Genomic DNA, 131,792 nt, shown 5'->3' with positions numbered 1-131,792 from the left:
TGTGTGTACAGTTTGTGTGTACAGTGTGCATAGCTCCCAACTGTCCCTTTTTTCGGAGGGACAGTCCCTCTTTGGGAGCCCTGTCCCTCTGTCCCTCTTTCACCCTCATTTGTCCCTCTTTCAGGACTTTGTCCCTCTTTCTATGTAAATATATATATTTCTATACTAAAAATGTGTTTGATTAACTCTAAACTCAGGGGCGTATCTACAGGGGTGCACATAGGGCACCTGCCATGGGCGCCCCCCTCACCTTGGGGGGGGGGCACATCCCCAGTAATCAATACATCTCCCCTGTGTCCTGCGCTAGTCCTGGCATGCATGGATGCACTGCACGCCTTCCCAAATTGCTGAGCTGACTCACCGCCAGCGCCAGGCTCGGACAGAGCCGCCGAACCACCGACGGTCCCATCGGTGGGCCCCGACTGCCCCTCCTCCTGGGGGCCCCTAGAAGGCGTGCGCTGCATGGGAGAGCCGGGGAGGGCAGCCCGACTGTTTTTTTTTTTTTTTTTTATGTCCCTTAAAAAAAACTATTTTCCCCGGGGGGGCCCCCTCCTATCCTCCCCCTCCCTCACCTCGGAGGGCCCCCTTCCTGTTACGAGCGGCGGCGGCGGTTACAGCAAAGTTCCTGCGAGGTATAGCAGAAGATAGAGGTCCAGCTGCCTCCCGGGCTACGCTGTCTCCTCTATGCCGCTCGCACTGCTTCCTGGTTTAGTGCGAGCGGCATAGAGGAGACAGCGACTGGGAGGCAGCTGGACCTCTATCTTCTGCTTTACCTCCCCGGAAGTTTGCTGTACCCGCCGGCGCCGCTCGTAACAGGAGGGGGCCCTCCGAGAGTCCGAGGTGAGGGAGGGGGAGGATAGGAGGGGGCCCCCGGGGAAAATAGTTTTTTTTAAGGGAAAAAAAACAAAAAAAAAAACAGTCGGGCTGCCCTCCCCGCGGCTTGTAAGGAGGGGGGACACCCAGGTGAGGGGGAGCATAGGAGTCGGGGCCCCCACTGGCTACCCACTCGGCTACCTAACTGCCCACCCTCCCACCTGGCTACCTAACTGCCCACCCGGCTACCTATCTACCCACCCAGCTACCTATCTGCCTACCCTCCCACCCGGCTACCTATCTACCCACCCGGCTACCTATCTACCCACCCAGCTACCTATCTGCCTACCCTCCCACCCGGCTACCTATCTGCCCACCCGGCTACCTATCTACCCACCCAGCTACCTATCTGCCTACCCTCCCACCCGGCTACCTAACTGCCCACCCGGCTACCTAACTGCCTACCCTCCCACCCGGCTACCCTTCTGCCTACCCTCCCACCCGGCTACCTAACTGCCCACCCGGCTACCTAACTGCCTACCCTCCCACCCGGCTACCTATCTACCCACCCAGCTACCTATCTGCCTACCCTCCCACCCGGCTACCTAATTGCCCACCCGGCTACCTAACTGCCTACCCTCCCACCCGGCTACCTATCTGCCCACCCGGCTACCTATCTGCCCACCTGGATACCTATCTACCCACCCAGCTACCTATCTGCCCACCCGGCTACCTAACTGCCTACCCTCCCACCTGGCTACCTATCTACCCACCCAGCTACCTATCTGCCTACCCTCCCACCCGGCTACCTATCTGCCCACCTGGCTACCTATCTACCCACCCGGCTACCTATCTACCCACCCAGCTACCTATCTGCCTACCCTCCCACCCGGCTACCTATCTGCCCACCCGGCTACCTATCTACCCACCCAGCTACCTATCTGCCTACCCTCCCACCTGGCTACCTAACTGCCCACCCGGCTACCTAACTGCCCACCCAGCTACCTATCTGCCCACCTGGCTACCTAACTGCCTACCCTCCCACCCGGCTACCTAACTGCCCACCCAGCTACCTATCTGCCTACCCTCCCACCCGGCTACCTATCTGCCTACCATGCCATGGGCGTCCCTACATAGGGCAAAATGGGGCATGCGCACTCCCCTGGCTAGCTGCTGCCCCCCCCTAGCTACCCGGACGTGGCTGGCCCGCCCGCCCTGGGGTGGCAGCGGAGAGAGAAAAGAAGTGGCAGGCACAGCGGCGCTGCCTGCCGCATCACTTAATTCTAAAGGGGGGAGCGAGAGAGGGGGAGCCCCAAGGTGAGGGAAGGGGGAGGGGGAAACGGCCTCCCTTCCCCACCGCTTCTCTTCTCTCTCCGCTGCCACTGAGGACACCTATAGATCTGGCTATTTAAACTGGGGACACCTATAGACCTGTCTATCTATACTGGGGGGCCCTGTCACTACCTAAACTAGGGGCTCCTGTCACTATATACACTGGGGGGGGGGTCCCTGTCACTGCATACACTGGGGGGCTCCTGTCATACCTAAACTGGGGGTACCTGTCACTAACTGAACTGGGGGGGCGCCTGTCACTACCTGAACTGGGGGCACCTGTCACTTCCTGAACTGGGGGGCCCTGTCACTACCTAAACTGGGGGCTCCTGTCACTACATACCCTGGGGGGCACCTGTTACTACCTTAACTGGGGGGCACCTGTCACTACAAACACTGGGGGCTCCTGTCACTACCTAAACTGGGGGGTATCTGTCACTAACTAAACTGGGGGGCTCCTGTCGCTACCTAAACTTGGGGGTCCTGTCACTACCTAAGCTGGGAGGCTCCTGGTGCTACCTAAACTAGGGTGCACCTGTCACTACCTAAACTATCCAGGCCAGCCCAGCATCACCACCAGCCAACCAGCCCAGAATCACTGTCAAAAAGGCCACAGCATCACCACCAACAGTCAGGCCAACATTTACTTCAACCAGCCAAGTACAGCCCAGCATCACCGCCAGGCCGGCCACAGCATCACCGCCAGGCCTTTCAGCCCACACATCATCCCCAATCCAGCCAAAAACAGTATTGCCTGGCACAGCAGCCAGTAGAGGAGAATTCAGAAGCCAGGTGAGAGGTGTCTACCATATTAAGTGGGCATTCTGCCTATTTATGTGAAATGCTGTTTATTTATGTGCCTCATGACTGCTGAATTTGTCTTGTTGGGGGCCTCATGGTTACTGAATTTGTCTTGTTGGGGGCCTCATGGTTACTGAATGTCTTGTTGGGGGCCTCATGATTGCTGAATTTGTCTTGTTGGGGGCCTCAAGATTGCTGAATTTGTCATGTTGTCATATTTGTCATATCTAACCTATGCTGAGGGAAACTATTCTGGCTACCTATATTAGCCCACTGCCTTACTGTTACAGTTACATTACAATTACCCCCCACCCATGTGATGTCATGTCCACACCCATTTTTTTTGTCGCTGCGCGCTTTGCTTTTTTTGGGGGGGGGGGGGTGTTGGTAAATTATCCGCACCGGGTGTCAAACACCCTAGCTACGCCACTGGAGGGGGGCACAGCTTGGAAGGGGGGGAATTGGGCACAGAGCGGCGGGGAGGGGGGGAAGCGTCCCCCCCTCCCTCACCTAGGGCCCCCCCCTTCCGCGCACCCCCCTCCTCCAGAAGTGCAGCCAGCAGCGAGCGGAGAATAGCTACAGAGATGATGCTATCTCCGCTCCGAGTCCGCATGCCGCTGCCCTGCTGGTCTCTGACTGTAGTGTGTGACGCTGTCCAATCACGTTCTCGCAGTACTTCCTGCTAGAGCGTGATTGGACAGCGTCACTACAGGAGACAGAGACCAGCAGGGCAGCAGCGGCATGCGGAGCGGAGCGGAGATAGCATCATCTGAAGCTGGTAAGCTATACTCCGCTCGCTGCTGGCTGCACTTCTCGAGGAGGGGGGTGCGCGGAAGGGGGGGCCCTAGGTGAGGGAGGGGGGGAGGCTTCCCCGCTGATCTGTGCCCTCTGCCCCCCCTTCCAAGCTGGGGGGGACTTGCATTGTGTGGGGGTATCTCTGCCACCAACCTGATTGCATTGTGTGGGGGTATCTGCAGCCAACCTGATTGCATTGTGTGGGGGTATCTGCAGCCAAACTGATTGCATTTTGTGGGGGTATCTGCAGCCAAACTGATTGCATTTTGTGGGGGTATCTGCCATCAACCTGATTGCATTTTGTGGGGGTATCTGCCGTTAACCTGATTGCATTGTGTGGGGGTATCTGCCGTCAACCTGATTGCATTTTGTGGGGGTATCTGCCACCAACCTGATTGCATTGTGTGGGGGTATCTGCCGTCAACCTGATTGCATTTTGTGGGGGTATCTGCTGCAATTTGACTACTTGATGAATTATCATGAGGCATGTAACTACTTGAATATACAATGTATCTGGTCGGACCTAATCTCTGTGAATAACGCCGCTACTTATTTTGTGTTTTGTATTTTTTTTTTTTAAGTCTGCCCATGACTCATCATGACCACGCCGATGTTCCAGTGCATGGTGACACCCATTTAGTTTCGCATTTAGACATATCCCTATTGGAGACTGTCCTCAGAATTGCTCACAATCTATTCCCTACCATAAAGTCATGCAAAATTTCTAGAGTACATGTGTATGTGAGCCCAAAATGGGGGGGGGGGGGGGAGGGAGGAGGAGGAGAGGGGGGTGGGCCCCTGGCTGAAACTTCCTCGGTGGGCCCTTGGTGTCCCAGTCCGACCCTGGCCAGCGCTGTTTTGTATTGTACAGTCATCCCCCCGGCACCTGCAGAAGGAGCGAGTGGTACTGTCTCTCAGCGTGAGTGAGCCCGGAGCCACCACCCGGCCGCCGCTACTACGGCTTTCCTTCACTTCCGCCAGTCTGGAGTGGTGGTCCTCCCCGCTGCGCTGCCCGCCCCCAGCATCTGTGGTCGCCGTAGTAATGTCGGCTCCACAGTCAGTCCACTTGCTGCCAGACAGTGCCTCGCAATCCCCGGGGGCTGGCGATCCTCCTCCTCCATTCGCCGATTCCCAGCGTCTGGTGGTCGCCATAGCAACAGCGGCCAGCGCTACTTGCTGCATCTCATCCCCGGCCGGCGATCCCCCTCCTGATTGGCTGCCTCCATGCCGCTGGGGCTGATAAGGTGGGAGAGGAGAGACAGCGCGTGTATGTAGCAGCAGCAGGCGGCCAGGTGACGCAGACAGTGAGTGCACATAGATTAAGTGCACACCACTGACTGTCTGTGTGAGAAGCAGCTAGGTGGCCAGCCCATCACAGCAGAGAGAGAAATCATCATCACATCTGGCTGCACAGTGAAAATAAGTTATATAAGGTAATACAGTGGTGTGAAAAACTATTTGCCCCCTTCCTGATTTCTTATTCTTTTGCATGTTTGTCACACTTAAATGTTTCTGCTCATCAAAAACCGTTACCTATTAGTCAAAGATAACATAACTGAACACAAAATGCAGTTTTAAATGATGGTTTTTATCATTTAGTGAGAAAAAAAACTCCAAACCTACATGGCCCTGTGTGAAAAAGTGATTGCCCCCCTTGTTAAAAAATAACGTAACTGTAGTTTATCACACCTGAGTTCAATTTCTGTAGTCACCCCCAGGCCTGATTACTGCCACACCTGTTTCAATCAAGAAATCACTTAAATAGGAGCTATCTGACACAGAGAAGTAGACCAAAAGCACCTCAAAAGCTAGACATCATGCCAAGATCCAAAGAAATTCAGGAACAAATGAGAACAAAAGTACTGTCATTGAGATCTATCAGTCTGGTAAAGGTTATAAAGCCATTTCTAAAGCTTTGGGACTCCAGCGAACCACAGTGAGAGCCATTATCCACAAATGGCAAAAACATGGAACAGTGATGAACTTTCCCAGGAGTGGCTGGCTGACCAATATTACCCAAAGAGCGCAGAGAAAACTCATCCGAGAGGCCACAAAAGACCCCAGGACAACATCTAAAGAACTGCAGGCCTCACTTGCCTCAATTAAGGTCAGTGTTCACGACTCCACCATAAGAAAGAGACTGGGCAAAAACGGCCTGCATGGCAGATATCCAAGGCGCAAACCACTTTTAAGCAAAAAGAACATTAAGGCTCGTCTCAATTTTGCTAAAAAACATCTCAATGATTGCCAAGATTTTTTGGGAAAATACCTTGTGGACCCACGAGACAAAAGTTGAACTTTTTGGAAGGTGCGTGTTCCGTTACATCTGGCGTAGAAGTAACACAGCATTTCAGCAAAAGAACATCATACCAACAGTAAAATATGGTGGTGGTAGTGTGATGGTCTGGGGTTGTTTTGCTGCTTCAGGACCTGGAAGGCTTGCTGTGATAGATGGAACCATGAATTCTACTGTCTACCAAAAAAGCCTGAAGGAGAATGTCCGGCCATCTGTTCGTCAACTCAAGCTGAAACGATCTTGGGTGCTGCAGCAGGACAATGACCCAAAACACACCAGCAAATCCACCTCTGAATGGCTGAAGAAAAACAAAATGAAGACTTTGGAGTGGCCTAGTCAAAATCCTGACCTGAATCCTATTGAGATGTTGTGGCATGACCTTAAAAAGGCGGTTCATGCTAGAAAACCCTCAAATAAAGCTGAATTACAACAATTCTGCAAATATGAGTGGGCCAAAATTCCTCCAGAGCGCTGTAAAAGACTCGTTGCAAGTTATCGCAAACGCTTGATTGCAGTTATTGCTGCTAAGGGTGGCCCAACCAGTTATTAGGTTCAGGGGGCAATTTCTTTTTCACACAGGGCCATGTAGGTTTTGAGCTTTTTTTTCACTAAATAATAAAAACCATCATTTACAACTGCATTTTGTGTTCAATTATGTTATCTTTAACTAATGGTTAACGGTTTTTGATGAGCAGAAACATTTAAGTGTGACAAACATGCAAAAGAATAAGAAATCAGGAAGGGGGCAAATAGTTTTTCACACCACTGTATATATTCTATATTAAGTGATCATCATCACTCACCCACCAGTTGACTGTCCACTAAGTAAAGTTCACTTAAAGGAATTCTGTTATTTAAATACCAGTTGCTGAAGGTTAAATAGGCAGGCATATGTTGTGGGTAGTGTAAGGTTAGATAAGTAAATACCACTTTCCGTTCCTCTCTGTCACTCGCTGTTCTCATGCAGTAATTGATGTTCTTTTGGCTGACCCGAGCGACTTGCATAATAACCTGCAAGGACCCGGACATATTGCGCTGTGTATGCGCAGTATGTCCTTTCTTCTCCCCGTGCCCACGCTGAATGATGTCACCATACAGGAGGGCGCTCGCTCCTGTCCTGCGTGTACTTTTCTCTGCAGTGGAACGCGTATGCAGGAGCGAGGGGAATGAGCGTGCTCCTGTAGTATCATCATTCAGCGTGACGCAGTTACTGTCCAGGTCCTAGCTTATGCAAGTTGCCCAGGTCGGCCAAAAGAACATCAATTACTGCAGGTCAGGAGATTGTCAGGTGACGAGCAGAACGGAAGGCGCGGTAAGTATTTGTTGTTGTTCGGGGGGGGGGGGGGGGGGGGGGGGCGGGGCGCAATTTCAGTGCTTGCCATAGGCGCTGTTCTCCCTAGATACGCCTCTGCTGCCATGTTTATTTCCTTTTAAGCAATACCAGTTCCCTGGCTATCCTGCTGATCCTCTGCCTCTAATACTATTAGCCATAGCCCCTGAACAAGCATGCAGCAGATCAGGTGTTTCAGACTTTAAAGTCAGATCTGACAAGACTAGCTGCATGCTTGTTTCAGGTGTGTGATTCAGATACTACTGCAGAGAAATAGACCAGCAGGGATGCCAGGCAACTGGTATTGATTAATAGGAAATAAATATGGCAGCCTCCGTATACCTCTTACTTCAGTTCCCCTTTGCGGTCCTTTGTATTAACCTAGATTAGGTTTTTCATGCATGTAATTTTTTATCTAATTAATTAGCTCTAATTATTTATTATTTTTTATGTTACCTTCTGTGTAGTATTTATTGATTTTTTTTTTTTTTTTGCAGTGAGGATTTATTTATTTCAGAATTTACCATTTATTCTCATCTGTATGTATTCATTTATATACATAAACTAGCTGATTGCCCGGCGTTGCCCAGGTATGTATTTGGCTGTTGTTGGCTCCGCCCATTTTTTCTAGCCCTAACACACAATTACTCAATGACCAAGTTTGTGAGCTTTGCGGTCTTTGGTATCAATAATTTGCATTGAAATTAAAAAAATCTGATAGGCTGTGTGTGGCTCCACCCTCTTTTCTGAATTTGAACCCCAGTCACCCTATGACCAACTGTACCAGGTTTGAGGCCTGTGCCATTAACAGTTCAAGAATGGTAGCAATTAAATATTCCCCTTGAAAAGCAATAGGTGAAGTTTGATTCACTTTTGTAGGCTCCACCCACTTTTCTGAATATTAATCCCAGTCACCCAGTGACCACTTTCTAACCCTAACGCACAAACACTCAATGACCAAGTTTGTGAGCTTTGGGGTCCTTGGCATCAATAATTTGTATATTCCCATGGAATGAAACAAATCAGATTGGCTGTTTGTGGCTTCACCCCCTCTCCAGCATTTAAACCCCAGTCACCCAATGATCAACTGTAGCAGGTTTGAAGCATCTGCTATTAACAGTGTAAAAATGGCAGCAATTTAAATATTCCCCTTGAAAATAAACAGGTGAATTTTGATTGGCTATTATAATCTCCACCCACTTCCCTGAATATTAATCTCAGTCACCCAGTGACCATCTGGGCAAAGTTTGAGAACCCTGCCATTAACCGTGTAAGAATGGCTGCAGTTTATATTTTCCCAGGGAAATTTGTATTTGTCTCCACCCACTGATGACCCGGCATTGCCTGTGTATGTATTTGACTGGTGTTGGCTCCGCCCACTTTCTAACCCTAATACACGAACACTCAATGACCAAGTTTGTGAGCTTTGGGGTCCTTGGCATCAATAATTTGTATATTCCCATAGAAATTAAACAAATCAGATAGGCTGTTTGTGGCTCCGCCCCTCTCCAGCATTTGAACCCCAGTCACCCAATGACCAACTGTAGCAGGTTTGAGGCATCTGCTATTAGCAGTGTAAAAATGGCAGCAATTTAAATATTCCCCTTGAAAATCAACAGGTGAATTTTGATTGGCTATTATAGGCTCCACCCACTTCCCTGAATATTAATCTCAGTCACCCAGTGACCATTTGGGCAAAGTTTGAGAACCCTGCCATTACCGTGTAAGAATGTCTGCAGTTTGTATTTTCCCAGTGAAAATTTAGTTTTGCCTTTATGTTCGGTGACACATGGTACCAGCAGATCTCGGGTACGGCGATGGGGACCCTGGTAGCCTGTACTTATGCCAATCTGTTTTTAGGAGCCTGGGAAGAATTCTACATCCATTCTTCCAACAATCCCTTTCGCTCGGCTTTGAGGATGTGGTCCAGGTATGTGGATGATATCCTGGCCTTCTTATCAGGAGATGTTCCACTCTTGCAGTGCTTTTTGGAATATATAAATTACAACGATGTCAATATGCCCTTCACAATGGAGTGGTCAATGGAAAGCATTAGCTTTCTCGATTTGGAATTGGCCGTCACAGAGGAAGGCATATTGACAAGGAGTTATCGAAAACCCACCGCTTCCAATAGCATCTTGCACTGCAGGAGCTACCATCCACAACATGTAACAGAATCCCTCCCCTATGGTAAGTTCCTGCGGTTGCGCAGGAACAATACTGTGCTCCAGGACTTTCTTGACCAAGCTGAAAATCTAAAACAGAGACTCCTGAACCGGGGCTATAATGAAAACAAACTTGACCTAGCGATCAAAAGAGCTCTAGACAGAGACAGATCTGATCTTATAAAAAGGAAAAAGCGAGTAAAGTCCACTAGGGGAACAGGAGCCTTCTCTTTTGATTTTTCTCCCATGGCCAGCCAAATCAAATGGGCCTTTAGTAGGAATTGGTCCCTACTCCTGGAAGATCCGCTTTTAAAAGACTCCTTACCCCCTCAACCTTTAATTGCAATCAAGAGAGCACCAACTATTGGTGATCTTCTAGTACATACACAGTGACTTTCGTGAGCATCCACAGCGCACCTGGCTGAATGATTTTGTCTCATCAGGCAACCATAAATGGGGTTTTGCAAAGCCTGTCAATTTATGAAAACTGGTAAGTCCTATATCTTAGGCCCAATCCATCACAATGTCTCTTTCTTTGCTACATGCAGAACCAAATTTGTGGTCTATGCCTTGTGGTGTCAATGCAAACGTTTTTACGTTGGCAAAACCACCAGGATAGTGAAAGAACATATTTTGGAGCACGTTCGACTGCTCCCCAAAAATAAAGGCTGCCCAAGGATCGTCGAGCATATGTCGACCTTCCATCAAAGCAACCCCAACCTTTTGTCTTTTGCCTGTATTGAGATTTGTAATGCCCCTCGAAGAGGTGGCTATAGGAAAAAACTTCTACTCAGACAAGAGGCGCTTTGGATCCTACGTACCAATGCTATAGGTCCTTTGGGTCTAAACGATTATGTAGATCTTGCATGCTTCCTTGATCCTTAACATCCTTTGGTGATCCTGGTTGGGGATTCTTGGGCCCCCACTCCTGGCCACTTCTTGTCGCCCGCTCATTCCCAATATGGCTATGCCTCTTGATAGCTTAGTGGATTTTTTAATCACTTTGTGATAGTATTAATACATTTATATACATATTTTATATGAGGTGCCGCCTTGGGTTTAAACTAATTACCTCCCTTTGGGGTGCTGTCTACCGCTCCCACACCTGTTCTCTTTAGTGTACCCATTCTGTTTTTAACATCACCTCTTTCCTTTCTGTCACTTTCACACCTTTGGGTTCACTTTTCCTCTGCCTACCTCCTTCCCTTCGGGTGTATTCCCCGGCCCTATTTGCTATTGAATTATAATGCTACAACATTTCATTACTAATTAGGCTAATAAGCCAGATATGAGAATATTTTCTATATCTAAGTCCTGGCAGGCTTTGAATAGTTTGCGCCTTTTGGTGGTGGCTGTCCACCCTGAATCCCCCCTGCCTGTCATAGGCGCGTGGAGAGGCTAGGGTTGTTACTGCAGCCACCATTACGCATGATTTGAGCACTTTTTAGTAGCTCCATGCGACGTAGGACCTTACACATGATCCTCCGGGCGATGCGTTCTTGCGGCATCTTTTTGACGCTTGTGCGCGGCCCATCATGCCGAAATGTTGCATTCCAAGAGCGTTGTGTGGCTTTGAGCATGATAGGTTCACGTGCACTTACGTCACTTTTTGACGCGTGCATGCGGATTTTTCATGCGTAACCAATAACGTTCCATCAATAGGTCAAAGGGCACGGGCTCTCCACATTTCCGGAAGGGGTGTGGCCTATAACAGCGAACCGGAAGTGCCGCTAGATGCACTTTTAAACGCTTCGCTGTCTTTCCAGCACTGTTGCACACTTCACCTTTGACAAAGCTTGGCGCAAGCCATGCGAAACGGTCGTTACCCATGCACCCAGTGGCACCCACCACCGCTGCCTCCCATTTCTACCCAGTCGAGCAAGACACCATGTTGGTATGTTTTTACTGCATGATTAATGTATGCACATCATGCCTTGTTGATGCACTTTAATCCATTTTAATGTGTCACCTTTTTGCACAATAAACACTATAGTGCCAGACTTTTTCTATGTCCTTTGATTGCTGAAAATTTGGTTTTGGTTCTGCCCACTTTATGTAACCTGGACACAAAGTCACTCAATGACCAATTTTGTGAGCTTTGGGGTCCTTGGCATCGATAATTTGTACTTTCCCATGAAATGAAACAAATCTGATTGACTGTTTGTGGCTCTGTCCCCTTTTCTGAATTTGAACCTCAGTGACCCAATGACCAACTGTACCAGGTTTGAGGCTTGTGCCATTAACAGTGCAAGAATGGCAGCAATTTTAATATTCTCCTTGAAAAGCGATATGTAATTTTTGATTGGCATTTTTAGGCTCCACCCACTTTTCTGAATATTAATCCCAGTCACCCAGTAACCAGCTGTGCAAAGTTTGAGAACCCTGCCTTTAACAGTGAAGAAAGGCTGCAGTTAACAATTTCCCAGAAAAATCTGTTTTTGACTCCACCCACTTTTTGTAACCTTGACACACAGTCACTCAATGACCAAGTTTGTGAGCTTTTGGGTTCCTGGCATCAAAATTCTGCTAATGCGCAATTGGGTAATGGCTCTTTACTCCTCCCCCAATGCCAAGGTAAGAGCTAATGGGGTTTTGTCTGAGGCTTTTGCAATACGTAATGGCACTAGGCAGGGCTGTCCTCCTTCCCCGCTCATATTTGCCCTATCTCTGGAACCCTTTTTGTGCATGGTAAGATCTAACCCGGACATTCAAGGGAGATCCTTTCCAAAGTCAACACATAAGATAGCCGCTTATGCTGATGATGATGTTATTTTACCTTACAAATCCCCACATCTCACTGCCTAACCTACTATCCGAGTTCCGCCTATACGGCCAACTGGCTAACCTCTCTATTAATTATGATAAGAGTGAGGCGCTGGGGGTGTTGCTCCCTAAGACTTTAGTAAACACACTACAGACTAATTTTCCATTCAAATGGCCTTCAAAGGCTCTTACATACCTTGGAGTGCACATAACCCCGCACCCTAAAGACCTGGTAGAAAGCAATTTCCACCCAGCTTTAGTGCGAATCAAACAAGAACTACAGAAATGGGACAAACCACATTTCTCCTGGTTAAAATGACTCTTATGCCATGGTTGTTATACTTATTTCAGACCCTACCCATCTTTATACCAGTCACATTCTTCAAACAACTGACTCTAGTTATTCTCTAAATTTATTTGGAAAGGCCGCAAATCTAGATTGAAGTACTCTCTTCAAACTGCTCCCAAAGAGGCCGGTGGTTTAGCGGTTCCAAATTCAAAACTGTATTATGCAGCGGCTGTGCTCATTCGTGTAATCCATTGGCACCGACAGCTTGAACAGAAGAGGTGGCTGGGCATGGAAGAGGAATTAATAAGCGGAAGCCTCAGTCTGATCCCCTGGCAATCTAGCTCTTTTAAAATTTCGAACCCGGCGGCCGCATTGATTGCTAGAGTTGGGCCGAACCTCCGATTTTAGGTTCGCGAACTTCCGCGGAAGGTTCGGTTCGTGTTAAAGTTCGCGAACCGCAATAGACTTCAATGGGGAGGCGAACTTTGAAAAAAAAAAAATGCTGGCCACAAAAGTGATGGAAAAGATGTTTCAAGGGGTCTAACACCTGGAGGGGGGCATGGCGGAGTGGGATACACGGCAAAAGTCCTCGGGAAAATTACGGATTTGACACACAGCAAGGTTTTAAGGGCAGAAATCACATTGCATTGCTAAATTGGAGGCCTAAAGTGCTTTAAAACATCTTGCATGTGTATACATCAATCAGGGAGTGTAATTAAGGTACTGCTTCACACTGACACACCAAACTCACCGTGTAACGCACCGCAAACAGCTGTTTGTGTAGTGACGGCTGTGCTGGACTGGTGCGCACCATGGCGAGAGTGCAGGTTTTCGTGGCTTTACAGCCCATATGGTCGCCTGGCTGATGAACAGAACAGGTATGCAGTGGCGGGTTCACTGAACAGAACAGGTATGCAGTGGTGGGTGGGTTCACAGAACAGGTATGCAGTGGCAGGTTCACAGAACAGGTATGCAGTGGCGGGTTCACTGAGCAGGTATACAGTGGCGGGTTCACTGAACACAACAGGTATGCAGTGGCGGGTTCACTGAACAGGAATACAGTGGCGGGTTCACTGAACAGAACAGGTATGCAGTGGCGGGTTCACTGAACAGTACAGGTATGCAGTGGCAGGTTCACTGAACAGGTATGCAGTGGTGGGTTTACTGAACAGGTATGCAGTGGTGGGTTCACAGAACAGGTATGCAGTGGCAGGTTCACTGAACAGGTATGCAGTGGTGGGTTCACTGAACAGAACAGGTATGCAGTGGCGGGTTCACTGAACAGTACAGGTATGCAGTGGCAGGTTCACTGAACAGGTATGCAGTGGTGGGTTCACTGAACAGGTATGCAGTGGCGGGTTCACTGAACAGAACAGGTATGCAGTGGTGGGTTCACAGAACAGGTATGCAGTGGCGGGTTCACTGAACAGGTATACAGTGGCGGGTTCACTGAACACAACAGGTATGCAGTGGCGGGTTCACTGAACAGGAATACAGTGGCGGGTTCACTGAACAGAACAGGTATGCAGTGGCGGGTTCACTGAACAGTACAGGTATGCAGTGGCAGGTTCACTGAACAGGTATGCAGTGGTGGGTTCACTGAACAGGTATGCAGTGGTGGGTTCACAGAACAGGTATGCAGTGGCAGGTTCACTGAACAGGTATGCAGTGGTGGGTTCACTGAACAGAACAGGTATGCAGTGGCGGGTTCACTGAACAGAACAGGTATGCAGTGGTGGGTGGGTTCACAGAACAGGTATGCAGTGGCAGGTTCACTGAACAGGTATGCAGTGGTGGGTTCACTGAACAGGTATGCAGTGGCGGGTTCACTGAACAGGTATGCAGTGGTGGGTTCACAGAACAGGTATGCAGTGGTGGGTTCACAGAACAGGTATGCAGTGGCAGGTTCACTGAACAGGTATGCAGTGGTGGGTTCATAGTACAGGTATGCAGTGGTGGGTTCACAGAACAGGTATGCAGTGGCAGGTTCACTGAAAAGGTATGCAGGTATCCAGTGGGCTCACTGAACAGAACAGGTATGGTGGGCTCACTGAACAGAACAGGTATGCAGCCAGGAACAAGCTAAGCCTAACTAATCTTTCCCTATGAGAGACAGTCTGCAGCAGCTCGCCCTACTCTCACTAACGCAGGCACACGAGTGAGCGTAATGGCCGCCGCTGCCTGCCTTTTATTGGGGGGGAGTGGCTCCAGGGGCTAGTGTAGCCTAATTGGCTACACTGGGCCTGCTGACTGTGATGTAGAGGGTCAAAGTTGACCCTCATGGTGCATTATGGGGCGAACCGAACTTCCGCAAAAGTTCGCCTGCGGGACGCGAACACGAACCACTGAAGTTCGCATGGAACCGTTCGCAGGCGAACCGTTCGGCCCAACTCTATTGATTGCACAAACTCTTAAAGTGCTCTCTAATTATAGAGCTCTTCCCCACATTTCCCCTTGGCCATTGCCCCTCCTTCCCATCTTGGGCAACCCAGCATTTCCCTTGGGGCTTCATCCTCTGAGTTATGGGCCGTGGAGAACTGTACAACCTCTTAGAGCACACCATTTGATGCAAGACGGGGCTTGGACTCCCTTACCTTCTTTAAAGGTTACATTAAATTCTCCTAACTTAGACCACTGGAGCTGGTCTAAATTTAAACATTTCTTAATGAGGCAAGGATCAAGAGATCATTTAACCACCTGAGCGGTCTGGACGAGCTGAGCTCGTCCAACACCGCCGGAGGTCGCCGCTCAGGCCCTGCTGGGCCGATTTTAATCAAATAAAGTGCAGCACACGCAGCCGGCACTTTGCCAGCCGCGTGTGCTGCCTGATCGCCGCCGCTCTGCGGCGATTCGCCGCGAGCAGCGGCGAAAGAGGGCCCCCCTAGCCGCCTGAGCCCTGCGCAGCCGGAACAAAAAGTTCCGGCCAGCGCTAAGGGCTGGATCGGAGGCGGCTGACGTCAGGACGTCGGCTGACGTCGATGACGTCACTCCGCTCGTCGCTATGGCGACGATATAAGCAAAACAAGGAAGGCCGCTCATTGCGGCCTTCCTTGTTTATTCTGGGCGCCGGAGACGATCGGAAGATCGCCTCCGGAGCGCCCTCTAGTGGGCTTTCATGCAGCCAACTTTCAGTTGGCTGCATGAAATAGTTTTTTTTTTATTTGAAAAAAACCCTCCCGCAGCCACCCTGGCGATTTAATCAGAACGCCAGGGTGGTTAAACAGATCTCTTACAACTTTTGAGCAAACGTGCATGAACACAGGACCAATTACGGGCATGATATCACTGGTATACTCTCTGCTCAATGACATTGATGAGCCCTCCACTGATTTGAAGCAAAAATGGGAGACTGATCTTAACACTTCCTTTACTGATCGGCAATGGAAGAAAATACTGATCTTTGCTCACAAGTCGTCAATCTCATCGAGCAGCCAAGAGGCTGGTTATAAAATTTTTACCCGCTGGTACCTCACTCCCTCCAGACTTCACACGATGTACCCATCTTCTTCTCCTACTTGTTGGAGATGTGGGGTGGATCCTGGTGCTCTGCTGCATATATTCTGGTCCTGCCCAATGCTATCACACTTTTGGCTAGAAGTTCGCACTCAAATGCAGGTCCTAACGGACTACCTCCCCCCAGACTCTCCAGAATTCTTCCTACTCCACCATAACTCATGGTCCATTAAAAAATATAAAAAATCGCTCACTAGGCACCTAGTAAACGCAGCTAAAGTACTTATTGCTAGACGGTGGAAGTCCACCAAACCTCCTAATATACGAGACTGGTTTTGGGAGATAGATACATTTCAGCAGCTAGAGGATCTGACCTCTTCCTTACATGGAAGAGAAGAACAGTTCTGGAAGACGTGGTTCGGTTCTGGTGGTCTGAATATAAAGAGTTGCCTCAATATACCTCCCTCTCCACGGGTTAAACAAAAACTCCCTTGATGGTGCCTTATGGTCAGGTGGCAGTTCCCCCCTTGTTTGAACCCCTGGCATGATATTTTACGGCTAGGCGCCCTTTGGCTGGCAGCGTCCCCTTCTTACTCCACTGATTTACTCCTCTTCTCTTTATTCTCTTCTCTCTAGTTCTATCTCAATAAAGTCGGTCTATCTTTCCGGCTCCGAAAATCCAACTGCATTCTACTGAAGCTAATCGGTCCCATGTCAATGCAGGTAGTCCATGTGCTGGCGTCCTATGGGACGCTGGACTACCATTTCACAAGTACATGGTTATAAGATGGTGTTATGTCATATTTTATGTGTAGTTTTATATCCGTCGACCGATGTGTTTGCCTATGTAAGAGTCAATAGTATACTTTATACCTATTTGTACCTCCTTTTATCCTGATACATATGTTTTCTAGTATAATGGGTGTACCTGTTTACTCTGTTTAACTCATTCTGTTAAAAAATTCCTTTTAAATAAAGAATCTTCAACAAAAAAAAATTCTGCTAATGGAAGCACTTTATCCAGCAAAGAAATCTGATTGGCTGTGTTTGGCTCCGCCCCTTTACTGAATTTGAACCCCAGACACTTAACGACCGACTGTAGCAGGTTTGAGGCCTCTGCCATTAACAGTGTAAGAATGGCTGCAGTTTTAATATTCCCCTTGAAAATCAATAGGTGAATTTTGATTGGCTCTTGTAGGCTCCACCTACTTTTCCGAATATTAATCTCAGTCACCCAGTGACCAACTGTGTGAAGTTTGAGAACCCTGCCATTAACAGTGTAAGAAAAACTGCAGTTTATATTTTCCAATGTAAAAAGTTAGTTGTTTTTGGCTCCGCCCACTATTTCTAACCTTAACATACAGTCACTCAATGACCAAGTTTATGAGCTTTGGGGTCCTTGCAGGGGCGTACCTAGAAATCCCCGGGCCCCCCTGCATAAAAAAAAAAATCCGCCCCCCCCCCCTAGCTCAGGGACTTTTGGGGGGCAGGAGGGGTCGCAGCATAAAAGGAGAGCGTGGCAGATCGGTAGGGAGGGGGGAAGTTCCCCCCCCCCTCCCTCACCTCAGACTCTCCTCTCAGTGCTTCCCTCCTGCAATCATTGGTGGCAGCGGGCAGCAGCAGCGGCGGCGGCAGGCTGAATACATTACCTCCTTCTCACCGGAGCTCTTCCGTTCTCTAAGAGCAACTTCCTGTTTACACTGGAAGTTGCATGAAGCTCTTAGAGAACGGAAGAGCTCCGGCGAGAAGGAGGTAATGTATTCAGCCTGCCGCCGCCGCCGCTGCCCGCTGCCACCAATGATTGCAGGAGGGGGAGCGCTGAGAGGAGAGCCGAGGTGAGGGGGGGGGAGAATTTCCCCCCTCCCCACCGATCTGCCACACTCTCCTCTTATGCTGCGACCCCTCCTGTCCCCCAAAAGTCTCTGAGCGGGCCCTAGGGGGGCCCCGGGCCCTCCCACAACAGCAGGGGTCGCATCCCCTATTGTTACGCCAGTGGGTCCTTGGCATAAATAAGTTGCATTTTGCCATTGAAATTAAACAAATCTGATTGGCTGTATTTGGCCCGCTCCCTTCAGAATTTACACCCCAGTCTCCCAGTGACTGACTGTACCAGATTTTAGGCCTCTGCCATTAAGAGTGCATGATTGGCAGCAATGTAAATATTCCCCTTGAAAATCAAAAGGTGAATTTTGATTGGCTGCTGTAGGCTCCACCCACTTTCCTGAATATTAGTCCCAGTCACCCAGTGACCAACTGTGTCAAGTTTGAGAACCCTGCCAATAACAGAATGGCTGAAATCAATCTAACAAATCTGATTGGCTGTTTGTAGCTCCACTCCTTTAGTGAATTTGGACCCCAGTCACCCAATGACTGACTGTATCAGGTTTGAGGCCTCTGCCATTAACAGTGTAAGAATGGTAGCAATGGGAATATTTTCCTTGAAAATAAAAAAAATAATCAAAGGTCAATTTTGATTGGCTGTTGTAGGCTCCACCCACATTTCTGAATATTCATCCCAGTCACCCAGTGGCCAATTGTGTAAAGTTTGGGAACCCTGCCATGTTAAAAATTTAGTTGTTGGCACCGGACACTTTTTCTAACCTTGACATACAGTCACTCAATTATCAAGTTTATCAGCTTTGGGGTCCTTGGTATCAATACTTTGTATATTCCCATTGAAAAATAAACAAATATGGCTGTTTGTGGCTCCGCCCCCTTTCTGAATTTGAACCCTAATCACCCAATGACTGACTGTATCAGGTTTGAGGCATTTGCTATTAACAGTATAATATTCCCTTTGAAAATCAAAAGGTGAATTTTGATTGGCTGTTGTAGGCTACACCCATTTTCTTGAATCTTAATTGCATTCGCCCAGTGACCAAGTGTGCCAAGTTTGAGAACCCTGCGATTAACAGTCTAAGAATGGCTGCAGTTTACATTTTCCCATTTAAAATGAATGGCTGAAATTTGATTGGCTGTGTTATGCTCCTCCCATTTTTCCTGGATTCGTAACCTCGGTCACCAAGTGACTAACTGTGCCAAGTGTGGGGACTCTGGCTTGATTACTGTGAGAATGGCAGCCTTTTACATTTTTTCCTTGACTTGAATGGGTGGAATCTGATTTGCTGTTTGTAGCTCCGCCCAGGTGTGCAGGGGGGCCGCGAGACCCCAGAACATATCATCCCAGGTAGTAAGGTATCTGTGTACCAAGTTTCGTTCACATCGGTCAAGCCGTTTTCGCGTGATTGCGGCACACACACACACACACACACACATACACACACACACACACTGTACACACACACACACACACACACACACACACACACACACACACACACACACACACACATACCCACACACATACATACATACATACAATTTTATGTATATAGATTATGTTTCCCACTAGGCACATTTTTTGTGGTTACTATTAGAGATGTCGGCGAACGGTTCCAGAACCGTTCGCTGGCAAACCCCTCACCCTGTACTACTTCCGGGTCACTATGACCTGTAGTAGTACGGCTGCACTGGGCTGGTGGTGCACATCATTGATTGCGCACCCATTGCCGGGCACTTTCTGCGCATGTGCGTGACGTCATAAGTCACTGTCACGCTCATGCGCAGAGAGTGCCCGACAACAGGCGCGCGATCGAAGACGCGCACCGCCGGCCCAGCGCAGCCGTATTACTACGGGTCATAGCGACCCGGAAGTAGTACAGCAACATAGTGGTTCGAGGGTGAACTGTTTGCTCACATCTCTATTTACTATTGGCCTGAGGAAGCGGGAAATTGCCCACAAAACGTGTTGGATGACCCTACTATGTGCAATAATATTTGAAAAGAACATTGAGCCTGTTGCACGTAACAGCAGTTATATTGGCGTACACAGACAATACACAGGAATATTACCCTTATGTCTGGCAGCAAGTACTGGGAGTTACACTATTAGTGCAACCTACTGAACTTGAGTAGTGTGACCGTTGCTACAGTAACAAGCATTGCTAAAGAGAATTACCATTAAATACGGGAGGTCGTGCTAATAGCGTAGCTTGCTGTACTCGCTGGCGGGAGTAAGGGTAATATTGCAGTGCGTTGTCTGTACACGCCAATGTTACCGCAGCTCATACATGCATCGGCCCGCTGAGTCATATTGGCTATATTTAGATCTCTGGGAGAGATAAGCCAACCATGTCTCTCCTTTTTAAACTTTTTAGCAAGGCTTGGTGTACAGAGGCGCCAGAGTAGAATAAAAACGTTTAAAAACCGTCTAAAAGAGGGGGATGTTCAGGTGGACTTACCTCCCTCAAAAATATAAAACTCAATTGAGTCACAATATATCAATACAAAAATATTTTATTGAACTCCACTTAGTGCAACGCGTTTCGCAGGTGTGGTCCTGCTTCATCAGGCAAACAGGAGTATAACTCAATGGGTCTAGATGCAGAAGTGAGCGCTCATGTATTGATATATTGTGACTCAATTGAGTTTTATATTTTTGAGGGAGGTAAGTCCACCTGAACATCCCCCTCTTTTAGACGGTTTTTAAACGTTTTTATTCTACTCTGGCGCCTCTGTACACCAAGCCTTGCTGAAATCTTGAGTCCACCCTCGGTGGAGGGGTGCTACCCCATTTCCTATCTACAGAGAGCGACATCTTAAAAACCTGAGTGGGGTCAGGTTCTAATACTCCCCACCTGCACTTGAAGTGGTTGCCTATGGGTAACCCATGTTTGTGAGTATATCTAAATATTTTGCTTTTAACCACAACCAACTTAACAATACTACACCATATCGGGCTCTCGATTTCTCTTTGTTCTTCCAAGCATACTCCTTTTTAAACTGTTTTTAATTCATGTATTACTTTGGGTGCCTCCACCCACTCATATCCTTATAAACCTGCATTTAAAATTTTACAATTTTCTTGCGATAGTGGTCCTGTAACATCGAGCCGCCATACACTGTTGTCATGGTTGCCGGCATAATTCCTAAAATAAAAAGTTGCAGACAGACACTGATAGATAATATGTAATAGAACTCTTATATAGGGATGATGTATGTTTCAAAGGTTTGTGTAATAAAGTTATATTATTCTTGAAACTCTTCAGCCCTCCTGTGTCTTCAGTCTATACACAGGTTCTTACGATGGAACGCCTGGAAAACCGCTGTGTGCCTCAGAGCAGCTGCAACTTTACCGGGAGTGCATCTGTCGGGATAGTAAGGCTGGCCAAAACCGTCACCTGTTGCAGCACGGACTTCTGCATTCCAGAATTACCCCTAGGTGACACCATAAGTCATGTCTGAATGTTTAAAACTAAAGTAAACTTTCCCAAACAAATTGTACACTGGGCGCTCACTCCTCCCGTCCTCCACACCAAGTTATATGAACAACAACACTTATCACTGGTGATGGCTGAACCTTTTGCCAGGAAAAAAATTCCCGGCGAACTTCCACTATTCGCATTTAACGAGAACTTTTTTGTCAAAAGTTTGTGTTCATATTTCACATTGAAGTCAATGGCTGCCGACGTTAGTGGTTATTATTATTATTATTTATTTATTTATAAAGCGCCAACATATTCCGTGGCACTGTACAATGTAAAAAAACAAACAAGGGATACATAATGATACAGACAATGATATACATCAAATATGAAAACTGGTACAAAATACAGAACTGGTGATTAGTTACAATAGCAAATTTAACATGATGACTAAAATGTATAAATGTCTAACAGAGTGCAAGAAATTAAAATAACAGTCCATGACACAAAAGGGTGAGAGCCCTGCCCTTGCGAGCTTACAATCTAAAGGAATGGGGTGGAAACAAGAGGTGAGGAAGTATACAGTATATGTACAGGCAGTGCGCAATTAGGTTATTTAGTAAGGAGTAAATGTAGATGCGAGGTTGAAGGGTACATGGCCTAAGCTAGAGAATTTGCTTGTTGGAAAAGGTGAGTTATGAGGGAGCGTTTAAAGATTTTAAAGGTGGCAGAGTGGCTGATGTGCTGTGGAAGGGCATTCCAGAGGAGGGGTGAGGCACGTGAGAAGTCTTTACATGTGAATGTGAGGAAGTAATTGTAGAAGAGGATAAAAGAAGCTTGTGTGCAGATCTGAGATTGCGGTTGGGTTGATATCTGGAAACTATTGAGGAGATGTACAGGGGAGAGAGATTGTGGAGAGCTTTGTACGTTAGGGTTAAGAGTTTGAACTGGATCCTATGGTTGATTGGTAGCCAGTGAAGAGCGAGTCAAGCAGCAGAGTTCAGTACAGATTGGAGCGGTGTTAGTCGGTTAGTTGGAAGACCACCAAGCAGTATATTGCAATAGTCCAAATGAGATATAACAAGAGCATGTATGTGAGAAAACGCGGAAAAGCCGCCGCGAGTACTCAGAGTAAAGCGGCTGATTCTGCGTTCAACATGGCAGCTTGCGCGCATGGGCCTACCACTAGCAGTATGGCTGAACGCGGGGAAACTGCCGCATGCTCTGACAGCGGTGCGGCTGGCCCCGCGTTCAAACCAGCAGATGCTTTACAACACATGTCTGGTGTGGCTGGGACTGATAGTCCACACAGGTTCAGAAGGACGCGCGCGCGCTGAGAGGCAGAGCCTTTATGACAGTCAAAAGGGTGTCAGCTGATCCAGCCGATCAGCTGACAATTCTATCAGGTTTCATTGGTCCAGCACTTAGGGGAGGTGCTGGAGAGCGCTTGTGTATATATACTGGGTGCTGGTCATTTCTCTGGTGTCTGGCGTTGCGATCACTACGTGGTAGCACTCAGACCTTGTCAGTATCTGTGATATTATCTGTGTTATTATCTAGACCAGTTCCTGGGTGTTGATGATCAAGGACCTCACACCTCAGTCTAGGGAAAACTGTATATTATCTGTGTCATTATCTAGACCAGTTCCTGGGTGTTGATGATCAAGGACCTCACACCTCAGTCTAGGGAAAACTGTATATTATCTGTGTCATTATCTAGACCAGTTCCTGGGTGTTGATGATCAAGGACCTCACACCTCAGACTAGGAATTAGCGTTACCATCTAGTTATACTCAGACCAGTTCCGGGGTGTTGATGATCAAGGAGCTCACACCCAAGACTAGGCATTGTTGATTATTTGTTATTACCTTCTGCTTTCCTGACTACTCTTCTGATCTCTGATTAGGTACTTCGCTATATCTGATACTCTGTTGCCAAACTCTGCTTGTCTTAGGATTCCGCATCTGTCTCCTGTCTCTGTCCCTGATCTGTCTGTCTGTTGCTGACCCGGCTTGTCCGACCTCGAGAGCTATCTCCTCAGTCTAGAGATAGCTCACAGACCTGGGGGTGACACCCTTCCTTGGTGTCACTCACACTCTGTCCTTCCCACTCCTAGCCTGACCCCTCCCTCGGGAGAGTCTCAGGCTTGCGGAAGGAACGTGTTACTGTGCAGTACTCCTTACTGCTGTGCACCTGCTCCTCAGGTGCAGTCCTCAAAGTATTTCCATTGCACCAAACACTTATATTACTCAGGTGTCCAGAGGTTAGAGATATATCTGATTATCGGTGATACTGCAGATCATCAATAATCGGGTATATATCTGTATTCTCGGTGATACTGTAGATCACCGGTAATCAGACCCTCTCTGTGTTACACCGATCGTTACAGAACGCCAGACCCAAAAATGCAAATGGACGCACACACCGACTGTCTGGGCGCACTTACCACTTCGGTGGATACCATCAACCAAGTGCTGGGTAGTCACCGGGCGTTAATTGACGCTTTGTCCGGGTCTTTACAAACCCTCCAGATGGCTGTGGATGATGTGCGATCTCCTCCTAGCACAGACATACGTATGCCTGTACCTGAAAAATTTTCTGGTCACAGATCTGATTTCTGAAATTTTAGGAGTAGAGTGTTATCATACTTTGAGTTGAGACCTAGATCTTCAGGAACTATGGCCCAAAAGGTCACATTTATTAAGACTTTGTTATCAGGCGATTCTCAGACCTGGGCGTACAGTCTACCTGCTGGAGACTTAGCCCTAACCTCTGTAGATGAATTTTTCAAAGCCATGGCAATAATTTACGACGATCCAGACATTGCCTCGATTTCTGAGCGGAAGCTCAAATTGTTACGTCAAGGCAAGAGTCGGGTCGAGGAGTATGCTGCTGAATTCAGAAGGTGGTCAGTATCAGCCAGGTGGGACACCTTTGCCCTGTTAGATTGTTTCTTATCAGGGTTGTCAGATGAGGTCTCTGATCTTATGTTAAGTCAGCCTGAACCTAAGACCATTGATGAGGCCATTTCATCGGCCATCAGGATCGACCGTAGGCTACGTAGAAACAGACCCGGGGTAGAAACCATGTAAGGATGGTGTCCTACGCTGCGCCTCCTGTAACTCCACCTCCTCCCGTTTTGCCTCCACCCGAGCCAATGCAGATTGTTCGGTCAAAGTTGTCTCAAGTGGAGCGGAGACGCAGGATTTCAGAGCAGTTATGTCTTTATTGTGCAGAGGGGGGTCATAGAGTACAGAATTGCCCTAAGAAATCGGGAAACGCTACTGCCTAGGAGTAGTTGGGGGTAATACCCTAGGCGTACAACTTTTACCCCTAGATGATAAAAGGTTGCTTCTTCCTTGTACGATTACATGGGAAGATAAATCTGAAGTCACTGAGGCCTTCATTGATTCGGGCTCAGCGGCTAATTTTATGGATTACGAATTTGCTAGGAAATTGGGTATTCCGCTCACCCCGGTAACACCACCTATTCAAGTTACGGCAGTGGATGATTCCCCCTAGAGTTGAGCTGAAATTTTCGTAATTTCGCATTACTATAATTACGCATGCGAAATTTGCGATTACGATGCGAAATTAGCGTAGCGAAATTGCCATTAAAATCGTAATTGAAAATACCGTAAGCGTAATTTTCAACGCGAAATTTCGCGTTTCGGTCATGCCGTAATTTCGCATTAAACGCTACCGTAATTTCGCTTTAAACCTTAACGCTCCGTATAATATAAAAAAGCCGCCGACTTTAAGGGTTAATAGCAAAGCCCCCTTAAATGCTAAGAGCCTCAAATTTGGAGAATATATTAAGGAGATCAGGAGGAATAAGAGGAAAAATTTTTTTTTCAAAAAGACCTTATAGTTTTTGAGAAAATCGATGTTAAAGTTTCAAAGTAAAAATGTATACATTTAAAAACCCGCCGACTTTAACGGTTAATAGCAAAGCCTGCTTAAAGTTTAGGAACACCAAATTCCTAGGGTATATTAAGGGGATCAGTGGGAATAAGAGGAAAAATTTTTTTTTCAAAAAGACCTTATAGTTTTTGAGAAAATCGATTTTTAAGTTTCAAGGGCAAAAATGTCTTTTAAATGCGGAAAATGTCAGTTTTTTTTGCACAAGTAACAATAGTGTATTATTTTCATAGATTCCCCCAAGTGGGAAGAGTTTTACTTACTTCGTTCTGAGTGTGGGAAATATAAAAAAAAAACGACGTGGGGTCCCCCCTCCCAGACCTCTTTAACCCCTTGTCCCCCATGCAGGCTGGGATAGCCAGAATGCGGAGCACCGGCCGCGTGGGGCTCCGCACCCTGACTATACCAGCCCGCATGGTCCATGGATTGGGGGGTCTCGGAAGGGGAGGGGCAGCCAAGCTTTCCCCTCCCCCTCCGAGCCCTTGTCCAATCCAAGGACAAGGGGCTCTTCTCCACCTCCGATGGGCGGTGGAGGTGGAGGCCGCGATTTCCTGGGGGGGGGGTTCATGGTGGAATCTGGGAGTCCCCTTTAAAAAGGGGTCCCCCAGATGCCCACCCCCCCTCCCAGGAGAAATGAGTATAGAGGTACTTGTACCCCTTACCCATTTCCTTTAAGAGTTAAAAGTAAATAAACACACAAACACATAGAAAAAGTATTTTAATTGAACAAAAAACATAACCACGAAAAAAGTCCTTTAATATTCTTAATTAACCATTAATACTTACCTGTCCCTTTAAATAAATGATCCCTCGCAATATCCTCGGAAATGTTCTATCAGTTACAATGTAACAAAGTTATTGCAATGTAACAACTTTGTTACATTGTAACTACGCCGCACCCGACGTCACTCACCGCCGCCGCCGCCACCGCGTCTGCGCTGCAGGACCCGACAGAGCTCTGAGCTATAGCTCAGAGCTCTCGAAAGCATCTTTGTATTTGGGCTCCAAGGAGCCCCATTGGTCCTTAGCAGACCAATGGGGTTCCTTCAAATCAGAAGGAACCCCATTGGTCTGCTAAGGACCAATGGGGCTTCTTGGAGCCCAAATACAAAGATGCTTTCGAGAGCTCTGAGCTATAGCTCAGAGCTCTGTCGGGTCCTGCAGCACAGACGCGGCGGCAGCGGCGGCGGTGAGTGACGTCGGGTGCGGCGTAGTTACAATGTAACAAAGTTGTTACATTGCAATAACTTTGTTACATTGTAACTGATAGAACATTTCCGAGGATATTGCGAGGGATCATTTATTTAAAGGGACAGGTAAGTATTAATGGTTAATTAAGAATATTAAAGGACTTTTTTCGTGGTTATGTTTTTTGTTCAATTAAAATACTTTTTCTAAGTGTCTGTGTGTTTATTTACTTTAACTCTTAAAGGAAATGGGTATGGGGTACAAGTACCTCTATACTCATTTCTCCTGGGAGGGGGGGTGGGCATCTGGGGGACCCCTTTTTAAAGGGGACTCCCAGATTCCACCATGAACCTCCCCCCCAGGAAATCGCGGCCTCCACCTCCACCGCCCATTGGAGGTGGAGAAGAGCCCCTTGTCCTTGGATTGGACAAGGGCTCGGAGGGGGAGGGGAAAGCTTGGCTGTCCCTCCCCTTCCGAGACCCCCCAATCCATGGACCATGCGGGCTGGTATAGTCAGGGTGCGGAGCCCCACGCGGCCGGTGCTCCGCATTCTGGCTATCCCAGCCTGCATGGGGGACAAGGGGTTAAAGAGGTCTGGGACGGGGGACCCCACGTCGTTTTTTTTTTATATTTCCCACACTCAGAACGAAGTAAGTAAAACTCTTCCCACTTGGGGGAATCTATGAAAATAAAACACTATTGTTACCTGTGCAAAAAAAACTGACATTTTCCGCATTTAAAAGACATTTTCGCCCTTGAAACTTAAAAATCGATTTTCTCAAAAACTATAAGGTCTTTTTGAAAAAAATTTTTTTCCTCTTATTCCCACTGATCCCCTTAATATACCCTGGGAATTTGGTGTTCCTAAACTTTAAGCAGGCTTTGCTATTAACCGTTAAAGTCGGCGGGTTTTTAAATGTTTACATTTTTCCTTTGAAACTTTAACATCGATTTTCTCAAAAACTATAAGGTCTTTTTGAAAAAAAAAATTTCCTCTTATTCCTCCTGATCTCCTTAATATATTCTCCAAATTTGAGGCTCTTAGCATTTAAGGGGGCTTTGCTATTAACCCTTAAAGTCGGCGGCTTTTTTATATTACACGGAGCGTTACGGTTTAAGTTTAACGCGAAATTACGGTAGCGTTTAATGCGAAATTATGGCATGATACGACTGTAATGCGAAAATTACGCGAAAATTACGCTTACGTGAAATTTCGCGAAATCCTTCTTCATTACGATTATGTACTTACGGCCATAATCGTAATTACACTAATTACGCGAAATTTCGCAAAATCGTAATTAGGTCATTACGCTCATCTCTAATTCCCCCCTGCAACGTAACCGTCCTCTGTCTCAGACACCAGAGGTGGGAGTCACTATAGGGGTGCTGCATAGGGAGAAGTTGCATTTTTTTGTGTTACACATGACAACCTCCACTATCATCCTTGGCATGCCTTGGTTACACCTTCACTCCCCTCAGATGAATTGGGCCACTGGTCAGTTAACAAGCTGGTCAGCCCATTGCTTTCATCATTGTTTAGTGAGGGTGACCTTGGGTCAGACCAGGATTCATGTGGAGGGAGTACCGGAACAATATTCTGAATTTTCAGATGTGTTTTGTCCCAAAGCTGCAGATAAACTACGTCCACATCGCCCCTTCGATTGCCCCATCGATCTCCGATCTGGTTGTATGCCCCCTAGAGGTCATCTCTACAATTTGTCTGGGCCGGAAAAAGTGGCCATGCGAGAGTACATCCGTGAAAACTTAGCTAAGGGTTTCATTCGCCCTTCCCGGTCGCCTGCCAGAGCAGGTTTCTTTTTTGTAAAGAAAAAAGACGGAGGCCTTCGGCCATGCATTGATTACCGGGGCCTGAATAAAATCACAGTAAAAAAATCGCTATCCATTGCCTTTGATAGACGATTTATTCACGCAGGTTACCAATGCTAAGATTTTCTCGAAGTTGGATTTGCGGGGTGCATACAACCTGGTGCGGATCAGAGAGGGCGATGAGTGGAAGACGGCCTTTAACACACCCGATGGGCATTACGAGTACCTGGTGATGCCCTTCGGGTTGTGTAACGCCCCAGCCGTCTTTCAGGAACTCATTAATGAAGTATTCAGGGAGGTGTTGGGTAAATTTGTCCTGGTATATCTGGATGATATACTAATCTTCTCAGATAACCTCTCTGAGCACAGGGCTCATGTCAAATTTGTGCTGCACAAGTTAAGACAGAACATGCTTTATGCTAAAATGGAGAAATGCATTTTTGAGGTAACCTCTGTCACTTTTCTGGGGTACATAATTTCCACTTCGGGCCTTTCTATGGATCCTGCCAAAGTCTCTGCTGTCCTGGAATGGCCTCAGCCAGTGGGACTAAAATCTCTCCAGAGATTTTTAGGATTCGCTAATTACTATAGAAGGTTCATAAAGGGGTACTCCACAGTCATAGCACCCCTCACCAGTCTCACAAAGAAAGGGGCAGATACCAACCACTGGTCCCCCGAAGCTCTGGCTGCTTTCTCCACTTTAAAATAATTGTTTTGCTCTGCACCCATTTTGAGACACGTCGACACCTCCTATCCCTTTATTGTGGAGGTGGACGCCTCGGGGGTAGGGGCTGTGCTGTCTCAGCGTTCTGGGTTGCAGGGAAGATTACACCCGTGTGTCTATTTCTCTCATAGGTTTTCACCAGCAGAGAAAAACTACGATATAGGCAACAGGGAGCTCCTAGCCATTAAGTTGGCCTTCGAAGAATGGCGTCATTGGCTAGAAGGAGCAGAACATACGATTACCGTTTACACTGATCACAAAAATTTGGAATACATTGAAGGGGCTAAGAGATTGAGTCCCCGTCAGGCTCGGTGGTCACTGTTTTTCTCGAGATTCAGATTTGTAATTACGTACACTCCGGGTAGTAAAAACATTAAAACGGATGCTTTGTCCAGATGCTTTGAGCCAGAGACAGCACAGCCCTCAGACCCAGAGACTATTATCCCACAGAGAGTAGTGTTGGCAGCCACAGAGACCTGGAGAAACTGGATGGAGACTTTAGGTCCCTTCCAGCAGGATGTCCCTGAAGGTAAGCCTGAAGGGGTGATGTTTGTACCACTGCCATTTCGTCTTCAGATATTGCAGATGTTCCACTCCCACAAGAATGCTGGAAATCCTGGGGCCACCAGAACACAGGACCTTGTTGCTAGGTGTGCTTGGTGGCCTTCATTGGCAACTGACTGCAAGGAGTATGTTAGAGAGTGTGCAGTATGTGCAAAAAGCAAACCCTCCCGTCTGGCACCTGTGGGAACGTTGCAGCCTTTGCCCACCCCGAGTGAACCATGGACCCATTTGTCCATGGATTTTGTGGGTGAGCTTCCGAGGTCTGAGGGCATGTAGGTCAATTGGGTGGTAGTCGACCGTTTCAGTAAAATGGCCCATTTTGTGCCCCTGAAAGGACTCCCCTCGGCCCAGGAGTTGGCCGATCTTTTCATTATCCACATTTTCCGGCTACATGGCATCCCGGAAAATATAGTGTCAGATCGGGGAGTCCAATTTGTTTCTAAATTTTGGAGGGCATTTTGTCATCAAATGGGCATGGAACTGTCATTTTCGTCGGGCTACCACCCACAGACCAATGGTCAGACTGAGAGAATTAATCAGTCATTGGAACAGTTTCTAAGGTGTTATGTTGTGGATGCGCAAAATGATTGGGTCAAGTTCTTGCTGTTTGCAGAATTTGCGCACAATAATTTGAAAAGCTCTTCCTCTGGATTTTCTCATTTTCAGGTGGTAACTGGAAAGTTGCCTAAGTTCTCCCCACTGCCAGTAGCTTCCACTCCGTTTCCGGCTTTGGAGGCTTGGCAACAGTCTTTTAAGAACATTTGGGGGATCGTGAAAAATAATTTGGCGAAGGCTTTTCAAAGTCAGAAAGGTCAAGCTGACAAGAAACGCTCCTTAGAGTGGAAGTTCCGGCCAGGAGACTTGGTCTGGGTGTCCACGCGTCATTTGACCCTGAAACAGCCCTCGCCCAAGTTAGGACCCAGATTTGTGGGCCCTTTTCCAGTAACCAGGAAGATCAACAATGTTACTTATGCCATTGATCTCCCTGCCAGCATGCGTGGTGTAAGATCCTTTCATGTGTCCCTGCTTAAGCCAGCAGTTCATGTAGGTCCCATTCCTCCTCCTCCTGTGATGGTAGATGACCAACCTGAGTATGAAGTAGAAAAGTTTTTAGACTCATGTGTTGTACAGAACTCAGTGCAGTATCTAGTTCACTGGAAAGGGTATGGTATTGAGAAGAGAACATGGGTACCTGAGTGTTGCATGCATGCGGATAAATTAAGGAGGGAGTTCCACGCTTTATATCCTGAGAAACCGGGTAGGAGCTGTCCGGAGTCTACTCCTCAGGGGGGGGGGTACTGTGAGAAAACGCGGAAAAGCCGCTGCGAGTACTCAGAGTATGGAGGCTGATTCCGCGTTCAACATGGCAGCTTGCGCGCATGGGCCTACCACTAGCAGTATGGCTGAACGCGTGGAAACCGCCGCATGCTCTGACAGTGGTGCGGCTGGCCCCGCGTTCAAACCAGCAGATGCATTACAACACATGTCTGGTGTGGCTGGGACTGATAGTCCACACAGGTTCAGAAGGACGCGCGCGTGCGTTGAGAGGCAGAGCCTTTATGACAGTCAAAAGGGTGTCAACTGATCCAGCCGATCAGCTGACAATTCTATCAGGTTTCATTGGTCCAGCACTTAGGGGAGGCTCTGGAGAGTGCTGGTGTATATATACTGGGTGCTGGTCATTTCTCTGGTGTCTGACGTTGCGATCACTACGTGGTAGCAATCAGACCTTGTCAGTATCTGTGTTATATTATCTGTGTGATTATCTAGACTAGTTCCTGGGTGTTGATGATCAAGGACCTCACACCTCAGACTAGGAATTAGCGTTACCATCTAGTTATACTCAGACCAGTTCCGGGGTGTTGATGATCAAGGAGCTCACACCCAAGACTAGGCATTGTTGATTATTTGTTATGACCTTCTGCTTTCCTGACTACTCTTCTGATCTCTGATTAGGTACTTCGCTATATCTGATACTCTGTTGCCAAACTCTGCTTGTCTTAGGATTCCGCATCTGTCTCCTGTCTCTGTCCCTGATCTGTCTGTCTGTTGCTGACCCGGCTTGGCCGACCTCGAGAGCTATCTCTCCAGTCTAGAGATAGCTCACAGACCTGGGGGTGACACCCTTCCTTGGTGTCACTCACACTCTGTCCTTCCTACTCCTAGCCTGACCCCTCCCTCGGGAGAGTCTCAGGCTTGCGGAAGGAACGTGTTACTGTGCAGTACTCCTTACTGCTGTGCACCTGCTCCTCAGGTGCAGTCCTCAAAGTATTTCCATTGCACCAAACACTTATATTACTCAGGTGTCCAGAGGTTAGAGATATATCTGATTATCGGTGATACTGCAGATCATCAATAATCGGGTATATATCTGTATTCTCGGTGATACTGCAGATCACCGGTAATCAGACCCTCTCTGTGTTACACCGATCGTTACAATGTACTAACATTTTGGTTGTGTCATGAGAGAGAAAAGGTCGGATACGTGCTATGTGTTTGAGTTGGAGATGACAGGAGCTGGTTAGGGAGTTAATGTGAGGAATAAATGAGAGAGAAGAATCAAATATTACCCCTAAGCACCGTGCTTTGCGAACTGAAGTTATAGGCGTGTTAATAACATTTATTGTAATATCAGGCAAAGGGGTGGACAGAGATGGTGGAAAGACTATTACTTCTGTTTTGTTCATATTAAGTTTTAAGAAGCGAGAGGACATGAAAGAGGACATAGCGGACAGACAGTCGGGAACTCGTGTGAGGAGGGAGTTAAGGTCTGGGGCCGGGAGGTACAGTTGTGTATCATCTGCATATAGGTTAATATCAAAGAGTATAGCAAAGGGCGACTGGTGTAACCAAAATTCCAAATTTGTCTAGAAAGGGTGCCTGGTGTAGCCGAGATGACAGATTTGTCTACAAAAGGTGCCTGGTGTAAATGAAAAGCTAGTTTTAGTTTATAAAAAGGATGCTGTTATAGGCAAAATTTGTTGGGCTATAAAAGGGCACTGCATATAGCCTAGAAAAGTGATATAGCCCAGAAAAATGATTACTATGACCTAAATTATCCCTACTCTCACACAGAACCCTCCCCTGGTGGTGCCTAGCCCTACCCCCCTAGTGGTGTCTAACCCTAAGACCCCCCTGGTGGTGCCTAACCCTAAGACTCCCCTGGTGGTGCCTAACCCTAAGACCCCCTGGTGGTGCTTAACCCTAACACCCCCTGATGGTGTCTAACCCTAGGACTCCCTTGGTGGTGCCTAATAGAGATGGCCCGGATAGTTTGCTGGCGAAGATCAGGTATTCGTGCTTGCCACAAGTGGTGAGCAGTGAGCACATAGCTCTATTTGACCCGCCCCATACATCATCATTGGGCTAAACTTTGACCCCTTACATCACAGTCAGCAGGCACATGGCAGCCAATCAGCCTGCACTCCCTCACCAACCCCCCGCCCTCTATAAAAAGCAGCAGTGCCAGCCATGTTGATCACATTGCTCGGCTGGATTAGAGAGAGGAAGGGACAGAGCTTGCTGGCGATAGGGAAAGCGTTAGCTGGGCTTGTTTATTTTGATCCTTGCTGGCTGATTGCTGTTTAACCACCCTAAACAGCCCTTCTGAGGGCAACTTCATCCTTCTGCTTTTTTTTTTTGTGCGACACTCCACAGCCCACAGGCACCCACCACCATTGTGCCCAGTGCCCACTACAAGCACAATGGTGCTCCAGGGCCTCTGTTCTTATCACTAAGTTGCGTTTGAAGTATTGCAGCATTTCTCAGTGTCTGTGCGTTAGTGTATAGACAGAGCACACTGGCACTGAGCCACATGTGCCCACTTCTAGTGATATTGAATTGTGTGCCACTTAAAAGCATATTTCTTCCACTGCTGCTTCAGGGCCTTTGTTCTTATCACTGAATTGTGTTTGAAGTGTTGCAGCATATTCTCAGTGTCTGACTGATAGTGCACAGACAGAGACCACTGGCACCGAGAGCCACGCCTGTGCCCACTTACATTGATACTGAATTGTGTGGTACATAAAACCACAAGCACAGTTTTTCCACTACTGCTCCAGGGCATCTGTTATTATCATTATATTGTGTTTGAACTGTTGCATATCTGTGTGTGTGACACTACACAGCCCACTGATAACCAGAGCTGTGTACACTACTACTATTGTTGTTGCCACATTCAGTTTCAGGCATAGTAGCACCTCCACTGCATTACTTTTCACTTGTTGCAGGCATAGTACCCCAATTAAAAAAAATGACAGGCAGAGGCAGGCCACCCAAGTGTCCTCAAGGTCATGCTGCTGTGATTTCCTGCAGCCCTGGAAGAATGCGCAGTGTTCAGAGGGCACGTACCATCAACACACAAAATTCAGAGGACATAGTTGATGGCTTACATGGCGCACCCCATCTTCTACAGCTTACACATGGAACACCTTTGACGCACCGTCCTCCACCGTCCTCCTCCTTCAGGCACCCCACAACAACTTTCCTCCACCACTAGCACCACAGCTGCTTCACTTGATATGTCTGAGGAATTATTCACACATGATGCATTTAGTAATGTACAACCTTTATTGGCAGAAAATGAAGGAAATGAGGAGGATGTCACACCGCGTGATATGTTTCAGTCAGGCGTCAGTACACACGTGGACGTAAGGTATGAGGAGGATGACGATGATGTAGTACCTGTTGTTGGTGCCTGTTTGGAGGTGTCTGAGACAAGTGAAGCAGTTGATGATGATGATGATGACGACATTGTGTCCATGGATGTCACGTAGGTGCCCGCAAGAGGACATAAAGAACAGGGGCACAGTTTAGATGGGGAGAAGGAGGAGGGGCGAGTTCTTGAAACTAGCAGGGGGGGCTCGTGGGAAGGAGCTAGTGGCAATGTCAGACAGCAAGTATCGGGACCTGGGGTTAGCCAGCCAACACGCCCTTCAATGCCTGCTGTTGCCACGACCAGAATGTCAACATTCCAAAACTCACCAGTGTGGCATTTTTTTTTGTTTGTGTGCCTCTGATACCAGCAATGCCATCTGCAACCTCTGCCAAAAGAAACTGAGTCGTGGGAAGTAGAGATGGGCCGAACGGTTACAGACGAACTTTGGTGGTTCGCGTTCGCAAAGAACCGGGAACTTTTTTTCAAAGTTCGGTTTGCCCATAGACTTTAATGGCCGCCGACTTTAACGGTTAATAGCAAAGTACCCTTACATGGTAGAAACACCAAAATTGTTGGGAATGTTAAGTGGAATAGTGGGAACAAGAGGAAATTTTTTTTTTCAAAAAGACCTTATACTTTTTGAGAAAATCTATTTTAAAGTTTCAAAGTAAAATGAGCCGATTCATAAACAAAAAGAACCGATTCATTAAAAAGAACCAGATGATTCAAGAACCGTCAGTATAGCAGAGAATGCGTCCTGAGCAGGACGTGAAGCTGCCGGCTCGCTGCTGTCTCTCCCCACCTGCCTGCACCTGTCACCCTCACCTAGCCTGGCACCCAGCGCACCCATGGGTGCCAGGCTAGGTGAGAGTGACAGGTGAGGAGGTGGGGAGAGACAGCAGGAGCCGGCAGCTATGCATCCAAAAGGACGCATTCTCTGCTATGTGGGAGTCATCGGAGATCTTCAATCAACTTAATTGAAGATCGCAACATAAGAGGATACAGTTCGTTGGATCGTTTACCGTGGATATTGGCGTGGGAAAACTTTTTTAAAGGTACAGGTAAGTATTTATGGTTAATTTAGAATAATAAAATACTTTTCTCGTGGTTGTGTTTTTATTTCATTTAACCCTTTGTGGAAATGGGTAAAGGGTACTTTGTACCCCTATACTCATTTCTTCTGGGAGGGGGGTGGGCATCTGGGGTCCCCTTCTTAAAGGGGACTCCCAGATGCCACCATGAACCCCCCCCCAGGGAGTCGTCGCCCCCACCTCCTCCTGGGGCACCGGAGGTGGGGAAGAGCCCCTTGTCCATGGATAAGACAAGGGCTCCGGGGGGGAGAGGAGGGGAAGGCTTGGCTGCCCCTCCCCCCGGCCCCTGGAGCCCCCCCATACCATGGACCACCGCGGGCTGGTATAGCTCAGGGTGCGAAGCCCCAGTCGGCCGGGGCTCCGCATTCTGGCTATCCCAGCCTGCATGGGGGACAAGGGGTTACAGAGGCTCGGGAGGGGGGACCCCACATAATTTTTTTTTCATTTATTTCCCACACTCAGCACATAAAAATAATAATAATTAAAAAAAAAAAATATATATATATATATATACATGTATATATATATATATATATATATATATATATATATATATATATATATATATATATATATATACATATATATATATATATATAAATAAATAAATATATATATATATACACACATATATATATATATATATATATATATATATTTTTATTTTTTTTAAAGGACTTACGAGGCCACAAGTATGAAAAAAGTTAAATACCATTTCATAATCCAGATCCATGGAGGATGCCATCTGCGCCCCCCGTTTATTCCGCCATGGCACCCGCAGTAATACCGGCCCCGGTCGGTTCCCGACCCCTCCAAACAGGTCGGGTTCTCATTCCCCCATCAATATGGCCACCACAGATTGCCGCGGCTGCGCAGTCCGCATAGATGTGATTGCGGCTGCGCAGCTCTAGGTCCTCCTCCCGATGCGTCCGATGTATGCACGCATATTGATGACGCGGCAGGAGGAGGCCCTAGAGCTGCGCAGGTGCAATCGCGTCTGTGCGGACTGCGCAGCCGCGGCAATCTGTGGTGGCCATATTGAGTGGGGAATGAGAACCCGACCTGTTCGGAGGGGTCGGGAGTCGGGATCCGACCGGGGCCGGTATTACTGCGGGAGCCATGGGGGAATGAACGGGAGGGCGCAGATGGCGTCCTCCATGGATCTGGATTATGAAAAGGTATTTAACTTTTTCACATTTGTGGCCTCAGAAGTCCTTTAAATATTGTTTTCTGCTATCTTTTTAACATATCCTGTAAATTTGGTGTTGCTAGGATGTAAAGGGCCTTTGCTATTAACTGCTAAAGTCGGCGGGTGATGATAACCAACCAGAATTATAGGGGTGCAAAAGTGCTGAATTCTGCCATAGGCTTCCATTAGGCTCCCTATTTCACTTTCAAAAATCTCAAATCTTTTCAAAGGGCAATTGCTCAGCAGTGGCAAATTTTCTAGCATTGTAGTGAAATAGGGAGCCTAATGGAAGCCTATGGCAGAATTCAGCACTTTTGCACCCCTATAATTCTGGTTGGTTATCATCACCCGCCGACTTAAGCAGTTAATAGCAAAGGCCCCTTACATCCTAGCAACACCAAATTTGCAGGATATGTTAAAAAGATAGCAGGAAACAATATTTAAAGGACTTCCGAGGCCACAAATGTTAAAAAAGTTAAATACCTTTTCATAATCCAGATCCATGGAGGACGCCATCCACGCCCTCCCGTTCATTCCCCCATGGCTCCCGCAGTAATACCGCCCCCGGTCGGGTCCCGACTCGCGATCCCTCCGAACAGGTCGGGTTCTCATTCCCCACTCAATATGGTCGCCACAGATTGCCGCGGCTGCGCAGTCCGCACAGACGCGATTGCACCTGCGCAGCTCTAGGGCCTCCTCCTGCCGCGTCATCAATATGTGTGCATACATCGGACGCATTGGGAGGAGGACCTAGAGCTGCACAGCCGCAATCGCATCTATGCGGACTGCACAGCCGCGGCAATCTGTGGCGGCCATATTGAGGGAGGAATGAGAACCCGACCCGTTTGGAGGGGTCGGGACCCGACCGGGGCCGGTATTACTGCGGGTGCCATGGTGGAATGAATGGGGGGGCGCAGATGGCGTCCTCCATGGATCTGGATTATGAAATGGTATTTAACTTTTTTCATACTTGTGGCCTCGTTAAGTCCTTTAAAAAAAATATATATATATATATATATATATATATATATATATATATATTTATTATTTTTATGTGCTGAGTGTGGGAAATAAATGAAAAACAAAATGACGTGGATTCCCCCCTCCTGAGCCTCTGTAACCCCTTGTCCCCCATGCAGGCTTGGATAGCCAGAATGCGGAGCCCCGGCCGACTGGGGCTTCACACCCTGAGCTATACCAGCCCGCATGGTCCATGGTATGGCTCCGGGGGGGGGGGGGGAGGGGCAGACAAGCCTTCCCCTCCCCCCCCCCCTCCGGAGCCTTGTCCAATCCATGGACAAGGGGCTCTTCCCCACCTCCGGTGCCCCAGGAGGAGGTGGGGGTGACAACTTCCTGGGGGGGGTTCATGGTGGCATCTGGGAGTCCCCTTTAAGAAGGGGACCCCAGATGCCCACCCCCTCCCAGGAGAAATACTTACCTGTACCTTTAAAAAAAAATTCCCACGACAATATCCTCGGTAAATGATCCAACGAACTGTTTCCTCTTATGTTGCGATCTTCTATTAAGTTGATTGAAGATCTCCGATGCCCCCCACCCACATAGCAGAGAATGCGTCCAAAAGTCCTTTTGGACGCATAGCTGCTAGCTCCCGCTGTCTCTCCCCACCTGCCTGCCTGCACCTGCCAACAGCCTAGGTGGGGGTTGACAGGTGCAGGCAGGTGGGGAGAGACAGCAGCGGGAGCCAGCAGCTTCACGTCCTTCCGAGGACGCATTCTCTGCTATACTAACGGCTCCTGAATGAGCCGGATCTTTTTAATGAATCGGTTCTTTTTTTATGAATCGACTCTTTTTTTTTTTTTTTTACTTTAAAATCGATTTTCTCAAAAACTATAAGGTCTTTTTGAAAAAAAAAATTCCTCTTGTTCCCACTGTTCTTCTTAACATTCCCAGTAATTTTGGTGTTGCTAGCTTTTAAAGGGGCTTTGCAATTAACCATTAAAGTCAGCGGGGGTATACTTTCCCACGGTCAGAAGGAGAATTTACATTAAAACTTTAAAATTGATTTTCTCAAAAACTATAAGGTCTTTTTGAAAAAAAAAGTTTTCCTCTTATTCCCACTGTTCTCCTTAACATTTTCTGCAAGTTTGGTGTTTCTAGCCTTTAAAGCGGCTTTGCTATTAACTGCTAAAGTCGGCGGGCGCTTAATTTTCCCACGGTCAGAAGGAGTTACTTTAAAATTGATTTTCTCAAAAACTATAAGGTATTTTTGAAAAAAAAATTCCCCTCTTGTAGTCGCTGAAAGATCTCAGGTGTTAGACACCTTGAAACATCTTTTCCATCACTTTTCTGGCCAGCAGAAATGTTTCTAGTTTTCAAAGTTCGCCTCCCCATTGAAGTCTATTGCGGTTCGCGGAAGTTCCTGCGAACCGAACCTTCCGCGGCAGTTCGCGAACAGGGTTCGCGAACCTTAAATCGGCGGTTCGGCCCATCTCTAGTGGGAAGTCCAACACTCACCTAGGGACAACTGTTTTGAGATTGAAAAACACAGACAACAATGGTATGCACATGTGAATAAAAGCAGCACACAAATACAAAGCCACCCTCCTCCTCCTGGTCAAGCAGAATCTTCAGCCACGTCAACCTCTGCTGTCCCTGCCCCCTCTCAAGCACCCTGCACTCCATCATGTTTCACCTTGAGCAGTTCTTGCTCATCTGCCCACAGCAGTCAGCTTTGTGTGAATGAAGTTTTGGAAGGGAGGAAGAAGCCAATGTCTGCCAGTCACCCCCTTGCCCGGCGTCTGACAGCTGACTTGTCGGAACTGCTAGCCTACCAGCTTTTACCGTACAAAGAAAAGTGAGGAGATCATTAGCTACTTTGGTAAGGGCTGTTTCTGTGGAGTGGTTTGGCCGGAAGCCAGACTGGAACTGATCAAGCAAGGAATTTGCAGATAAATACTGACTTAGTTCAGCATGAATGTGGCGTTCAAGTAATTTAGATGTAAATGGGAGAAGTGACACTGGGCGGTAGTTAGCAAGTTTGGTGGGGTCTAGAGATGTTTTTTTAAGTAGTGGTGTTACAACAGCCTTCTTGAGTGAGGATGGAAACATTCCAGTGGAGAGGGATAGGTTAAACAGAGATGTTAGGGCAGGGATGAGGGATGTGGATAGCTGTGGAATGAGATGTGATGGGATAGGATCCTGTAATGATCTGCTCTGCTGTCTGCACAGGCAGGCAGCTTTTTGACCATTTTTCAGGTCTGCATGCTGCAGGTCCCTGGAAAGGAGACCTGTTTTCACTCTGCAAGTTTCAGACTTGCTGTTCTGGTGAGGGATTTGCATTCACTTATCTGGTTATTGATAGCTCTGCCTCTCTTGAAGGCTTGCAGTATAAATGCCATTTCCTCCCAGAATTCCCTGCTGGTCATAAAGGTTTGGTTCTGCTGGACTTACCTTGAGTTTCAGCCCTCTGCTATTGTTTGCTAATATTGTCTTAGAGTAGTTATTCTTGGGAGTGCACTAGCATTCCTTCTAGCGCTGTCAGGTTGTTTATTATCTGTATTGCCTAGTTCTGCCTGTCTGTTTGGATCGCATCCGCCCTAGCGGTAGAGGTGGTGGATCCTTCTGTACTCTGTCTTGGAGTGTAAGCCAGAGCTGCGGTTGCTACTGGTTACTCCTTCTGTCTGTCTTGTCTGGTCCGTGCGATGGTACTGTCGCCAGCGGTGGCTGACAGTGAATCGTTCTGTCCTGTTCCTAGATCGCATTCGCCCTAGCGTTAAAGAGGCGGTGGATCTCTCTTGTCTGAACCTTGGAGTTTAACTTTAGCTGTGGTTGCTACTGGTTACTCCTTCTGTCTGCCTTGTCTGGAACGAACGCTTGCTGTTGTCTGGGTGAGGCAACCGATTAGCAAGCGTTCGCGTTCTCTGTATATTTTTATTTTCCGTGTTTCATTTGTTAGTCAGGGTTGGTATGTTTTGTCACTGTTGCGCTTAACGTGCGGTGACCGTGATTTGAACGCGATTTGTCGCTATTGCAATTAACGTGTGGTGACCACGTTTAGCTAGTCCTGTCTGTTCCTTCGTGTTGGATTGCAGTTTGCTAATTGGTTCTGTCTTTATTCATTCTATGTTCTGTCTTTACTCCGTCTTGTGTCTCTGCTAGCAATCGCCATTCTTGCGATTGCTTTCTCACTTTAGTCTTCACTGTTGTATGTCAACCATCGCTGGGTGGCGACTAGATTGGTGGACATACATAAATTCTGTCTCTGTGCTCACTATCTCTCGAGTGGCTATCTTGCCCTGTATTGCTTCACTTCGTACAATCTCCACCTGGCATCTGTGGTTGTAAAGAGACCGAGTTCCTCTGTACTCCACAGCTCCATCTGCTGGTTGGAATTCCTCTCTACAGGTGCATTTGCACCAAAGCTGGCTTCCCTTATCCAAACGCTTGTGGAGGGTTTCCGCAGTGTCAGCGCACATGTTGTGTGCTGACCACGGAGATAATTCCACATTCGTTACAGTATGACCAGCCCAACCGAAATTTCCAGTATAGAGGGAATTTCCGATTTGTACGATTTTGTCGAGTATGGTTCTTGTACCTTTAAGAGGTTTAAAAAACTAGATTCTGAAACCAAAGATGACTTTCTTTCTGAATGTGTAAGACTTTTTCTTAACCCTGCATTTCAAATCACTGATTCATCCATGTGGGCTCTCCAAATAGCTTATGTTCTATTGCAAGGAGATCTGTTTCAGTGGGCTTATGAGATTTTGAAAAGAAATTCTTGGAATGATAAGCCTTATCAGTTTCTTACATTAATTTTTTCTCACTGGTTTAAACTGCCTTCCTTACATCTATTCTTGATGGGTGTGTACCTGCAAATCAAGCAGCTGTTCTATCCATTCCATGCAAAACCATTCAGTTTGATAATGAATGCAGTAACAGCTCCCTTGCATCTAGACAGCAACCACTTAAAGACTAAGTGGACTAAGACTAAAAGGAGAAAGTCTAGGAAGGCTTCCCAGCTTAAAGATCCATTGCCCATAGCAACTACAAATAAAAAAAAATTCTGTAAAGTCTGAAATTTGGAACACACATGAATGTGATAAATCCAGAGAAAGTTCTCAGTCTCAGGTTTTATTACCCGAAGCAAAAGCATATGTGGATCCTATGATTGGCAGAATTATTCAGTATATTAAAGGAGTAAGAAAATCTATGCATGTCCCTGATCCCAACCCGTATGAGTGTTACCTTTATACAGGGTTGTTTGAGCTTCCATTTGCTCCATGGGAGATTGGGGCTTTGATTGAGGAGTTTGATATTGATTGGAAGGCGTTTTGCGATTTTTACATCGCAGGAAGCGAAGAGATTCTTAATGCTTGTATTAATTCTGTGTAAACTTTGATTGAATCTGGTGAGTGTGACGAGTGTTTTGTGGATCCGGTGATTTGTGTGTGGCAGATGATTTTGTATGAATTGCACACACACCAACCAATTGACTCCAATAAAGAGACAACATTGTCGGATGACTGTTTCTGCCTTTCTGGGGTAAAGCAAGTGAGTTTAAACTCTGTGCGACCTGATGCCTTTTTCTCAGGTGTTCCTGCAAATTATGATCAACATGAATGTGTCAGTTTTATCAAAGATATGTGGGGTCCCTTGTCAATTAAAACAGATCTTTTTCTCCCAGTAATTCTTTAAGGTCCTCCATCTATGATCCTGCTATGGGGAAAATTCCTAAACTATGCAACCTCAAGAGTAATGTTAATGTGACTAATACAGTTCCTCATGTTGTTGTCACAACTTCTTCTGCAAATAAATCTATGCCTCACTCTGTTCACACCTGTGAAAGCATATTGCCAGATGAAAATCCAATATTTCTGTCCTGGACTTTTTACAATTTGGTTCACAGATTTCGGAGGCTTGCGCTTTAGAAGCTTCAGTTTCACAACCGAAAGCGATCTTGGATTCGCAAATTTTGCATTCTGACTCCCCTGATTCGATATTGTTAGCCGAGTCTCAGGGTGAGACAGCGCTTTGGTTGTGTGAATCTGATACTGAAGGATCTTTACTTTGTCCAGGGAATATTTCGTGAGCCTACCCTGTACCATGAATGAAACTATGATGTCCACTCGCACTGACATTTGTGAGTCCCTTTCTTGCTCTGAAGAAATCACTGACTTTCCACTCTGTACTCTGGATGAGTCAATGTTGCCTTGCCTAAAATCTCCTGCAGTGAGCCCAGAGGTTCGTCTAGGTATTGCAACTATTCTCACCTCTTTTTCTGCCATTTTGGAATTGCAGTCTAGTTTGACTGCTATGCAGGATTCTGTGTGCAGTGAAACTAGAGTCAGGGAGTCAGTGTTTGTTCCAGTAGATATTCCTGTGCATCCTGTTCATGAGAATGAAATTCAGTCCCAGCGTATTGTAGAACCATCCCTGGGACATCTGCCCTGTCCTCAGAATGTATTTGATGTTTTGCCCTGTAACATGGATAGTTCAGAATCCTTGATTAGTTTGTCAGAAAACTTGGGAAATGATGCTCCTGAGGTTTTGTTTGATGTTCTGGAGGTCTCTGGGTTCCTCCCGAAGGATGCAGAACTTTTGGGAGATGCCTCCTGCCCCCCAGGTCCTTCTGAGGTATTGCCCACTTCAGTAGGCATTGCTGTTATGTTGACTACTTTTGCAGCTCTTGTGGAGCTTCAGTCATGCGTAGTCAATGATGAGTTTTTGTTAGATACAATTACAGTCACAGAGACTTCTAAGTCTGAGTCCAAGTCTTCTTTTGAAAGACCAGTACTTGTGACCACTACTTGTGATGTTTCTCTGCCCGGTCCTGGTTTTGGTCTTGTCGTGACTGGCTCTGAGGTTTGCAGTTCTTTGACATGTCCAGAAGTTTCTCTTGTACTAGTGTACCCAGATGCGCTCTGTGAGCCAGAATGCCCAAAGTGTCTTGTTTGCCAGCATGCTCAGATGCTTCCTCGGTGGAGACATGTTCTGATATTGCCTGCCTGCCTGCATGCCCAGAAATGGTTCCTGAAAGCCCTGATCTTGATGGTTATCCTGTTTACCCTGAATCCGGAATTGTCATAGGTTCCATAGGGGTTCTTGATAGTTCTCCATGTGAACGTAAAGAGCATTCTGGCCTCTTGGGATCTCTACGGAGCTTCAAAGTGTTCTGGGAGATTTTGGGAGAAACTTATCTTGGTACCCTGGATTGGATCAACAGTGGCTTCTGTGTTGATAGGGACACTTCTAATGGGTATTGTGGGAGGTTTGGTATTTTTGGACGGTCCCTGGTAGGTGGTGGGTATTGCTCGGAGAGTTTCGATGGGTCCTTCTCTGGTACTCACAGTTCTGATGGGTGTCACGCTGAGACTTGTAGTACTGATGGGCATGTTTCAGTGGGTCCTGCCTCCGATGAGTTCGGTTTTGGGAGGATTGATTCTGGAATTGGTCCTTGTTGGGCTGTCCCGACCTTCATGAGTGTTCAGCCAGACTGTTTTGTTGGAAATGTCAGTTTTGAAGGACGTCTGGAAGCCGTCCCTAGATGAGGGGGGGGGGGGGGGGTACTGTAATGATCTTCTCTGCTGTCTGCACAGGCAGGCAGCTTTTTGACCATTTTTCAGGTCTGTGTGCTGCAGGTCCCTGGAAAGGAGATCTGTTTTCACTCTGCAAGTTTCAGACTTGCTGTTCTGGTGAGGGATTTGTATTCACTTATCTGGTTATTGATAGCTCTGCCTCTCTTAAAGGCTTGCAGTATAAATGCCATTTCCTCCCAGAATTCCCTGCTGGTCATAAAGGTTTGGTTCTGCTGGACTTACCTTGAGTTTCAGCCCTCTGCTATTTTTTGCTAATATTGTCTTAGAGTAGTTATCCTTGGGAGTGCATAGCATTCCTTCTAGCGCAGTCAGGTTTTTTATTATCTGTATTGCCTAGTTCTGTCTGTCTGGTTGGATCGCATCCGCCCTAGCGGTAGAGGCGGTGGATCCTTCTGTACTCTGTCTTGGAGTGTAAGCCAGAGCTGCGGTTGCTACTGGTTACTCCTTCTGTCTGTCTTGTCTGGTTCGTGCGATGGTACTGTCGCCAGCATTGGCTGACAGTGAAACGTTCTGTCCTGTTCCTAAATCGCATTAGCCGTAGCGTGAGAGGTGGTGGATCGCTCTTGTCTGAACCTTGGAGTTTAACTTTAGCTGTGGTTGCTACTGGTTACTCCTTCTGTCTGTCTTGTCTGGAATGAACGCTTGCTGTTGTCTGGGTGAGGCAACCGATTAGCAAGCGTTCGCGTTCTCTGTATATTTTCATTTTCCGTGTTTCACTTGTTAGTCAGGGTTGGTACGTTTTGTCACTGTTGCTCTTAACGTGCGGTGACCGCGGCTTGAACGCGCTTTGTCGCTATTGCGCTTAACGTGTGGTGACCGCGTTTAGCTAGTCCTGTCTGTTCCTTCGTGTTGGATTGCAGTTTGCTAATTGGTTCTGTCTTTATTCATTCTATGTTCTGTCTTTACTCCATCTTGTGTCTCTGCTAGCAATCGCCATTCTTGCGATTGCTTTCTCACTTTAGTCTTTACTGTTGTATGTCAACCGTCGCTAGGTGGCGACTAGATTGGTGGACATACATAAATTCTGTCTCTGTGCTCACTATCTCTCGAGTGGCTATCTTGCCCTGTATTGCTTCACTCCGTACAATCTCCATCTGGCATCTGCGGTTCTACAGAGACCAAGTTCCTCTGTACTCCACAGCTCCATCTGCTGTTTGGAATTCCTCTCTACAGGCGCATTGCACCAAAGCTGGCTTCCCTTATCTAAACGTTTGTGGAGGGTTTCCGCAGTGTCAGCACACATGTTGTGCGCTGACCACGGAGATAATTCCACATTCGTTACAGACGCAAAGAACAGGTGGTTAGATGGGATTTGGAGATAAGAGAAGAGAGTGAATGTTCGGAGAGTGGAGAAAAACTGGAAAGAGAGCAGTCAACAAGAGGAGTGGAGATGGAGTTTGCTTATTTTTTACAATATTAATTTATAGATTATTTAAGAATTCATACACACTTACTAGACATGCCAATCAGAATCAGAATCAAATTTATTTCGCCAAGTACAACGGGGGTTGTACCCGGAATTATTTTTGGCTCATACAGGGTCGGAGATGGTACAAACACATGCAGCAATTCAACACATACAATCAGGTACAGTAGTACAAATAAGCATATACCTATATATACACATGTCACCTATAACTGTAGTGAAGGACGCGTGGGGAAACCTGGAGTGCTATGTGAGGGGAGCAGCCTGCCGACTATCGACGGCGCTCGCTCGCTCCACACACAGCAGCTCCAGATGCCCCGCAGTGTGTCCTGGAAAGTGTGGATAGTGGAAGAGAGAGAGAAAGGATAGCTAAGAGAGATGAAGAGAAGACCAAGGCAAGAAGAGAGAGACAGAGGCAGAGTCCCTGGGGCTGCAGATTAAAAAAACACCCCTGGATCCGGCCCTCAGTCCTGTTGATGTGCAGGGATCTCTGGTGGATGTAGGCAGATAGGACCCCGTGCTTCTGGCCGCTGAAGCGTACAGAGAAAGGACCAAGCTCCAGGGCCCATGGGGATCCAGGTAAACAAAAGGATCCTCCGGCCTTGGTGGATGTGGCCTGCCATGGAGTGTGCCATGTGCAGTGAGAGGCTGGGAGCATGGAATGGAGCAGCTGTTACCCCCGATGTGTGGCGACCTGAGTCCGTTGGCAGCGCCTGCTAGCTGTGAGCGGTGGGGGAACGGCCGTGAGATCCTTCCATGCTTTCACCTATCCTCAGGGCTAGGTGGTGGTGCTCACAGGCGTGCTGGAGGACAGGGACCCGTGGGATGCCAATGACAATCTAACTCCTATTTCCTCCAGCAGGAGAGTATTGTACAGATCATGCTCACTGGGCCTTATCAACCTGGTCGTTACTAAGGCAAAAACTTACCTTGTGTGCCATAGAGAGGGCGGGGGGACAGTAGCAGCAGGTGACTCACGGCAAACTCACTCTGGACTACATTTCCCCTTATTTATTATTTATTTATTTATAGTATTTATAAAGCGCCAACATATTATGCAGTGCTGGACAATAAATAGGGATACATACAATATTTAAGGGTGACATACAGCAATACAATAATACAGGAATACAGGGGCGTAACAATAGCCCCTGCAGGCCCCTCAACTGCAGGTGGGCCCGGAGACTTACAGGGGCCCGCACACGCTGGCTGCCTGCATGAGCGGATTCTTTGCAGAGAAGAGCAGGCAGCGTACAAAGAGTACAGACGGCACACAGGGGCAGTAAAGAGGTAGCCTGAAACATAGCTGGAACACTGTCCCTGTCAGAAACACATATCCCAGCAGTCCCCGGTCAGCATCAGAGCCACTCGCTACTTCCCTTCCCTCAAAGGAAGTTAGATCCTGCCAGTAGCTTGCAGTGGAGATGGTGGCTTCCGCTGAAATCTATTCATCTGCCCTCTGATGCTGGCTGTGTGCGTGCCGGGCCAGGTCGTCAGAGCAGCGTTCCGTTCAGTGACAGAGCTGGGAAGATGCCTATCTCTCCTGCACTGTGGTATCGGGTGACACAGGGAAGGAGAGAACACAGTCCATGCAGGCTCAGCAGAGGGATGGGATCATGTGCAAAGGTATGCTTCATCCCTGCTGTGCCCTGCATTTTACTGACATTGTAATGTAGTAGCAGTGAAAAACACACTCACTAATACTCTCACTCTCTCATTCACTCTTTCTCTCACTTACTCACACACTCACTTTTACTTACTCACTATCTCTCACTCTCACTTACTAACACTCACTCACTCACTCTCACCTACTCACTCCCTCTCACTTACTTATTTTCGCTCACTTACTCACTTTTACTTACTCACTCTCTCTCATTAACTCTCACTCACTCATTCTCACTTACTCACTCCTTCTCACTTACTCATTCTCACTCACTCTCTCTCACTTACTTATTCTCACTCACCCACTCTCTCACTTACTCACGCTCTCTCACTCACACACTCACTCACTCTTTCACACTCACTCACTCATTCTCACTCTCTCTCACTTACTCTCTCTCACACACTCACTTACTCACACTTTTACTCTCACTCACTCACTCTCACTCACACACACACACTCTCACTTACTCACACTCACTCACTCTTTCACTCTCGTTCTCTCTCTCTCTCTCTCTCTCTCTCTCTCACTCACTCACACTCTCTCTTACTCATTCTCTCTCACTCACTCTCTCTCACTTAATCACTCTCTTTCACTTTCTTTCTCTCACTCACACTCTCTCTCTTACTCACTAACTCTCACACTCTCTCTCCCCTTACACTTAACCCTGACCTCTATGCCCTTATGTTAATCACTTCCTGATATACTAATATGGGGGTCCATATTGAATATATAGTGCGGGGGGTGGGGGGCCCCATCCAAAAATATTGCAGGGGGGCCCAATGATTGCTAGTTACGCCCCTGCAGGAATACAAGAAAAACCAGATCATGCAGCACAGTATGAGTATAAGGTAATACTTAGTAGAAATGGCCCGAACAGTTCGCCAGCAAGCAGTGTTCTGCAAACTTTGGCTGTTCGCCGTTCGCCTAGAACGCACATTTTTTTTTAAAAAAAAGTTGCATTTGCATTTTTACCATAGACTTTAATGGAAGTCGAAAGCCCCACCTTTAACGGCTAATAACCGTAATCCCCCTTACATGCTAGAAACACCAAAATGTCATGGTATGTGGAGGCCGGGAACAGTGACTACAAGAGGGAACAAAATATTTCAAAAAGACTTTATAGTTTTTGAGAAAATTGATTTTAAAGTTCTCCTTCTGACCGTGGGAAAGTTAAACGCCCACCAACTTTAGCAGTTAATATAGCAAAGCCCCCTTAGGTGCTGGAAACACAGCGGTGTGTGGCATCCGTGTGGCGGAGAGCTTCAATCAAGTTATAAAGAAGATCGCAACATTAGAGGATATTGGCGTGGGAACATTTTCTTAAAGGTACAGTATGTATTTCTGAAGATCGCAAGATAGAGAATACTGGCGTGGGACATTACAGAGGATATTGGTGTTGGACAATACCGAGGATACTGGCGTGGGACCATTTTCTTCTTAAAGGTACAGGTAAGTATTTCTGGTTAATTAAGAATATTAAAGGACTTTTCTTGTTGCATTCTTATTTCATTTAACCCTTTGTGGAAATGGGTAAGGGTATACTCATTTCTTCTGGGAGGGGGGCGGGCATCTGGGGTTCCCTTCTTAAAGGGGACTCCCAGATACCATAATGAACCCCCCCAATGAGTCTTCACCCCCACCTCCTCCTTGGGCACCGGAGGTGGGGAAGAGCCCCTTGTCCATATATTGGACAAGGGCTCTGGGGGGAAAGGGGAAGGCTTGGCCGCCCCTCTCCCCCGGAGCCCCCCATACCATGGACCAAGTGGGCTGGTATAGCTCAGGGTGTGAAGCCCCAGTCGGCCTAGGCTCCGCATTCTGGCTATCCCAGCCTGCATGGGGACAAGGGGATAAATATGCTTGGTAGGGGGGACCCAACGTCATTTTTTTTTTAAATTCCCACACTCTGCACATAAAAAAATAAAACATTTTTAAAAATAGTAAAATAATATTTTTCCCACTATCTTTTTAACATATCCTGCAAATTTGGTGTTTCTACCATGTAAGGGGGCTTTGCTATTATAAGTCGGCGGGTTTTGCTTCATTAACAACTGTCATTTACCGCATTTAACAGTATACATTTTTCTTTTGAAATTTTAACATTGATTTTCTCAAAAACTATAAGGTCTTTTTGAAAATGTTTTTGCCTCTTGTTCACACTGTTCTTCTTAACATTCCCTGCAAATGTGGTGTTTCTAGCACCTAAGGGGGCTTTGCTATTAACTGCTAAAGTCGGCGGGCTTTTAATTTTCCCAAGGTCAGAAGGAGAACTTTAAAATCGATTTTCTCAAAAACTATAAGGTCTCTTTGAAAAATGTTTTTCCTCTTGTAGTCACTGTCCCCCTCCACGTACCCTGCAAATTTGGTGTTTCTAGCACGTAAGGGGGCTTTGCTATTAACTGCTAAAGTCGGCGGTCATTTACCTGCCATTAAAGTCTATGGAGCCCGCTGCGAACAGTCTGTTCGCAAACTTTTACGAAAATTCACATTCGATGTACGCTAACTGAAAATTTGATGTTCGCTACATCATCATCTAATGCTTAGTCAGTCACTGGATGGGAGCATGGAGATTAGGCCAGTCAAGTTCACTCAGATCCATAAGTTGGGTGTACGGTGATAGAGGTGCATGAACAGGTAGGAGACACAAGGAGGAGGACCCTGCCCAAAGGCTTACAATGAGGGAGAGGTCGGGATAGAAAAGGGTGGGGACCAGAGTTCAGCTGCAGGTTTAGAGCACTTGTGAGGAGGAGGGGGTAGGCCAGAGTGAAAAGAAAGTCTTGAAGATGTTGAGGAAACCCTAATGGGGGAGGTGGGTAGTTCCATAGTGAGGGAATATGGAAGACAGCAGTGAAATATTTGTGTTTTTGTTCACAGAGCCAATCCTGATGGAGGTGAATGACTCTAACTACAACGGATTAGTTTGCCCGATGTGTGGCACTTTTTTTGGTGTCACTTTTCTTCCATGCAAAACCGACAAGATTGATTTAGTTATTAAATGTCGTGATGAGGAAACTCGCTGTGCCCTTCTGGTGGTGACTGGATTTCCAAGTAAGGATCATTACACCTCTAAAAAAACATTCTTGTAGTGAAACTCCATTTACATTTAATTACTGCTACATAGTGTTGCTATTTATGTTCAGTTTAAAAATGAACCAGAGGTAAAAGTGATATGGAGGCTGCCAGATTTATTTCCTTTTAAACAATACCAGTTGCCTGGCAGCCCTACTGATCTTCTGGCATCAGTAGTGTCTGAGCCACAACCCTGAAACAAGCATGTGGCTAATACCACCAGACTTCAGTCAGAAACACCTGATCTGCTGCATGCTTGTTCAGGGGCTATGGCTAAAGTATTAGAGGCAGAGGATCAGCAGGACAGCTAAACAATGTGCATTGTTCAAAATTACCGTATATACTCACAAATATAAACTGACCCGCGTATAACCCGAGGTACCCACTTTTACCTCAGAAACCAGGAAAAAGTGATTGACTCGTGTATAAGCCCCCTCCCCAATATATCCCCGTACACAGTATCCAGATGTGTCCCCAGTACAACTCAGACACCCTCCCCATAGCCAGATGTGTTCCAAGGATGATACAGCTGTGTCTCAAAAAGCCACTAGATGACGTCATAGATATTAGACACAGCGATTGCCACACAGGAAGAATCCCCGATCACTGCACCGCTGACACGCTGCTTGCACGCTCCACTCCACAAGTCAGGGGACACAGGTAGTCTTGAGCAGCGCACTCTGCACACCATGCTGCAGGGGATGGGGGCACGGACACAGCAGGGAGCCAGCTGGCAAGAGCAGGATCACTAGTGCACGATCCTTACACTCCTCTGCCAGTAACGAAACCTGCTCCACCATCCGTTCTACTCCACTGACTCACATATATATATGCGCTTTGAGTCCCACGGGAGAAAAGCGCTTTACAAATGTTATTTGTTGTTGTTGTTGATATAAGCCAAGGAGCTAACTTTTCAGCACATTTTTTTGTGCTGAAAAATTAGGCTTAGGCGAGTATATAAGGGAAATACATTTTGTAGCCTGCATATCGATCTCAACTCGGGTTCCCTTTGAGGGCCCTGACACACCAAATAAGGTTTTTTTTTCAAAAAAAACCCTTCATTGACTTACATTACAATTACGATAAAATAATAAAATTGTGGTAAAATCGCCGCAATTGATTTTTAAAAAAATCAGTATTGTGAGAACTTTGCTATGGTATTACAGCGATTTTAATGTAATTCAAGGGATGAATGATCAGCAAAGCTCTATTCGGTGTGTCAGGGCCCTAAGTCAGATTCATGCCAGACATCACCCATTTAGTAGAGTTCATGAGCAGTGGCATGGAATCCTATAGCTTACAAAAAATGCTTACCTGAGGAAAATGTATGCGTGCTCTAACACCAAGTTTTAACCCTAGCAAGTCTGGCTCTGCAAATCTGGCTCAATTGGCTATTCATGAGGCAATGCTCATGCAAATATGCATTTGCTTTCCCACGCCAAACTATGCAGGGTCAAAAAACGAATACCGCAAAGCGGTCGCCCTGTGGGAATTAGTTCATGCCACATAAGCACTATCCAGGAGCGCCACGGGGAGGCTTCCCAATGCCCCCATACAACCGGGGGACTGCGGGGTCCCAGGCACTCTCACCGTCTGGGAACCACAGCAGCACCCTGGAGGGGGAGGCTGGGTGGCGCAGGCAACCCCCCGAAGCGTGGCTAGCGCTGGGGAGAGCCGTCCGCTCCAACCTCCCAAAATTAAAAACAGGCACGTACCTTAACGTCCATTGCGTTCTGTTACATGCGCATTAATTTGGGGGCACCACATGAGAAAGGAGAGAAGCATGGGTCACCCCGAGCTTTAGAGCTCAGGGCTGGCTCACATACAACACTCCAGAGGGGGGGGGGGAGGACAGGTGCAAACAACTCACTCCAGGGCTCACACCACCAGAGCAAGCCATCTTTCACCTGCCTCCAAAGGATACAACCACAAAAAATGCTTACCTGAGGAAAATTTATGCGTGCTCTAACACCAAGTTTTAACCCTAGCAAGTCTGGCTCTGCAAATCTGGCTCAATTGGCTATTCATGAGGCAATGCTCATGCAAATATGCATTTGCTTTCGCACGACAAACTATGCAGGGTCAAAAAACGAATACCGCAAAGTGGTCGCCCTGCGGGAATTAGTTCATGCCACATAAGCACTATCCAGGAGCGCCATGGGGGTGTTGTGTGTGTGTGTGTGGGTGCGGATGGGTCCCCCGGCAGTGGTGTTGCACCGGGGGGGTGTCTGTGCTCCCCCCCTCGCCCCTTTTGGTGTGTTTGCTCCCAGGATGCGCATATGCACCACAGGTAAGCAAAATTCGCAAGATTAGGGCATCCATCCTTTGGGGGGCAGCATGGATGGTTCTCTCCGGGCGTAGGCCGCATTTGGGGAGTATACCGTTCATGCGTTCTCCCCCCCCCCCCTGTGGGGGGCAGTTGCGGCGCTCCCGGGCAGTGGATGCTTTGTGGGGGCGTTTACGCTGCCCTTCATTTCCTGGGGGTACAAGGAGGCCTACACGAGGCGCCCCTGTTGAGATGCAAGTATTTGCGTGGGCCAACTCCTGCAGGAATGTCAGGGAGTTAGCCTTAGATCCTGCATAATCTAGTAGGCGATTGCAGTCTGAAACGCTTTGCCATTTTAATTAGACGAGAGTCAGTTAATATTCAAATTTGAATGAGTCAATAGACTTGAGGCAGCCAGTATATAAGTCAGGTGAAACTGGTTAGATGCACACACCTCTGTTTCTCCCTTTGCAATCCTATAGCTTACGCCTCACGGGGGATTCGCGTGGGGGGGGGGGGGGGGGGGGGGAGGGATGAGAGGAGGGGTTGGAAGCAGTTCAGAAACATTCCCTTTCACAAAATGGCCAACTTATAGCATTCTTCTGAGCTTGTTTTTCAGTCATTTTTAAAGCATGATATAGACCTGGAAGTGTATTATCTTTCTATTTATCTATAAAATTTGTGCATATGGAATAACTTTTTGATTATTATTATTTTCTTTTTTAGATAGCCACCCAGATAAAAAGTGGCAAGGATGTGCCACTCCCAGCATGTGTAATTTGGGTACACAAATGGACTTTCATCTTCCTGGTCCTCTAACAATAAGATCTTCCTGCAGCAATGCCTCTGAGAAAGTCCTGGATGTCGGCATCATTTTCATCATGTCTTTATTGCCTCTTTATTGCCTTCATGTTTTGTTTATTCCATGAAAGAATTTAAAGAGAACCCAAGCTGAACCTCAGGTGACAAATCTAATTCTTGTCTAAGGAGAGGAAATCCTCTGGATCCACGAGAGGCCTCCCACACCATCCTTCGGTCCTCCACCACTGCCTGGGGCGCTCCTCCACATCCCGACCACTGCCTGGGGCTCTCCTGCACATCCCAACCACGGTCTCCCACGGCATCCTCCGGTCCTCCCCCACTGCCTGGGGCTCTCCTCCACATCCCGACCACTGCCTGGGGCTCTCCTGCACATCCCAACCACGGTCTCCCACACCATCCTCCGGTCCTCCACCACTGCCTGGGGCTCTCCTCCACATCCCGACCACTGCCTGGGGCTCTCCTGCATATCCCGGCCACGGCCTCCCATACCATCCTGCACATCCTCCTCCACTGCCTGGGGCTCTCATGTACATCCCGACCACGGCCTCCCACATCATCCTCCAGTCCTCCACCACTGCCTGGGGCTCTCATGCACATCATGACCACGGCCTCCTATGCCATCCTCTGGTCCTCCTCCACTGCCTGGGGTTTTCTGCACATCCTCCCACGCCATCCTCTGCTCCTCCTCCACTGCCTGGGGCTCTCCTGCACATCCCCACCATGACCTCCCATGCCATCCACTAGCACTCCTCCACTGCCTGGGGCTCTCCTGCACATCCCCACCCCGGCCTCCCTCGCTATCCTCTGGCACTCCTCCACTGCCTAGGGCTCTCCTGCACACCATGACCACGTTCCTCTTAGCATGAGTGCAATCACGCTGCAGCCCCATGAGCACGGCCCGCAGTAGCACAGAGATGCTTGCCCATGAGTGGCTCTGCTCTACTGTGGTCCTGAGCTTTGACGGATTCCTTTGGTGGGTGCATGCAGGGGTGCCGCCAGCATACAGGCGAGCCACGCCCCCGCTTGGGGCCCCGCTCTGCTGCTGGCAGCTGACTCCCAAGTGGTGCGGCAGGAGGGTGGGCGCAGCGGCAGGGGCCGGGGGAGTGGGCAGAGAGAAGGTTCAACTCGCCAAACCTTCCTTGATCCCCGCACCGCACGCAGCCTCTAGCTTTATCCTGTCCCGACGTCAGCGCCCCCTGTGCTGACGTAACCGCATGTCATCACAGGGGGAGCTCTTACCGATGCGACAGACACCGGGACAGGAAGAAGATAGAGGCTGAGTGAGGTGCGGGGATCGGCGGTAGGTGAGTTGAAATTTCTCTCTGCCTGCCCCCTACGCCCTATGCTGGAGAAGCCTACCTATCTAACCTATACTGGGGGCATTTACCTAACCTATACCGAGGGGCACCTACCTATCTAACCTATACTGAGGGGTACCTACCTATCTAACCTATAATGGGGGCATTTACCTAACCTATACTGAGGGGTACCTACCTTATCTAACCTATACTGGGGGCATTTACCTAGCCTATACTGAGGGGCACCTACCTATCTAATCTATACTGGGTACATTTACCTAACCTATACAGAGGGGTACCTACCTATCTAACCTATACTGAGGGGTACCTACCTATATAACCTATACTGAGGGCATTTACCTAACCTATACTGAGGAGTACCTACCTATCTAACCTATACTGGGGGCATTTACCTAACCTATACTGAGGGGTACCTACCTAACTAACCTATACTTGGGGCATCTACCTAACCTATACTGAGGGGTACCTACCTATCTAACCTATACTAAGGGGTACCTACCTATCCAACCTATACTGAGGGATACCTACCTATCTAATCTATACTGTGTGCATTTACCTAACCTATACAGAGGGTTACCTACCTATCTGACCTATACTGAGGGGTACCTACCCATCTAACCTATACTGGGGGCATTTACCTAACCTATACTGAGGGGTACCTACCTATCTAACCTATACTGGGGGCATTTGACTAACGTATACTGGGAGGTACCTACCTAGCTAACCTATACTGAGGGGTACCTATGTATCTAACCTATACTGAGGGGTACCTACCTATCTAACCTATACTGGGGGCATCTACCTATGCAACCTATACTGGGGGCATCTATCTATCTAACTTATGCTGAGGGGTACCTACCTATCTAACCTATACTGAGGGTACCTACCTATCTAACCTATACTGGGGGGATCTATACGGGCTACCTATACTGGGGGGGGGACCTATAGCTGGTTACCTATACTGGGGGCAGCTAGACCTGGCTAATCTATACTGTAGGCACCTATACCTGTCTCCACGTGGGAGGGGGTGCATTTTACACCTTCACCCTGGGTGCAATTTAGCCTAGAAACTGGTAGCATTTAGCTCCACCCACATCATTTTGGCCATGCCCATTTTTTGGCGCTTTGTTTTGTAGTATGGCTATGCATTTTTTCACCGCTGCGCGCTCCGCTTCTTTCATTGATGGGGCCCCAAGCCAGGGACTGCTTGAGGCCACAAAAACCTTAGCTGCACCCCTGGGTGCACGCTCTGTATCGGTGGACCAGAGTACGGCATGGGAAGCCTCTACAGGATCCAGAGTACGTGGATTTTCTCTGCTGGTCACTGTGGCGCAGGGTGCGCCGAATGGTGGTTCATCCTGCTGCCTTCATTTTTTGTAATTACACAAAATTAGGAGCAATACAAAATTAGTCACAAAATTACAAAAATGTAATGCGAGATTTCTACACGAAATTACAAATGATGACAAAATGAACTACAAATTTTCTGAAAATTACAATTTTTGTGTCGCAATTTCATATTTCAATGTGTAATTATGCAAACGCAAAATTTAAGCTCATCACTGATTATTATTAATTCTGTATACAATCTTTTCAGGCCACTGATTCTCGCCTTATGTTTAGCACAGTTTTTAGCACGCTGGTCAATGAAAAGGTCTGGGAAAAAAAACACAACAACAAAAAGTACCGTGCTACATAAAACATTACCATCGGTTTCACATGTTTATCTTTCTCTCATATTAACTCATATCAAGGCCCGGCATGTAAAAGGAGGAGAAAAAAATCTGCAGAATAAGATAATAAAAAGTGAGGTAATATCAATTTGTAATTAATTAAATTGTTAGGTTAAAGAATAACTGAAAGGTGGAAGTGAATCTTTACTTGCATGAGGCTTCTTCCAGCCCCTAGCAGTCTATGTAGTCCCTCCCCCGCGGTACAGCTGCCTTCCAACGTGCTGCTAGCCCCTCCATAAGATTACAACCACAGCTTCAATCACTGGCTTTTGCGTAAGAGTGGGCACATCCACACACCTCTCTCACTCACACTTCTGTGGCCATTTAGGCCGGCGTCCTCACACAATGGGTAGGGCCGGATTTACCATAAGGCACTGACGGCTCGTGCCTACAGGCGCCTGTTGATGGAAAGGCGGCTCACTTCCCTCCTTCTTAAAGGATACCACAGCCCAAAGGCTGTGGTAAAATCAAAGTTGCAATGTGGAGGGAAAGAAAGATACATACTTACCGCTTCCCTCGTTCCCTGCCGATGGGTCCCGCTCATCTGTTACAGCTCCCGGTACCGACCCGACTCTCCTGACCCTTCACCCGGACATACTGTGCTGCGCATGCGCAGTATGTCACTATACTCTTCGCTTCTGCCGTCGCATCGTGACGGCAGAAGTACGGACACTCCCCCGCCTCCTCCTCTCCCAGCGTGTGCGCTCCAATCTAAAGCTAGCGTGACATGCTGGCTGGAGTTCGCACTGGGACAATCGATGTGGAGAGAGCGGAGGGGGGGAATAAGTTAAAAAAAAACCACACTGCCGGCTGGAGGGAGCGAGTGAGTGGGCGGGCGAGTGGGCGGGCAGGCAGCGAGTGGGCGGCGAGCAGGCAGCGGCAGTACAGCCCAAGCATTCTGTACATAGATGCAATGACATCTATGGTACAGCAAGAAAATTATCCCCACATTTATCTCTGCATATGTGCATGTATATACATGTGTATATATACATGTACACACATGTATATACATGCACATATGCAGAGATAAATGTGGGGATAATTTTCTCGCTGTACCATAGATGTCATTGCATCTATGTACAGAATGCTTGGGCTGTACTGCCGCTGCCTGCTCGCCGCCCACTCGCTGCCTGCCCGCCCACTCGCCCGCCCACTCACTTGCTCCCTCCCTCCAGCCGGCAGTGTTTTTTTTTTTACTTACTCCCCCTCCGCTCTCTCCACATCGATTGTCCCAGTGCGAACTCCAGCCAGCATGTCACGCTAGCTTTAGATTGGAGCGCACACGCTGGGAGAGGAGGAGGCGGGGGAGTGTCCGTACTTCTGCCGTCACGATGCGACGGCAGAAGCGAAGAGTATAGTGACATACTGCGCATGCGCAGCACAGTATGTCCGGGTGAAGGGTCAGGAGAGTCGGGCCGGTACCGGGAGCTGTAACAGATGAGCGGAACCCATCGGCAGGGAACGAGGGAAGCGGTAAGTATGTATCTTTCTTTCCCTCCACATTGCAACTTTGATTTTAACACAGCCTTTGGGCTGTGGTATCCTTTAAGTGCTGAGTGCAGTGCAGAGTCCTGAGCAGAGTGTAAATGAGAGGTTACGCATGCGGGACCATGGGCATTCCATTGACCAAAACTCCTTTCAGTCAGGAAACCTCTAGCTACGCAATACTTGGGGGCACCTCTAGCTACGCAATACTTTGGGGCACCTCTAGCTATGCAATACTTGGGGTCACTTCTAGCTACGCAATACTTGGAGGCACCTCTAGCTACGCAATACTTGGGGGCACCTCTAGCTACGCAATACTTTGGGGCACCTCTAGCTATGCAATACTTGGGGTCACTTCTAGCTACGCAATACTTAGGGTCACCTCTAGCTATGCAATACTTGGGGTCACCTCTAACTACGCAATACTTGGGGTCACCTCTAGCTACGCAATACTTGGGGTCACCGGCTCTAGCTACGCAATACTTGGGGTCACCTCTAGCTACGCAATACTTGGGGTCACCTCTAGCTACGCAATACTTGGGGGCACCTCTAGCTATGCAATACTTGGGGTCACCTCTAGCTACGCAATACTTGGGGTCACCTCTAGCTACACAATACTTGGGGTCACCTCTAGCTACGCAATACTTGGGGGCACCTCTAGCTATGCAATACTTGGGGGCACCTCTAGCTATGCACCTCTAGCTATGCACATCATGACCACTGCCTCTCATGACATCCTCTGGTCCTCCAGGAAGGGCCCACCAGGAAAATTTCAGCCTGGGGATTACCCTTCCCCCCCTCATTTTGTTCTCACATCCCAACCATGGCTTCCCACATCATCCTCCAGTCGTCCTCTACTGCCTGGGGCTCTCCTGTACATCCTGACCATGGCTTCCCACACCATCCTCTGGTCCTCCTCCACTGCCTTGGGCTCTCCTGTACATCCTGACCATAGCTTCCCACTCCATCCTCCATTCCTCCTCCACTGCCTGGGGCTCTCCTGTACATCCTGACCACGGCTTCCCACACCATCCTCCAGGTCTCCTCCACTGCCTGGGGCTCTCCTGTACATCCTGACCATGGCTTCCCACGCCATCCTCTGGGCCTCCTCCACTGCCTGGGGCTCTCCTGCACATCCTGACCATAGCTTCCCAAACCATCCTCCAGGTCTCCTCCACTGCCTGGGGCTCTCCTGTACATCCTGACCATAGCTTCCCACACCATCCTCCGTTCCTCCTCCACTGCCTTGGGCTCTCCTGTACATCCTGACTACAGCTTCCCACGCCATCCTCTGGGTCTCCTCCACTGACTGGGGCTTTCCTACACATGGTGACTGTCACAATCCGCATCTGATGGTGTCATTATGAACTATCTCCATTTCACCAGCATATATTCTTCCTCTCTTAATCACTTTCCCCCCGCCCGTACAAATTTCTCCGTCCCTTTTTCCATCCTTTAACCCCCAGGGACGGAGAAATCCGTACTTTGCGCACTCCCGCCGCTGTCCGCGCTCCCGCTCGTAAACACGCCGCCCGCCGCTAGTAAACACGCCGCCGCCCGCTCGCCCGGAGATCAATGAACGGGAAAATCCATTCCCGTTCGTTGATCTAAGCCCCGCAATGATCCGCTGCTCTCCGATGGGCAGCGCGATCATTGTGATCTTACCCAGCCTCCAAGTACTTCCTCCAAGCTTCCGGAAGGACGCTTGGAGGTCGCATTAAAACAAAAAGTTACTGTGGCCATCTTGTGGCCAAATAGTAAAACTACACCCTACACATTTTTTACATACAAATAAATTACTTTTACACACAAAATTAACTCATTACCTCCCACACTCCCAATTTTATTTTTTTTTGTAATTAAAAAAAAATAAAAAAATGTACAATAAAAAAAAAATACATAAATAGTTACCTTAGGGACTGAACTTTTTAAATATTTATGTCAGGAGGGTACAACACTGTTACTTTATAAACTATGGGCTTGTAATTAGGGATGGACGCAAAACTGAAAAAAATGCACCTTTATTTCCAAATAAAATATTGGCGCCAAACATTGTGATAGGGACAATTTTATAACAGTTTTATAACCGGGACAAAAGGGCAAATACATTTCATGGGTTTTAATTACAGTAGCATGCATTAATTAAAAACTATAATGGCCGAAAACTGAAAAATAATTAATTTTTTCCCAGATTTTTCCTATTTTCCCATTAAAACACATTTAGAATAAAATAATTCTTGGCATAATGTCCCACCTAAAGAAAGCCTAATTAGTGGTGGAAAAAACAAGATATAGATCGTTTAATTGTGATAAGTAATGATAAAGTTATAGACGAATGAATGGAAGGAGCGCTGAAAGGTGAAAATTGCTCTGGTGGTCAGGGGGTAAAACCCCTCAGTGGTGAAGTTGTTAAAGGGATACTTAAGTCAAAATTAAAAAATGATAACATATACGCTATAGCAGCATAGAGGGTGATATAGCGGCTGGGAACGCGGAGAATCAGCCACGTTCCCAGCCTGTCGGCGGCTGTCGCCGAACCCGGAAGTAGCCGCCGGCGGGGACAGGAGGATCGGAGCGAGGCTGCGAGGGCACCATACAGCTTCAGGGGGCTGAGGGATGCCCCAGGTGAGTAAAAATCATTTTTTAATTTTGACTTAAGTATCCCTTTAAGGGATTGTGCAACATGAACTTCTCTCTGCCCACCAGCAGAGGGCTCACTTCTCCGGGAACTGTGTGTTTTTGCAGACTGTTGCTGGGAGGGGATCTGTTGCCTTATCTTCCAGCATGAGCATTTAGTCAAGCCCGAACAGTCACCCATTGCTAGTTCATTGTTCCCTGTGTCCTGGCCATTCTAGTCTGAGTTCCCTGTTCCTGATTCCAGTACCTGTTCCTTGTTGCCCTGTATCTCTGTTATCTGCTGCCTTCCTTTGTACGACCTTTTACTTGCTCTTTAAATGATTCTTTGCCTAAGCAACTACTTGTATAGCATGATCCCCTGGTTATTGAATTCTGCCTGTTTGATTATCCATTTTGCCTTCTCTTTGTGTCCTGAGATTTGCAGTACAAATATCTTGTACATATATCTTTGTTTATATTATCAGGCTCTGAGGTTTTGTACACAATAATCATAGCTCCCAACTGTCCCTCTTTTGGATGGGCAGTCCATCTTTGGGAGCCCTGTCCCTCTGTCCCTCTTTCCTCCTCATTTGTCCCTCTTTCAGGACTTTGTCACAAGCCCCAAACCGGGTACAGTTAGTCATTGGGTGACTGGGGTTCAAATTCAGAAAAGGGAGGTGGAACCACAAGCAGCCAATCAGATTTGTTTCATTTCAATGCAAATTATTGATGCCAAAGACCGCAAAGTTCGCAAACTTGGTCATTGAGTAATTGTGTGTTAGGGTTAGAGAAATTGGGCACAGCCAACACCAACCAAATACATACCGGGGCAATGTCGGGTCATCAGTGGGCGGAGACAAATACAAATTTCACTGGGAACATGTAAACTGCAGCCATTCTTCCACGGTTAATGGTAGGGTTCTCAAACTTTGCACAGTTAGTCACTGGGTGACTGGGATTAATATTCATAGAAGTGGGTGGAGCCTACAAAAGCCAATCAAAATTCACCTATTGATTTTCAAGGGGAATATTTAATTGCTGCCATTTTTGCACTGTTAATGGCACAAGCCCCAAAACGGATACAGTTAGTCATTGGGTGTCTGGGGTTCAAATTCAGAAAAGTGGGTGGAGCCACAAACAGCCAATCAGAATTGTTTCATTTCAGTGCAAGTTATTGATGCCAAAGACCGCAAAGCTCACAAACTTGGTCATTGAGTAATTAAGTAATTGTGTGTTAGGGTTAGAAAAAGTGGGCGCAGCCCACACCAGCCAGATACATACCCGGGCAATGCCAGGTCATCAGTGGGCAGAGATAAATACAAATTTCACTGGGAACATGTAAACTGCAGCCATTCTTACAATGTTAATGGCAGGGTTCTCAAACTTTGCACAGTTGGTCACTGAGTGACTGGGATTAATATGCATAAAATAGGGTGGAGCCTACAAAAGCCAATCCAAATTCATGTATTGCTTTTCAAGGGGAATATTTTATGAAATCTTTATGGTATGCGTGACTAGGGGTGTGTCAGGGGCGTGATTAGAGGTGTGGCGGGGATGTGGCTCAAGTGTCCCTCTTTCTCATCTCAAAAAGTTGGGCGGTATGCAATATATACATATCCAAACGGTTCGCCGGCGGGCAGTTCCCAGTGAAGATCAGCTATTCGTGCCCACAGCAGGTAGTGAACACATAGCATCTTTGACTCACCCCTATACATCATCATTGGCTAAACTTTGACCCTTTACCTCACAGTCAGCAGACACATGGCAGCCAATCAGCTAGCACCCCTTCCTGGACCCCCTGCCTCCCTTTAAAAATGCATTTGCGCCGGCCATGTTGCATTCAGTTTTTGGCTGATATAGTTAGAGGAAAGAAGAGACATTGCTGCACATAGGGAAAGTGTTAGCTAGGCCTATTTTGTTGTTCCTCACTGACTGACTTGTTGTTAACCACTTCAGTACCAGCCCCCTCTGCCCCTTTAAGGACCAGAGGGTGCTGGTACAGTAAACCGCCGCTTCCTGACGAATCGCCGCTAAAATCCGCCATTCCCGCCGGTCACGCCGCTCTGTCCCCGCCGCAGGCTGCTCTCTCTGCCACCTCTATGACGGCAGAGCGCTGTGCGCCGGTCAGGAGCTGCTTTCATTGGCTCCTGACCCTGTCACTCAATGTAAGCCAATGAAAACAGCTCCTGCCCGGCTCACAGTGCTCTGCCGTCATAGAGACAGCAGGGCAAGCAAATTTCGGCGGGGAGAAAGCGGCAAGAGCAGTGGGAATGGCAGGGACAGGGGTAGAGTTTACGTCCAGTCAGAACCGCAGCACCACCTGCCCGCCGTAGAATCGTACTGTGTCGGTCCGCAGGTAGTTAAAGCACCCCAAAAGCCCTTCTGAGGGCTACTACATCCTTCTGCTGTTTGTTTGTTTGTTTTGTGTGTGTGCGACTCTCTACAGCGCACACTGACACTCAGAGCTGTGCCCAGTACTACTGCTTCCAGCTACTGTGTGCCACATTAGACACAAGCACAGTACTACTCTAGTGCCTTATTTTTTACCGTGTTGTGTTTTAACTATTGCATATCTCTGTGTGTGACACCCCACAGGTCCCAGTGGTACTCACCCAAAGCTGTGCCCGCTGCCTAGTACTACTGCTTCCAAGCACAGTACCGCTCCAGTGCCCTATTTTTCACTGTATTGTGACAGAATGATTGCATTTCTCTGTGTGTGACACTAAACAGCCCACTGACACCCAGAGTTGTGCACACTACTGCTATTGTTTGCCACAAAAAAAAATGGCAAGGGTGGCAGTTCAAACATAGCACCTCTCATTCTTGTAAGAGTGGTAGTTTAAACATAGGCAGTAGATGGAGTATCAGCTAGCCTGCCACCTGCTGACCCTCACTGGTAAGCCTCCACTGTGCGGCTCTGCAATGGAATTGGTGACACCAAGACAATTAACACTTATATAGCGCTTTTCTCCTGGCAGACTCAAAGCACCAGAGCTGCAGCCACTAGGGCGCGCTCTACAGGTAGTAGCAGTGTTAGGAAGACTTGCCTAAGGTCTCCTACTGAATAGGTGCTGGCTTACTGAACAGACAGAGCCAAGATTTGAACCCTGGTCTCCTGTGTCAGGGGCAGAGCCCTTAACCATTACACCATCCAGCCACTGCACCATCCACATCCACATCCAGGAATGGCAGGCAGGCCTGCTGCCAGCCTGTCACCTGCTGACCTAATATTTTTTTCTAAATAGCATTGACATTTTTTTTCACATATAATTTGTATATGTAAACTTGCAAATACATGTGCAGCGCCAAGTCACCGCCTCTCTTTGTCAGTGATGCAACAAAGATTTATTTTCTTTTAAGAAACTTTCATTTTTTCGGGTAAGATGTGTAGGACATGACATTGTCTGGAATCTGCTACAGCGTTACATAGTTACATAGTTATTTGAGCTGAAAAAAGACATATGTCCATCGAGTTCAACCAGTACAAAGTACAACTCCAGCCTGCTCCCTCACATATCCCTGCTGATCCAGAGGAAGGTACAACACCAGCCTGTACCCTCACATATCCCTGCTGATCCAGAGGAAGGCACAACACCAGCCTGCATCCTCACATATCCCTGCTGATCCAGAGGAAGGCACAACACTAGCCTGCACCCTCACATATCCCTGCTGATCCAGAGGAAGGTACAACACCAGCCTGCACCCTCACATATCCCTGCTGATCCAGAGGAAGGTACAACACCAGCCTGCACCCTCACATATCCCTGCTGATCCAGAGGAAGGTACAACACCAGCCTGCTCCCTCACATATCCCTGCTGATCCAGAGGAAGGTACAACACCAGCCTGCACCCTCACATATCCCTGCTGATCCAGAGGAAGGTACAACACCAGCCTGCACCCTCACATATCCCTGCTGATCCATAGGAAGGCACAACACTAGCCTGCACCCTCACATATCCCTGCTGATCCAGAGGAAGGTACAACACCAGCCTGCACCCTCACATATCCCTGCTGATCCAGAGGAAGGTACAACACCAGCCTGCCCCCTCACATATCCCTGCTGATCCATAGGAAGGCACAACACTAGCCTGCACCCTCACATATCCCTGCTGATCCAGAGGAAGGCACAGCACCAGCCTGCCCCCTCACATATCCCTGCTGATCCATAGGAAGGCACAACACTAGCCTGCACCCTCACATATCACTGCTGATCCAGAGGAAGGCACAACACCAGCCTGCTCCCTCACATATCCCTGCTGATCCAGAGGATGGTACAACACCAGCCTGCACCCTCACATATCCCTGCTGATCCAGAGGAAGGCACAACACCAGCCTGCTCCCTCACATATCCCTGCTGATCCAGAGGAAGGTACAACACCAGCCTGCACCCTCACATATCCCTACTGATCCAGAGGAAGGCACAACACCAGCCTGCTCCCTCACATATCCCTGCTGATCCAGAGGATGGTACAACACCAGCCTGCACCCTCACATATCCCTACTGATCCAGAGGAAGGCACAACACCAGCCTGCTCCCTCACATATCCCTGCTGATCCAGGGGAAGGCACAACACCAGCCTGCTCCCTCACATATCCCTGCTGATCCAGAGGAAGGCACAACACCAGCCTGCTCCCTCACATATCCCTGCTGATCCAGAGGAAGGCACAACACCAGCCTGCTCCCTCACATATCCCTGCTGATCCAGAGGAAGGCACAACACCAGCCTGCACTCTCACATATCCCTGCTGATCCAGAGGAAGGCACAACACCAGCCTGCACCCTCACATATCCCTGCTGATCCAGAGGAAGGTACAGCACCAGCCTGCTCCCTCACATATCCCTGCTGATCCAGAGGAAGGCACAACACCAGCCTGCTTCCTCACATATCCCTGCTGATCCAGAGGAAGGCACAACACCAGCCTGCACCCTCACATATCCCTGCTGATCCAGAGGAAGGCACAACACCAGCCTGCACCCTCACATATCCCTGCTGATCCAGAGGAAGACACAACACCAGCCTGCACTCTCACATATCCCTGCTGATCCAGAGGAAGGCACAACACCAGCCTGCACACTCACACATCCCTGCTGATCCAGAGGAAGGCACAACACCAGCCTGCTCCCTCACATATCCCTGCTGATCCAGAGGAAGGCACAACACCAGCCTGCACCCTCACATATCCCTGCTGATCCAGAGGAAGGTACAACACCAGCCTGCACCCTCACATATCCCCGCTTATCCAGAGGAAGGCACAACACCAGCCTGCTCCCTCACATATCCCTGCTGATCCATAGGAAGGCACAACACCAGCCTGCTCCCTCACATATCCCTGCTGATCCAGAGGAAGGCACAACACCAGCCTGCTCCCTCACATATCCCTGCTGATCCAGAGGAAGGCACAACACCAGCCTGCTCCCTCACATATCCCTGCTGATCCAGGGGAAGGCACAACACCAGCCTGCTCCCTCACATATCCCTGCTGATCCAGAGGAAGGCACAACACCAGCCTGCACTCTCACATATCCCTGCTGATCCAGAGGAAGGCACAACACCAGCCTGCACCCTCACATATCCCTGCTGATCCAGAGGAAGGCACAACACCAGCCTGCACCCTCTCATATCCCTGCTGATCCAGAGGAAGGTACAGCACCAGCCTGCTCCCTCACATTTCCCTGCTAATCCAGAGGAAGGCACAACACCAGCCTGCTCCCTCACATATCCCTGCTGATCCAAAGGAAGGCACAACACCAGCCTGCTCCCTCACATATCCCTGCTGATCCAGAGGAAGGTACAGCACCAGCCTGCTCCCTCACATATCCCTGCTGATCCAGAGGAAGGCACAACACCAGCCTGCACTCTCACATATCCCTGCTGATCCAGAGGAAGGCACAACACCAGCCTGCACCCTCACATATCCCTGCTGATCCAGAGGAAGGCACAGCACCAGCCTGCACCCTCACATATCCCTGCTGATCCAGAGGAAGGCACAACACCAGCCTGCACCCTCACATATCCCTGCTGATCCAGAGGAAGGTACAACACCAGCCTGCACCCTCACATATCCCCGCTGATCCAGAGGAAGGCACAACACCAGCCTGCTCCCTCACATATCCCTGCTGATCCATAGGAAGGCACAACACCAGCCTGCTCCCTCACATATCCCTGCTGATCCAGAGGAAGGCACAACACCAGCCTGCTCCCTCACATATCCCTGCTGATCCAGAGGAAGGCACAACACCAGCCTGCTCCCTCACATATCCCTGCTGATCCAGGGGAAGGCACAACACCAGCCTGCTCCCTCACATATCCCTGCTGATTCAGAGGAAGGCACAACACCAGCCTGCACCCTCACATATCCCTGCTGATCCAGAGGAAGGCACAACACCAGCCTGCACCCTCACATATCCCTGCTGATCCAGAGGAAGGTACAGCACCAGCCTGCTCCCTCACATTTCCCTGCTGATCCAGAGGAAGGCACAACACCAGCCTGCTCCCTCACATATCCCTGCTGATCCAGAGGAAGGCACAACACCAGCCTGCTCCCTCACATATCCCTGCTGATCCAGAGGAAGGCGAAAAACCCTTACAAGGCATGGTCCAATTAGCCCCAAAAGGGAAAAAAATCCTTCCTGACTCCAGATGGCAATCAGATAAAATCCCTGGATCAACATCATTGGGTATTACCTAGTAATTATAGCCATGGATGTCTCTCAACGCAAGGAAAGCATCTAAGCCCCCTTTAAAGGGGTTCTTCCGCGAATGAGGAAAAAAATTAAAAGTGGTTTATGCATAAACTATTAAACATCCTTCTAAAATAGTGTAAAAAGTTTTTGTTTTTTAAATGAATGGTTTCATGAATACAACATGTAATGTAATCAGTGACGGATGACGACTGGGAGGCTAATCCATTTGTTAGGGGTGTTTTTTTTTTACTTTCTTTTCACAACCATAACTCCTGCCTAAGTAGTTTTCAGTGGTATAACCCACTTCTAGCAGGAATCACCTTTATAGCCCTAACCACTGAGCACTGCTGAGCTGCCGAATATGTGTTTACATTGTTGCTAGGCAACCAGAGGCCATGCAGAGACTCATTTATGAAAAAAGAGTCATAAGCTGCTGGGAGAATGAATCAGTCCCATCTACACCATATGATTCTTTGTCAGATTCAATTCAATTTGATTTGATTCATTGATTTGATTCAATCTGACATGTCCGATTCATGATTCGATTTAATTTGATTCAAATTGAATCGAGTCAAGAATCGGACATGTCAGATTGGCGTCCAGTTAAAAATGGCGCCAGCCAAATAATGGCGCCTGGTAGCGCTCGATAATTTTTTTTAAACGATATTTATCGTTTTTACCAAAAACAATATTTATCTTTTTACTAAAAACGATATTTATGTTTGTGCATTTATATATGTGTGTGTATAGATACGTGTGTCTGTGTGTGTCTGTGTGTGTGCATTTGTGTGTGTGTTTGTGTGTATATATGTGTGTATGTATGTATGTATGTATGTATGTATATATATATATATATATATATATATATATATATATATATTTATATACTTATATATACTTATAGGCCTAGTGCACACCAGAGCGTTTCGGCTTCGGTTTGCGATCCGCTTGCGGGTGCGGATCCGCTTGGGTAATGTATTTCAATGTGCTGGTGCACACCAGAGCGGGAGGCGTTTTTCTGCCTCAATGTTAAGTATAGGAAAACCGCAAACCGCTCTGAAAAACGGCACTTCAGAGCGGTTTGCCTGGCGGTTTTTGTTACAGTAGCTGTTCAGTAACAGCTTTACTGTAACAATACATGAAATCTACTACACCAAAACCGCTACACAAAACCGCAAAACGCTAGCTGAAACGCTGCAGAAAAATAAGAAAAAGCGTTTCAAAATCTGCTAGCATTTTGCGGATCTGCTAGCGGTTTTTGGTGTGCGCCAGGCCTTACATATACACACTTACACATATGTACATATATATGTGTAATGTGTATATATATATATATATATATATATATATATATATATATATATATATATATATATAAATGTATATATATCCTACTAATATAATAAATGGGAAAGTTCGGATGTTTGGATGTTTGGATGTTTGTTACTCGATCACGCAAAAACGGCTGAACGGATTTGAATGAAATTTGGCACACACATAGTACATTACCTGGAATAAAGTATAGGATACTTTTTATTCTCATAACCAAAAAGAGACAAATACAAATTTCACTGGAAAATGTAAACTGCAGCCACTCTTACACTGTTACACTGGAGGTGTGTTTAGCTTCTAAGGGTAGAATGGTTAATTTGCATATATTCAGCAGTGATGCACTGAGAGACATCTCAAGCTCACTCCAACCTGAATTATTGCAAATTCTTTCTGTTTTAAGAAAGCAAACTTTTGTTTTTCTTTACATCTTAGTAAGGGGGCTTTTAGGACCATTGTAGTCCCTTACACACTCCAATGAGTTCTGGGTCACCATGAGCTTGCTGGTTAGTCTGTACCTCTCTGTGTTAGAAGCTCTACTGCATAGAGCCAAATTAATCCATGCCATGCACTGATGAGGATCAAACAATCCAAAACAGTCTGTATGCATGTTGGATTGTTATGGCTCTGTACAAATTAACAAGCTGACACATCATTGCATTCCAGTGGTTCTGGAAGTGTGTTTAGCTTCTAAGGGTAACAATGGTTAATTTGCATATATTCAGCAGTGATGCACTGGGAGACATCTCAAGCTCACTCCAACCTGAATTATTGCAAACTCTTTCTGCGTTAAGAAAGCAAACTTTTGTTTTTCTTAAACTTTTAATGGTAGGGTTCTCAAACTTTGCACAGTTGGTCGATTTTCAAGGGGAATATTTCTGCCATTCTTGCACTGTTAATGGCACAAGCCTCAAACCTGCCATTCTTGCACTGTTAATGGCACAAGCCTCAATCCTGGTATAGTTGATCATTGGGTGACTGGGGTTCAATTTCAGAAAGGGGGTGGAGCCACAAATAGACAATCAGATTTGTTTCATTCCAATGCAAATTATTGTTGCCAAACACCGCAGCTCACACACTTGGTAATTGAGTAATTGATTAATTGTGTGTTAGGGTTAGGAAAGTGGGCACAGCCAACACCAGCCAAATACATAAGCGGGCAACGCAGGGTCATAAGTGGGCGGAGACAAATACAAATTTTACTGGGAAAATGTAAACAGCAGCCATTCTTACACTGTTAATGGTAGGGTTCTCAAACTTTGCACAGTTGGTTACTGGGTGACTGGGATTAATATTCAAAAAAGTGGGTGGAGGCTACAAAAAACAATCAAAAATTACCTATTGATTTTTCAGGGGAATATTTCATTGCTGCCATTCTTGCACTGTTAATGGCACAAGACTCAAACCTGGTACGGTTGATCATTGCGTGACTGGGGTTTAAATTTATATAAGGGGGTGGAGCCCCAAACAGCTAATCTGAATTTGTTTCATTTTAATGCAGGTTATAGATGCCAAAGACCGCAAAGCTCAGAAACTTGGTAATTGATTAATTGTGTGTTAGGGTTAGAAAAGTAGGCACAGCCAACACCAGCCAAATACATAAAAGGGCAACGCCGGGTCATAAGTGGGCGGAGACAAATACAAATTTTACTGGGAAAATGTAAACTGCAGCCATTCTTACACTGTTAATGGCAGGGTTCTCAAACTTTGCACAGTTGGTTACTGGGTGACTGGGATTAATATTCAGAAAAGTGGGTGGAGTCTATAAGAGCCAATCAAAATTAACCTATTGATTTTCAAGGGGAATATTTACATTGCTGCCATTCTTGCACTGTTCATGGCACACGCCTCAAACTTGGTGCAGTTGATCATTGGGTGACTGGTTACTGGGTGACTGGGATTAATATTCAGAAAAGTGGGTGGAGTCTATAAGAACCAATCAAAATTAACCTATTGATTTTCAAGGGGAATATTTACATTGCTGCCATTCTTGCACTGTTAATGGCACAAGCCTCAAACTTGGTGCAGTTGATCATTGGGTGACTGGTTACTGGGTGACTGGGATTAATATTCAGAAAAGTGGGTGGAGTCTATAAGAGCCAATCAAAATTAACCTATTGATTTTCAAGGGGAATATTTACATTGCTGCCATTCTTGCACTGTTAATGGCACAAGCCTCAAACTTGGTGCAGTTGATCATTGGGTGACTGGGGTTCAATTTCAGAAAGGGGTGGAGCCACAAACAGCCAATTAGATTTGTTTCATTCCAATGCAAATTATTTATTGATGCAAAACACTGCAAAGCTCACAAACTTGATAATTGAGTAATTGATTCATTGTGTGTGAGGGTTAGAAAAGTGGGCACAGCCAGCACCTGCCAAATACATAAGTGGGCAACGCCGGGTCATAAGTGGGTGGAGACAAATACAAATTTTACTGGGAAAATGTAAACAGCAGCCATTCTTACACTGTCAATGGTAGGGTTCTCAAACTTTGCACAGTTGGTTACTGGGTGACTGGGGTTAATATTCAGAAAATTGGGTGGAGCCTACAAAAGGCAATACAAAATTACCTATTGATTTTTTACGGGAATATTTCATTGCTGCCATTCTTGCACTGTTAATGGCACAAGCCTCAAACCTGGTACAGTTGATCATTGGGTGACTGGGGTTTAAATTCATAAAAGGGGGTGGAGCCACAAACAGCCAATATGATTTGTTTCATTTTAATGCAGGTTATAGATGCCAAAGACTGCAAAGCTCACAAACTTGGTCATTGAGTAATTGATTAATTGTGTGTTAGGGTTAGGAAAAGTGGGCACAGCCAGCACCTGCAAAATACATAATCGGGCAATGCCGGGTCATCAGTAGGCGGAGACAAATGCAAATTTCACTGAGAAAATGTAAACTGCAGCAATTCTTACACTTTTAATGGTAGGGTTCTCAAACTTTGCACAGTTGGTCACTGGGTGACTGGGATTAATATTCAGAAAAGTGGGTGGAGCCTATAAAAGCCAATCAAAATCCACGTATTGATTTTCAAGGGGAATATGTAATTGCTACCATTCTTGCACTGTTAATGGCACAAGCCTTAAACCTGGTACAGTTGGTCATTGGGTAACTGGGGTTCAAATTCAGACAAAAGGGTGGAGCCACAAACAGCCAATTAGATTTGTTTAATCTCAATGCAAATTATTGATGCCAAAGACCGCAAAGCTCACAAACTTGGTTATTGAGTAATTGTGTGTTAGGGTTAGAAATAGTAGGCGGAGCCAACACCAGCCAAATATATACCCGAAAAATGTCAGGAAATCAGTGGGTGGAGAAAAATACAAATTTTATTGCGCAAATGTAAACTGCAGCCTTTCTTACACTGTTAATGGTAGGGTTCTCAAACTTTGCACAGTTGGTCACTGGGTGACTGGGATTAATTAATTCAGAAAAGTGGGTGGAGCCTATAAAAGCCAATCAAAATCCACCTATTGATTTGTAAGGGGGATATTTAATTGCTGCCATTCTTGCACTGTTAATCACCTGTACCTGGTACAGTTGGCCATTGGGTGATTGGGGTTCAAATTCAGAAAAGGGGTGGAGCTACATCCAATCAGATTAATTTTATTTCATTGCAAATTATTGATGCCAAAGACCGCAAAGCTCACATACTTGGTCATTAAGTAATTGTGTGTTAGGGTTAGGAAAAGTGGGCAGAGCCAACACTAGCCAAATACATACCCGGGCAACGCCGGGCGTCCAGCTAGTATATATATATATATATATATATATATATATATATATATATATATACATGCATACATACATACATACACACATACATACACACACACCTATATATATATATATATATATATATATATATATATATATATATATATATATATATATATATATATATATATATATATATAAGAACGAAGCGAGGAGTTGCAGCACACGGCTCTTTATTGAGCAAAACAATATAATACAGGCAGACGTTTCGGTTGTCCACAACCTTTCTCAATGCCAATCAAACTGATGCAATGCATTCAAATTTATACCTGCCCACACAGGAAGTGACATAGGAAGTGACCACCCCTCACGGTGGATCAGGAAGTAAACAGAAAGCTCTATCAGAATACATCATATAAAATAAACAATAATAAGTGTTGATCCACACTTATCTGATAACTGTAAGTCCATGATTCAATTTCATTTAACTGTACATAGTTCATGTCATCCAATCCATATCAGGTGTATCAAGTGAACCTAGAAAAAAAGGGCAACATTATAAATATAGGTGTAGGTCGAAGTCCCTATTTAATCCATGTGGGTGTAGGGATCTTAATTTATGGATCCACATGACCTCCCTTCTTTTTAGAAGCAGAACCCGATCACCCCCCCTCCTGGGTTTTGGTATGTGATCAATAATTGTAAATTTGAGGTCCACATCTCTGTGGCCCATGGACCTCCAATGTCTCGCTACAGGAAGATCAGAGGTTCCCCCCCTGACAGAGCTCCGATGTTGGCAGATGCGATCACGCACCTTCTGTGTGGTCTCTCCTACATAACGAAGCCCGCATGGGCAAGTAAGCATATATACCACATAGGAGCTCTGGCAGGTGAGGAAATGTCTGATCTGGAAGTTGTCTCCAAAAGTAGATCCTTTAATCATATATTGGCACTCGCTACATGAGAGGCAGGGGAAAGATCCTTTCCGCCTTGGACCCAAGAAACCTATGGTCTCAGATATTTTCGGGGGAATATCCGCCCTCACCAATCTGCTGCCCACAGTATCATTCCGCCTGTAGGCAGGTATCGGCGGTGAACAAAATTCGGGTACCTCTGGGTACGCACTACCCAATATGTGCCAATGTTTCTTAATACTAGCCAATACTTTGTGTGAAAAACTATGAAACTGGCAAACAAAGGGTAGGCGTGGTCCATGGTCTGTCATCTTTTTTCCAGTGTCCCCCTGGGCAATTTCATCTCGTACCCCCCGAATGAGATCAGGCGGGTATCCCCGCTCCGAGAGCCTGTCAGCCATCTGCTGCCTCCTGTTCTCAAGTACCCCCTGGTCAGTGACTATTCTATCCACCCGGAGCAACTGGCTCCTTGCTACTGAACGGAATACAGCAGGTGGGTGAAAACTCCCGAAGCGGAGCAACTGATTGCGATCAGTTGGTTTCTGGTAGAAATCAGACACTAAGGCATTGCCTTGCCTTTTGATCGTGGTATCTAAGAAGTTCAACTCCAATCGGTCATACATAATTTCAAACCGAATGTTGGCATGGAATCGGTTTAGGTCATCATGGAAGGACAGCAGGGATCCAATGTCGCCCCGCCACACCGCAAAAATGTCGTCTATGAAACGCCACCAGGCGCCACAGTGCCTGGCATACGACTCATGGTTGTAGACATGATGAGTTTCAAATCGGTGCATAAAAGCACCTGCAAAGGACGGGGCCACATTGGATCCCATCGCCGTCCCTCGTAACTGGAGAAAGAAAGTCTCCTTAAAAAGGAAATAATTGTTCTCCAGTACAAAGTGTAACAGAGTACTGAAGAAGGACAATTGTTGTTCAGTATATTCCCCAACCGATTCAGCCAACTCAAGACATGCCTGGATGCCTTCAGACTGGGGAATGGACGTATAGAGGGATGAGACATCCCAACTGACTAGCCATGTATCCTCCATAGGGTCAATATTCAATTTGGAGATTTTAGTCAAGAAGTCAGAGGTATCCCTAAGATAGGAAGGTATTGTCTGTACCAATGGGGACAACACTTTGTCCAATAGTGTGGCGCATGGGGTAAAAATCGACCCTATGCCCGCCACTATGGGACGTCCCGGGGGTCTCTCAGGGTTTTTGTGAACCTTTGGTAGGGTATATAACACCGGGGTAATGGGATGTGTGACAAATAAATAATCGCTCAGATCCCTAGTGATAATTTGTTGATGGACAGCACTGTCCAAAATGCTCCGTAATGCAGTTTTCAAATGGGGGGCGGGGTTACCTGGTAGTTGCTTATAGACCTTCTTATCAGAGAGTTGGGAGAGAATCTCTGCCTCATAGTCCCTTGAGTCCATAACTACCAGGGCCCCGCCCTTATCAGCAGGTTTCAAAACAATGTCTCTTCGCTGACTGAGTTCAAATAAGGCTGACCTTTCTCCCAGAGACAAGTTGTTACCAGCATAGTCTTTGTTAGATGACTCAATTAGTCGATCAATGTCCATAGTCACTTTATTAACAAACATCTCAACTCCCACATATGTGGTTGGAGGCACGAATCGGCTCTTTGAATATAATCTAAACTGTTTACAGTTCAAAGCTGGGCTGGCAACAGTTTTAGCAATTATAGGTTTCATCAAGAAGTGTGCTTTCAGTCTGACCTGTCTGAATAATCTGTAAATGTCCTGCTTTAATACAAACGTATCCATAACAGTTTTAGGGGTGAATCCCAGGCCTCTATTAAGCACACATACCTCGTTTGAAGAAAGTTCAGAAGTGGAAAGGTTCATAATGGCTCCTAGCGGCGCTGGCTCCGTGTTACCCTGCGTTCCGGTGGGTCGCGCGGGGTGGATGCAGGTAAAGCGGGATCGGCGGTGTTTCCTCCCTGCTCTGCGGCGGTGTCTTTTGTTTTGCGCCGGCGGCGCTGCTGCTGACGACCCCGGCCTAAAAAACGGCCCGTTGGTGAGGAAGAGGAGCCGGAAGTAGGTACAGATGAGGTGGATGGTGCACGGTACGTGCGCCAACCACGTCCGCCAGTTGAGTTCCAGTAGTATACCTGGTTCCTACGGTAATCCTCCTGGTCGCGATCAAACTTCACACGCTTGCGCTCTTGGAGAGTGACCCGTAGGTCTGTCAGAGTCTTATCAAGGCGTGTCTTCGTAGCAGTAAACTCCTCCGGAGTGAGTGTAGCACGGAGTTCCGCCTCCGCAGCTGCGGCTTTCGTTTGAATAGTTGGCAATTCCTTATGTATCTGCGCAATTGTAAGTGTAATTAAATCAAAGGAGCATTTATTCAGTATCTGGGCGAAGAGTATTTTAAAGTCCTCTGAATCTGAGAACAAAGTTGGGGTCAATCTTACACGTAAGCCACGTGGAATGCGGCGTTCCCGATGATACTCTGCCAGGGTGATACAATGCAGTTCTAGTGCAAGCTGTCGCTTGAGAAGCTTCTCCCAGATGCGGGTATTAACAGTTGATGTCTTTTGCGTAAGAAAGTCACGCGATCCTGCGACCTCTGTATGGATCCTAGATGTCTCCTCTTCGGTATACGAGAAGACACCACTGACAGGAACGGTAGGTGCAGGCTCCATGTGATGTGAGTGGAGCACGCTGAGCCAGGGCAGATATGTAGAGTCCGGGGGGGATCAGCAGCTCACACCAACGATACTATGATTCTGTGTGCCCGCAACTGAGGGAGCCCAATCCCTCTGGGTCATATAAGAACGAAGCGAGGAGTTGCAGCACACGGCTCTTTATTGAGCAAAACAATATAATACAGGTGGACGTTTCGGTTGTCCACAACCTTTCTCAATGCCAATCAAACTGATGCAATGCATTCAAATTTATACCTGCCCACACAGGAAGTGACATAGGAAGTGACCACCCCTCACGGTGGATCAGGAAGTAAACAGAAAGCTCTATCAGAATACATCATATAAAATAAACAATAATAAGTGTTGATCCACACTTATCTGATAACTGTAAGTCCATGATTCAATTTCATTTAACTGTACATAGTTCATGTCATCCAATCCATATCAGGTGTATCAAGTGAACCTAGAAAAAAAGGGCAACATTATAAATATAGGTGTAGGTCGAAGTCCCTATTTAATCCATGTGGGTGTAGGGATCTTAATTTATGGATCCACATGACCTCCCTTCTTTTTAGAAGCAGAACCCGATCACCCCCCTCCTGGGTTTTGGTATGTAATCAATAATCGTAAATTTGAGGTCCACATCTCTGTGGCCCATGGACCTCCAATGTCTCGCTACAGGAAGATCAGAGGTTCCCCCCCTGACAGAGCTCCGATGTTGGCAGATGCGATCACGCACCTTCTGTGTGGTCTCTCCTACATAACGAAGCCCGCATGGGCAAGTAAGCATATATACCACATAGGAGCTCTGGCAGGTGAGGAAATGTCTGATCTGGAAGCTGTCTCCAAAAGTAGATCCTTTAATCATATATTGGCACTCGCTACATGAGAGGCAGGGGAAAGATCCTTTCCGCCTTGGACCCAAGAAACCTATGGTCTCAGATATTTTCGGGGGAATATCCGCCCTTACCAATCTGCTGCCCACAGTATCATTCCGCCTGTAGGCAGGTATCGGCGGTGAACAAAATTCGGGTACCTCTGGGTACGCACTACCCAATATGTGCCAATGTTTGGCTAGTATTAAGAAACATTGGCACATATTGGGTAGTGCGTACCCAGAGGTACCCGAATTTTGTTCACCGCCGATACCTGCCTACAGGCGGAATGATACTGTGGGCAGCAGATTGGTAAGGGCGGATATTCCCACGAAAATATCTGAGACCATAGGTTTCTTGGGTCCAAGGCGGAAAGGATCTTTCCCCTGCCTCTCATGTAGCGAGTGCCAATATATGATTAAAGGATCTACTTTTGGAGACAACTTCCAGATCAGACATTTCCTCACCTGCCAGAGCTCCTATGTGGTATATATGCTTACTTGCCCATGCGGGCTTCGTTATGTAGGAGAGACCACACAGAAGGTGCGTGATCGCATCTGCCAACATCGGAGCTCTGTCAGGGGGGGAACCTCTGATCTTCCTGTAGCGAGACATTGGAGGTCCATGGGCCACAGAGATGTGGACCTCAAATTTACGATTATTGATCACATACCAAAACCCAGGAGGGGGGTGATCGGGTTCTGCTTCTAAAAAGAAGGGAGGTCATGTGGATCCATAAATTAAGATCCCTACACCCACATGGATTAAATAGGGACTTCGACCTACACCTATATTTATAATGTTGCCCTTTTTTTCTAGGTTCACTTGATACACCTGATATGGATTGGATGACATGAACTATGTACAGTTAAATGAAATTGAATCATGGACTTACAGTTATCAGATAAGTGTGGATCAACACTTATTATTGTTTATTTTATATGATGTATTCTGATAGAGCTTTCTGTTTACTTCCTGATCCACCGTGAGGGGTGGTCACTTCCTATGTCACTTCCTGTGTGGGCAGGTATAAATTTGAATGCATTGCATCAGTTTGATTGGCATTGAGAAAGGTTGTGGACAACCGAAACGTCTGCCTGTATTATATTGTTTTGCTCAATAAAGAGCCGTGTGCTGCAACTCCTCGCTTCGTTCTTATATGACCCAGAGGGATTGGGCTCCCTCAGTTGCGGGCACACAGAATCATAGTATCGTTGGTGTGAGCTGCTGATCCCCCCCGGACTCTATATATATATATATATATATACACACACACACACACACCCCCACAAACATATATACACACACGCAAGCACACAAACATATGCACACATACACACGCACACACACATAGATACACATATATATACACACACACACAACTACACACACGCACGCACGCACGCACGCACGCACGCACACACACACACACACACATACACACACACACACACACACACACACACTGGGAGCAAAACCCATATTCAACACATTTCAAAACGATATTTATCGTTTTATGGAAGTCATAAAACGATAAATATCGTTTTTAGTGCGGCGCCATTTTTTAACTCATAAAACGATAAATATCGTTTTATAATGCAAATTCATGCGGCGCCATTTTTACACTGTAGGCACTGGTGCCATTTTGAACTGATCCCATCAGATTGAATCAAATCAAATCAATGAATCAAATCAAATTGAATCAAATCTGACAAAGAATCATATGGTGTAGATAGGACTGATTCTCCCAGCTGCTTATGACTCTTTTTTCACAAACGAGTCTCTGCACTCTCTGGTTGCCTAGCAACAATGTAAACACATATTCAGCAGCTCAGCAGAGCTCAGCAGTTATATTCCTGCTAGAAGTGGGTTATACCACTGAAAACTACTTAGGCAGGAGTTATGGTTGTGAAAAGAAAGTAAAAAAAAAACACCACCCCTAACAAATGGATTAGCCTCCCAGCCGTCATTCGTCACTGATTACATTACATGTTGTATTGATGAAACCATTCATTTTTAAAAAAACTTTTTACACTATTTTAGAAGGATGTTTAATAGTTTATGCATAAACCACTTTTTTATTTTTTTCCTCATTCGCGAAAGAACCCCTTTAAATGCAGGTATAGAATTTACCATAACGACTTCCTGTGGCAGTGCATTCCACATCTTAATCACTCTTACTGTAAAGAACCCTTTCCTAAATAAATGGCTAAAACATTTTTCCTCCATGCAAAGATCATGTCCTCTAGCCCACTATAGTTAAGGGGCCCATACACTCAGCCGATTTTCTGGCCGACCGATCGATCCCGATCGATCGATCGATTGATCGTTTGCAAATCGGTTGGCCAATCGACCGATCGATGGCCGATTTCGATCGATTTCGATGGATTTCCATCGAACTGGCAGGGTGGAAAATGTAGGTCGATCTGATGAGTTTGCTTATCAGTTTGCATTGGCCTTAATGGAAATCTGATGGCAAAAAAATGCCATCAGATCGAATTTCAATAGATTTCAAACTGAAATCTATTAGAATTCTATCCTGGTAAAAAATGTTCTAAAAACGCATCAGATAGATCATCAGATGCATTTCTTATCTATCTGCTGCCAATCTGACGAGTGTATGGGCACCTTTAGCTATAGCTATAGGCACCCCCAGTATAGGTAGCAAGCTATAGGTGTCCCCAGTATACGTAGTTAACTATAGGTGTCCCCAGTATAGCAAGTTATAGATGTCCTCAGATAATTAGCTATAGGTGTCCCCAGTATAGGAAGCCACTTCTATAGGTGCTCTTAGTATAGGTAGCCAGGTTTATAGGTGCCCCCAGTATAGGTAGCCAGGTCTATAGGTTTACCCAGTATAGGTAGCCAGGTCTATAGGTGTCCTCAGTTTATTTAGCCAGGTCTATAGGTGTCCCTCCCCAGTAAAGGTAGTCAGGTCTATAGGTGTCCCCAGTTTAGGTAGGCAGGTCTATAAGTGTCCCCAGTATAGGTAGCCAGGTCTATAGGTGTCCCCAGTTTAGGTAGCCAGAAATATATGTTTTCCCAGTTTAGGTAGGCAGGTCTATAGCTGTCCTTCCCCAGTATAGGTAGCCAGGTGTTCCCAGTTTAGGTAGGCAGGTCTATAAGTGTCCCCAGTATAGGTAGCCAAGTCAATAGGTGCCCCCAGTTTAGGTAGGCACTAGGCAGGTTTATAAGTGTACCCAGTTTAGGTAGGCAGGTCTATAAGTGTCCCCAGTATAGTGGCCAGCCAGGTCTATAGGTGTCCCAAGCCTGGAAGGGAAAGCAGTGGGCACAGAGCAGTGGGGAGGGGAGTAAACTCCCCCCCCCTCACATGCCCCCCCCCTTTCACGCTGCCCCCTCCAGAATTACAGCCAGCGGGAATTACTTACCAAGAACCAGAAAGCTCTGAGTGCAGCTGCTGGTCTGGTCTTCTGCACTGTCCAATCACGCTCTCACAGGAAGTACAGTAAGAGCATGATTGGACAGTGCACAAGATCAAGCCAGACCAGTGGCATGCAGAGCTCTCTGGCTCTCGGTAGGCCATTCCCAGCTGCTTCCGCTGGCTAGCTGCGCTACATTTTGAATGGGGGAGCGCAGAAGGTGTGTGTGTGGGGGGGGGGGGGGCAGGTGAGGGAGGGGGAGGGAAGCTGCCCACCCTCCCCACCGCTCTGTGCCCACTGCCCCCTTCCTGCACTGTACTCCCTCCTATTCAGCACTGGGGACCCCGGGAGCAAGAGGCCCACCGGGAAAATTCCCGAGCTCCCACCGGCCCTGTCCAACCCTGCTCCTATCCCATCCTCCGGTCCTCCTCCACTGCCTGGGGCTCCCCTGCACATTTCAACCACAGCCTCCTCCAATGCCATCCTCCTGTCCTCCACCACTGCCTGGGGCTCTCTTGCACATCATGACCACGGCCTCCCATTCCATCCTCTTTTCCTACTCCACTGCCTGCGGCTCCCCTGCACACCACGGCCTCCCATGCCCTCCTCCGGTCCTCCTCCACTGCCTGGGGCTCTCCTGCACATCATGACCACGGCCTCCCATGCCATCCTCCGGTCCTCCTCCACTGCCTGGGGTTCTCCTGCACATGGTGACTGTCACAATCCGCATCTGCTGGTGTCATTATGAACTATCTCCATTTCACCAGCATATATTGGATTGTGCAACATGAACTTCTCTCTGCCCACCAGCAGAGGGCTCACTTCTCCGGGAACTGTGTGTTTTTACAGACTGTTGCTGGGAGGGGATCTGTCACCTGATCTTCCAGCATGAGCATTTAGTCAAGCCTGAACAGTCACCCATTGCTAGTTCATTGTTCCCTGTGTCCTGGCCATGCTAGCCTGAGTTCCCTGTTCCTGATTCCAGTACCTGTTCCTTGTTGCCCTGTATCTCGGTTATCTGTTGCCTTCCTTTGTACGACCTTTTACTTGCTCTTTAGATGATTCTTTGCCTAAGCAACTACTTGTATAACATGATCTCCTGGTTATTGAATTCTGCCTGTTTGACTATCCGTTTTGCCTGCTCTTTGTGTCCTGGGAATTGCAGTACAAATATCTTGTACATATATCTTTGTTTATATTATCAGGTTCTGAGGTTTGTGTGCACAATGTCATAGCTTCCAACTGTCCCTCTTTCGGGAAAACGCGTTCACGATCGTGAACACAGTGGGGAATGCTGTGGTTAGGTCGTGATTAGTGGAGATGGGCGGAAATGACTTCCCTGGGCCAATCAGAGGCCCCCAGCCAAGCCCTAGCAACCAATCATAGGAGGGGAGGCTATGCCCTCCCCTTCATTATAAAAAGTGGCGGCCATGATGAAAAGCTCCATCCTTGCTAGACTGTGGCACTGAGAGGATCATCTCCAGGGTTGCTCAAATCCGGAACCGGGAGACATCCGGATAGTTCTATCCGGATATCTCCCAGTAAACCTGTGCGGGGTGGGCAGGGGGGGGGGTCAATCTTACCTGTCTGACGTCTTCTTTGTCCGTCCCTCGGCGCCTCCCACAATGCGGTCCAAGCTGTGGTCACGTGATTATGAACACTTCCTCCTTGAAGGAGGAAGTGTTTGTAATCACGTGACACGTGTGGACCGCATTGTGGGAGGTGCCGAGGGACGGACGAAGAAGACATCAGACAGGTAAGATTGACCCCTTGCCCACCCCGCACAGGTTTACTGGGAGATATCCGGATAGCAACTATCCAGATGTCTCCCGGTTCCGGATTTGAGCAGCCCTGATCATCTCCAGGCCATTGTTGCTTTACTGTGCGTATAGTGCAGTCAAACCGCGGCACTGTCCAGTGATTTTCGAGTTCTATTACAGTGTATTCAGTATTTGTGAATTGCACCATCTGCGCATTTTTTTTTCTTTTCTGAAAAATCAATAAAAGCCCCCTGTTATATTCCGTCTGTCCCGAGGCCCACACAGGTATTGACTGTACAAAGCAGCACACTTTCTCCATAAAGTGCTTTAAAACATCTTGCATGTGTTTTACATCAATCAGGTAGTGTAATTAGTGTACTGCTTCACACTGACACACCAAACTCACTGTGTAACACACCGCAAACAGCTGTTTGTGTAGTGATGGCCGTGCTGGACTGGTGCGCACCGTGGCGAGAGTGCAGGCGATAGCGCTTTTCAAGCCCATATGGTCACCGGGCTGAGGTAGCTCAATGATAGAACAACAGTGACTGTCCAGCTGATCGAATTTGGTCTGACCACAATGAATCAAAGACCTTATTATCTTGGGTGTGCCCCCCAATATTTTCATATAGCCAGCGGTCATTGCTTCATTGTGATACGCAAGCCCCTTCACCTCGGCAAGGTAATGATCACGAAGGGGAATTGACACATGTACATGACTTTTGTTTTGTTGTTGCAGCCGCAGTGCAGCCAGAAAAATTAGGCAGGCATGTACACGCACCAGAAAAAAATATTATTGTTTTAGTTAGCGGCCGCTGCTAGCAGCGGCCTTAAAAATTCAGGAATCCACCTGGAGTCCTTTACCCTGTTGGTGATGGTGGAGAAGGCAGTCAAGCAGCCTGGAGGCAGAGATGCTGTGTGGGGACAGGGAACCGACTTAGTCTTGGGGCAGGCAGTCAAGCGGCGTGCAGGCAGAGATGCTGTGTGTGGGGACTGACTTTGTCTTCGGGCAGACGTGACTGTGCTTTGCAGACCAGGCATTCGTGTTCAGATGGACCCTTGACCCAACGCTGTGTGCCAGAGTTGACACCACTTGCCTTTCAACACCACGGTACAGTTTGGGTATCGCCTTTTTTGAGAAATAATTGCGTGATGGTATCTTCCACTGCTGTGTGTGGCTTTACTTTTGTGTGCTGCTTTTCCTCAGGTGGTCATCCCATTGCAGGTTGTGCTTTGTCATCATGTGCCTTCGTAAGGAAGTTGTCCCTACGCGGGTCTTGGTCTTTCCACGGCTCAATTTTCGGTGGCAGAGAGTACAGATGGCATTGCTCTCATCTGTGGCAGGCACACAAAAAATGTCCACACCGCTGAGCCCTGGGATGATGGCACTTTGGTGGTGGCGGCCAACTGAGTGTTAAGTGGGGTGCCAGAATCAGAGCAGGAGGAGGAAGATATGTCACAGTTCCGTTTGGAAGCTGAGGAAGATGAGGTGTTCTGTGTCAACTACGTCCTGACAATCTTGGGGGTTTATGGCACGTGCCTTCTGAACACTGTACTTTGGTCCAGGGCTGCATGAAATAACGACAGCACGACCTCGAACAGACCTGCCGGGTGACCTGCTTCTGGCTTTGCCTCTGTCTCTGCCTCTGCCTGTTTTCTCCACATTGGGGGGCTGAAGTGAAAGGTATGCACTGACTTGACTAATATAATGAGCAGTCACACAGGTACCGTTAAACAGATATGCAGTGACTGGTATATAAAACTGCGTGCTGTCACACAGGTGCAGTGAACATGAACAGGTATACACGGACTGGTATTACAAATGTACAGCTGTCACACACACAGGTACACTGAATAGGTATGCAGTGACTGGTATATAACACTGCGTGCTGTCACACAGGTGCAGTGAACATGAACAGGTATGCACGGACTGGTAGTACAAATGTGCAGCTGTCACACACAGGTGCAGTGAAAAGGTAGTCACTGAATGTGCTGGGCCTGGCACAGTATAGTAAGTGTCAGTGGGCCACATAAAAAAAATAAAATAAAACAGATCACAAGAACATTAGCTAGTGCTGCTTAGCCCTCCTGCTGCCACCTCTCATGTCGTGCTATTAAACAACAGCAGTCTGTATACCCACTACCAGGGTCCAGGGATGCTACAATGTTTGGGATGATTTATCGTGCTGTGGTGCCACCAGTGAGGTGCCATATTCTCTTTCTGTGCTGCCGCAGAGTGCTGCTTAGCCCTCCTGCTGCCGCCTCTCATGTCGTGCTATTAAACAACAACAGCAGTCTGTATACCCACTACCAGGGTCCAGGGACAAAAGCTACAATTTTTGGGATGATTACACAGACAGACAACTTTCCTGCCATGTCATTGCTATCGCTGCAGGGAAAAGAAAAAAAATGACAAAAACTCTGGGTTTTTTTTTTTTGTGGTGTCTCCCACTTGTGTCATCCTCCTCCCTCCAGTGGTACCACCACCACCAGGTGCCATTGAGACTAGCCATTACCTCTGCAATTGCTTAAAGTGTATTTACCTGTTTAAAAACAATTACTACCAATTAGTAGCCGCATTTCAAGTGTTGGTTCAACTTTAAAATCCATTTTCTCAAAAACTATAAGTTCTTTTTGATTTTCTTTTAAGTTGTAGCCCCTTATTACCATTATAATCCATGCGATTTTGGAGTTTGTAGCATATATGGGGGCTCTGCTATTAACATTAAAAGGAAATCCGGATCACGGGCCGCGGATAGCTGTGATTGACTCATTCACAGCGAAAATCCAGTTCAAATTCATGATTCAGTTTCAAATCTGGAAAGCAATCATGAAGGTTCCGGATTTTTTTTTTTAGCTATGGCCGGTTTTGTCAAATCCGTGGATGAGGGAGTCTGGGATTTCCGGATTTACTCAAGTTCGTGGATAGGGGTATCCGAGCATCACTACTTCCTCTGCATCACTCTCGCATACAGCATCTCTTTGTGTAAAGTGTGCCGAATGGTTGAATGATGCACAGTGACTGCATCTGCAGCAAGATGATGTTGTAGGTCTTTGTTTCTGGTCTATGGGCTGACTTTGACTGTTCTCACCATTCATCGCTTCTGTCTATCCAAGATTTCTGTTGGTCTGCCACTTCGAGCCTTAACTTGAACTGAGCCTGTGGTCTTCCATTTCCTCAAAATGTTCCTAACTATGGAAACAGTCAGCTGAAATCTCTAAGACAGCTTTCTGTATCCTTTCCCTAATCCATGATGGTGAGCAATCTTTGTCTATAGGTCATTTGAGAATTGTTTGGAAGACCATTTCAGGTGACTACCTCTTGAAGCTCATCAAGAGAATGCCAAGAGTGTGCAAGGCCTTTTGCCTTCACTCTGCGTAGTACACTACGACTGGAGGAATTACCGGAGCAGCTAGCGGAGATTCCTGGCAGCCTGGGTGTATGGGGGGGAGTTAACAGCCTGGAGGGGCCTGGAGGAAGACCCCGGTATGTATACATTTTTTTAGTCCCCCGTCTCAGGTACACTTTAAAGAGAACCCGAGGTGGGTTTGAAGAATATTATCTGCATACAGAGGCTGGATCTGCCTATACAGCCCAGCCTCTGTTGCTATCCCAAACCCCCCTAAGGTCCCCCTGCACTCTGCAATCCCTCATAAATCACAGCCGTGCTGCTGACAAACAGCTTGTCAGAGCTGGCTGTGTTTATCTCTATAGTGTCAGTCTGCTGCTCTCCCCGCCTCCTGCAGAACTCCAGTCCCCGCCTGCATCCCTTCCCTCCCTGCTGATTGGAGGGAAGGGACGGGGGCAGGAACCGGAGCTATGCAGGAGGCGGGGGAGCAGCTGAGACTGACACTACAGATGTAAACACAGCCTCACAGCACGGCTGGGATTTATGGGGGATTGCAGAGTGCAGGGGGACCTTAGTGGGGTTTGGGATAGCAACAGAGGCTGGGCTGTATAGGCAGATCCAGCCTCTGTATGCAGATAACATTCTTTAAACACACCTCGGGTTCTCTTTAAAGTCTGAAATTCAACTGCTTCTGAGTTGTTTCATTTAAAATTCATTGTGGTAATGTACAGAACCAAAACAAGAAAAAAGTTTATGGACCTAACTGTATGTTTCCATCTTCATCCTACGCAACCATTACAAGCCACATAAAGGCAAATGAGACATGTTCCTGTATAGCCCGTATTTACAATGCAGCACATTATGGAAATTCTGTACATTGTAGATCATCACTTCTGTGTGTTGTTGTCAGACGTATGTAAATACCATAATATTCATACTGCATGTTCTCTTTGATGTCACCATTTGTCCACCCTGTGACTTTCTGTGGAGGCTGAAGGGAGCCAGCAGGGATCAAAGTGAATAAGATCACCGAGAGCAGCTACATCGGCGCTGGGTCATCATCAGACGCAATGGCTCTTCTACCGCTACTTCTTCTCCTGACTTCTATTGCAAGAAGTAAGTCCACTTCATAATGTTATCTATGTTCTTATCCTCCCACCTACAGCACCCTCACACTCTCCTCTCACCCACCACACACTCACACTCTCCCCCGCAGCACCCTCACACTCTTTTCTCCACTGCCACACCCTCACACTCTCCTCTTCCCCTACCGCACCCTCACACTCTCCTCTTCCCCACCACACACTCACACTCTCCCCTGCTGCACCCTCATACTCTCCTGTTCCCAGCGACACCCTCACACTCTCCTCTTCCCCTACCGCACCCTCACACTCTCCTCTTCCCCACCACACACTCACACTCTCCCCTGCTGCACCCTCATACTCTCCTGTTCCCAGCGACACCCTCACACTCTCCTCTTCCCCGCCAAACCCTTACACTCTCCTCTCCCCCACTGCACCCTCACACTTACCTCTACCCCACTACACACTCATACTCTCCTCTCCCCTACTACATCCTCACACTCTCCCCCACCACACTCTCACACTCTCCACTCCTCCACGGCACTCTCACACTCTCCTCACCCCCACCACACCCTAACACTCTCTTCTCCCCTGCCACACTCTTACACTCTCCACTCCTCCACTGCACCCTTACACTCTCCTCTCTTCTGCCGCAACCTCGCACTGTCCTCTCCTCCACCACACCTTTAGGCTCTCCTTTCCCGGCCACCCCCTCACACTCTCCTCTTCCCTGCTGCACTCTCATGCTTTCCTCTCTCTGCCACACCTTCACATTCTCCGCTTTTCCACCTCACCCTCAGACAGGGCCGGCCTTAGGTTTCACAGCGCTCTGAGCGAAAACTGATTTTTGTGCCCCCCCCCCCCCTTCATCCTCTTCCCACGTGCATATACACACACACAGGCCTATATGCAATTCCCCTTTTTTCCTGAGATACCTCCTAGTACAGTGGTTCCCAATCTTTTTGATGTTGTGACACATCACACCAAATGCTCAGATCTCTGTGACACGTCACATATGTATAATAGAAAAAATACTATTAATAACCACGAATGGATGGAAAGAGTGCATTATCCTTAAAGTGACCCTGTAACAAAAATTACAACGTTTTTTCTACCATTCTACAAGTTCCTAAACCTATTCTAATATGTTCTGGCTCACTGCAGCACTTTGTACTATCATGGTCTCTGTAATAAATCAATGTATCTTTCCCTTGTCAGACTTGTCGGCCTGTGTCTGGAAGGCTGCCAACTCTTCCGTGCTGGTCTGTTCCTCTTTGCACACTCCAGTGTGTGTTTTATTTACATAAGCCAGCAGCTTCTCTGCTATCTTATCAGTGATAGAAGAGAGCTGGATAAAAATCCTCCTCTGTTAGGCTGTGAAAGTAGCTGGCTGACACATACTGAGGAATTACAAACACAGGCAGAGCTGTCTGCAGGAAGCCTGTCACTTCAGTGCATGAGAGAAGAAGGGGACAGAAGGTAAACACACAAATGATCTTTTAAGATTCAAAAGGAAAGCTGTATACAGCCTGCTTGTGTATGGATGTATTTTCTATGTGTGGACATACTGTACATCAATCTACTTCCTGTTTTGGTGGCCATTTTGTTTGTTTATAAACAAACTTTTTAAAACTGTTTTTGACTACTTTTAATGCGGCGGGGAGCGGCGAAATTGTGACAGAGGGTAATAGGAGATGTCCCCTAACACACTGGTATGTTTACTTTTGTGCGATTTTAACAATACAGATTCTCTTTAATACACTTAAAAATGTAGGCTAGAACCTTTTAGGAATATTAATAAAAACAATCAGTGGGACAGTAAGCCGCCCCCCCCCCCCCCCCCCCCCATTTAGAATGATAGCACAGCACTAGCAATTTGCAACCCACGTTATAGCCACAGTGCGACCCCCTCCCCCCCCCCCAAATGCCCTCAGACTCAGTATAGGTAGGTAGCCAGGTATAGGTGCCCCCAGTATAGGATCTCATGCGTAGGTGCCCTCAATATAGGTTGCCAAGCACAGGTGCCCCCAGTATAGGAAGTCAGTTGAAGGTCTCCATCTCCCCCATAGGTAGCCAGGCATAGGTGCCTCCAGTATAGGTAGCCAGGTGTTGGTGCCCTCAGTAAAGGTAGCCAGCTATAGGTGCCCCCAGTATAGGAAATCAGGTGTAGGTGCCCTCAGTATAGGCAACCAGGTATAGGCGCCCCCTTGGAAGCCGGCGCCCTGAGCGACCGCTCCGGTCGCTCATATCAAAGGCCGGCTATGCCCTCAGACTCTACTCTCCCCTACCAAGCCCTTATACTCTGCTCTTCCCCATCACAGTCTCACACTCTCCTCACACACACCCTCACACTTTTATCACTGCCCGACGCACCCTCACGCTCTCTTCCTCTCAGCTGCAACCTCACACTCTCCTCTCCTCCATCGTAATGTCACTCTCTCCTCTCCCCCACCGGAAACCTCACATTCGCCTCTCCCCTGCCGCCACAGGTGCTCGGATACCAATTTTTAAAATCCGAATAGATTCGGATCCGGATAACCAGATATCCGGATCCGAATTGGATATCTAAATCTGAACTTTTGGATATCTGAGTAGAATCGGATATCCGATCCCAATATCCAGTCGGATTCTGTTATCCGGATAGAAAACTGGAAGTGGCCTTTTAAAATGCTTCCAAAACGTTTTGGAAGGTCATACCCTCCTACCTCCTCCTCACTGTTCATGCATCTTGTCTTCCAGAGATTTGTAGGATGTCAAAAGCAAGCTCACATACATTGGCCAGGAATCGAACCCAAGTCAACTGCTTGGAAGGCAGATATGCTCAACACTATTCCACCAACACTACAGGCTGAAGCCAGCCATTTCACTCATCTCTTCAACTACAAGAAAGGCCCAGGAGTAGTCTTGTCTACCGTAATATGTATGTTACGGCAGGGCCCTTATTACACTTTCTCTTACAGAGCTATGGAAACCGTTTTGCCCATGCGATAAAGCGAGGTGCAAAAATGAAATCATGCCTAGCAGAGGATGGGTTTGATCCATCAACCTCTGGGTTATGGGTCCAGCACACTTCCACTGCACTACTCTGCTAACACTTGTATACAATCTTCAAGTTTAAGAAGGGTACATTAGTTGAAATAGTTACACTACAATCTATGTTACAGCAAGGCCCTAATGACACTTTCTCTTAAGGGGCTATGGCCGCCGATTGGCCCATGTGGTAAAGCAAGGTGTAAAAAACAAAGTACACCTAGCAGAGGATGGTTTCATTCCATCAACCTCTGGGTTATGGGCCCAGCACACTTCCGCTGCGCCACTCTGCTGCCACACAGGGAATGCTTTGTTGTAGGAAAAAGTGGTGTTAAACTTCTTGGAGCAGACTTACTTCCTCCCTCCAAAAGACACACATACATTCCCATAAAATCATTTATCAGCAACTGTGTGCACAGTCTCTGTAGCGCATTCGGCTGTTAACCGAAAGGTTGGTGGTTTAAGCCCACCCAGGGATGGCCTTGCCTTTTGTGTTCAACAGTTGTCTGAAGAGAACTCAGATAGCCATTTAGACACCATTCCCTTCTTTTCTTTTCTCTTCTCTTCTCTTCTCTTGGACTTTAAGACTTAGTAAATAGTGATGGGCCAAATATCAAATTTAAGATTTGCAAACAGAGAACTCGAATTACTGCAAAAGTTTGTGATTCAGCGAATCACCATAGACTTCAATGGGCAAGCGAATTCTAAAATCTACAGGGACTGTTTCTAGCCACAAAAGAGATGAAAAAGTTGTTTCAAGGGGCCTGTTTCAAGGGGTTGTTTAAAGGGGCCCTGTTTATTTACAGCTGTGATACCACTGCTAGGTGCCAGGGCCTACTATGCTGCTGCTGCCACATGCTACTTCTCATCCTCCTCCTGCAGGTGGGATGAAGGTGAAGAAAAAAAAGATGAAGAAGAAGTTGATGAAGTAGTAAAGCTTACATGGAATACATTACAAACACATACACACACACACACTGTACACACACACACATGTATATCCTACTAATATAATAAATGGGAAAGTTCGGATGTTTGGATGTTTGGATGTTTGTTACTCGATCACGCAAAAATGGCTGAACGGATTTGAATGAAATTTGGCACACACATAGTACATTACCTGAAATAAAGTATAGGATACTTTTTATTCCCATAACCAAAAAGGGGGCGGAGACAAATACAAATTTCACTGGAAAATGTAAACTGCAGCCATTCTTACACTATTAATGGCAGGGTTCTCAAACTTTGCACAGTTGGTCACTGGGTGGCTGGGATGAATATTCAGAAAAGTGGGTGGAGTCTGTAAAAGCCAATCAAAATTAACCTATTGATTTTAAAGGGGAATATTTACATTGCTGCCATTCTTGCATTGTTAATGGCACAAGCCTCAAACCTGGTACAGTTGATCATTGGGTGACTACGGTTCAATTTCAGAAAGGGGGTGGAGCCACAAACAGCCAATTAAATTTGTTTCATTCCAATGCAAATTATTGATGCCAAATACTGCAAAGCTCACAAACTTGGTAAATGAGCAATTGATTAATTGTGCGTTAGGGTTAGAAAAGTGGGCACAGCCAACACCAGCCAAATACATAAGCGGGCAACGCCGGGTCATAAGTGGGCGGAGACAAATACAAATTTTACTGGGGAAATGTAAACAGCAGCCATTCTTACACTGTTAATGGCAGGGTTCTCAAACTTTGCACAGTTGGTTACTGGGTGACTGGGGTTAATATTCAGAAAAGTGGGTGGAGCCTACAAAAGGCAATCAAAAATTACCTATTGGTTTTTCAAGGGGAATAATTCATTGCTGCCATTCTTGCACTGTTAATGGCACAAGCCTCAAACCTGGTACAGTTGATCATTGGGTGACTGGGGTTTAAATTTATAAAAGGGGGTGGAGCCACAAACAGCCTATATTTATTTATTTATTTATTTATTTATTTATTGTATTTATAAAGCGCCAACATATTACGCAGCGCTGAACATTAATTTAGGTTACAGACAATATTTAGGGGTGACATACAGCAAAATGACAATACAGGAATACAAGAAAGACCAGATCATGCAGCACAGTATGAGTACCAGGTAATGCTTAGTCAGTCACTGGATGGGAGCATGGAGATTAGGCAAGTTAGGTTCACTCAGATGCATAGCATGGGTGCACAGTAATGGAGGTGCATGATCAGGTAGGACGCAAAAGGAGGAGGACCCTGCCCAAAGGCTTACAATCTAGAGGGAGAGGTAAGGACACGAATGGTAGGGGACCAGAGTTCAGCTGTAGGTTTAGAGCACTTGAGAGGGGTAGTAGGCCAGAGTGAAAAGGTGAGTTTTGAGGGCTTTCTTGAAGATGTTGAAGGAGGGGGCTGCCCTAATGGGTGGAGGTAGGGAGTTCCATAGTGTTGGAGCGGCTCTTGACAAGTCCTGGAGGCGTGCATGGGACTGGGTGATGCGGGGGGCGGTTAGGCGAAGTTCATTGGAAGAGAGGAGTGAGCTGCTAGGTGTGTACCTCTGAGTAAGATCGGAAATGTAGGTTGGACAGGTTTTGTGGACAGATTTGTAGGTCAGACACAGTATCTTGAATCTGATTCTGGACTGGATAGGAAGCCAGTGGAGGGATTCTAGGAGGGGAGCCGCCCTGGTGGAGCGATGGGAGCAGTGGATAATTCTGGCTGCCGCATTCATGATGGACTGCAGTGGGGCTGTTCGGGTCATAGGGAGACCAGAAAGCAAGGCATTGCAGTAGTCAAGGCAGGAAATTATGAGGGCATGGAGGAGGAGTTTGGTGGTGGCAGAGGTCAGGAAAGGGTGAATCTTACAGATGTTACGAAGGTGGAAGTTGCAGGACTTTGTGAGGTTTTGGATGTGGGGAGTGAAGGAGAGTGCAGAGTCCAGGGTGACACTCAGACAGCGGGCTTGAGAGGTAGGGCGAATGGTAGTGTGGTTAACAGTGACATGCACATCTGGGAGGTTTATGGATGTCCGGGGTGGGAAGATCATAAACTCCGTTTTGTCTAGATTTATTTTCAGGAACCTAGCGGACATCCAGGAGGAGATGGCTGATAGGCAGGAGGAGACCTTGTCCATGGTAGTGGTGGATATGTCAGGGGTGTGGAGGTAGATCTGGGTGTCATCTGCATACAGATGATAGTTAAAACCCATGGAGGAGATAACCTTGCCAATGGAGGATGTGTATAGGGTGAACAGTAGGGGGCCAAGGACCGAACCTTGGGGGACTCCCACCGAGAGGTGGTTGGGGGTGGACGAGGACTCATTGAAGGCGGTCGTGAAGGATCGGTTGGAGAGGTAGGATGAAAGCCAGGACAGGGCGAGATCGTGAATGCCCAAGGATTGGAGGGACTGGAGGAGTAGGGGATGATCTACTGTGTCAAAAGCTGCTGACAGGTCAAGGAGGAGGAGAATGGAGTATTTACCTTCAGCTTTAGCTAAGGCAAGGTCGTTGACCACTTTGGTGAGAGCAGTTTGATTTGTTTCATTGTAATGCAGGTTATTGATGCCAAAGACCGCAAAGCTCACAAACTTGGTCATTGAATAATTGATTAATTGTGAGTTAGAGTTAGGAAAAGTGGGAGCAGCCAACACCTGCAAAATATATAATCGGGCAATGCCGGGTCATCAGTAGGCGGAGACAAATGCAAATTTCACTGAGAAAATGTAAACTGCAGCAATTCTTATACTTTTAATGGTAGGGTTCTCAAACTTTGCACAATTGGTCACTGGGTGACTGGGATTAATATTCAGAGAAGTGGGTGGAGCCTACAAAAGCCAATCAAAATTCACCTATTGATTTTCAAGGGGAATATGTAATTGCTACCATTCTTGCACTGTTAATGGCACAAGCCGTAAACCTGGTACAGTTGATCATTGGGTGACTGGGGTTTAAATTCAGACAAAGGGGTGGAGCCACAAACAGCCAATCAGATTTGTTTAATCTCAATGCAAATTATTGATGCCAAAGACCGCAAAGCTCACAAACTTGGTTATTCAGTAATTGTGTGTTAGGGTTAGAAATAGTAGGCGGAGCCAACACCAGCCAAATACATACCTGAACAATGTCAGGAAATCAGTGGGTGGAGAAAAATACAAATTTCATTGCGGAAATGTAAACTGCAGCCATTCTTACACTGTTAATGGCAGGGTTCTCAAACTTTGCACAGTTGGTCGCTGGGTGACTGGGATTAATATTCAGAGAAGTGGGTGGAGCCTACAAAAGCCAATCAAAATCCACCTATTGATTTTTAAGGGGAATATTTAATTGCTGCCATTCTTGCACTGTTAATCACCTGTACCTGGTACAGTTGGCCATTGGGTGATTGGGGTTCAAATTCAGAAAAGGGGTGGAGCCACATCTAATCAGATTAATTTTATTTCATTGCAAATTATTGATGCCAAAGACCGCAAAGCTCACATACTTGGTCATTAAGTAATTGTGTGTTAGGGTTAGGAAAAGTGGGCAGAGCCAACACTAGCCAAATACATACCCGGGCAACGCCGGGCATCCAGCTAGTATATATATATGTTATAATATTATATATTATATAAAAAAGCCATGACGCATCATTTCATGTGAAACAAGGTTTGAAAGCAATTTAAAGGCCATTCATGATTCTGACTCGTGGTTTGTGATTACATGCGGTAATCCAACATGGAACCGCATTCAAATCGGTATTTCGCATCTATCCATGATCACGACCATGACCTATTTGAAAGTGGGCGGAGTCGTGATCGTTTCGTGTAGTGTTGGGCGAACATCTAGATGTTCGGGTTCGGGCCGAACAGGCCGAACATGGCCGCGATGTTCGGGTGTTCGAGCCGAACTCCGAACATAATGGAAGTCAATGGGGACCCGAACTTTCGTGCTTTGTAAAGCCTCCTTACATGCTACATACCCCAAGTTTACAGGGTATGTGCACCTTGGGAGTGGGTACAAGAGGGAAATTTTTTTTTGCAAAAAGAGCTTATAGTTTTTGAGAAAATCGATTTTAAAGTTTCAAAGGGAAAACTGTCTTTTAAATGCGGGAAATGTCTGTTTTCTTTGCACAGGTAACATGCTTTTTGTCGGCATGCAGTCATAAATGTAATACAGATAAGAGGTCCCAGAAAAAAGGGACCGGTAACGCTAACCCAGCAGCAGCACACGTGATGGAACAGGAGGAGGGTGGCGCAGGAGGAGAAGGCCACGCTTTGAGACACAACAACCCAGGCCTTGCATGAGGACAAGAAGCGTGCGGATAGCAATTTGCATTTTGTCGCCATGCAGTCATAAATGTAATACAGATGAGAGGTTCAATAAACAGTAATTGGTGTTGTCCAGAATGCGCACAATGCGTGGGTCGCGTTCAATGCAGTCCTAGGCCGAAGAGGTCATAGCCTAGGGTCACAAAAACCTGTTTATTTGGGCAATTTCAATGGTGGCGAGTCTGACGTACATAAATCGCAGCAATGGCCGTTAGCAACGTCTGAATCTCACGAAATGTCTCATGCGGGTAGAAGACATATTGTTAGACTTGGGCTCCAAAGATGGGTTCCCTACATCTCTGCAAACCAGAGTTACAGGGCTCCAAATTTGGTAAAATCCCCCATAGGCTTTCATTGGGCCTCCTATTTACAGTTCCAAAATCTCACATCTTTTCAAAGGGCAATTGCTCAGCAGTGGCAAATTTTCTAGCATTGTAGGGACCCTTAGGGGGAACATGACTGGTGAGTTTCGGGCCCCTAGACCGAAGAGGTCATAGCCTAGGGTCACAAAAACCTGTTTATTTGGGCTATTTCAATGGTAGTGATGGTGACGTACATAAATCTCAGCTATGGCCGTTAGCAACGTCTGAATTTCACGAAATGTCTCATGCAGGTAGAAGACATATTGTTAGACTTGGATTCCAAAGATGGGGTCCCTACATCTCTGCAAACCAGAGTTACAGGGGTCCAAAATTGGTAAAATCCCCCATAGACTTTCATTGCCTCCCTATTTCACTTTCCAAAATCTCACATCTTTTCAAAGGGCAATGGCTCAGCAGTACCAAATTTTCTAGCATTGTAGGGACCCTTAGGGGGAACATGACTGGTGAGTTTCGGGCCCCTAGGCCAAAGAGGTCATAGCCTAGGGTCACAAAAACCTGTTTATTTGGGCTATTTCAATGGTAGTGATGGTGACGTACATAAATCTCAGCTATGGCCGTTAGCAACGTCTGAATTTCGCGAAATGTCTCATGCAGGTAGAAGACATATTGTTAGACTTGGATTCCAAAGATGGGGTTCCTACATCTCTGCAAACCAGAGTTACAGGGGTCCAAAATTGGTAAAATCCCCCATAGACTTTCATTGCCTCCCTATTTCACTTTCCAAAATCTCACATCTTTTCAAAGGGCAATGGCTCAGCAGTACCAAATTTTCTAGCATTGTAGGGACCCTTAGGGGGAACATGACTGGTGAGTTTCGGGCCCCTAGGCCAAAGAGGTCATAGCCTAGGGTCACAAAAACCTGTTTATTTGGGCTATTTCAATGGTAGTGATGGTGACGTACATAAATCTCAGCTATGGCCGTTAGCAACGTCTGAATTTCACGAAATGTCTCATGCAGGTAGAAGACATATTGTTAGACTTGGATTCCAAAGATGGGGTCCCTACATCTCTGCAAACCAGAGTTACAGGGGTCCAAAATTGGTAAAATCCCCCATAGACTTTCATTGCCTCCCTATTTCACTTTCCAAAATCTCACATCTTTTCAAAGGGCAATGGCTCAGCAGTACCAAATTTTCTAGCATTGTAGGGACCCTTAGGGGGATCATGACTGGTGAGTTTTGCCACTGCTGAGCCATTGCCCTTTGAAATGGTGTGAGATTTTGGAACGGTAAATAGTAGGCCCAATGAAAGCCTATGGGGGATTTTACCAATTTTGGACCCCTGTAACTCTGGTTTGCAGAGATGTAGGGACCCCATCTTTGGAATCCAAGTCTAACAATATGTCTTCTACCTGCATGAGACATTTCGTGAAATTCAGACGTTGCTAACGGCCATGGCTGAGATTTATGTACGTCACCATCACTACCATTGAAATTGCCCAAATAAACAGGTTTTTGTGACCCTAGGCTATGACCTCTTTGGCCTAGGACTGCATTGAACGTGACCCACGCATTGTGCGCATTCTGGACAACACCAATTACTGGGTTTATACCCTTCTGGATCCACGGTACAAACACAATGTTCCAAAACTGCTTGAAGAAAGAGTCCGACAGGTCAAAATGGAAGAATACCAGCAGGCCCTTGTGGAGACTTTAAAGAGGAGATTGACATCCTCCCCCTCCTCTAGCCAGTTGTATGCCGACAGACTGACTTTCGCAAACCCAGGACGACCAGGAGGGCAGCAAACAACACAAGCCGCAGCTAGTGCCCAAAAGGGAATGGTATCGGCAGTGTCCTTGGAGTGGGAAAATTTTCTGACACCCATGCAGCAGCACACAGAACAGCAAGCATGCAGATCCACCTCCAACACCGATCGCCTGGAGAAGATGGTCAAGGACTACATGTCAGATGGCATAGCTGTGTTGAACAATCCATCTGCACCCTTCAACTATTGGGTATCGAAGCTAGACACCTGGCACAAACTGGCAATGTACGCAATAGAGGTGCTGGCTTGCCCGGCAGCCAGCGTTATGTCGGAACGCTGTTTCAGTGCTGCCGGAGGCATCGTCACAGATCGGCGTATCCGCCTCTCCACAGAAAATGCAGACCGTCTGACTCAAATTAAAATGAATCAATCCTGGATTGGAAACGACTACGCAACACTCCCGGACCCCAACCAAGTAACATGAACAATGAACATCTGTGATGGGTTAGCGTTTCCGGTCCCTGTTTATTTAACCTCTCATCTGTATTACATTTATGACTGCATGGCGACAAAACGCAAATTGCTATCCGCACGCTTCTTGTCCTCATGCAAGGCCTGGGTTGTTGTGTCTCAAAGCGTGGCCTTCTCCTCCTGCGCCACCCTCCTCCTGTTCCATCACGTGTGCTGCTGCTGGGTTAGCGTTACCGGTCCCTTTTCCTGGAGCCTCTTATATGTATTACATTAATGACTGCATGCTGACAAAAAGCATGTTACCTGTGCAAAGAAAACAGACATTTCCCGCATTTAAAAGACAGTTTTCCCTTTGAAACTTTAAAATCGATTTTCTCAAAAACTATAAGCTCTTTTTGCTAAATTTGTTTTTCCTCTTGTACCCACTCCCAAGGTGCACATACCCTGTAAATTTGGGGTATGTAGCATATAAGGAGGCTTTACAAAGCACGAAAGTTCGGGTCCCCATTGACTTCCATTATGTTCGGAGTTCGGCTCGAACACCCGAACATCGCGGCCATGTTCGGCCCGAACCCGAACATCTAGATGTTCGCCCAACACTACACGTGACCCCTTCGGCCAATCATAGCGCTAGCCGAACGTTCGGGTAACGTTCGGCCATGCGCTCTTAGTTCGGCCATATGGCCGAACAGTTTGGCCGAACACCATCAGGTGTTCGGCCAAACTCGAACATCACCCGAACAGCGTGATGTTCTGCAGAACCCGAACAGTGGCGAACACTGTTCGCCCAACACTAGTTTCGTGATCACTCTGATACATAATCGGGGGTATCTGAGCAACCTTGCATTTCAGGATAGTTTACCTTAGTGCAAATGTCCTCCTGCATACATGCTTTTGACCATAACCCAATGGACCTTTTTATAAATAAATCCAGCCATGAAGTTGAAGTTTTTGAAATCTGTTTGGTTGTCCAGCTACTGTTCAGTGGCCGTGAAGTGAGTAAGGTCCTGTGAGTCTTTTACCCAAGTCTTCTTAAAGCGAACCTAAGATGGTTCACTAGCGCTTATTTACACTTAACTGGGAGTTCCTCCAGCCCCATGAGCACCGTGGCCTCTCTCCCCATCCTCCTTGGCCCCTCCGTTATGCCACTATGACTCCCGGCAATCTGGGCAGTCGCAACCTACTGCGCCTGCGTGGCTTGGCCGCGCACGCACCCTTCATTGTGCTCCCATCCCCTTGAGCATTCTGTGCCAGCACAGTAGAACTGCAGAACTGCACAGTGTGACGGATTGCGGAGAAACCGCCGCGCTTTCTGGCAGTGACGCGGCGGTATCTGCGCACAGAATGGCGGTTTCCCCGCAGCAACATGTGTCTAGTTTGGCTGGACCCAGTAGTGCACACAGATGGAGAGCTACGCGCGCGCAAGACAGGCTCTTTATACCAATAGGAGAAGGGTCAGCTGATCGAGGCGGTCAGCTGATCCCAGCTCAGCGGTTGATTGGTTGATGGGAGCTGGGTGGCGCTGGAGAGTGCTTCACTATATATATCTCTTGCTGTTCAGTTGCTGGTTGTCTGGCGTTGCAAATGCTTATGTGTTAGCACTCAGACCTTAGTCAGATCTTTCAGTGTGGTGGAACCAGATGTCCTGGGAATCCACACTTAGCCAGTTTACTGTGTATTATCTGTGTTATTCATTAGACCAGTTCCAGGGTGTAGAAACCTCGGACCTCACACCCAGACTAGGGAACTTGTGTTATCATTCTGTTATACATCAGACTAGTTCCAGGGTGTAGAGACCACGGACCTCACACCCAGACTAGGGAACTTGTGTTATTATTCTGTTATACATCAGACTACTTCCAGGGTGTAGAGACCACGGACCTCACACCCAGACTAGGGAACGTGTGTTATCATTCTGTTATACATCAGACTAGTTCCAGGGTGTAGAGACCACGGACCTCACACCCAGACTAGGGAACTTGTGTTATCATTCTGTTATACATCAGACTAGTTCCAGGGTGTAGAGACCACGGACCTCACACCCAGACTAGGGAACTTGTGTTATCATTCTGTTATACATCAGACTAGTTCCAGGGTGTAGAGACCACGGACCTCACACCCAGACTAGGGAACTTGTGTTATCATTCTGTTTTACATCAGACTAGTTCCAGGGTGTAGAGACCACGGACCTCACACCCAGACTAGGCATTGTTTGATATCTGTTATGACGTTTTGTTTTCCTGACCACTCCTCTGATCTCTGATTCGGTACCTTGCACTTCTGATATTCCGTTGCCAAACCCTGCTAGCCTTGGATACCGAATCAGCTTCCTGTTTTTGTACTTCATCTGTCAGCGTGTTGCCGACCCGGCCTGCCCGACCTTTCTGGCTGTCACCCATTACTTGGGTGTTCAACCCTCCTGCAGGGGCTCTCTGCTTTCCAGAGGGAGCACTGCTGCAAAACCAGTCAGGGTCTCCTTCACCTGGAGTCCTTGACTGCAGTAGAGTCTGTCTCTACTTATTGGACCACCTGCTACCCCGGTGGTCCAATTCTCACTGTTACACTTACACGCTTCAGGTGTCTAGAGGTTAGCAATATAGCTGTATTATTGGTGATTCTGCAGATCATCAATAATCAGGTATATATCTGTATTTTTGGTGATACTGCAGATCACCAATAATCAGATTCTCTCTGCGTGTTGACACCAATCGTTACAGAACGCCAGACCAAACCAATATGGACGCACTTAGCAGTCGTCTTGACACACTCACCACCTCGGTGGAAAATCTCATCAGAGTGATGGACGGTCAGCAGGCCCAGATTTCTGCTATATCTGGGTCACTACAAATCCTTCAGACGACTGTAAATTCAGTGCGATCCCCTCCGGTTACAGATTTGAGAATGTCTGAAAAGTTTTCTGGCCATAGATCTGACTTCGGAATTTTAAGAATCGTGTAATGTCATATTTTGAACTGAGGCCTAACCTGTCAGGAACAGAGGCACAGAGAGTTGTTTTCATTAAGACCTTACTCTCAGGAGATGCTTAAACCTGGGCATATAACTTAGAGTCAGGGCATAAAGCACTCAGGTCAGTTGAGGAGTTTTTTAAGTCCATGGCCATAATCTATGATGATCCAGACATTTCCTCTACCGCAGAGCGGAAGTTGAAAACCTTGCGCCAAGGCAAGGATCCTGTGGAGGTTTATGCAGCAGAGTTCAGGAAGTGGTCGGTATCGGCCAGGTGGGGGGCTTTTGCATTGCTGGACTGTTTCCTATCAGGGTGTGATGATTTGCTCAGCTGCCTGTGCAGACAGGCAGCCTTTTGACCATTGTGTAGGTTTTCATGCTGCAGGACTCTGGAAAGGAGTCCTTCTGTCAGTTTTGCAGCTTGTGCTTGCAGAGGAATTTGCATACGTTGTCATGCAAATTGCCTGGCCACATTCATTGGAGGCGTGTACTATAAGTACTATGTCTTTCCCACAATGCTTGGCTGGTCATAAGGATTTCGTCCTATGTTACACTCCTGGTGGGGTGTCAGCCTTACTCTCTGTTTGAAGATCAGCTTAGAGTAATTCGTGGGACTGCGCTAGGCAGATTCCCTAGTTTAGTTAGGATTGTATTATTTGTATTGCCTGTTCTGTCTGTCTGTGGGGTGCTAACCAGAGCAGCGGTTGCTACTGGTAGGCCCTTCTGTTCTGTCTCATTGGATCGCGCTAGCCACTTTTCGCTAGCGCTGTGGATCCTTCTGTTCTGTCTCATTGGATCGCGCTAGCCACTTTTCGCTAGCGCTGTGGATCCTTCTGTTCTGTCTCATTGGATCGCGCTAGCCACTTTTCGCTAGCGCTGTGGATCCTTCTGTTCTGTCTCCTGGGATCGCGCTAGCCACTTTTCGCTAGCGCTGTGGATCCTTCTGTTCTGTCGCCTGGGATCGCGCTAGCCACTTTTCGCTAGCGCTGTGGATCCTTCTGTTCTGTCGCCTGGGATCGCGCTAGCCACTTTTCGCTAGCGCTGTGGATCCTTCTGTTCTGTCTCCTGGGATCGCGCTAGCCACTTTTCGCTAGCGCTGTGGATCCTTCTGTTCTGTCTACCTGGATCGCACTCGCCGTTCGCTAGTGCCGTGGATCCTTCTGTTCTGCCTCTCTGGATCGCACTAGCATCCTCATTCATTGGAGGCGTGTACTATAAGTACTATGTCTTTCCCACAATGCTTGGCTGGTCATAAGGATTTCGTCCTATGTTACACTCCTGGTGGGGTGTCAGCCTTACTCTCTGTTTGAAGATCAGCTTAGAGTAATTCGTGGGACTGCGCTAGGCAGATTCCCTAGTTTAGTTAGGATTGTATTATTTGTATTGCCTGTTCTGTCTGTCTGTGGGGTGCTAACCAGAGCAGCGGTTGCTACTGGTAGGCCCTTCTGTTCTGTCTCATTGGATCGCGCTAGCCACTTTTCGCTAGCGCTGTGGATCCTTCTGTTCTGTCTCATTGGATCGCGCTAGCCACTTTTCGCTAGCGCTGTGGATCCTTCTGTTCTGTCTCATTGGATCGCGCTAGCCACTTTTCGCTAGCGCTGTGGATCCTTCTGTTCTGTCTCATTGGATCGCGCTAGCCACTTTTCGCTAGCGCTGTGGATCCTTCTGTTCTGTCTCCTGGGATCGCGCTAGCCACTTTTCGCTAGCGCTGTGGATCCTTCTGTTCTGTCGCCTGGGATCGCGCTAGCCACTTTTCGCTAGCGCTGTGGATCCTTCTGTTCTGTCTCCTGGGATCGCGCTAGCCACTTTTCGCTAGCGCTGTGGATCCTTCTGTTCTGTCTACCTGGATCGCACTCGCCGTTCGCTAGTGCCGTGGATCCTTCTGTTCTGCCTCTCTGGATCGCACTAGCATCCTGCACTAGCGCTGTGGATCCTGTCTCTCGCTTGTTCCTGTTTTCGTGTGTCTGTCTTGTCTGCTACAAGCGCTTGCTGGAGGCTCGGTGAGGTAACCGTTAAGCAAGCGCTCGCGTCCTCTGTTTTACGTTTGCTTGTCGTTGGTTAGTTAGGCGTGCTTGTCCCTGTTGTGCTTATCACGTGGGGACCGCGCACGAACGCGTGCACTGTTGCGAATGAGTGCGGGGTACGCGTTCAGTTAGCGTTTGTTATTTTCCGTATCTCCTCATTGTATGATTTGCTGTGCCTTTGCTACTCTCGTGCTCTGCCTTGCTGTAGCCTTGTGTCACTTCTGGCGATCGCACCTCCCGCGATCGCGTTCCTGTTTCATATCTGCTGTTGTGTGTGCGCGGTCGCGGGGTGGCGACTAGATTGGCGCACACACATACAACCTGTCCCTTTGCTCGTTCTCATTCGCAATTGCTCCTCTTGCGATTGCGTTCTGCGCTTCGTACAATTCCTGTCTGGCATTTGTGGAGATACAGAGGTTTGGTTCCTCTGCACTCCCCAGCGCCATCTGCCGACAGGAATTTCCCTCTACGGGTGCGTAGCACCTTTTGCTGGGTGCCTGCAATTATACGCTTGTGGAGGATTTCCGTAGTGTCAGCGCACACGTCTTGTGCGCTGATCTCGGAGAAAGTTCCACAATCGTTACACAGGGTTATCAGACGCAGTCTCTGGTTTGATGTTGGGATATCCTGAACCTAAAACCATTGAGGAAGCTATCTCTTTGGCAGTACGGGTTGATCGTATGTTACGATATCAAAAACAAACCCGTGGTAGGGACCGAGTCAGATATGTCTCCTATACCACGTCTCCACCGGCCTCACCGCCACCTGAGCCAATGCAAATGGGTCAGTCCAAATTGACACGGGCAGAGCGGAATCGCAGGAAAACGGAGCAGCTCTGTTTGTACTGTGCAGAGGAGGGTCATAGAGTGCAGAATTGTCCCAAAAAGTCGGGAAACGCTGCCGCCTAGGAGTAGTTAGAGGTAATACCCTAGGCGTGCAGTCTTTACCTCTACATGACAATCTGCTAATTCCCTGTTCTGTCACATGGGAGGGTCAGACTGTTTCCACTGAAGCTTTCATTGATTCCGGTTCAGCGGCTAATTTTATTGATTATGATTTTGCTAAAAAAATTGGGAATACCCATGCTCCCTTTGGATCAACCGATCCGAGTCACTGCTGTGGATGACTCTCCTCTGCAGAGTAGGCCCCCTTTATCCCGTACTCCAAATTTGCAACTCACGGTGGGGGTTTTACATGGGGCAAGTCTACAATTTCTGGTTCTGCATATGGCAACCTCTACCATCATTCTTGGCATGCCCTGGTTACAAATTCACTCGCCTCAGATAGACTGGGCTTCAGGTCAGCTAACGAGCTGGTCATCCCATTGTTATCATCATTGTTTAGCGAAAGTAACCATGGGTAATACCAACATTCAGGTTGAAGGTGTACCAAAAACAATACGCAGAATTTGCCGACGTCTTTTGTCGTAAGTCAGCGGACAAGCTTCCCCCCCACCGTACCTTCGATTGTCCTATTGATCTGAGATCTGGTTGTATGCCGCCCAGGGGTCATCTTTATAACCTATCTGGGCCAGAGAAACTGTAGTTATATTTATATCATCGTTATAAACAATATTTTCACATTTTATTATAAGAAGAAACAATAAATGAAGGTTATTCACAATAATGTACAATTATAACGATTAAACATATATTATCATTTTTTTAACAAACCTAATTATAAGTTTCACTTTTGAAACAGGGAAGATTAAAGTTTTCACAATTGCCGATTTCATACACATTATTTAATGATTTATAGATATGTAAAACATTATTTGTAAACGAAATACAAAACAATATTACCGTTTACACCCCACGCCCTTTTTTCCCGACGCCCTTTTTGCACGTACGCTACAGGGTCTGCCACTTGCCTGCACGGGAGGCTGAAGAGGGAGCAGAGGAGGCCACTGAGGACTGGCTTCCCTCACTAGTCTCAATGTAGGTGATGGGAGGTCTGTAGGATGCACTGGAAGGAGCAATGTGCTGTTTACCCGCTACTGCTGCTGCTGGACTAGCAGGAGGGCGGCATGCTGCTGCTGATGATGAAGGACACACAGTGCCAGCATCCTTCAGCCTCTTGTGCTGGCTCTTCAGGTGGGTCCGGAGGCCTGAAGTACCCATCCTGAACAGATTCCGACCTCTGCTCAGAGTTGTTTTGTAGGTATTGCACACTGCAAAGCTGTCATCCAGGGAGGAGAGATGGAAATCATTCTAGATTGGAGATGTGAACATCCCCCTAAAGCTGGAAGAGGGTGCCTGCTGTCTCCCTCTGGTTGTGGGTTGCGTGGTGTGGTGACAGCCCTCCTGTGCTGACACAGGTTCTCCAACATCGCCAGGGTGGAGTTCCAGCGAGTTGCTACATCGATGATGAGCCTGTAAGCTGGCAGGCCCTCGTGCTGCTGCAGGTCGGCCAGGATCGCTGAGGCAGTGGTGGAGCAACAGAAAAGGCCATCCCCAGGTGCGCAGGAATCTCTGCACCACCAGGTTCAGGACATGGGCCAAACTGGGGACATGGCTGAGGTGTCCCCTGCTGAGGGCAGTCAGCAGGTTTTCCCAGAGCTGGATTATCCACCAGGCAACTGAGGCAGCTGATTTGATCTTGTAAAAGGTCAAGGGCCCCGTCCCCCCAGTAAAGATTTATTGCCCCTGACAACTCTTTATGGTCCATTAAAAACAAAGTCTGCAGGAATGATCTCTGTATCATAAGACACATACAGTATTTCCAAATCCAAATCCAAATCCAAATCCAAAAAAGCTTTATTGGCAGGACCAAATACATTTAGCATTGCCAAAGCAAAAACAAAGCATTAACATGGGAGGGGGGATTGTGGGAATAAGGGAAGGATATAGGGGGTTGGGGTATATAGTCCATAGGTGTGTGGATGATGTAAGGGACAGCATGGGGGACTGGGATATACAGTCCATAGGGGGGTATTGGGGGGGAATACAGTCCATGTGGTATCATGTTCCTCTCAGTTGGTGGCAGGCTGTGACATATCGGGCAGCTATTTGCACGGTTGTTTCCTCCTCCCCCAGTAGGATGTAGAGTTTCCTCTCCTCATCTGTGGAGGTAAAATCCTGGATGTGGGCGGAGAGTCTCTGGAAGTGGGCGGTCCTCACAGGTGCGTATTTGCTGCAGTGTAGCAGGAAGTGGGCCTCATCCTCCAGGACCTCCTGGTCGCATTGTCTGCACAGTCTCTCCTCCCGGGGCTTCCATGTCTGTCTGTGCCGCCCTTTCTCTACCTCCAGGCTGTGGGCGCTCAGACGGTACAGGCTCAGGGTCTGTCTGTCTTTGTGGTGGTGTAGCCTCTCCAGGTATGGAGCCATTGTGTACTCCCTCTGTAGTGATTGGTAGACAGCGAGTTTCTCTCTTTCCTGGATCCTCCTCCCCCCTCTTCTTAGCTTGTAAAGCTATCAGACACAGGCTGGGGACCGGAATGGCTAATGTTCTCTGTATGATCTCTGTCCAGCACAGCAAAAGCTGCTTGCTAGCCAGGAAGGATACAGGTGCATCTGTAGTTAACTTTTCTTCCATGATAGCATCATCATTTTAGACAAACTGCTCTGGTAGAAAGCTCTCGGCTGTCAGTTTTCTGTGTACTTTTCTGCATGTGTATTTTTTACACACAATGTGGAATAATTGCAGGCAATTTTCACAGACGCTACTTTAATTAATATAGAGAATTCACACTTTGCTTCACTGCTGTCAGGTTTTTTTTCTGTATCGGAAAAACACATTGAAGAGTGCACTGGCCCTCCATTGATTTACATGATCTCCTTAAAGGGAACCTTAACTGAACGGGGGGTAAAGAGTTTTACTTACCTGGGGCTATTACCAGCCCCCTGCAGCAGTCCTGTGCCCTCAGCGCCGCTCTGGAATCCTCTGGTCCCCCGCTGTCCACTTAGTTTCGTTTTTGACGACTCACCAGTCGCCGGCCGCCATGCGTATTATTGGACGCATTTACCAATGCAATTAGCGCTATTGCGGACCGCAACGCGTACAAAAATACGCGTTGCCGCATATCTACGCATGCGGAATGCGGCAACGCGTATTTTTGTATGCGTTGCGGTCCTCAATAGCGCTAATTGCATTGGTGAATGCGTCCAATAATACGCATGGCGGCTGGCGACTGGTGAGTCGTCAAAAACGAAACTAAGTGACAGCGGGGGACCAGAGGATTCCAGAGCGGCACCGAGGGCACAGGACTGCTGCAGGGGGCTGGTAATAGCCCCAGGTAAGTAAAACTCTTTACCCCCAGTTCAGTTAAGGTTCCCTTTAATATATTCTCCAAATTTGAGGCTCTTAGCATTTAAGGGGGCTTTGCTATTAACCCTTAAAGTCGGTGGCTTTTTTATATTATACGGAGCGTTACGGTTTAACGCGAAATTACGGTAGCGTTTAATGCGAAATTACGGCATGAACGAAACGCGAAATTACGCGTTGAAAATTACGCTTACGGTATTTTCAATTACGATTTTAATGGCAATTACGCTACCGTAATTTCGCATCGTAATCGCAAATTTCGCATGCGTAATTATTGTAATGCGAAATTACGAAAATTTCGGCTCAACTCTACTAATAGCAATCAGTGTGTGATGGCTGGGGTGGGAGGGATGGGGGAGGGAGCCTCTTAGTGTAATAGCAATCAGTGTGTGACAGCTGGGGTGGGAGGGATGGGGAGGGGCCTCTTAGTGTAATAGCAATCAGTGTGTGACGGCTGCGGTGGGAGGGATGGAGGGGCCTCTTAGTGTAATAGCAATCAGTGTGTGATGGCTGGGGTGGGAGGGATGGGGAGTAGTGTTGGGCGAACAGTGTTCGCCACTGTTCGGGTTCTGCAGAACATCACCCTGTTCGGGTGATGTTCGAGTTCGGCCGAACACCTGATGGTGCTCGGCCAAACCGTTCGGCCACATGGCCGAACTAAGAGCGCATGGCCGAACGTTCCCCGAACGTTCGGCTAGCGCTGTGATTGGCCGAACGGGTCACGTGGTTCGGACCCCGAACGCGCTCTGATTGGCCGAACGGGTCACGTGGTTCGGGTAAATAAATACCCGAACCAAGTCATATCTCCGCCATTTGTCTGTGGGTTTAGCTTTGGGTAGGCAGGCAGGGTAGTTCGCGCTCCAGCCACGCTAGCCAGGGTCCCCCCAGTCATTGTGTGTCGCTGCTGGGAACAGTAGTAGCATTGTTTACTGCCACTGTGTGTACACGGCTCAGCCAGACTATATAGCATTGTGTGTACTGCCACTGTGTGTACACGGCTCAGCCAGACTATATAGCATTGTTTACTGCCACTCTGTGTACACCGCTCAGCCAGACTATATAGCATTATTTACTGCCACTCTGTGTACACCGCTCAGCCAGACTATATAGCATTGTGTGTACTGCCACTGTGTGTACACCGCTCAGCCAGACTATATAGCATTGTGTGTACTGCCACTGTGTGTACACCGCTCAGCCAGACTATATAGCATTGTGTGTACTGCCACTGTGTGTACACCGCTCAGCCAGACTATATAGCATTGTTTACTGCCACTGTGTGTACACGGCTCAGCCAGACTATATAGCATTGTGTGTACTGCCACTCTGTGTACACCGCTCAGCCAGACTATATAGCATTGTTTACTGCCACTCTGTGTACACCGCTCAGCCAGACTATATAGCATTGTGTGTACTGCGACTCTGTGTACACCGCTCAGCCAGACTATATAGCATTGTTTACTGCCACTCTGTGTACACTGCTCAGCCAGACTATATAGCATTGTGTGTACTGCCACTCTGTGTACACCGCTCAGCCAGACTATATAGCATTGTTTACTGCCACTCTGTGTACACCGCTCAGCCAGACTATATAGCATTGTGTGTACTGCCACTCTGTGTACACCGCTCAGCCAGACTATATAGCATTGTGTGTACTGCCACTGTGTGTACACCGCTCAGCCAGACTATATAGCATTGTGTGTACTGCCACTGTGTGTACACCGCTCAGCCAGACTATATAGCATTGTTTACTGCCACTCTGTGTATACCGCTCAGCCAGACTATATAGCATTGTTTACTGCCACTCTGTGTACACCGCTCAGCCAGACTATATAGCATTGTGTGTACTGCCACTCTGTGTACACCGCTCAGCCAGACTATATAGCATTGTTTACTGCCACTCTGTGTACACCGCTCAGCCAGACTATATAGCATTGTTTACTGCCACTCTGTGTACACCGCTCAGCCAGACTATATAGCATTGTGTGTACTGCCACTCTGTGTACACCGCTCAGCCAGACTATATAGCATTGTGTGTACTGCCACTCTGTGTACACCGCTCAGCCAGACTATATAGCATTGTTTACTGCCACTGTGTGTACACGGCTCAGCCAGACTATATAGCATTGTGTGTACTGCCACTCTGTGTACACCGCTCAGCCAGACTATATAGCATTGTTTACTGCCACTCTGTGTACACCGCTCAGCCAGACTATATAGCATTGTGTGTACTGCCACTCTGTGTACACCGCTCAGCCAGACTATATAGCATTGTTTACTGCCACTCTGTGTACACTGCTCAGCCAGACTATATAGCATTGTGTGTACTGCCACTCTGTGTACACCGCTCAGCCAGACTATATAGCATTGTGTTTACTGCCACTCTGTGTCTGCTGGGAACAGTAGTACACCGCTCACCCGCCACTGTATAGCATTGTGCTCTGTGTCGCTGCTGGCAATAGTGGTACACCGCTCACCCACCACTGTATAGCATTTCTGTACTGCCACTGTACTGCTGCCAGTCAGCGTGTACTTTAAGGATAAGTGAAATGAGGAAGAAATCCGGTGAAAGAGGGAGGGGCAAGGGAAGAGGTGTTTCCCCTGACGGTTCACGTACAGGCCACAGGGGAGCACCCAAGAAAACCCACTCAATACCGCCCATGTTGTCCAGGACAACAACCCTCACAGATCCAAAAGAACAGGACCAGATAATTACTTGGATGACCTCTCAAGCGTCCAGCAGTGGGTTAAGCAGCACCAGCACATCACGCACGAGGTCCGAGTCCTCAGCCAGTTACAAGGAGCCAGTGGGCACAAAGCTGACACAACCGGCAGCGACACCACGCACACAACTGCCAGATAACCAGTCCGATGAATTACCTCAGGACACAATGGGGTATTCGCAGGAGCTATTCCCAGGCCAACAAACTTCCACCTTTGAAAGGTCAATGGAGGAACAGCCAGAAATGTTGTGCCCGGATTCACAACCATTAACTGTGGGAAATGCACCGGGCACTGAAATACAACAAGGCGAGTCCGAGGACTTTGAAACCCAAATCCCAGAGCAAGTTGGGCAGGAGGGGTTGCAATTGCAGGAGGTCGGCCGAGAAGCTCTGGAAGACGACGTTGGAGTGAGCTGCGCAGAGGTTGTTCTGGGGAGATCTACTCCACGGCGGCGGCCCCCCACAATGACATATGACGAGTTTGAGGAGATGGAAGAGTATGGACAATGTGGACATAGACCCAGATTTTGTTTGTGAACGAGAACATCGCCGTCGTAGCAGCAGCACAGATGAGTCTGTTGAAGAACCCACTGCTGCACGAGTTCGCCTTGTGCCACAAGGTAGGCGGCGCGCAATTTCAGGCACCACAAGCGTGGAAGTTCAAGTAAGAGGCAAAAGAGGCGCAAACAGAAATCGCCAGCAAGGCAGGTGCTCCAAAGTCTGGGCTTTCTTTGAAGACTGCATTCTTTCTGTTTTAGGAAAGCAAACTTTTGTTTTTTTTGAAGACTGCACTGAGGATGTTACCATGGCGATTTGCAAGGTGTGCAAGACCCGCCTGAGCAGGGGGAAAAGTATTAACAACCTCTCCACCACCAGCATGAGCCGCCACATGCTATCCAAACATCCCACTCTGTGGGCAAACTCAACAGGACAGGGTACCAGCAACACTGCCTCCCTTGGGTTCACCAGACTCACCACCAGACCCTCCTCAGCAGCAGCAGTAGCCCAGCCATTGTGTGGTTCACAACATTCACAAACATCAGACGACGCTGACACTGTCACTTTCTGGAGTAGTGCTCTTGAGGTCTCCCAGTCTTCATCAAACACAACAACCAACAGCCCTTCAGTGTGCAGCCCTACGGTTCAGTTGTCTGTCTCGGAGATGTTTGAGCGCAAGAGGAAATTGCCAGCAAATGACCCCCGGGCCGTGGCAGTACCAGCCAGCATAGCCAAGCTTCTGGCCTGCGAAATGCTGCCATATCGAGTGGTGGAGACAAACAGCTTCAAGGGCATGATGTCAGTGGCCATCCCACGTTACGTGGTTCCCAGCCGCTACCACTTTGCGCGCTCTGCAGTGCCTGAGTTGCATGAGCACGTGGTCAGCAAAATAACCCGAAGCTTGAAGAATGCCGTTGCCTGCAAGGTTCACCTCACCACTGACACCTGGACGAGTGCGTTCGGCCAGGGTCGATACATCTCCCTTACCGCGCACTGGGTGAACCTTGTGGAGCCTGGCAGCGATTCCTCACCTGCTACGGCGCGGGTGTTGCCCACGCCGCAAACAGCTGCACCGCCGTCCCTCCAACTGGATAACAACAGCAGCAGCTACCTCTCTGACTCCTTCTCCTCCAACGCATCTCAAAGCTGTACCTCATCCGGAAACGCGAACCCAGCACCAGCAGCAGTAGGATCGTGGAAGCAGTGCAGCACAGCTGTTGGCATGCGTCAGCAAGCGTTGCTGAAGCTGATCTGCCTTGGGGATAAGCAGCACACAGGGGAGGAAATTTGGAGGGGAATAAAGAAACAGACGGATTTGTGGCTGGCACCGCTGGACCTGAAACCGGGCATGGTTGTGTGTGATAATGGGAGTAATCTCATTCGCACTTTAAGGTTGGCTAAGCTGACACACATCCCTTGCCTGGCGCACGTGATGAACCTAGTAGTTCAGCGGTTCCTGAAGACATACCCAGGCGTGGCCGATCTTCTGTTGAAGGTGCGACGAGTGGCCAAACATTGTAGAAATTCAAGTACTGCTTCGGGGGCACTCGCCAAGATGCAGGAGCGCTTCAATCTCCCCCACCATCGCTTGCTGTGTGATGTCCCTACGCGCTGGAATTCTACGCTGCACATGCTAGCCCGCTTTTGCGAGCAGAAGAGTGCAGTGGTCCAGTACATGACGGCGCAGTACCGAGGCGCATCCGGACAGCTGCCAAGCTTCTGTGGATCCGATTGGGCCAACATGTTGGACCTCTGCCAAGTCCTCCAAAATTTTGAGCAATCCACGTTGCTTGTGAGCAGTGACAACTCTTCAGTCAGCATTACCATACCACTGCTGTGTTTACTGAAGAGGTCAATGTTGAAAATCAAGGAAACAGCTGTCATGATGCAACTGGGGGAATCTGAAGGAGAAAACGATCAGCGTGATGGTACCAACATCAGGCCATCCGCCTCAGGAAACGCTGGCCCCAGCAGCTATGACGAAGAAGAGGAGGAGGAACAGCTGGAGTTGGAGCAGGAATTTCCTGCCACCACTGACGAGGGCCAGAGCGGTGCACGTTGGACTTCCACAATTCAGCGCGAATGGTCAGCAGAAGCAGACCAGGAAGAAGGTGACGACTATGATGCATCACAACAACTATCACAACGCTCACAAGAGGATGATGAGGATTCTGGTAGGACTCTGGCACACATGGCTCAATTCATGCTAGACTGCATTGAACGCGACCCACGCATTGTGCGCATTCTGGACAACACCAATTACTGGGTTTATACCCTTCTGGATCCACGGTACAAACACAATGTTCCAAAACTGCTTGAAGAAAGAGTCAGACAGGTCAAAATGGAAGAATACCAGCAGGCCCTTGTGGAGACTTTAGAGAGGAGATTGACATCCTCCCCCTCCTCTAGCCAGTTGTACGCCGACAGATTGACTTCCGCAAACCCAGGACGACCAGGAGGGCAGCAAACAACACAAGCCGCAGCTAGTGCCCAAAAGGGAATGGTATCGGCAGTGTCCTTGGAGTGGGAAAATTTTCTGACACCCATGCAGCAGCAGCCCACTGAACAGCAAGCGTGCAGATCCACCTCCAACACCGATCGCCTGGAGAAGATGGTCAAGGACTACATGTCAGATGGCGTAGCTGTGTCTAACAATCCATCTGCACCCTTCAACTATTGGGTATCGAAGCTAGACACCTGGCACGAACTGGCAATGTACGCAATAGAGGTGCTGGCTTGCCCGGCAGCCAGCGTTATGTCGGAACACTGTTTCAGTGCTGCCGGAGGCATCGTCACAGATCGGCGTATCCGCCTCTCCACAGAAAATGCAGACCGTCTGACTCAAATTAAAATGAATCAATCCTGGATTGGAAACGACTACGCAACACTCCAGGACCCCAACCAAGTAACATGACCAATGAACATCTGGGATGGTTTAGCGTTTCCAGTCCCTGTTTATTGAACCTCTCATCTGTATTACATTTATGACTGCATGGCGGCAAAAAGCATTGCTGCTATATCCGCACGCTTTTTGTCCTCATGCAAGGCCTGGGTTGTTGTGTCTCAAAAAGCATGGCCTTCTCCTCCTGCACCTGCTCCTGTTCCATCACGTGTGCTGCTGCTGCTGGGTTAGCGTTGCCGGTCCCTGTTTATGGAACCTCTTCTCTTTATTACATTTATGACTGCATGGCGGTACAAAGCATGCTATCCGCACGCTTCTTGTCCTCATGCAAGGCCTGGGTTGTTGTGTCTCAAAGCGTGGCCTTCTCCTCCTGCGCCTCCTCCTGTTCCATCACGTGTGCTGCTGCTGCTGCTGGGTTAGCGTTGCCAGTCCCTGTTTATGGAACCTCTTCTCTTTATTACATTTATGACTGCATGGCGGTAAAAAGCATGCTATCCGCACGCTTCTTGTCCTCATGCAAGGCCTGGGTTGTTGTGTCTCAAAGCGTGGCCTTCTCCTCCTGCGCCTCCTCCTGTTCCATCACGTGTGCTGCTGCTGCTGCTGGGTTAGCGTTACCGGTCCCTGTTTATGGAACCTCTTCTCTTTATTTCATTTATGACTGCATGGCGGTAAAAAGCATGCTATCCGCACGCTTCTTGTCCTCATGCAAGGCCTGGGTTGTTGTGTCTCAAAGCGTGGCCTTCTCCTCCTGCGCCTCCTCCTGTTCCATCACGTGTGCTGCTGCTGCTGCTGGGTTAGCGTTACCGGTCCCTGTTTATGGAACCTCTTCTCTTTATTACATTTATGACTGCATGGCGGTAAAAAGCATGTTACCTGTGCAAAGAAACATGACATTTTCAGCATTTAAAAGACAGTTTTTCCTTTGAAACTTTACAATCAATTTTCTCAAAAACTATAAGCTCTTTTTCAAATATTTTTTTTCCTCTTGTACCCACTCCCAAGGTGCACATACCCTGCTAATTTGGGGTATGTAGCATGTAAGGAAACTTTACAAAGCACGAAAGTTCGGGTCCCCATTGACTTCCATTATGTTCGGAGTTCGGCGCGAACACCCGAACATCGCGGCGATGTTCGGCGAACGTTCTCGAACCCGAACATCTAGGTGTTCGCCCAACACTAATGGGGAGGGGCCTCTTAGTGTAATAGCAATCAGTGTGTGACGGCTGGGGTGGGAGTAATGGGGGAGGGGCCTCTTAGTGTAATAGCAATCAGTGTCTGACGGCTGGGGTGGGAGGGATGAGGGAGGGGCCTCTTAGTGTAATAGCAATCAGTGTGTGATGGCTGGGGTGGGAGGGATGGGGGAGGGGCCTCTTAGTGTAATAGCAATCAGTGTGTGACGGCTGGGGTGGCAGGGATGGGGAGGGGCCTCTTAGTGTAATAGCAATCAGTGTGTGACGGCTGGGGTGGGAGGGATGGAGGGGCCTCTTAGTGTAATAGGAATCAGTGTGTGACGGCTGGGGTGGGAGGGATGGAGGAGGGGCCTCTTAGTGTAATAGCAATCAGTGTGTGACGGCTGGGGTGGGAGGGATGGAGGGGCCTCTTAGTGTAATAGCAATCAGTGTGTGATGGCTGGGGTGGGAGGGATGGGGGAGGGAGCCTCTTAGTGTAATAGCAATCAGTGTGTGACGGCTGGGGTGGGAGGGATGGGGAGGGGCCTCTTAGTGTAATAGCAATCAGTGTGTGACGGCTGGTGTGGGAGGGATGGAGGGGCCTCTTAGTGTAATAGGAATCAGTGTGTGATGGCTGGGGTGGAAGGGATGGAGGAGGGGCCTCTTAGTGTAATAGCAATCAGTGTGTGACGGCTGGGGTGGGAGGGATGGAGGAGGGGCCTCTTAGTGTAATGGCAATCAGTGTGTGACGGCTGGAGTGGGAGGGATGGGGGGTGCACATTGATGTCTCAGCCTTGGGTGCTGGAGAACCTTGTCCCAGCTCTGCTACATGGACATCCGGTCACCTATACTGGGGGTACATCCTTTCAACAGGGAGTCTGAGGAGGTGGGCCCTAAATTCATTGCTCTGCTTGGGGCCCTGTATGGTCTTAATTCGGCTCCACTGTCGGACACCACTAATCCAACTCTGAGGACTCTGGGGGTCAGCCACCTCTGCTCCTGCTCCCTGAGGGTGGCTATAATGTTGGCAGCCATCAGTTTCTCCTTCCCTAGACTGGACATCTCCAGCAGTGCTTGGCAGTGGGGGGGCTGCCTGCTGCTGCTGAGGCGGGGACGCTTGGCGAGTGTGCCAGAGGAGGGAAGTGGCTCAGAGGAGCCTGCTGCATCTCACCTGACCCCACAGGGTGGCACCACCCACTGGGATGCTGCTGCTGCTGTACCACTTGCAGCCTCACTCCCTTCCACCAAACTGACCCAGTGTGCGGTGAAGGACAGGTAGCGGTCTGTCCCGAAACGGCTGCTCCAAGAGTCCATGGTGATTTGAATCCACTCAAACACAGAGTGATTGAGCGAATGGGCCACGTTTGCCACCATAAACCGGTGCAGTGCTGGGATTGCCATTCAGGAGAATAAGTGGTGGATAGGGGATTCATCACTCAGGGATTGTGGTGGTGGTGGTGGCTAAAGCAGTGGGCTGCGATTCCTCTCTTCCATGCCCACTGCTGACCCTGCCCCTGGCCGCCATGCTGCACCTCTCTGCCACAACCTCCTCCTCCGAGCTGCCTTGGGGGGAGAACTGTGGCATGTATGACTGGTCCAGCACCCCATCATCCTCCACCTCAAATTCCTCCTACCCAAACAACTCCTCTGCCCCCCCCCCCAACCACCTTTTCAGCCCCAACATCCCCTGGCTCTGGTTCCTCCACTTCCAAAGCCTCCTGGCTGACAGGCCCCACAATCTCCTCCATCTCCTGCACAACAGCCCTGAAAGTGCTCACAGACGCTGGACTTAAGAGCAGCGAGCTTACGTCCAGTGAGGGCTGGCTGGCCGCTGGGGTCAACTGCTTCTGACAAGAGTGCTGGTGGTGGTGACACTGGAGGTCTGCATGGAATCAGTGGTCTGCTGCTCCGCCATCAGCTCCACGAGACACTCTACCTGCCTTTCCTCGATGGCCCGACAACCCTGGCCAAAGATGGGTGCAAAACACTGTGCCTCTGCACCGAGCCTCTCAGCTGCTCCCTCCCCCTCAGCTGACCACTAAGTAACTGGCGGTGGACCAGCCGCAGACCTGCTGGTGGCGGTGATGGAGCTTCCGCTCTTGCTGCTGCCTCTACCCCTGCCCTTGGTGGCAGAAATTGCACAATTTAGTATAGAACAGAACAATAAATAAAGGTGGATGCTGTTTTTTTAATTAAATGTGTCTGGTGGCAGACTGATGGTGGGACAAATGTAAATGTGTAAAACTAACAGTAAGAACACCAAAACACTAGAGTGTGAGACAAAAAAGAGTGACAGTGAGAGTGACACTAAGACTGTTTGTCACACTCACACACTACACAGGCAGCAGCTGCAGAGTCACAAAGCCACAGATGCTGCTGTGCTGACTGACTGTAGTACTGCTGTCTAAAGCCTGGTCTACACGTAGCGATGTGTCTTATCAATCGAGCTAATGCGGCTCGATTGATAAGATCCGACAGGTCCGATCTCGCCGCCGCCGCCGATTCCCTGCTCGTCCCCCACGAGCGAACAATGGCAGGGAATCGAGCGGAAGATAAGCGGCGCCGCGCGGGGACGAGGGGGGATCGAATCTGACGCACGTGCGGGCGAGCGGGGATGCGGCGGGTACGCATGGGGATGCGGCAGAGGAGATCCGGCGGCTAATCGAGCCGCCGGATCGCTCTGTGTATATTGACCTTAACACTAAATAAGGTAACAGTACAGATGTATAAATTAAACAACTAATCCCTCACCTAGCTAGTACCTGCAGACTAGTAGGCTACCTAGCAGGCCTGGCCTGCACACAGACATCAGCTAAGCTAACCTAAGAGCTTTAACCCTAACCTAGCACTGTTTGCAGTATATACACTACACTGACTAACACAAATGACTAGCTAACAGTACAAGAACAAAATAAGTATTTTGTACATGTGTAAATGATGTAGAACACACTGTTTTTCACAGTAGAACGCACTTGCTCACAGCCAGATAGCCCAGAGAAGCTCTCAGCACAACCAGAGTCAAGCAAGGACGAGTTCCCAGCATAGCCGCTGCCTTATATAGAGGAGGGGAGGACAGAGGCTTCCTTCCTCTGATTGGTTGCTAGGGCTTCAACTGGAGGCACTCTGATTGGCCCATTGACGTCAATAGATGTAATTTCCCTGGTTACCGCAATTCTGAGCTCGTGATCACGGCTAACTTGTGATCACGAGTTGAGTTTCAAGTGCAATCATGAGTGCACTCGAAACCTGCATTCGTGATCACAGGCAATCACGAATGCTGATTTCAACCTCATGATCGCAAAAAATGGTCGTGATCACGAGCCCGTTATGAGCGCCCCTGGAGATAAATACTGTAGATAAGAAGAGATAAATCACGAGTTAAGTCATTTACGGAGAGATAATATGTGAGTTATTCAGAATCAGGGCTATTTAACCAGGAAGGAGAGTGATGGGTGTCACAGACCGCAAGGGCCGGTCCGCAATTGGGGTCAATCGATCGGATTCAGAAATCCTCTCACACGGTCATTTTGCTCATCACAAAGCGTAACCGACTTCGCAGGTTGATGAACCGACTAGCGGAGGGAGCGTTCGGATGCCAAAGGATTCACAACACACATACAATTCAACGATCTGCCACCAAGCGGGTTACACAGCCCGCTACTGTAATTATACTACTACTTCGAGAACTCTCTGTTAACCCTTTGCAGTATGCTGGAATCTGGGTCAGATCTGAATATCTGAGCCGGGTCAGCGCATACGAGTTATAAATGTACACGTCTATTAAACACAGGGTAGTGGTTTCAGGAGAATAGATACGTTTGTGTATATTCAGAGCAGGTCGTAACCATAACGATTTCTAAACGTTTTAATAATAAAGTTGCATTACATACATTTATACAGAATAAACACATAGACACATAGCTAAAAACAAAAGGGATACAATTAGAAGGATCTTACTTTAGTTAGGGCTGAGCAGTCCATTTGAAGAATGAAGAAACAGAGTCCGGGTTAAATTAGGCATTAATGGTAAGAGTCCTTGGAACAATGCATGCGTTCGGTCCTTTTGTAGGGATGACAAAGATACGAGGTCGGCACTCCACTGGCGATAATAAACTTGCGTTTATTGGAAAAGCTGCAAACACGACATGTTTCGGGGTCACCCCCTTCCTCAAGTGTACATCCACCAGGATTACAATTTACACTTGAGGAAGGGGGTGACCCCGAAACATGTCGTGTTTGCAGCTTTTCCAATAAACGCAAGTTTATTATCGCCAGTGGAGTGCCGACCTCGTATCTTTGTTATCGTAACATATTGGTGGAGTGGTGAGCCACGGAGTGTTTGAGCACCGGCGGACCAGGTGTGTGAAGCCTGGGTGGGTGAGGACCCCGGCATCCTGACTGTTTGCTTTTGTAGGGATGCATGCTAGAAGCTCTTCTTTAGCAGATGAAACGGTGAAAGACAAGGGCGGGCCATGCTGGCCCCAGATTTATACAATCTTAGAATTGGGGCTGGATTACCTCCAAACAAGGTGTGGTTAAGGCGGAGTTACCTCCTGGTCAGCAAGGTCGCAGCCCCCAGGACTCAGAGCAGAAAATGTAACATTTATTAATCATCTGCGTGACTCCGCCCCAGATTGGCATATCGCAGATGCGAGACTATATTCATAAGCGGCCTGAGATCCTGTATCAAATGAAGGTACACATGCCTATCTCTATGTCTATTGCATTCGGTCTGCGCATGCTGAATAAAGCAGTTTCCCGACAGACCCCCAACAGTTAGAAAATTGTAATTCGGGTGGATGATAGAACTGGTTTATGGGTATCCGAAAATGTATTTTTTGTCTTTCTGTGACAAGCCTATTTTGAATTACAAATACATTAAAGTTCTCTTTGTTTGTTTCTAATATTTCGGAGGGAATCTCTTATCTAGGCTGGTTGTATTTGGTTTTTGGGAATGAGATGTAGGCACCAAATGGTCTCATCAGGAGGTCCAGCCACGTGTGAAATTCCTCTTAGAGGGGAAAAAGAGAAAGGGGGAAAAAACACTCTAATTGTCATTTTAAGAGAGAATGCCACTTCCGCTGATGGCGCAATCGGTGTGCGCAATTATACCAATATTAATACCACACCGTGCAATATGCAATTTTATTCATCACAATGGTGTGCTGCACCAGATGACTTGTCCTCCACAGTCACCAGACCTGAACCCAATCGAGATGGTTTGGGGAGAGCTGGACCACAGTGTGAAGGCAAAAAGACCAACAAAGCATCTCTGGGAACTCCTTCAAGACTGTTGGAAGACCATTTCAGGTGACTACCTCCTGAAGCTCATCAAGAGAATGGCAAGAGTGTGCAAAGCAGTAATCAAAGCAAAAGGTGGCTACTTTGAAGAACCTAGAATATGACATATTTTCAGCTGTGTCACACTTTCTGGTTATGTACTATACTTCCACATGTGTTCATTCGTAGTTTGGATGCCTTCAGTGTAAATCTACAATGTTCATAGTCATGAAAATAAAGAAAACTCTTTGAATGAAAAGGTGTGTCCAAACTTTTGGTCTGTACTGCATACTGCGATAAAGACACGTATACGCTAGTCACCTGATGTTAAAACTCAGGTTATAGTAGCTTAGAATGTGTTTTCACTCAGTTTTATGCCAGAGAATTACTGTGTGATGTCAAATTCTTCAAAAAGCCAGAAGGTTACAAAACCAGTTTGAGGTGGTTAACAATAAACCTAAATAAACCCGTAGGAGACACTAGGTAGTCAATTCTAATCAGATTGCTGTCTAATGGGGAATTTTCCCATTGTTCAATCTTGAGGGGAAAGTTATAGGAACTGTCGGGGAGATCAAAGTTGATTCCATTATCTGCGCATGGAGGAAAAACGCTTTAGCCATTTATTTAGGAAAGGGTTCTTTACAGTAAGAGTGATTAAGATGTGGAATGCATTGCCACAGGAAGTAGTTATGGCAAACTCTATACCTGCATTTGAAGGGGGCTTAGATGCTTTCCTTGCGTTGAAAGACATCCATGGCTACAATTACTAGGTAATGCCCAATGTGTTGATCCAGGGATTTTATCTGATTGCCATCTGGAGTCAGGAAGGGATTTTTCCCCTTTAGGGGTTAATTGGACCATGCCTTGTAAGGGTTTTTCACCTCCCTCTGGATCAACAGGGATGTGAGGGAACAGGCTGGAGTTGTTCTTTGTTCTCTGGTTGAACTCGATGGACGTATGTCTTTTTTTCAACCCAAATAACTATGTTACTATATATTAATACCACATTCAAAATTCAAAGATGGAACAATAGCGCCACCATAGTCATGGGTTATAAGAAGTATTACCATAATAAAATTGATGAGATCCATTAGTGATCCTAGAGTGTCCCTAGTGAAGAAATATAATTTTTGAGGGGTTAAAAGTTAATCAGGAGAAAAACACCCACTGGGCACTGAGAGGCTGGAAGATTTGATCCTCTGGGCAGGATTATAGATCATGAGGGAAATAAAGACAGCAGAGCTGAGTCATCAGGGATCATCACCAGAGTCACCTGATAGATCCATCTACCCTCACGGCGCTCACATTTAAAAGGACACGCTCATAAAGACTCCATTATTGGTAATTATCAAATGATTTTTATTAATTTGTATTATTATTCACAGTGCGGCCATCTGAACATATGGGGCTCGATTCACAAAGCGGTGCTAACCCAGCTAGAGACTTTAGGCGTGATAACCATTGCACCACGCTGGTGAAAAGTCAGTTTAGGCGTGATAAGTTTAGGTGTGATAAGTTTAGGTGTGATAAGTTTAGGCATGCTAAGTTTAGATAAGTGTAGATAGCGTGCAAAGTCCTGCACGCAAAGCAGCGCCATTAAACTCTATGCGAAGTGCACCAGACTTTGCTAGCGCAAAACTTTTGATCAGCTGTGCACTGCGGTGCTAACGCAGTTGGTGCTTAAACTTATCATGCCTAAACTTATCACACCTAAACTTATCATGCCTAAACTTATCACACCTAAACTTATCATGCCTAAACTTATCACACCTAAACTTATCACACCTAAACTTATCATGCCTAAACTGAGTTTAGGTGTGATAAAGGGCTTTTCACCAGCGTACTAACTGTTAGCACCGCTTTGTGAATCAGGCCCCTGATGTATTAATTGTTTCCTATTTATAGTTATTATTATAGATACCGAAGGAAACATATCTTCCAGAGTGCACACTGGAAGATTTGTTTATTTTGATTAAAACAAAAAATATTTATAGATTTTTATTATATCATCATTCATCAATAGCCAGTTGTGATCTCATAAATTATTTTGACTATAAAGCCAGATCTCAAGTTTCCTACCACAAACCTCTGTATTTCACGATAGGGCCACGCCTAGCTAAGTTTATGCCAATTCATAGTCTTTCGTTATAATTAAGGTAGATCAAATTGTTCCAATTTGTCATATCCCTTATTATAAGGAAACATATGTAAAATCACAGACAAAGATAGAAGTCTTGTCATTTAATTGGTTGCATATAGATTGCAGATGGGGACAACACCCGTTGGTCATATATTTGCTCATTCATAGCTATGCACCATAGCCAAATAGAACTGGCTGTTTATAGGTTCAGCCTTGTGTTTTCAGGTTAGATCATATAAAAATGCTTTGTTTGTTTGTTAATTGATCCATTGAAGTCATGTTATCCAGCTCATTGCAAGAATAACCGTGCAAGTTTATGTGAATCAAAAGTATAATTTTATATTGTTTTGATACATTGTTATATTTATTTGATATTAAATTCATATTTTCCCAAATTGGTCTAAGTTTCATGGTTTAACCAGTACTGTGAGAAACCTACGATAAACAAACTCAAACGTTGGGCGTGTATCATAGTTTAAAGCTCCTCCCACTATTAAAGGAACTTTAAATTATTGATTGATTTTATACTTCCAGTAACAGTTTAAATAATCGCTTCACAAAACGCCTGACACAAGTAAGTTTGCACCTACAAGGAATTTGTCTTGGCAGTTGCTTAACAAACACAAACAAAAACAATACAAGGACAGACAGTGAGTATATTACAAGTGAAGGACAGTATGTAAGTATAGTGTCAGTAAGCAATGTGAGATAATTCAAAAGAAAAGCTTTGTGAATCAGCCGCCTTATGTGGAATTAGCCATACACTAGAAACATGTCTTTTATAATCAAGTTGGTCAATGTGTTTACCCTGTAGTGTACTTTCACACAGTGGATGTTCTAATCCACATTGGTTCTATCCAGTGCTAAAATTAAAAAAAAAAAATGAATAAAGATAAATATGTTGGACTGGATTTACTGATTTGTAATAATAATGTTTCAGGTGGTTCAGTACAATGCTATGATTGTAAATCAGACAGCTTCTCGACAAGCTGCACCGAGGGGAACGTGACCTGCCCGTCTGATTATCGTTGCTCAAGTACCCTCACCGAGTTTAATACCAAGTTTGATTCAGGTATGTAGCAGATCAAGGAAATGTTAGAATGTAACCACTTCAGCCTACAGGCCATTTTACCCTTAACAACAACAGCCATTTTCCCCGGCCAGCGCTCCTCCCATTCATTTGGCCATAACGTTATCACTGCTTCTCACACCCAAATGATCTATACCTTTTTTTTTTTTTCGCCACCAGTTAGGCTTTTTGGGGCAATACTTGTTTTTATTAATTTCTTTATTTTGTATGCATTTTATAGGCACTATTTCTCCAATTCCATCACCTATAAAATTGAAACCTATTTGAAATAAGCAATGCTACTATAAATTAAACACCACCCATTTTATTTGCCCATTAGCGCTCTTTCACACTAGAGGCCTTTTTCGCATTTTACCGCCACGGCCATAGTTTGCATTTTCCATGGTAAAATAAAAGTTTGTAGACTTTCATTTTACCTTTCACACTTAACACCCCATTTTTGAGTGATGCGTTTTGAAGCTCCTCGGCGATTTTTCAGGGCCGACAGTGGTGTTTCGCATTTCAAAGATAGTAAATGGAAAATGCAAAATACAGCATTTTTAAAACGTTTGTAAAACATTTTACCACTGAAAAAAATCCCCAGAAATCAATTAAAAAAAATGTTTTCAGTGCTGTAAAATGCTTGGAAAAGCTATGTATTGGCATTGAAAAGCATAAAAATGCCTTCAAAAAGCACCAAAGGCAACGTTTTAACCTTTTCTAACACAGCCTCTAGTGTGAAAGTGCCCTTAGTCCTGGCTATCACAGCATTTAAATTACATTCCTAGTTTTCTTTTGTGCCCGGTCAATTGCAAGCCCTTATGTACTGAAATAACAGTAATATACCATCATGACATAAGTATTAAAAAAGCTGAGTCCCTAAGTCAACTATATATGGATTTATTTATTTTTTTTATTTTTTTTATGTGATTGCTGACTAGGGTGGGGGACGGGGCTTTGGAAGGGATTGATTGTATTGTTATGAAAAATGTGTGGTGTATGTAATTTGACTTTTCACTACCCTAGTTTACCAGAAAGTGTTTAAAGCGGATCCGAGATGAAAAACTAACTATAACAAGTAACTTGTCTATATATCTTATCTAAAGTTTAGATAGTTTACACAGCAAATCTAGCTGCAAACAGCTCCAATAGAATATGATTATATCTGTTATATCTTCCTGTGATACAATGACAGCAGCCATGTTGTTTGTAAACGTTACAAACAGGCAAGCTTATCTGTATCTTCTGTGAAAAACCTAAACCCCCCCCCCCTCCTTCTCCTCCCTCCTCCCCTCTGCCTCTAAAATCTCTGGCTAGTAATACCTCCCCCTCCTCCTGCCCAGACTGAGCTCCCATGAGCCCTTGCTGCTGCCAAGGCTCTCTGAAAAACTGTGGGTGAGGCTTGTTTAGTTTATAGGGAATTAGAGTATTAAAACAAAAACAAAAAAGTATTTGGCTCGAGGAATGCCCTATAAACAATAGGAAAGGAACACAATTATGCAATGAGTAAAAGTTCATCTCAGATTCCACTTTAACTTGTAATCACGGCTAAAATCTGAGTCAAATTCGGAGCGCCGATTCAAATCTGGATCACGATCACGGCCTATCTGGATTTTGCTTTTGCCGGATTTACTCGAATTTGAGGGTATACGAGCAACACTGCTGAGCATGTGGCAATTACAGTGTTAGAGGTGCAAGATGGGATGAGAAACAGTTTGTTAATGATTGCTACTATTCAAAGTATCTATAGAAGTTATTATTACCAGCACAGGACCAATAAAGGTAGCCAGGTGTATACATGTCTCCAGAATAGGTAGCCAGGTCTATAGTTATCCCCAGTATAGGTAGCCAGGTGTATAGATGTCCCCAGAATAGGTAGCCAGGGGTATAGCTGTCCACAGAATAGGTGGCCAGGTGTATAGATGTCCCCAGAATAGGTAGCCAGGGGTAAAGATGTCCCCAGAATAGGTAGCCAGGTGTATAGATGTCCCCAGAATAGGTAGCCAGGTGTATAGATGTCCCCAGAATAGGTGGCCAGGTGTATAGATGTCCCCAGAATAGGTAGCCAGGTGTATAGATGTCCCCAGAATAGGGAGGCAGGTGTAAAAATGTTCCCAGAATAGGTAGCAAGGGGTATAGCTGTCCACAGAATAGGTGGCTAGGTGTATAGATGTCCCCAGGATAGGTAGCCAGGAGTATAGATGTCCCCAGAATAGGTAGCCAGGTGTATAGATGTCCCCAGAATACGTAGCCAGGAGTATAGATGTCCCCAGAATAGGTAGCCAGGTGTATAAATGTCCCCAGAATAGGTAGCCAGGTGTATAGATGTCCCCAGAATAGTTAGCCAGGGGTATATATGTCCCCAGAATAGGTAGCCAGGTGTATAAATGTCCCCAGAATAGGTAGCCAGGTGTATAGATGTCTCCAGAATAGTTAGCCAGGGGTATCGATGTCCCCAGAATAGGTAGCCAGGGGTATAGATGTTTCCAGTATAGGTGGCCAGGTGTATAGATGTCCCCAGAACAGGTAGGCAGGTGTATAGATGTCCCCAGAATAGGTAGTCAGATGTATAGATGTCCCCAGAATAGGTAGCCATATCTATTGGTGTCCCCAGAATAGGTAGCCAGGTGTATAGATGTCCCCAGAATAGGTAGCCAGGTGTATAGATGTTCCCAGTATAGGTGGCCAGGTGTGTAGATGTCCCCAGAATAGGTCGCACAGTGTATAGATGTCCCCAGAATATGTAGCCAGGTGTATAGATGTCCCCAGAACAGGTAGCCAGAGGTATAGATGACCCCAGAATAGGTGGCCAGGTGTATAGATGTCCCCAGAATAGATAGCCAGGTCTATAGTAGTACCCAGAATAGGTAGCCAGGTGTATAGATGTCCCCAGGATAAGTAGCATGGTGTATAGATGTCCCCAGAATAGGTACCCAGGGGTATAGATGACCCCAGAATAGGTGGCCAGGTGTATAGATGTCCCCAGGATAGGTAGCAAGGTGTATAGATAACTCCAGAAAAGGTAGCCAGGTGTATACTGTACATGCCCCCAGAATAGGTAGCCAGGTCTATAGTTATCCCCAGTATAGGTAGCCAGGGGTACAGATGTCCCCAGAAAAGGTAGCCAGGGGTATAGATGTCCCCAGAATAGATAGCCAGGTGTATAGATGTCCCCAGAATAGGTAGCAAGGTGTATAGATGTCCCCAGAATAGGTGGCCAGGTGTATAGATGTCCCCAGAATAGGTAGCAAGGTGTATAGATATTCCCAGAATAGGTGGCCAGGTGTATAGATGTCCCCAGAATAGGTAGCAAGGTGCATAGATGTCCCCAGAATAGGTGGCCAGGTGTATAGATGTCCCCAGAATAGGTAGCAAGGTGTATAGATGTCCCCAGAATAGGTAGCAAGGTATATAGATGTCCCCAGAATAGGTAGCAAGGTGTATAGATATTCCCAGAATAGGTGGCCAGGTGTATAGATGTCCCCAGTATAGGTAGCCAGGTGGTGTATAGGTGTCCCCAGATTTGGTAGCCAGGTGTGTCCCCCAGCAGGAGGGGAGGCAGTGTAGAGAAGGGGGAGCGTTGGGCACAGCGGCGAGTGGCGGGGAAGGGGGCCATCTCCCCCCTTTCCTCATCTGGGGCTCCCCCTTCCTCGCTCTCCCCTCCAGAACTAAGTTTTGTGGCAGCGGCTGGCAGCGGGTGGGACTTACCTCTGTCCAGAGCCAGATTAAGATCACACAGGGCCCCAAGCAGAGCAATAAATTTTGGGGCCCCTTCCTCAGCCACCCTGTTGAAAGGTTGCCACTCCAATATAGGTGGCCGGATGTCCCTGCAGTATAGGTAGTTGGATGTCCCTCTACTATATGTAGTAGCCAGATGTCCCCCCAGAATAGATGGCAAGACAACCCCCCAGGAAAGGTAGCCAGATGTTCCCCCAGTATAGGTAGCCAGATGACCTCCCAGTATATATAGCCAGCTGTCACCCCCCAGTATAGGTAGCCAGATGACCCCCCAGTATATATATAGCCAGCTGTCACCCCCCAGTATAGGTAGCCGGATGTCAACAGATGTATGGTCACTTTAATTCCCCAAGGCTCATTCCTTCCCCCTCCCCACCCCCACTTATGTCCTCCCCTTTGCCACCATCTCTACTAATCCCTCAAATATGCCCCTCTTCCATCTTGGACATCCCCTCCCTCTTTATCAGACCACCCTCAGTCAGGTAACACATCTTTACTGACCTCTCTCCTGGCACCATGTTCCCTGCCTTGCTAATGCTAATTTCCAAAAGTTTTGTACCCCTCATTCCATCACTGTTTTCACTCCAATCCCCCGCGCCCCCCTTAACATTCATGCCTTTTTGGTGGTCAGTGGCAGTGCATCACTGCCTGCCTACGACCCACTTCACTATAGTATGAAACCCTATAGGCCACATCCATACTCTGTACTGACAGGTGGACAAGCCATTATGAATCGATCATAGTGAAAGAATCTGCCTGTAACTATTGATGTATGCTTTAGATTATGGTTTCTAATAACAAGATTGGAGAAGGAAGAAGGCAAAGCGGGCAGGAGCCCCATAGCAGCAATAATATGCTGCGCAGGGCGCAGAAGGAAAATTCGGGCTCCGGTGATCGCCATACCCCAAATTACACCTCCCTCAGAGTTGCGATGACTTGCAGGGGGAATAGTATTTATCACCGATGGGGAGTTTAGTGGCAGCAGGAAGAGCCGTCAATTCGGCGCTCCCGGAACCCAACTCACCCGCAGCGTAGAAAAATACTAAGGGCTCAGACACACTATAAGCGATTTTCTGAGCACTTTTAGCCCTCAGAGCTTTCTGAGAGCTTTTTAAAAAACGCTCAAACTGACTTACATTAGAATCATGGTAAATTCGTGATTGCGGTAAAATTGTGATTGCGGTAAAACCGCTCAGAAAAGTGCTTATAGTGTGTCTGAGCCCTTATGCAGAGAAGAGGAGAAAACGTGAGGAGAGAAAAAGCTGAAAGAGGTATGCTGCACACCAGAGCAGTTCTAAAACGCTTGCAGGGGGTTAACCGCTTGGCTAATGAAAGTGAATGCACACCAGAGCGGCAAACTCGGGGGCTGCAGCATTTTTGAGCAGGGATGAGCAGAAACTACGCCAGTGCGAATTTACGCATCGTAGTTCGCATCTACGCATCGTAGTTCATAGGCGAAGTTTCAAAACTACGCTTACGAATTTACGCGTAGCGCTTACACCCCCTATGCGTAGTTAACATGTGTATTGCGTAGTGAACTACGAATGCATTACTCGCGTCTAATTTTCCGCATGCGATTGTATGCTTACAAATTTACGCATTGGAAAGGGGAATGTACGCATAGAAAGGTTCCCGGTATATGCATTTATAAAGAAATTAATGCGTACAATTTTCTGCATACGGGCATAAGTATCCTCATATACTACGCTTCGCACTACGCGTAATTGCGTATTTTAACGCGTATTCTGCGAAATGCATACGAAGCAAATATTTGTTTTCGAACCCGTAGTTTGGCGAAGCGTAATTGCAAAAAACTACGCAAAAGAAATACGCGTAGCGAAGTTGGCTGACTACGATCATCCCTGTTTTTGAGATTTCTGAGGCGTTTCTGCCTCAATGTTAAAGTATAGGAAAGTGGAAAACTGCTCTGGAAAACGCTACATCAGAGCGGTTTTCCAGGCGTTTTTGTTACAGAAGCTGTTCAGTAACAGCTTTTAGGGCTGGTGCACACCGAGCGGCTTTTTGGGCGTTTTCAGATCCGCTTGCGGCTGCGGATCTGCTTAGTCAATGTATCTCAATGGGGTGGTGCACACCAGAGCGGCAGGCGTTTTGCAGAAACGAAAAATGCCTGGGTGAGGCATTTTTTGGATTGCGGAGGCGTTTCTGCCTCAATGTTAAGTATAGGAAAAACGCAAACCGCTCTGAAAAACGGCACTTCAGAGCGGTTTTGCAGGCGTTTTTGTTACAGAAGCTGTTCAGTAACAGCTTTACTGTAACAATATATGAAATCTACTATACTGAAAACCGCAGCAGCAATCCGCAAAACGCTAGCAAAACGCCTCATAAAAATAAAAAAAAGCGTTTAAAAATCTGCTAGCGTTTTGCGGATCTGCTAGCGGGTTTTGGTGTGCACCAGCCCTAACTGTAACAATATGTGTAATCTGCTACACAAAAACGCTGCAAAAAACGCTAGGCATGCTTAGAAAATGTCTCTAAACATGCCTAGAATCACTCTGAAATCTGCTTCAAAATCCTCTAGCGTTTTGCAGATCTGCTAGAGGTTTTTGGTGTGCACTGGGCCAGAGAGGGAAGAGGGTATTTGCCTCACCAGGATTTGATTTAGCTTTCCTGTATGACAAGAAGACACAGCCAGCCAGCACTAGGGGAAGAGGGAAACAAAGGTGAATAAGGGAGGGCTGGTGCACACCAAGAGGGCTTCTGAGCGTTTTTCAAATCAACAGTGATTTGAAAAGCGCTTGGCTAATGTTACCCTATGAGGGTGTTCCCACAGCAGCGTTGTGATTTTTTTCAAAATTGCAAGCATGCTGCATGTAGCATTCTTTGGAGCGATTCATTCAAAAATCACTTTGAAAACTGCTTCACAAAATCGCACTTGCAAATTGCTAGCGATTGCTATTGTGATTTTGCATCGCACTAGCCCAGAGGAGGAGTGGAGAGAAATTGAGAATAGCCTGAGGTGGAGCAGAGATCTTATCTGTATTGCAGTCCCACATCACACAGAGGCTACTTGCCTGTAATAGGACTTCTGTCCCTGCTGTTCTCTCACACAAGTCAGAAAGCAGCCCTCCTGGGGTCTAGGGACTGTCAAAACTTTTCAACTTGTTTAACACCTTATCAGCGCATGCAGTCATTATCACAATGGGGAGAGACCATGCTCTGTATTTTTACCAGCTTGCCTGCCCTCTTGCACTTTTATCAGCTAGCCTAGTGTTTCACATTGCCTTACAACAACAAACCTGAATACACCAGGCACTGGACCAGCCCTAAATCACTGAATTAAAGGTCTGGAGGAAATCTCCCCCCCCCCCCCCCCCTGTAATAGATACTTTGCTCCTCTCTGCTCACACTCTGCAAATAATGCCACAGTGTGTCAAACTATTACTATGTTTCAAAACATTTTTATTAGTGGAAAACGCTGGACAGAGATCACACAAATAACATTAGTCATTCCAGACCCCAGCCTGTGTCTGACAGCTAAACTAAGGAGGGGAGGGAGGGGAATATCCAGAAGGAAACACTGTCTGTAGATATCCCACAAGGCATACGATTTAAAGGTATTATATAGGGATGGGACGAATCCACAATTTCTTCGAATCCGAATCTAAAAAGGTTCTCGAATATCTCGAACCTTTCGAATCCCGAATCTAACGAATCCTGCGCATAAGAATTGTGCGATCCGTGGTATAGTTGCCCGCAGTATAAGGTACCCAGGCATAGGTGCCCGCAGTATAGGTACCCAGGCATAGGTGCCCGCAGTATAGGTAGCTAGGTAAAGGTGTCTTCAGTATAGCTACCAAGGTATAGGGGCCCTTACTATAGGTTGCAGGGTATAGGGGCCTTCACTATAGGTTGCAGGGTATAGTGGCCTTCAGTATAGGCAGCAGGGTATAGGGGCCTTCAGTATAGGCAGCAGGGTATAGGGGCCTTCAGTATAGGCAGCAGGGTATAGGGGTCTTCAGTATAGGCAGCAGGGTATAGGGGCCTTCAGTATAGGCAGCAGGGTATAGGGGCCTTCAGTATAGGCAGCAGGGTATAGGGGCCTTCAGTATAGGCAGCAGGGTATAGGGGCCTTCAGTATAGGTAGCAGGGTATAGGGGGCTTCAGTATAGGTAGCAGGGTATAGGGGCCTTCAGTACAGGCAGCAGGGTATAGGGGCCTTCAGTATAGGCAGCAGGGTATAGGGAGCTTCAGTATAGGCAGCAGGGTATAGGGGCCTTCAGTATAGGCAGCAGGGTATAGGGGCCTTCAGTATAGGTAGCAGGGTATAGGGGCCTTCAGTATAGGTAGCAGGGTATAGGGGGCTTCAGTATAGGCAGCAGGGTATAGGGGCCTTCAGTATAGGCAGCAGGGTATAGGGGCCTTCAGTATAGGTAGCAGGGTATAGGGGGCTTCAGTATAGGTAGCAGGGTATAGGGGCCTTCAGTACAGGCAGCAGGGTATAGGGGCCTTCAGTATAGGCAGCAGGGTATAGGGGGCTTCAGTATAGGCAGCAGGGTATAGGGGCCTTCAGTATAGGCAGCAGGGTATAGGGGCCTTCAGTATAGGTAGCAGGGTATAGGGGCCTTCAGTATAGGTAGCAGGGTATAGGGGGCTTCAGTATAGGTAGCAGGGTATAGGGGGCTTCAGTATAGGTAGCAGGCTATGGGGGGCTTCAGTATAGGCAGCAGGGTATAGGGGCCTTCAGTATAGGTAGCAGGGTATAGGGGGCTTCAGTATAGGTAGCAGGCTATGGAGGGCTTCAGTATAGGCAGCAGGGTATAGGGGCCTTCAGTATAGGTAGCAGGGTATAGGGGGCTTCAGTATAGGTAGCAGGCTATGGGGGGCTTCAGTATAGGCAGCAGGGTATAGGGGCCTTCAGTATAGGTAGCAGGGTATAGGGGGCTTCAGTATAGGTAGCAGGCTATGGAGGGCTTCAGTATAGGCAGCAGGGTATAGGGGCCTTCTGTATAGGTAGCAGGGTATAGGGGGCTTTAATATAGTTAGCAGGCTATGGGGGGCTTCAGTATAGGTAACAGGCTATGGGGGGCTTCCGTATAGGTAGCAGGCTATAGGGGGCTTCAGTATAGGTAACAGGCTATGGGGGGCTTCAGTATAGGTAGCAGGCTATGGGGGGCTTCAGTATAGGTAACAGGTTATGGGGGGCTTCAGTGTAGGTAACAGGCTATGGGGGGCTTTAGTATAGGTAACAGGCTATGGGGTGCTTCAGTATAGGTAGCAGGCTATGGGGGGCTTCAGTATAGGTAGCAGGCTATGGGGTGCTTCAGTATAGGTAGCAGGCTATGGGGGGCTTCAGTATAGTTAGCAGGCTATGGGGGGCTTCAGTATAGGTAACAGGCTCCGGGGGGCTTCAGTACAGTGAGCAGGCTATGGGGGCTTCAGTATAGTTAGCAGGCTATGGGGGGCTTCAGTATAGTTAGCAGGCTATGGGGGGCTTCAGTATAGGTAACAGACTATGGGGGGCTTCAGTACAGTAAGCAGGCTATGGGGGCTTCAGTATAGTTAGCAGGCTAAGGTGGGCTTCAGTATGGGGGGCTTCAGTATAGTTAGCAGGCTATGGGGGGCTTCAGTATAGGTAGCAGACTATGGGGGTGATTTAGTATAGGTAGCAGGCTATGGGGGGCTTCAGTATGGGGGGCTTCAGTATAGGTAGCAGGCTATGGGGGGCTTCAGTATAGGTAGCAGGCTGGGTGGATCAGTATAGTTAGCAGGCTATGGGGGGCTTTAGTATAGGTAGCAGGCTATGGGGTTGCTTTAGTATAGGTAGCAGGCTATGGGGGGCTTCAGTATGGGGGGCTTCAGTAAAGGTAGCAGGCTATGGGGGGCTTCAGTATAGTTAGCAGGCTATGGGGGGCTTCAGTATGGGGGGCTTCAGTATAGGTAGCAGGCTATGGGGGGCTTCAGTATAGTTAGCAGGCTATGGGGGGCTTCAGTATGGGGGGCTTCAGTATAGTTAGC

The 131,792-nt window shown here is 47.3% G+C and overlaps 1 protein-coding gene across 1 annotated transcript; it reads left to right on the top strand.

The window, feature by feature from the left end:
- The first annotated feature begins 12,058 nt into the window (after positions 1-12,058).
- Positions 12,059-56,079, top strand: LOC137560852 (phospholipase A2 inhibitor gamma subunit B-like). Its single transcript, XM_068272007.1, has 4 exons — positions 12,059-12,106; positions 21,163-21,318; positions 49,979-50,152; positions 53,166-56,079. Exons 2-4 carry the CDS (start codon positions 21,183-21,185, stop codon positions 53,366-53,368), a joined length of 513 nt encoding a protein of 170 aa, XP_068128108.1. The 5' UTR covers positions 12,059-12,106; positions 21,163-21,182; the 3' UTR covers positions 53,369-56,079.
- The last annotated feature ends 75,713 nt before the right edge of the window (positions 56,080-131,792 follow it).

This window comes from Hyperolius riggenbachi, chromosome 3, assembly GCF_040937935.1.
Source record: "Hyperolius riggenbachi isolate aHypRig1 chromosome 3, aHypRig1.pri, whole genome shotgun sequence".
Classification (NCBI taxonomy): domain Eukaryota; kingdom Metazoa; phylum Chordata; class Amphibia; order Anura; family Hyperoliidae; genus Hyperolius; species Hyperolius riggenbachi.
Note: the sequence above shows the minus strand (reverse complement) of the source record. Positions and strands in the feature narration are given on the sequence as shown.

Excerpts from the sequence above, each read along its gene's own strand:
- LOC137560852 (XM_068272007.1), top strand. The coding sequence starts at position 21,183 with ATGGAACGCCTGGAAAACCGCTGTGTGCCTCAGAGCAGCTGCAACTTT. Across the intron at positions 21,319-49,978 it reads CATTCCAGAATTACCCCTAG|AGCCAATCCTGATGGAGGTG; the intron begins GTGACACCATAA and ends TTTTGTTCACAG. Across the intron at positions 50,153-53,165 it reads GGTGGTGACTGGATTTCCAA|ATAGCCACCCAGATAAAAAG; the intron begins GTAAGGATCATT and ends TTTCTTTTTTAG.